Genomic DNA, 144179 nt, shown 5'->3' with positions numbered 1-144179 from the left:
TGTTTTGGGATGCTGTGAGCAGAGGCGATGTGGCATTTATGTTAATGGCCCCAGAAATGCACCGAGCAATAGTGCAGCAAATTAGCACTATCTTCCTGCTCGCCTGAATCCGTAGGAGGCAATTTGAACCACATTTGGTGTTTATAATTATTTTGTGATCCAATTTGTGGAATTGGAGCTGTTCTTGGATATGTAGACAACACATAAATCTTAATAGCGATTTGGATTTTTTAAAAGAAGCTCTACACACCCTCTCTCTCACTAAAGAGGAGGGAAGGAGGAGGGTCTCACTCTCTGATTTGATTCTTTTTGACTGTCAAGGGCAAGTGGCAGAGGAACCCATGAGAGTAAAAGTGAAAAGGAAACATCCAACCATTCATGGGGAGCTGCCTTCAGAGGTGAGGGAGCCCATTGGGGCCTCCCACGCTGAGAGGGACCCGTCAGGTGAAAGCACCGGTCCCTGGGGCGTCTCGCTGCGACAGGTGCCATGTAGAATTGCCTTGGGCTGCAGCTACCTTTGCACAAGCCCCAGATAAGTCTTTGTTTTGTTAAGCCTCTGAGATCCGTGGGGTTGTTTGTTATAGCAGCATGATTATACCAACCAGCTCGGCTGCATAGCGAAATAACAGACAGTGTGGCTTGAACAGCTGAGTTAGGTCCTCTCGCCCCTGCAGGTTGGGAAGCTTAAGATCAATCTGTTGGCTGGTTTGGTTGCTGGCAGGGGGTCACCTTCTCACCGTGTCTTCACCCAACAGACGAGAACTCTGGGCTCTCCTCTTACAATGGCACTGACCCATCCCACTCTCCCTGAACTCAACTGTTGGAACCCAGCCTCCTGCAGGGTGTATCCCTGAAACCATCCCTTTGAGAGGTTGGAGCTTCAACACGTAACTTAGGGGACATAATCCATCTTATAGCAATAACTGAGACTGTCACAATTTCAGTGATGATCTTGGGATTTCTTAGCATGTCCATACCCTTCTGTAGAGTGTAGGAAAATTTGATACCAGCTCTATGTCTGCAAATGTTCCCTGCCTTTGTTGCTGTGCTGGTCCACCTTGCATCGCTGTGAATGAAATACCTGACAAGAAAAACTCAGAGGGGGGAAACTGGGGGTGTCTGGTTTCAGAGGTTTAGTCTGTGGTTGGCCAACTTCATCGCTCTGCCCCAGGTGAGGTGGGACCTCATGGTAGAGGAGCATGGTGGCGGACAGCAGCTCAGCCCATGGCAGCCAGGAAGCAGGGGCAGGTATAGTCCCTGAGTGCACGCTCCAGGAACCCACTGCCTCCAGTCCTGCCCACCCGCCTACAGTTGCCACCAAGTACAGTAGTCCTTTTAATGGATCAATCCACCAAGTGGATTAATCCACTGATTAGGTCACAGCTCTCATGATCTAACCAGTTCACCTCCTGCATGAGCACAGGTGCTCTGGGGACACCTCACATCCAAGCTATGTGAGTGTCTTGGGAGGACTTCGGTGTCATGCCAGAGAAACGTGTAGGAAGCATCTCCCAAGGCTGCCCACGTCACCGCACATCTCCTCTGGGCTCTCCTCTGAGGGGAGGCAGGCTAGAGCGCACACGTCCAGCCTCGCAGCGTGTCTTCTCTCTACCAGCCACTGCACGCAGAGAGGGCTCCCCGTCTCTTCCCGACAGACGTCCCTGCTTACCCTCTTCTCCTTCTGAAGGACTCTCTTCCTCTGGCCATGAGGATGGGCACAGGGAGAGAGACCGGCTCACTGATTGTTGGAGTCTTTAGCCCCCTTGCTCTTCTTGACCAGCGACAAGGGAAGGGGACACTTCCTAACAAGGTCAGACCAGAAGGTAGGGCCGACCGACCACCCGCACCAGCCCTCCAGGCGGAGGACAATCAGACGTGTCAGGGAGACCAGTCACAGCAGGAACTCGTTTATTGAGGAAGTCACACAGCTTTTATGTAGGGTGGGGGCTAGGCAGGAACCAATCAGCTTAAAGGTCAGCAAGGCCCGGGGGTTCACGCAGGCGAGCGTCCCATAGGACTATATGGCAGCCGGAGCTGATCACTGTTGTTAACCAATCCCTGACGGTGGTCCGATTTATCGTCATTAACTTTTGAAACCGCCTTGGAGGCCTTGATCTTGCTCACCCGCCAGGGAGTAAGGAGTCAGCCTGAGTTAGTTAACATGTCATTAGTCCCAACAACTGATGGGGAGGGAATGTGTCTCACCTATTTCCGTCGTGTGTCCCCATGCATGTCCCAGGGAGGCAGGGCCATGGGGCCCGTTTCCCTGCTGGGAATCCAGAGCAGGTAGCACCCTCCACCTCACCCTGCACCTCCTCCAGGCAGCCTTCCAGCCTCGGTCCTCAAAGGGAGGAGCCTTCCCCTCCCGCCAGTTGGAACGGATCCAGGTACTGACGAGTGTGACTGTTGGGCATCTGCCTCACTGTCCCTTGACTGCTCCCCAGTGGCCACGAGGCGCCCCGTCCCTTCCCCTGGACCCCCTCCCACTGCTGGCCTCTGCAGCTCCTAGCTCACTCCCCCCAGGCGGTTTAGGGTGCGTGCTGCTGGATCTCTCTTACGGCTTCTTAAAAACAGACCCCGTAGAACTGCCTGTGTCCGTGGGGTTCCATCGTGTCCACTGACAGGCTCCTGGATCTGTTTGCTAACCTTTCTTGGGAGGACATCTGGCGTAGCTCTAGCTCAGGAAGTCCTCAGCAAATATTCTGTGTTGGCAAATGGATAATGAGGCCCCCCAGGGGACAAGGAACTTGCCTGGAGTCCCAGGTGGTGCCGGGAAGCTGAAGCCCCTGTGCGCGGCCAGCTCTCCATCCACAGAGCCGCTCCTCCTAGAGTTCTGCAGCCCGGCAAGCTTCTACTCAGCTCAGCGACACAGAGGACAAGGCCGAGAAAGAGGAGCTGGGAACTGGTTTTGCAGGAACGCTGGACCTGGCTCTGCTCATGGCTACCAGGGACCCCAGCGGAGGCCACCTACCTTGGCAACGCAGGACCAGGGGTTTGGCAAGAGAGAAACCCGCCGGGTGCATCCACCACGGACGCCAGGGCCACAGAAGCAGTCAGCGTCTTGATTCCCAGGAAGAGCCTCGGCTCGGGTTTCCTCCACTGCCACTGATCAACCTCAGCGTGGCTGAATCTCATATTCCTTCTCACGCTCGCGACTGAAATACGAAAGAGCCTCTCACTGGTTTCCATAAACATGGTTACTTCCCCCAGTCTCTCCTCCAGACTGAACTCATCTTGGACAACAAACAAGCAAGCGCAAGCCTTCCTGTGCCTGATGGTGAAGTCCTCTGCTAAGGAGAGGACAGGCAGGAAATGCCCAGGGACCACTGGCTCCTCCTCATGCCATGCAACCTGGTCCCCCTTCCCCCTGGGGGCCCTCCCATGAGGGATGCGCTCTCCTCCCGGAGGCAGCCCAGCTTTGACTGAAGCCCACCAGCGCTGTTTGTGGCAACACGCAAGCACAGTGCTTGGGACTGGAGGGTACCGTGAGCTGACTGGAATACCTCGTGGTCGGCTGTGGTTCCAGCTTTGAGGAATGTGGAGCTCCCACTCAGGGAGGGTGGAGGCTCACACTCCAGTGGGAAGCTGACCCCCCTACCTCGGGGGGGGACCTGTACTTCTCTCCCCTCTCTCCTGTCGCCTCCTTCCCCTCTGCACCCCACCCTGCTGCCTCCTTCAGGGCTGGGCAGTGGGCCTCACAGCTGCCTAAGGAGGCTCTCAGGCTCACTGCCCTCTGGGCTTAGACCTGACCAGATCGGACCACAGCATCATGGACAGGCTCTGCGGGCGGGGCAGGCAGGGTGTCCGCAGGCGCGGGGCTCTCAGTGGAGAGCAGTGGAGTTTAAATCAAATTGCCAACATGAACATGGCCTCAGACTCTGGATAGAAATGTCTTCCAGGTGGCTGGAAAGGTACTGCCTGTACACAGGGTCTCTGGCACAGTCGTTAAGAATGTCTGCCTGTGGGTGTTAGTGGACTCACACACTGTTACTGATGATGGAAGGCCTTCCTCCTGGCAGCCGAGGGCTAATGGGTGACTCGTTGTTCTTCTCACTTTATAGACGCTGGCACTTGTGTGGCGACCGCGGAGCTCCGTGGCTCTTCAGCCGGGAATGTCCAGTAGAAGATCCTAATGCTCAGGGCGCAGTGGACGCCCAAAGCCGTGTCTGAGGAGACGGAGGCCGGAGCTCAGCCACAGCACCGTGCGCCCTCGCGGCCCTGCGGCGCCCTGGTGGGCTGTGTCCTGCGGCGCAGGGTGCGTGGCTGCCAGTCGCCTCGTAGGCCTTAGTTTCCAGGCACTTCACCGCCCTGTGCAGGAGGAGCCGCTTGCTTTTGAGCCCAGAGAGTGGCAGCAGCGAGTGAGCTGGAACTGGGGCCGAAGGTCTCATTCCCGGGCGCGGATGCCGCGGCAGAGGGTGGGCGGGGGCCAGGGTCTGCTCTCTGACCCTGTTCTTGCCTTCTTAAGTACGTGACGCTGGCTGTCATTCCGAGAACTGTGGAAGGGTGACACAGGCACAGTAGCGCCGCCCCTCGGCCCGTTTCTCCTCCAAGTCTTCCTTTCTCTCTCCTCACTGCTCAGCACTTACCTCCAGGGACCGAGGAGTCGGACGCTTTCTTGGCTCTGGTTAAATTCTGCGCAGCAGCCGGGGCGGTGTTCCCATAGGGCTTGGGATCCGGGCGCAGGCTCGCCGTGCTGCCCCAGCGATACCTTGAGCTTAGTGCTTCCGCTTGTCACAGCAGATCCCATGACGTGCGGCAGTGTTGCTGTCACCTTTGCTTCACGGATGGGAAAGCCAAGGCCAGAGAAAGATCGGCGATCACGTGGTAAGTGGTAGAGCAGGTGGTGAACCCAGGTAGCCAAACAGAGCCTCACCTCTCACCTCCACGCTCTGCTGCCACCTGCAGAGAGGAGGGAGGGATCGTCACACTCACATTCACACCGACCCTGGAACCAGAGCCTTCAGCACGGTTTCTCATTTTCTCTGAGGTGGTCCTCAGCCTTCCCGTCTCAGTGGCAAGCTGCAACATGAGCTTGGCCATAACATGAAGGAAAGCATCCGGGTAGACCTGCTGTTGCTGTGGACCGCTCTCCCGGGCAGCTGCTCGGGCCGCCTGGCCACCGTCCTGGCTATACTCCAGCAGCAGCCACAGACAGAGGCACGAGACAGGTCTCGGTTCGCAGATGCTGCGCTTATTTTCTGGAGGGGAAGAGGAAGGGCCGGAGCTGCCAAGTGCTCTGTTTCCTTCCACTGCAGGCTTGCAGCCGGCTCCTTCTCTTCCCACCTGGCTCCCCCTTTGTTGCAAGCAGGTCCGTCTTTCCAGGTGAGAGGCAAGCATCCGCCCCTCCTGGCCAGGGTCACTCACACGTTTGGAAGGCTTCTCTGGCTGCATCAAGGGCACCAGACCCTCAATACATCCCTGCTCAGAGAAGCCTGCCCTCCAGGCTGCTCCAGCCTCTCCGTCCTAAGAGCTCAGGGTGTGCAGCCAAGCATGCTGGTGCAAAGGGTTCCACCCGTGGAAGGTGAAATGGCGGGTTGAAGAGATCCAAGGACTGCTGTGATTTTACCTCTCGCCAGCTTCCAGGGAACAGCAGGGACAGTCTCTCCCTGGCTGATGGCAGGGCCACCATCCAGGGATCCAGTAACACTGCACCATAGCCAAGCACAGACCTGGCTCCACAACAGCTCCCGACACTCCAATACAGGGCGAAAGAGGAACAGAAGGCCAGAACGCTGGGCTGGGGACATGGCTCAGCAGTAGGGCGCTTGCTCAGACGGAGCAAGGCCCCGGCTTCAGTTCCCCGCACCGCGAAAGAAAACAAAGCCAACAAAACCAAAAGAGAACTTTGCGCCCACGTGGGCACCAACTTGAATCTTAAAAGGCAGAGTGCCAGTAGCACATCACCTCCTTGTCACAGGATCTCTAGTTCCCTCTGTCCCCAACCCCCTTAATGCTCCAGTGAGGTGGTTTTGTTACCCGGGAACCACAGATGAGAAAAGCAGGACTATCACGCTCAAGTAGCGGTTCAGGGTCACGCTGTCCACTGATGACAGGAAAGAGGTACACCTGGGTCTCCTGCCTTCATCTGTGGTCTCCCGAAACTCTGGAGCAATTGTTTAAGCACCAAACTCATTGCTGTCCAATGAGATAACATTTAAAAAGATAATGACTTTCCATGACGGTTACATTAATCAAATGCAGTCACTGAATAATCTAGCTGATTAATCTCATCCTTAAGTTAGAGAAGCTTTTGTGGAGCTTCCCCGCCCAATCTACTGATTTCCGTGGTTGAGTGCAGTGCCTCTGAGTCTGTGTTCACTGGGTTTCTGATTCCAAGGAGCATCTGTCTTGCCCTTTTATAATCATGAAAGGATGTTGAATTTTATCAAATGCTTTTTCTACATCTATTGGAATAAACATGTACTTTATTCCTTTCTTCTTTTAATATGATGCATCATATTAATTGGTGTGGGTGTGTTTAACCTTCCTTGAATTCCAGGGGTAAATCCATTTATCCATGAAATATGGGCTTTTTAATGCCCATGTTGAACTCACATTGTTTTTATTTTGTTGAGAGCTTTGGCATCCATAGGAATCAGGGATTGTGATCTGCACTTTTCTTTTCTTATAGTGTTTTTGTCTGTTTTTTTACATCAGAGTAATTCTAACTCCATAAAAATGAGTTTGGGAGTATTCTCTGCTATTCAGTTTCTCAGAAGCGTTTAAGGAAGATTGGCATTAATTCTTCCTTAAGTGTTTAGTAGAATTTGCCAGTGAAACCCTCTGCTCTGGGCCTTTCTTTGTTGGGAGGTTTTGGACTAGTGATTCAATCTCCATGCTAGTTATACATCTATTCAGACTTCTATTTCTTCATGATTACGTCTTCGTAGATCTTATGTGTCTATGAATTTATTTGATTCTTCTAGGTTAGCCAGCTTATTGATATATAGTTGTGATGGTATTATCCTTTGTACATCTATGGAATTTCTCTAATTTCTGATTATATTTGAGTTTTTCTTCCTTCCTTCCCTCCTCTCCTCTCCTCTCATTTCCTTTCCTTTTCTGAATCTAGCTAAGGTTTTGTCAATTTGTTTACCTTTCAAAAATCCAACTCTAAGCTTTCGCTGATTTTTTTTTCTTTTTTTAATTTTGTTTAGTTCTACTCCAATCTTTGTTATTTCCTCCCATCTACTAACTTTGGGTTTAGTTTGGTCTTCCTTTTCTAATTTCTTGAAATGTAAAGTTAGTTTTTTTATTTGACATTTTCTTCAATGCAGGTTTTTATCACTATAAAATCATGGCACTGTGCAGGTAGAGGACCTCTTGTCTGAAATGTTTGGGATGAGAAGGGTTTTGCAATTTGAATCTTTTCAGATTTTGGAATATTTTCATACACGTAACGATGCGACCCACACCTACACATGGAGTTCCTCTATCTGCTGAAAGTGATGGTGCACAATATTCTCAGTGCCGTTCTGTTTCTTTTGTGCCTGTCACACAGGTCCGTGTGGAATTTCCACTGGTGGCTTCGTGTTGACATCAAAGAGTTCCAGACTTTCCAGAATTCCAGTTTGGGGATTTCGTATTCGGGAGGCCCAGCCTGAGCAGTGCTGCTGCATCCTGTCAGTTCTGGTGTGCTGTGCCTTCATTTTCTTTTGTCTCAAGATATTTTCTAATTTCTCCTTTGACCCATTGGTTATTCAAAAGGGTATTGTTTAAGGTCTACATGTTTATGATTTCCAGTCTTCATTTAATTCAAATTACTACTATAATTTCATTTCAGTTTCAAACTATGATTTCTAGCTTGGTTCTATTGTGGTCAGAAGATGCTTCCTAGGATTTTAGTCTCGCTAAACTTGTCCAGACTCGGTTTTGACCTTCCATGTCCTCTACCCTTGGGCTGTTTTTCGTGCACTGTAGGAGTCAGCATATTCTGCTGTCCTAGGCTGAGTGGTCTGGATGTGTCCTGTCGGTCGGGTCCCTGTGTCCACGGTGCTGCTCCTGTGTGTGTCGATTTGCTGTCTGTGGTTCTGTCCATTATTAGAAGGAGGGTGTTGAAGGCTCCGTGGTGAGACATTGCCCCGCCTGCTCTCAGTGCTGTAGATGTCCTCTTGACATGTCCAGGGGCTCTGTGTTGGCTCACGTGTTGGAGCTTGGCGTATCCGTCTGGCGGGTGGGCCCTCTGGCCATCACGCAGTGTGCCTGTGTCTCCCTGGCCTCTCTGGCAGAAGGCCATCTGCCTACATGAGCAGGTCCCCCCCTCCACTTCTGGTCATCGTGGGGCATCTTCTCTATCCTTTCATTTTCAGCCTTTGTCCTTAAATCTCACAGACAATCTATAATGTGTTGGTTTTGTTTGTTTGTTTACAAATCCATTCAGACAACCTGTCTTTTTGATTAGGAAATGTATCTGTTAAGGTGATCATTGTTAGGTCAGATTTGCTATCTCCATTTTCTTGTTTGCCTTGTAGTGCCTTGCTCCTTCTTTTCCTCTCTTGCTGTTTTCCTTCATGTTTTCCGTATTAATATGCTTTGATTCTTTTGTATTTTTTTCTATAAATTCTGTAGGTATTTTATTTGAGGTTACCATGGGGTTTATATAACATATAACAGTATTTTGAACTTATGACACTTAAACATCAATTTCATACAAACACTCTACTTTTATACTCCTCTCCTATAATGTTATTGATATGATAATTTACAGCCATTTCTGTCATATACATTGACATATTTTGTTCCAGTTGATTTTAATGCTTTTTCTCTTCCTTTGGTACTAGAATTCAAAGCGACTCAGCTGCTATCATTACTGTAATTGTAATGATGAATGTACATATTCACCTTTAAAGATGAGGAGAAGGTAAGCGTAGCATCTACCTTTAAATGCTAAAACGTAGCATGACATAGCAGGTGCTCTGCTCTACTGTTGCCATTAGTGTTCCGCCTTTCGAGTCTCGGGTCCCTGGAGCACTTACGAGGCAGGGTGGGTAGTCTCTCATCCTTTCCTGTCTGGAAAACCTTTATCTCGCCCGATTCTCTACGGATAGTCTCACTGCGATGGATCTCTTGGTTGGCGGGTTCTCTTCTTCCCTTCGGCACTTTCATTCCACAATCCTCCTTTCTGCTCTGCGCTTTCTGCTGAAAGATCTGCTTAGAGTCTTATGGGTGTTCCCGTGTACGTGAGAACTCTCTCTTCTCTTGCTATTTTCAAAATTCTCTTTTGTCTTTGGACAACTGAATTATAACTTATTTCAGAGTGGCTTTTTTTTTTAGAAAAATTTTATTTTTGCATAATATTTATACAGCAAAGTGAGCTTCTTTGTGGCGTGGTTGTGGATTCCTTCCTCCTTTCTGAGATGGGGACACAGTGGATGCCCAGGCGGCCCTGGACATGCAGGGATCACAGGCACATGGCACCGCACCAGCACTCAGGGTAGATTTCTCCTGTTCATCTTATTTGAGCTCCTTTGAGCTCCTGGATCAGGATGTTCATCTCCGTTCCCAGATTTGGGGAATTTTTAGCCATTATTTCTTTAAATAAACTCTGGCCCTTTCTCCTCCTAGGAGTCTCGTAGTGTGCGTTTGGTTTACTTGATGGCACACCAGGAGTCCCTTAAACAGTTGTCACTGGTTTTAACTATTATTATTCTTCTCCTCTAACTGGATAATTCAAAATAGGCTGCCTTCAGGTTCTGTGATTCTTTCTTTGCGTGCCTGGCAATTGTTTCCGGATTTACCACAAAGGAATTGACCCGTGTTCCTGCTGAGCTGGTGTCTGTGCAGGAAGGAGATCCAGGGTTCTCATTCCACCATCTTGCTGGCATCACTCCTCCTTTTTTATGAATGAAGAAAAGGAAACCAAGGAGGTTGTAGAAATCGTTTTCTACGTGCAGTCGATTGAGGGAAGCCCGGGGTTTGACCCCAGGCCTGTAAGACTCTAAAGGCGACACACCCGGTTACACTGCTCACTCTCCCAGTGACCTTGTAGGCAATAAGAGCTGGGAAGATGGAGAAATAAGGGAATAATATAGAGAAATGTGTTTTCCTTACTTTAAAAAGTCTTAATTGCCATAATAAAAAACTAACATTAGACTGTAAACTTGAGGGATGCAATTGTTTTAGTTTTGACTCTCCATTGCTTAACACAGTATGTGGTATATTGTGGTTACTTAATAAATGTTTGTTTGATAAATGAATATGATTATTTTAGAGTTGTTATAATATGGCTTCTTCTTATTAAGGTTCATAAAAATTCATTTATTCAACAGCTATTTATTTAGTATACAAGACAGGTCACATAATAGTTTGTCTTGTGGGGTTATAGCTTTCAGCAAAACACTAAGTTTCTAGTCTCATAGAACCTAGTTGCAAATGGATAAAAAAGTTTGTATGTGTGTTGAAGATAGGTAGGTAGACAGGTAAGTAGGTAGATAGCTAGACAGATGACAGACTGACCAGTAGGTAGGTAGAAAGATAGACACACAGACAGATAGATAGATACAGATAGGTAGGTAGAGAGAAAGAGAGAGGTAGATAAGCAAGTAGAAAGACTGATAGATGATAGATGATAGATAAACAAGTAGAAAATAGGTAGACAGGTAGATAGGTAGTAGACTGATACAGACAGGTGGGCGTATTGGTAGGTCAATAGATAGGTAGGTAGAGGCTGGTAGGTAGACAGACGTTTGAGTCGAAGGCTGAGTGAACGGCAGACGCGTACTTCGGATCCAGAAGGAGGGCCCGCGGCAAGGCGTAAGGCGTGCCTGAAGGGCAGCAGGAAGCGGGAGGCTTTGGAAGCCAGGACAGTGCAGGGCAGCGGGTGAGCGGCCAGAGGAGCAGCAGGCCAGACCCCGCAGACTGCATTCTGTGCCAGGGAGCAGGGTGGCTCCAGGAGGGAGCTTTTCAAAGGTGACCGTGTGCTACCCCCGGAGTGACGGAGGGACTGGCAGGAGTGGGACCTGTTTAAAGCCACGGCAGAAACAGAGGCAGACGACCACGGGACTGTGGCGAGGGCTGCGGTGGCAGGAGGGCCAGCAGTGGTCGGGCCAGCTGGTGGCGTGGCTGCCAAGGACCAAGTGGGGAGGGGCTCATGGGGGCTTCGGGCAAGAGCAAAGCACACGGGGACAGCAGAGGGGGCAGCCGGCAAGTGGGTGGGAAGTTGCCACTCGCTGGAGCAGGGACAGGGTGGTGGCCCCAGCCGCGTACCCGGGGGGTCGGGAGGCGGGCTGGCGCTGGTTCCTTGCCAGCCTTCCCGAGGCTTCGGGGGAGCCCGGGACGTGCCCAGGGGCGTTGGCTCAGAGGGGAGCTGGGTTTGGAGTTCAGAAAGTCAGACTTGAAATGTGGGGAGCCAGCCTGCCCTCTGGCTCGTCGCCGAACCCCTGGGTTTTAAAGGTGGATCTGCGGCCCCTGTGGATAGGACGGGGGTGCCTGGGAAGCAGGAACTCAGCTGCGAGGGCCAACAAACTGCTGAGCCATGGGTGGACTTCTGAGAACAGGACACAGAAGAGGCCTGCTGTCCGGGCACTGTGGCCGGGCAGGGCTTGCCTTGTTCCTGACAGGGTGAAGTGCTGCGGAGAGGAGGGAGGGCAACCCTGACAGGAGAGGCCAGCAGGGACAGGAGGACTGGAGGCAGGCACGGGACCTGGACCCTGCAGCAGGCGGAGGCTGTGGGAGAAGCGGCACTTCACTCCAGGCACTTGGTCGGGGGCCCAGTGGGGCAGCAGTCCTGGGACCCGGTGTGGAGACTGCACAAGCCTGACTCTGCCTTTGACTCTGGTGTGACCTTGGGGAACCTGCTGAGCCTGCTGAGCCCCAGTTTCCTTTCTGTACTATGCTGATCAGAGCCTCTGCCTCACAGGCTTCTCACTAGCTGTAAACCACTTAGTGGATTTGAAGTCCTGAATACAGTTCCTAGCTTCTAGAAAGTTCCAGAGTTCACATGTGATGACGGCAGAGGAGAAAGTCAGGACGTGAAAGAGGTCTTGGAGAGCCTCGAGTGCCATAGAAGACTGCTGACTCCATTCTGCAGGCCCACGGGGTCCACCAGATGACTGCTGACCAGGGCGAGACTTGAGCAGCCTTCCAGAGGTAGTTCTTCCTGCTTCACAGAAGGACAGGAAGCAGGTGACCACTTGGAAGCTTTTCAGATGTCCTCACTCAGATTTATGGAAAACTTCATGGGACCTTAAGAATGCGTGCGTTTGCCTTGTGTGTCCCTTCATGGGATTATAAATCAGAATGAATCAAAGACTGTTTCAGTGTGTCGCAAAGGGGCTCATGGTAGATGTGTTTATGGAGAGAAATATTTTACACTTTTCTTGAAATATTTCGATAGTGGAAATTCATCTCGTGTAGCAATGTCGCACTCACTAGGGGTTCACTGGACAAGACAGGTTCCTGTACGAGTATCGAAGTAGAGATAAGTGGGGGGCACTGTTTTTCAGAATGAAGACAGAGGGAATTCGTCGGGAACGGGTGGAAGACAACCTTTCCTTTCCTTTTCTTTCTCTTTTGTATAAGCAGATCCGCCCAGGAGTAACCCCACCCATGCAAACATTCTCCCAGGCTGCCAGCAGAGAAGACAGAAAGCAGGGAGAAGCCCTCAGCAAGCTTCCTCCGCGTTTCAGAGACGTGTCTTTAGCACAGCTCTTCTCTTAGCGTGTTATTTTTCTCTTTAACCTGAACTGGAAGTGACTAGCTCGTGATTGTTTTGTGAGCAACCTCAACGACTCTGAGGAAAATTGTTCTAGCAAAACCAGAGCAAACTGATTCAGGAAAAGAAGACGTGCTGTCTTACGAGACGTGACACTTGTCCCCCAGGGGTCCAGGTGATTGAAGGCTTGGTCCCCAGGGTCGTGATACTGGGAGGTGGCAGAAACTCCCAAGGAGGTGAGGCCTAGTGGAAGACTCTAGTCCCCAGGACAGGCCCTTGAAGCGGGTCGCCGGACCTGACACCTTCTTCCTCCTCTCTAGCTTCCTGGCCACGAGCAGTTTTGCCCGGCTGTGCTCTTCCTGCCGACGCTGCCCGACACCCTGCCACAGGCCTGACGGCACCGGACTGACCCTCCCACGTCAAGCCTCCAGAACTGTGGGCCCAAACGAGCCCTTCTCTCTACGCCGATCCTCTCAGGCGCTTGTGGAGACGGAAAGGTGAACACGGAGGTCCTCAGGTCGCTGTGGCTGTGACGTCGCGGTGGCAGGGGTGGCCTGTGTGACCGCTGGACGGCCCCTGCCTAACCTGGAGTCCTCGCAGAGACGGCTAGAAAGTGAGCGCGCCAGGCCCTGCCCACGCTCTCTCTCCGGCCCTTGTTTTGAGATGTGGCCACTTGCGCCTGCATGAGCTCAGGCCGTTGCTATCTGCCGTGAACTGGCCTGTGCCGGAGCTGGAGCCTGGAGCCTCCAGGGCTGAGAGCGAAGGCACCCGCTCCTCTTCCTGAGCGGCCGCTTCAGGCGTCCCCTACAGCACTGCAAAGCGGACTCGCCCTTGGTCCTGCGTCTTCTCAGGAAGTGACGACCCTGCTGTACCACCCAGTCCTGTGTCTCCAATCATGTAGAGGCTCATGGTTCAAGACCAGGCTTTTGATGCCTGTCGCCTGCCTCTCACCGAAGGTCTGCAGCGAGCGTATGAATGTGCAGCTGAGCCTGCCCTCTTTGGAGCTTGGTCTCCCCGGGAGCACCGAGGTTCTCTGTAGCAAGGTCCATGCACGTGGTTCTGTAAAGCCAGGTGGGAGCCACTGCTGCTCCCATGTTAGGGGATTTCCTGTGGGGGACGAGAGAGGTGGTCAGCTGCCTGGGGTGCCCTCCCTTGCGTCCCTCTGAGGCGCTGTCCTCACCCAAGCGGGTTCTTCCCAGGTCCACAGCACACCTGTGCCGTGCTGGTAAAGGACTGAAAGCAGGTCTGTCTGGGGCGGCAGGCTGTCGTATTGGCTGAGCTCCGAGGTGTCAGCACCCCCAGGAGGCCAGTCTCCAGCTGCCGGGTGACATGGCATCGTGGGCGGGAAGCCGCGTAGTCGCAGGTCATGGGTGGTTCCTCTGTTGGATTCAGGGCCTGGAGGTGGCCTCAGGAGTACAGATAGCAAAACAACAAGGATGGATTGGCTCAGCTTTATTATCCCTTCTTTTAATAAAATTAGTAGACCGTACGTTCATATTGTTTAAGGAGTTTCACAAGCATCTTAAAAATCCCTGACAAAGTAAAAATTGGGTCTGACCAGCTGACCCTGGAGGCTGGGCACACCCACATTTCTGATTGAAGTGACCTTTTCACATGCCACTAGCTGCTTCTGCAATGCCTTCACTCTCGGGGAGGAACCAAGAGGACGGGAAGCTGCTCCGTCTAACCAGAAGCACTCGGTCAAGCAGGGTCCCCGCGGCAGGCAAACCTGAGATCAGTCCAAGGCCCAGTGGCAGGCAGGAGGGCGACATGACCACTAGGTTGGCTCGGGCAGCCTGCAGGGTGCTTCACCCTTCGAGCTGTGGAGATCATACCCCAGAGCTTTGGCTGCGGTGCTGGGAAGAGCCGGCACGTGCCTTCTGTTGTGTGCTACTGATTTATCTGACTTCATTCGGGCAACAGGAGTAGAAAATCGGGCCTCGGACCAGCAATAAGAGCATCTCACATTGTTCCTGCCTTTCAATGGTGCTCTCAATGCATCTGCTGAGGCACAGCTGTCACCCGCATTCCCTCCTCATCACACATTTATTGGATCCCTGTGGCATGTAGGTGTTGTGTGAGGCACAGGACATTCAAAGCAAACTGGCCCTTCTGTCCTGAAGGCATAGAATCATGGAGAGACAAAATACACTTATAAATCACAATTTATAGACATGCATGTATAAATCACAATTAAACTTTCAAATTAATTATTTTAGCAGTGCTAGGGACAGAGCCCCAGTCCTCGCCCCTGCTAGGCAAGTCCCCAGTCCTCGCTCCTCTGCTGTTTGACCCCCACAGCCCCAGTCCAGCAATTTTGAAAGCCGAGGATGCACTCCACCTCCTCCTGCGGGGTGGTGTTCTCGCGTCCCTGTACGGCCCACAGTGGCTGCACTGGCCTCGCGAGCCCACAGGCCTCCATGCATTACCCCCTTTGACCTCTCAGCCCCCTGCTAACCCTGGAAGGGGTGGAGCACACCCTCCGTCAGTCAGCTGAGACTAGGGCTGACGTGAGCGCAGGGCATGACTGTTCAGGACAGCAGCCAGGGATTCTCTGGAGGGGAGTGGGCGGGGGGCAGTTTGAAACATGGCAGTCGGGTCCCAGGGAGTGCTGGGACATGCGCCCAGTCAGAAGTCAGATAGCCCACACATTGGCCTGACTGCGCTGTTTGCTGCTTGCAGAACTTGAACAAGTGGCTGCCCTTCGAGGAGCCATGATTTACCCCGCAGGGGTGGGGTTGCAGGACCACCTGCCCTCCATGTTTTGTCTGAGGATGACCCTGGAGCAGATTTATTAAAGTGTTAGGAAGTCAGCTAAGTACTGAACAAATACAAGATTGCTTTGGGAATTTACCGACGTGCATTTCAGAACTAGCAGGCAAATGCAGAGGCAAAGCACCGAGGCAGTGCCTTTGAAGAACTCGAGTTCAGATGAGGTAGATCAGCAGAGCAGGCCCGGGAGGCCACCAGGTGGGGGCAGGGAGAGTGTGGTGCTGTGGGGGCCCTCTGCCTCCTGCTGCACCAAGAGCTCTGTTCCTCCCTTTACTCTTTCCCTCCTTCGGGCCCAGAGACTTTCAGACACAAGAGCCACCAGAAATGGGCGCGTGTGCTGGCTCCTGCACTCTCGCGCCCTGTTCTTCCTGCAGCCAAGCGTAAGAGAGCCCACAACCTGCTTGAATAGCGGCAAAGGAGCGGAACTTACAAAATCCATCCCTAGACTGTTTCCAGGTACTGGGTTCCCCTCCTGGTCATTAATGCCTTAGGAACCATGAGATTCCATCCGAGAGAGGCTGGAGCAGTCAGGAACTGGCCAAAATTCTAGCACATTGGACAGTTTCTGAAAACACTATTAGAAATCTTTGCTAACACAGAGGCATTTTAATGAAATGGCCGTCATCCTCATTTGCCCGAATTTGCAGTGCTGATGAAGATCTCTGTTCCTCCAGATGTTGCAGAGGAATGTGGGCAGGAAGACAGCAGTAGGGCCAGAGCTGGGGTCCGTGGTGTGGGACAAGCACTCACTGCTGGGGAGAAGGGTGGAGGTGAGGACGGTGGAGGTCTCCAGAGATTCCAGCAAGAATTCGCGCTCTCGCGATGCAGCGCCCGTCCAGCCTGCAGTTGAACAAATGTCAGCGAGAACCTCCTATGAGCTAGCCACCGTGCTGCCCGTGGGGGGCGGGAAGGCAAGCAGAAGCACGCCCTCCACATTCGTGGTGAAGGAGGGAAGACTGGGTGCAGGCCAACCCAGCCAGGCAAGGGTGTTCAGAGCTGCAGGCGTGCTGGACGAGCACCTGGTCAGGGGCAGCCGGGGGCTGGAAGGGGGCCTGGGGACAGGAACCTGGAGCCCTCGGCTGGAACTGGCTTCAGACAAAGCTCTACATTTCTATGAGTTTTCTGATCTATAAAAGAAACCAGTGATCCATTCTTCATGGGCCACCTCTGTGAGAACCCTCCAGCCCAGTCGTTGGCTACTAAGATTCAGTAAACCTCTCCATTCTTCCTGAACAAGTTAGCAATGGGGTGGGGTATCCTGTTTGGGGGAGAACTTGGTGTCATTAATCCCCAGAAACGACAAGGTGCATTCCAAGTCATGTAAGCTCCCCCGAACAAGGAGCAAAGGAGGGCCGTGAGGTGGGTTCGAGAAGGCACTACCTGAGATACTGGTGGGTAGGTGGGGTTTGGGAACAAGTCCACCCAGAGCCCACAGGGTCCTCAGGCCTCCCGCAGGAAGCTGGGCCACCAGGGTGTCACAGGCCTGTGAGAGCAGAGGAGAAATCAGCAGTTCGGCAAACAGCTGGGGAAAGCGTGGTATTTTTACACACAATGGGGTTTTATTCATAAGGAAGTATAAATGACATCACTTGCAGGAAGATGGAACTCGAGAGCATTATGCTAAATGAAATTAACCAGACTCAGACAAACGCCATGTTTTCTCTCATACGTGGAAGCTAGAGAAAAAAAAGGTGGGGGGAAGGGATCTCATGAAAATAGAAGGGAGATCATGCGGGGAGGGGTAGGGACCCTGGGGAGGGGCCAGGGAGCAGGTTCTGGGGGCAAAATTGACTGAGTTATGTTATGTGCATGTTCAAATATGCACCATGAAGCGCTGCTCTGTATGATCACCACACACCAATGCGGAGAGCTTTGCCCAGGATGGGTGCCACTGACTTTCAGACCAGCCTGGATGTCATCACTGGGCACCAGGCTGCTGCCAGGCAGCCTCCTGCAGGCCCTAGATGGGAGGGTCGGGACTGTGCTGAACTAACCTCGGTCCCTAGCAGGGGAGCTGGTAACGTGCTATGGGGCCAAGAGGACTGTCTTTCATGGGTCCCTCTGCCTGCTGTGGCCTGGAGGATGCTGGATGTGGCGGGTCAGAGACCACATGCGGCAGGTGGTCCTCTTCCAGAATGATTCCATGGAGTCCTGTGGATGCTTCTGCCTGGCGGGCGTCAGAGAGGTCTAGCAGCAGAGTGGGCTTAACTGCCTCTTGAAGCACAAGGGTTCGCCACCGCAGTGTCATGAAGAGCACGTTGGAAATGCTTCTCTTCACTTTCTAAAGAGAAATCCAAAGGAAGGTGACCACCAGTGCTTTAGAAAATGGCCCACTTCTGTGATGACCTGAATGTTTTCCAATACTTGCACAATTCATAGACCCCAGGGCTTGAGGACATAGGCCAAGCACCTACACCTGCTTCCAGGTAACCAATGAGAATCTGATGGGGGAAGTTGCCTCCTTTCTCCAAAAATGGGACCATAAACACAATGTATTTCATACAATTTCCAGAATTAAATTCCCTTGTTTAGAAACATTAACCCTCTAATTCAAGGCAATATTGTGTGTTTTTAGAAGCTCATTGCCCATGAAATAGTCCTTTGAGAATAATCCTTATAGTAAGCATGTGTTTTTCTTTCTTGGCATTTCTTTTCACAAACTTAGTCTATTGTTCAAAAACCTTTTCAGAGGAGTCTCTCTGGGTTAAATGTATGTAGAGCACTTAGACTGCAGGCTTTGCTGAGGTAGGCTGTCAGTAACTTAGCCATCAACACATCACCATCATCATCACCATGACCACCACCACCATGACCAACACCGTCACCACTTGACCACCACCAAAATCGCCACCATCATCACCACCACCACCACACCACCGCCACCACCATCACCATCACCAGCAACAACACCACCATCACAACCACCATCATCACGACCACCACCATCACCACCACCACCACCACCGCCATCATCACCACCATCACTATTACCACCACCATCACCACCACCACTACCATCACTACCATCACCATCACCACCACCAACACCACCACCTTGTCACCACCATCATCTCTCCAGATTCATAGAAGCTTAAATCTGGAGAGGATGTGCAGCCTTATCTCTTGGGCAGTTCCACCAGCTGTTGGAAACCTGCTAAACACGTGCATAGTAACCTCCTTGTACACAGAAGGGTGTTAACACACAGAGGGAACGCCTCTAAAAATCAAGGCTCAGTTTTGTCAGTGTGCAAGCGCTCCCTCTTCTGGCCAGTGTGAGTAACCACAGCTATTTCATGCTCCTGCAGCCTTCTGATCCTGGGCTTGCTTCCTCCGCTTGGGGGTATTTATTAGCCCTTCACAACGTGTCCAAGGTGCGCTAAGGTATCGTCACACATGGCATCAGTGTACGTTGTATGATCCCTTTTTACCTTTTGCATGTTTAAAATATTTTCTCTTTAAAATATTAAATGTAAACAGCAAAAATGTTCAGAAAATTAAGATGACATAAAATTTTGTTATTTTGAAGAAATTCTAATAGTTCTTTGGACCAATTAAATGAGGTAAAGTCATGCAGTTGATAAAATATAATGGAACTTTAGAAATTGGGATAGCTGAAGATTATTTGGTTCAATCATTTTTATTTTAAAGCCAAGAAAACTTAAGTTTCACTACATTATTCAGTGTAGGTAGGGGAAAAAAATCAGAAATCAACCAACAGTAAAAGTGAGATCTTTTACCTAGTCAATTTGATATTCTTCAACCAAAGAATAAAAGAAACAAGCTTTGTGTTTTTTCAAATTAATTGATGATTACTGCCTTAATAAAGGAAATTATGGGATCAAATTTAAATTGTTCGTATTGATTGACTCACACAGTGACTCAATCATTGAAACCAAGAACTGGGCGAGGATACCATAGTGAACTGAGGAGCAAAACTCGAGAAGAGCTGATCCCAGCCGTGCAGACCCCGAGAGGAGCCCTGGCAGAGGACATGATGGTGCTGATCCAGGGCTGGCCGTCTAGAAGGTCAATGAAGTAAGGGCCACGCATGCCTTGCACTGCGGGGGAATTAGGTAGAGCACAGAATAATTGGTGATGAGAAGCCTGTGGATCAGCAGGAAAAACCCACAGTGACCTCCTGCAAGGACCGCCGGGGGCTGGTCTCCAGGTCGTTAGAGACGGCTGGGGCGTGGGGGAAGAACCACGGGCTTCCTCCCCAGGCCCGTGTCCTCAGCAGGGCTTCCACAGGCAAGTCCAGAGAGCCAGCTGCAGCAGGAGGGCGAGGACCTCAGGAGATGGGCTGCTGGCTCAGCCTCTGGCCTGCAGTCTGTGCCCTGTGAAGTGGTCGTGGCTTGTGTTAACGAGTCGGGTGGCCTCTCTGCTCCTTCTCACGCCCCGCAGCTGCCCCCACGGCCCGCTCTGAATGCTCTCACTCTGTCCCAATGCCTCTTGGCACCAGCCCCAGGGCCTGGGTGTTGCCTGGCCTGGCAGGGAGGCCGGCCGCTCGTTCTTTCCCCTTTAACATTGAGAGGATCGCCACAGCATCCGTGTGAACGGCCAGGCGGAGCACACAGCGAACTCAAGATTAGTCAAGCAAACGATGGTCCAGAGCCTTGGGAAAAGCGTTGGTGTCGCCATGAGGATGCTTGTTTTTCTCAGCTAATGTGAATGGAAGGACTGAACAAAAACAGGTTCCGTAGAACACTCGGGACCCAGTGCCTGGCTTCTGAGACGGACCGAGGACCACCACTCAGCTCATTGACCTTCACCCACAGGCTGGCTGGTTTGTCAGGCCAGACCCACAGGTGGGAAGGGAAGCCACGTGGCTGCGGTTTGTGATGGAGAGAAGGGCACCCAGTAAAGATTTCAGAATGAAGGAACTTGCAAGGAACCAGGTGGGACCAGCATCAGCCTGCACCGCCTTCTGACTCCGCTGACTCTGGACACTCGAGCCAGCACCAGTGACAGCTTCCCAGCCATGTCAGCCCTGGCAGAGGAATGGTCAGACCCCGTGGGATGCAGGAGTGGGACAGCGCACAGTGTCCCCTTCTCTAGGACTCGGTGGCTGGTGGGCAGGCCTCCCTGTGGATTGAGCCGTCACACCCCATCTGGAAAACCAGCTTTGGCTGACACTGGAGTGATCCTGTGGCAGGTGCTAATGCCAGCCACGGACCCCACGTTACCAGCTCACCCAGGGGTCAGGGAGGGAGCTGGGGTCTCTTTCTTGCTGCTGCTAGGGGACTCTTAAAATTGGGTCAGTTTAAATGAAAAGACAGGACAATTACAACCAAATCGCTCTTCATTAACTGTTTTAAAATGGTTCTGCTATCCACCCAGATCTTACTTAGCTTAAGGGCCCTAACGGGGCCAGACTTTTTTTTCTGGAGAACTTAGAAAAACTGGGAAAGAAAAGTGGGGAGACCCACTTGCAGCACTGGTACCAGCCTGAGAACGGACCGCGTGATCCAGGGCTCCAGCCCAGGAGCCGCCGGCCGCCCTGCAGGCCAGCTCGAGTCCACTTAGGGTTTCCTCACACTTCTTCCTGGGGTAGTCCTCCTCCTGTTTGTTTTTCTTTTTATCTGTTTTATGGAACCAATATGAACTGCAGAATCGGCGAGGGGAGATGCGTTTCCCTCCATCCCCACTGCTAACAGGGAAAGGGAAAACCACGCACCCTTTCCCCAGAGGTGTTCTGGGCCCCTCAGCTCCTGGCCAGCTGGGAGGACGGCTTCTGCTGCACAGGCAAACTTGCCTCTGGCGGAAATGGAACCGTTTGCCCAAGGAGATTTGGAGGCCGTCTTTGCTCTGTGTGCTGCCTACCAATGCTGCCTGCAGCTTCCAGAGATGTGGAAGGGGCCAAGCGGTGTCCTGATCCAGGCAGAATGGATTTTCACCCACATAGATCTGGGCGGTTCCACGAGGACATCCCCCAAGCTCACAAGCCAACCTGGTTGTCATAGGTGGGATCTGGAATGTCCCAAAGGCTCATGTGTTGAAAACTTGGCCCCCAGCTGGCGATGCTGCGAAGCTGATGGAAACATTAGGAGGTGCGGCCCAGCTGGAAGAGGTAAGTGGCTGGGGTGCACCAGGTCCCTGGGTCCTTTCTCTCCTTCTTTGCTGCTGGCTGCCGTGAGCTGAGGAGCTGAGCCCTACCACCTGCTTTTCACCAGGACGCTCTGTCTCACCACAGGCCTAATGCATGGAGCCAGCTAACTGTGGCTGAAACCATGAACTCAAACAAACCTTTCTTCCCTTAAGCGGGCTTCCTCAGGTATTTCATCACAGTCCCAGAAGGCTGACCTACACAGTGGTTCAGGCTTCTGTACACTGCACTGGCCATCTCAGTATTGGAGCTCACCTGCTATAAGGACCCTCCTGCTCTTCACATGACAATTGGGGCTGAGGCCCAGAGTCCCAGTTGCTCCACTCCCTGTGGCCATACCTGTTGCCTTGGGATGGCTTCCTTCCTATCACCTAGCCTGCTTCCAGAGAGGAGTTTTCTCCTCACACATCACCAAGAGAGGATGCCTGAGAGGCTGCTGCTGTCCTCCCTGTCTCTATTTATCAGTGCTCACTGTAACCTTGGCCCTGTATCAGCAACTCAGGCATCTGGCTCTGAACGAGCACCTACAGACCCCTGTTTGAATGGCATCTCCATTCAGTAAGAACGGGACCAGTCACTCTGCCAGCCTCTCTATCCTGCAGAAGTGGAACGCAGGCCACCTGCTCCCTTGGCATGTGGCTGGACCTTCCTCTAACTACAGAATATTGTAAATGCTGCCAGCGTGAAATGCGTTTTCTTTATTGTTGACTGCTTGCTGAAGCAAGCGCATTGTTACAATGTACATGGGCAAGAGATGTGGTTTTCTGACTCTGTTCATCAATATTTATAACAGAATGCCTTCTTGTAGTTCCTTTCTCCCATGTGATTTATAAATTGTGCATTGCAGTCATGTGAAGTCAGAAATGTTTTCCAACCAAACTGCATTTCCTAATGTGAAAGTGTTCATCATCTTAATCTGCTTTAAGTATTTGAATAAAAGAATCTATAAAGAATATTTTATGCAAAGCTTTTCTTTGAAAGACTAGCATTGTATTCATCATCAATGCCCAATTTCCAGTTCACAAATGGGATTTGAGGTCATGATGGTATAAAACATTTTAGCACTATAAAATATTAGAAAAGCTATCAATAATTTCACCAATCTCCTTGAGACTTTCAGCATTGTTCACCAAATATTTCTGGTTCTTCAGATCACATAGTAAGAGTCAGTTTCCCTGTGCTCTTTGAAGTTGCATGTTAATAAGACTTATACTGGTCAAACAAATACAAGTAGGGTGACATGTCACTATCACGTAGAATCTTCCAGATATAGCACCAAGCACATCTTTCCCCTGTCAAGGTTGAGGGGTGTGATGAAACATGAATATGGAGCTTCTTAAGCCTGGGTTTCTGAATGATTATGATAAGCAGAGCCTGGTTACATAGCATAAGCTTTTGCGTGACACTGATATACAGGGATTGTTTGTTACCACAGCAGAACCTAGCTTATGCTGACTGATCCACCAGTACAACAATGATTTTCATTCCATTCACACTTTATCCATGTAAGCATGGAGTGTTCACATGAGCATAATCATAGTACACATGCACTTCATTCTTAACTTCTCAAAACATAATTTTTTTCCCAGCTTTTTCATGGACAGCGTATTTATTGTTCTACTAGTTGTATAACAGCTTATCATGTCCACATGCAATTATTCGCTAACTATTATGTAAGTTGTTTTTGTTTTTTCCATTACAAATAATGTAGCTCTTAGTATTTTTACACACATGGCTTCATTCTCTTTGGAAATATTTTATTAGGATAAAGGAGAGAAATGTTTACCTTTCCATTTTATACTCAATTATTTTACAGTCAAACTTACAAACTTTTTCTTGAGATCAATACAAGAATTTTGTTATTAATGAAATAAAAATTTCCACATTTTGCCCTTTATTTCAACATCCTTTGAAATTATAATGCTAGTTTGTTTAAAAGATAATGTCCAGAATATTCTGGGGCCACGTCCAAAATTAGATATCCTTCTGAGATAAAATCAGGTCAAACTTTGAACCCGAAACTCTGATTAAAACTGCTTAATTATAGATTTTTTTCCTTACCATCAATAGCTTAAAGTCATATCAATCTGTGCCCTAAAGACAGATGAATGTGTTTCTGCTGAGATTAAGTTAGCAGAACTCCAACCTCTTGCTGGACAGAAGTGTGGTATTTCTGCAGCCTGGAGGTGGTCAGCAGGCTCACACTAGGTTCGTTCTTTGGAAAACAGACCAGTCACCCTGCCAGGAAGCAGTCTCCATTCTCTGCACTTCGCATGGGCCATTTGGATGAACAGAGTGACCCTAGTCCTCCTGGCACAGACTGTACGTCTGAGACTGATGTCCATTCTTATGCTCCCAGTGACTCCAAGTCCGTCTTAGAAGTCACCCGTGGAGGCTTTTGTACAACGATGACGTCAGCACTGCACGCAAATATCCAGACCTCTGTTTTTGGTACTGTTAGGGTTTCTTCTTCTTTCCTCCCCCGCACCACCTCGTGGTGTATTTTGAATCTTCCCTTAAATTTCACTGCCTAATGGACAAAATACCACCACCACCCTGGATGTAAAGACAAGGACCATACAGAGAGGTGGCCCTCCCCCTCCTCCTTCTCTTTTAAATCTATATTTTATTGTTTTGATTTATTTTTGTTTGTTCTAATTAGTTATCCATGACAGTAGAATGCATTTTGACACATCATACACATATGAAGTGTAGCTTCTCGTTCTTCGGGTTTTACATGATGTAGAGTTACACGGGTCTGTAATCATACGTGCACACAGGGTCATAACCTCTGATTCATTCTCTTGTCATTCCTACCCCCATGCCCCCTCCCCTCCCTTCGCTCCCCTCCGGTTAGCCCAAAATATCATTATTCTCCCTTCCCCCACAGTGAGTTGGCTTCCACATATCACAGAAAGAGACTTTGGTTCTTTGGAATTGGCTTATTTGCTTAGCATAATAGTCTTCAGTTCCATCCATTTACTGCCAAATGCCACAATTTCATTCTTATTTAAGGCTGAGTAACATTTCATTGTGTATATACACCACACTTTATTTATCCATTTATCTGTTGTGGCCCTTCTTCTAATGTACCTCCTCCTAACACACAGGGAGGTGACCCTCCTCCTAATGCACAGGGAGGTGGCCTTCCCCCTAATGCACAGGGAGGTGACCCTCCTCCTGATGCACACAGAGGTGGCCCTTCCTCAGCATGCTCATTGATTTGTGAGAAACAGGCATGGGCCCTGAGCGACTCTATCTGAGGACACTTGAGAATGGCTCCCTCTGGCCTCTCCGACCTTCAGGGAGGAAAGGGTCCAAGCAGTTCGGTGACACCTTGTTGATTGCACAACCTTCCCAATACCAGTCTCGCCTCCAAGGTGGAATTAGTCGCCCCTATTTTTTCCATCCTCAAGAAGTAGCTGGGACAGTCGTATGAATAGCACGTGTGGAAGGACTTCGAAGGTGTCTAGGTGTGTCCAGAGCCACGTCACCTAATGCAGCTTAGTCGATGGCGCTATGAAGCACTGCCGCTGCAAGGGAAGCTGAAAGAAGCTCAGGAAATGAAAACCTCTTCTCCAAATGAGGAACTGCATGTCTGACCTAAATGATGAGGATGTGGCAGAGAAATGGATCTTTTCGAGAAACAGAAGACATATTATGCCGAAAAGCATTTCTCTAAGTGAAAACTCTCCCGAGGCTCAGCTCCCCACCAGGGCTGGCCCTCCCGCCCGCTGCTCCCGTGGGCCTCAGGCATGCGGTTCTCCTGCCAGCAGACCTGAGTCCAAGCCTCGGGTTACTACTTTTGTGACTTGGAGATAAATTATCCATTCTTCAGAATCTGCTTCATAGATAAAATGAGAAGATCAATAACACACCTTCCTGAGGCTCAAACACAAGATTGCACACAGAAACCGTTTATAATGAAAAGCACCAGAGACTGAGAGAGGAAGGAGAAGGGAGTGGAAAGAGACTCAACCGACAGACGGCCGGTCGGTCTGGATTTCTATCTCACGGTAGGGCGATTACTGATGAAACAACCTAAAGTACCTCTCAGAATGACTAGAGAAGAAGGGCAAGGATTCCCAACACGCAGAGTGATGGTTTGAAGAGACGCAACCCATTTCACCCCGACCTGATTATTACACACTGTGTTCATGTTCCGAGTGGCTGTAGTGGACCCCACGAGGTGCACAAATATTACTCCCAATGATAAAACCAAGGCCTCAGCTCTCCCAGCGTCCATCTCCGTGAACTTCCAGCGTGGCTTCTGAAGGATGCCTTAGCTGATTCAGGTACCACTTCTTGGTCAAAAGGAATCCCATCATGGATAATGAGCAGCAAAAGGGAGGCCTGGGAGCCGTAGAGATGCAGGGACCAAGTCCCCTGGCTGGAGTTGAAGCGGAGACTCCCCAGCCCCCAGGTCCCAGCGTCCCTGCCCTCGCCCTTGCCGGCCACCCACATGGGCCCCCACCCTTGCCCACGAACTTGCTCCTCAGTCCCCTTGGCTCCCGACCTTGCGAAGCAGCTCCAACATCACCAGCGAGGCTCCTCTGGCCGTAGCCACGAGGTGCTTTGCACGCAGTCCCTCCTCTTCAGACTTTGGTGTCCTCAGAGTGGCCTTGTCCCCACCTTTCTTATCCTTCCGGCTTGCTTAGTTCTGTCTTTGTCCTTTGCTTACCACCAGAGGTTGGCGTTCACATCCATCTTCAGACTCCGGGCTCGTGCACCCAGCTGCTCCGAGACCTTTACAAACACGCACTCTGCCAAGCCACACGACAACCGCCGGCAGGCCCAACGCAGCCGGAGAGCGAGGCACAGGCAGGACCGGCCACAGGGTGCTGCCCACACCAGGCTGTGCTGACTCGGAGGCAGACAGCTCGGCCTGTGCCTGCTGGCTCCCAGCTTCACTGTTCCCGGGAGCTGCCACCTCGGCAGGCTCCACCTCCCCCTTGGTGGTCTGGACTTGGCCTGGCTCCTGGGCTCCCCATGCCCACGGCTGGCCCAATACCCACATCCAGACTCACCGCCAGCTCTGCTCAGACTGAGCTCTGCCGTCAGCACAGCAGATTTGCCACCACCCAGTCGGAGCCCCGGACGAGCTCTGGGTTTTGGCTTCCTCCCCTGCATAGCTCACGGGTGGCACTGACAGACCACCAGAGACACTTCTGCTTTAACGCTGGTGACCCTGCGACGCTCCTGTCCTCTGCACTGGCTCTGGGTTCCACTCTGTCCTTCCGAACTTTTCTCTAGCCCTTTGTCAATTTCAGAAGCTGAAGCTGAGCACCTTCCATAGGCCAAACTTGGCACAGGATGCTGGCTGGAAGAGATGGGGTCCCTGCCCTCGGAGCACGCACGGGGGAGGGGTGTGTTGGAAAAGGGGCAGCTTCTACCTTCCAAGGGGTGGACACTGCTGTCTCACGCATCCCAACAGAGGCAGGAGCCCGCTCCTGGCCAGCAGCCTCCTGAACCAGCCTCTCCTTTAGTCACTGAGTTCTGGGTCTGAGCCTCCTGCTCCTCATCTTGTCTGCACCCTCTGTCCACCCAGGTCCCTGCTTGGGGGCTCACCTCCCTGAGTGCTGGTCAGTTTCTCTGCCTGGAAGCTCTCCCCACTGCATGTGGAGTCGTCCTCCTGAAACTCCACTCTGGCCGGGCAGGGTCTCATGGGAAATCCTGGGGCGCCGCCTCCCGTCTGCAGGAAGCCTTGTGAGTGGCAGATGGCGCTTCTCCACCAGGCTGCGGGACCTGCGGTGGCCTCTCAGCACAGCCTCCAGGAGCACGCGGAGGACAGCACAGTGTGCTGCTGGCCCTTCTGCTGCTGCGTACCTGCCAATCACCAGGCAGGCCGCCTCCTATCCGCGATAAACTGCTGACTCTTAGACACCCTCTATTCCTTCTGAGAAAGCTTCTCTGCCCCTGCCTCCCTTAAAGTATGAGTTTCCTCTTCCTGTGACACTTCCGTCCCGTCACTGTGTCTGTCCCTGCCTGTGACGCTCTGCATTGCACGGACTGCTCACTGTTCCATCTCCCACCTAGAGCTTGCGGTTCACTGGGCGAAAGTGTTGCCAGGATGACCCTGTCGCACCCAGTGAGCAGCACACAGTAGGTCCACAAGAAAGGTCTGTCGAGTGAATGACTGAGAGACACCACTTGGAAAAGGCACGGAAGCCAGCCTGGAGCTGCCCAAACATCCCAAAGGGTCCCTAAGGTGGGCAAAACCAAGCATTTTGCCACACCACCGAAGAAGGCGAGGGCAGCAGCGACCAGGGTCTGAGCAGGAGGCCAGCCCGCCTCACTGACCTGAGCCCTCCCGATGCTGTCACTCAAGCCTGCCGGGGGACAAAGGTGTGCGTCACCCCAAGAGGTGCCTGGCCACACTGGACTCTGGGCACACATGGAGAACCTCCCCTGCCCGGTGCCCACTGTCTGCCGTTCAGGGACAGGGCTGGAAGGTGGAATTCTTCCACGGGGAGAGATGGGTCTGTGAAGGCTGAAGAGGGGCTCGTCGGGGCCTTGCTACACGCTTAGGGAAGCCGTCTGCCTGCAAGTCGAGGTGTCGCCAGGCTCTGCAGGTGTCAGAAGAGAAGCAAAGTCTTCATTCATCGCCTTTCAGTCCTCAGGTCCTTCCCCCGACAGCCCCAAAGGCGTGCCTGGGCTGCCCGAGCGGCAGGCAGCTAGGAGCCACCTGGGGGAACAGGAGGGTGAGCTCTCCCCAGAAACCTCTCCTGTTGTGCCCGGGAGGCACAAGCCAGAGGGCAGGAGCTGAGCCTCCAATGGAAGGTCGCTAGACTTCTCCGCACTGGCGCAGCAATAGAGGAGCCCCGCCACGCTCCCTGCAGCAGAGCTGAGGTTCAGAAACCCCTCAACTGCGCCGCCTGCTCCCAGCGCTGCTTCTCACAATTTTCTGTGCACCGTGCACTGGGTGCAGCCAGGGCGCTTCCCTACTGCCCGCCCTCACCGACACCCTCACACACTCACACGCACTCAAGTCAAGCACGCTGACACACTCACACAGCCACTCACGTGCACACTTGCACACATTCACTCACACTCATGCAACACTTACACACTCGCACATACAAATCACACAGAGTGACACTCATACACATCACATACTCTAATACACACCCTCCACACACACAATCACAAATACTGGACACATAGGACACACTCCCACAAATACTCTCACAGAATCACATGCTCACACACATGCACACTGTCAGTCACACACTCCAATCACCCCTACCCTCAATAGTCATGCATGCTCACATGCACTAACACACACAGGCTCACAATCACACTATCACACACACAACACACAGTCATGCACACTCACTCACATACCCACAACACACTCCCACACGTTCTCACACACAAACACATAACTTTTACACACTCTCATGTAATTACAAACTCACACACATGCACCCACTAAATTCACTCGCACACTAACATACCTACCCACAGGCTCACACTCACATAAAATCACACACACTGACACACACTAAAACACACTCATACACACACACTCACATGCAAACATACCATACACCAGGCACATATTTACACATATGCATACAGTCACAATCATGAACACACACTCACATGTACACTCACATTCACACCCTTGCTCCCTTACACACTCACACACACTCACCCCCATCCCCAGCACTGCTCCCTGTGGCAGGGGCAGAGCACCAAGAGACGCTCTGGTGGCAGAGCTCCCAGTCGTAGTGCAGTGTTCACGATGCCGAGCCAAGTAAACACGCTGTCTGAGAAAAACCCGACGTCACCAGGAACCACCGTTTGGACTGGTTGTCACTGGCTTCTAACCACCTATCAAAACAGTTATTTCCCAAGTTACTTGGATTACTCAGAAGGTAGGAAAAGTGGGAAGGTTCTTACATATTCTGAATACCAGGAAAGGCAACTTATGGAAAATAATAGATACAAATTTAACTTAAAGGAAAATAGGCACAAAAATCCTATGTAAAATCTCAGCAAGTGAAGCCCTCAGGGGGCTAAGAACAGAACACACCCTGCCGTGCAGCACAGCAGCCCAGGTGTCCAGGGCTCCTACCAACACGGTTTATGTCACCAACAGCCTGAAGAGAGAAAACACCTTTCCTCACAGTGGCTAAGGTGGCATTTGAAAGCATTCAGTAGATATTCATAATAAGAATTTTGAAAACATCATTTTGAGTGGGAATAAGCAGCAGACTTATAGGTAGGTTATTATCACTTAAGTAGGTTCGTATATGGAGGCTTCATACCCTAAAATAACAAAAACACACAGAAGGAAAGAGTATTTGCCAATTTCAGAGAAAAGCAGAAGTGACAAGCCCCAGTTCTTAATGCGAGTGGTGAGCAGAGCTGTCTGGACCAGGGGTGCTTGTGCCCGTCCCTGTGGCCTGCGTGACCCTGGGCAAGGTGTCGAACTCCTGCCTCCCACTCTGGTCCTGAGACGTGTGTGGGCCTGTGCCTCCCTCTGGTTTGTTGTGAAGTCAGACCAGATGAGATTCAAAACAGAGCTTGGAGCTGCGTCTGGTACTAAGGGAAGATCTAGTAAGTGGGGTTGGTCAGCAGACGCCCCTGCTCTCAATCTCTGTTATCATTACCATCATTATTGATTCATTCTTCCCTGGAAATTGCAAGTGAGGCCAGAAGCTGCAGTCCGATTGCAATCTACTGGAAGCCTCAGCAGTGAAGGCCCCATGACACAGGGTCTCGGGAGACAGCGGTTGCCTAGCAAACACCTTCGTTAGGCAATTAACGAAAGGCTAGTGGATATTTACATACAAGATGCCACTAAGTTAAACTAGATATATACTTGGTTTGTATCTTATTATGAAGATGAATTTGTAAGTCTGTTTGCTCAGAACAAAGACATTTCCTAGAATATTAAAGGTTTGTTTTAATACTTCCAAGGACTGTTGACTTAAAATCTGGGACTAAAAAATGCTTGTTACATAATGTTACATTTCAAAAGTATTTATAATAGAATACTGTGTGTTTATCCAGAAAACACAAAATCAAAAATAGCCCTACAGGTTGAGTTTGCCCAGCAACCTGCAATATTTAGCTCACCATGGTCTCGTGGATCTAGTTCTGCTTCACTAAGGCAGAATAGGATTGTGGAAATTCTCTTCAAACGAACACAGACAAAGCACTTTTACCTTACGAAAACACAAATGAATATCACCAAAACCTAGTGATTACGGTGTCTACCTGGAGGAGTGACACAGGTGCGCTCAAGAATCTGCACAGGGGAGATCGCAGCGACTCCGTTTCTGAAGACCAAAGGCAGAAGCAAGTGAGGCGTCCCCAGGAGGCCCAGGAGTAAGTATCTTGGCGCATCCAGTCGGCAGGATGTTATGGGGCTGAAAAAAATGAGCTACCCGCCACAGACGACCCAGAGGAGCCGTAGTGTGTGTTGCTAAGGGTGCATCTGGAAAGGCGACACTCGGGATCCCAACTGGGTGAACGGGAGGTGAACAGGCGAAGACAGCAAGACTGGAGTTGTCAGGGCTCAGGGTGGGGAGCAGTGGAGCCACTCCACGTGAGGCTACCAGGGTGTGCACGTGTGTCAGAATGCACCGGCCAAGAGCGAGCCTGACCGAAACCGTGGTTGCAGTGCCGGCGCCGGAGGTGGGTCCTTGGGACGTGTGCTGGGGTGTGCCAATACTTGGGGAGATGAGACCGTCTGGGGCGGAGGCACAGAACAGCTCTCTGATCCGCTCAGTGTTTCTGTGAAGCTGAAACTGTCCTACAAGTAACCTTGGAATTCAAGAGAGAACCTCGTGAGATCTGAAAAATGTACGTAACAAGCAAAGATAAGACTGAGGATAACTTCCAGACCAGCACAAAACGGGAGGCTTCTTGTGGGCAGCATCCTCGAGGCAGGCGAGGGACCTGCACAGGCCCTGGGGCTGGTTGCCGAGGCTGCTATCTTCCTGCACAGCTCCCTGCCTCCCTGGTCTTGTGCCTCCCTGCTCCCCACACGGCTCCTCTGTCCTGATCACCTGTCCACCCTCCCGTGCGCTGGCTGTTCTCACTGATATCTCAGGTACCAGCAGTGGCGTCCCTTTCTTCTTCACCAAGACATTTGAGAAGCCGGTGGGCTGGCAGCAGCTGGCAGTTCTTGCAACAGGCCCTTCTTGGTGTGGCGGGTGCTCATTTTCAGGCCTCTCCCAGTAGTGTGAGCTCCCTGGACACAGATGCGGTCAGCGCTTGTTACGCTCCTCCTACCAAGCACAGTGAGCCTGAGTACAAAGGATTCAGTGCTTACCTGCTGAAGGAAGAGAGAGAGGGAGGGAAAAGGAAGAAAGAAACCAAAGTTATCCAGCCCAAGAGACAGCTTGGTATTTCAGAAAAACCCAACATAACCATGTGTCAGTGGTCATGCAAATGGGGCCCTTCTGTGAGGGCAGCAGGCACCATTAGTAGAGACCCAGGGACAGCAGGCGGCCCCTCTGCCTCTGTACCTGCTCACCCACTGCCCACCTACCTGCTCATGCACCTGCACTGGCCTGGGCCCAGCTGGCGGTTTCTTGCTTGTTATTCTAAGGTTAGCTTTCATATCATTTCTTCATACATTCTCACCCCCAGCCTCCCCTAGGCAGAACCGACGGTTCCCTATACTACTGTATGCGTGTGGCTTTCCAGGAAGAAGTCTTCATATCTGACCTATCACATCCCTCCAGAGGGTTCTCCAAAGGATAAAAGTGGGGACCCACCTGCCTGGAACTTGCAAGGAGATATTTCACTTAAACTGTTGCAGTAGGGCTACTAGCAGGTATGCAGTTCTGGACAGGGGCCATTTACCCTCAGGGTGTATCTGGCAACCTTAGGTCTTCACAGGTGGCGATAAGAAGTGTCCTGGCCTCAAGTGGGCAGAGGCCAGGGATGCAGCTGGACATCCTGCCGACCTCAACTCATCCAGCCCCAAGTGTCAAGGCGTCCAGGTGGAGGAACCTGTGCCAGGCAAGACAGTAGGCACAGGTGTGGCTCCACCAGGGGAGAGAGGCTCACCTGCGCCTTCTGTGGCACTCCTCCTGCACAGGCCTGCGGTCCATCACCTGCCCAGAATGCAGCCCGTCAACTCGGAGGTCGTGTCCTTGATGTGACACAGCAGACTGAACTAGTTTTCACCATTCTTTTAAAAATTACATGCCATATAGGGGCAGAACCTGACGTCTCGATACCTGGATATACATGATTAGAGCGGCTGATCACATTGCATACCCATCCCGCTTAGCTACCATTCCTGTTCTTCTTTGTGGCAGCACCTGTTCTTGACCTGATTTGTCTGAATGGAATTTGTCAACTCCCTACTGGCCCCTCATTCAGGAGTGAGTCCAATCGCATGATGCTCTTGCTCCTTTCCCACAACAAGAGACAGCTGAAGAAAGGGCAGCGGGGTTTGTGGCTTCCATGTTGGATGTTAGAGGGGAACTTTCACAGCATGGGAGAGCTGGGGTTTGTGGGAATAGTGTTTCCCTGTTTCTCTTATTTTGCTGTGATATGTCCCCTGTGCCATCTGCTTGGACACCCTGCCATCTGTGCAGTGTAGAATGGCAGACGTGAAACTTTCGCAATGTGTCTGAGCATGCTCGGTGCTTCCCTGGCCTGCAATGCCGATGTTTCAGCCACCTCTGCACCTGCACTGTGATTTTCAGCCCATATGTAATAATTGTCTTCTCATGCATGTGCCTCCTCCACAGACCTGGTGCTTTGGGAACCTGGACCTTTGCCTCTCGTTCCCTAGGCTTGGCACAGCACCTCAAGTAGTAGCTATAGAATTCTACTCCTTGTGCTGAGTAGTTATGATAAGGTAATCTGGATCCAGGCCCATGTGGAGATACCATATTAAACTATAAAAGAATAAGGAAATAATGTCAATTTTCAAGCTGAAGTCATCTGGGATCCCTGGAAACATGTCAAGGGCATGACATGAAAGATCAGTTACTGTTCTACACCAAAGACCAGCCGCACTCACAGTCAGAGCTGGTAGCTACCAAGTAAGCTTTCTTACTCAGAGTCTAGCAGTGCTGAAAGTGGGGCCTTCATCAGAGAGGGGTTTATGGGTAGGACACAGGCCACACACAGCAGCACATTCTTCTTCATCCAGATGCAAAGGCTGAGTTGTGGTCTCAAACAGCAGGTTTCTCCAGAGTTTCTGGTACTTCTGGCCAGTAAGTCATCAACCACTGTCATAGACCTACTACGGCAGGTCCTGTATAAACAACTATGACCGAAAGAGGGGCCCTGTCTTCAATTCAAGTATTCCTTCACACATGTGTGCATGCACACACACAAACAGGACTCACACACCACATACCTAAGTGCCACTCTTGCTGGGAAGGTCTGGTCTAAGTGGGGACTGAGAAATGTGTGGTCTTCAGCTTTTTGCTCCTGACCTTGTCATTGACTTCACTTCCTAACTAGAAGGCAGAGCTGAAAGTAATACTTTGATTTTCAGATATATTTTCCCTTCCTTTTCCCCTGAGTTTCTTTTTATTAAGCACTATTATTAAATCTAATCCAACTTTTTTTGCTAATATAGAATTATTATTTGTGACATATAAAGAATATTTACTGGTTTTTTGTTCGATCTCTTTCATTTTGTTTCAATGCTTACTATAGGAAAAGTATATTTTAAGGTATTGTGCTCTCATGTAATGTCCAGTGTGCAAATGTAATCTAGTATCTTTTGTCTTTCTCCTGTCCTTTGTCCTGTTCTTTAAAAAAAAAAAAAATTTAGTGTTGATAGACCTTTATTTTATTCATTTACTTATATGTGGTGCTGAGAATTGAACCCAGTGCCTCACACATGCTAGGCAGTGCTCCACCACTGAGCCCCAGCCCCAGCCTCTCTATGCTGTCCTTGACATTTATTTCTCTTTCTCATACATTTTAACCCCTGTGATACATTGCTATTAATTTTCCCTTCAACCACCAATTATCATTTAGAGATATTTTTAGTTATAAAAATTTATGTCCAGATTTATCATTTCTGGTGTTCTTCATTCATTCAATTTTCCACTTGATAGAATTTTTCTTTCTTCCCCAATAACTTTAACATTTTACACAGTGAAAATCTACTGGTGATGACTTCCTTCGCTTATGTTTGTCTGATGGAGTCTATATTTAATTTACATGTAACCCTTATTTAACCTTCAGCTTTGAAAGTCATTTTCACTGGATATAAAATTCTAGGTTGATTTTTCTTTAAGTACTTGGTGACATGCTCCATTGTCCTCTGGCTTGCATACTTTCTGGCAAGTAGTCTGCTGTAAATATTATCTTTGTTCCTTGAATACAATGTGTCATTGTTCTCTGTTTTTAAGATTTTTAAAAAATCTGTTACTGGTCTTCAGCAATTTGATCATGATGCACCCATATATCATTTCCTTTTCTTGCAACTTATTGATCTACTTTGGTCTAAGGGCTTATAGTTTTCATCGACTTTGGAAATTAATTGGACTTTTCCTTTACACTGTTCTGCGTCCTCTCCTCTCCTCCTGGGGCTCCAGCCACATAGCTGTTAAATGTCTTCCTCAGTGTTTTCCTACGAGCCATTGATCCTCTTTTTTTCCCCATGTTTTTCTTTTTGCCTTATTTTGGATAGTGACTATTGCTGTATCTTCAAATTCACTGACTTTTTTTCTCCAGTTTCTGTTCCGCCATTTACTTCCAACATGTATCTTTTGATTTCAGTCATTGTATTTTTCACTCTAGAAATTACACTTGGGCCTTTTCTGGGCTTCTGTTTCCTTTCTCAGTTTTATGTTTGCCTCTACATTTTTCAAGTTATTTAGACTTTTTACAATAGCTGCTTTAAATTTTTGTCTTTATACAATTCTTGCCATTTTGGCAAAAAAATTTAAAAATTCTTCTCTTGAATATGGATTTTATTTTGAATCTCAGTTTTTCTGATAAAATTTTTTGGGGGCAGGATACTGAATTTTAATGATTTGTATACTGAATTTTAATGCATTTCTTTAGCTTATTAAAAAGTTTGTTCTGACACATGGCTGTTACTCTGAAACAATTTAATTCTTTTGAAAGTTGCTTTTAATTTTGTTTAACATTTATCTGGAGCAGACCTTAGCTTAGGGCTAATTTGTTCCCATGATTAAGACAATTGCACTTAAGGGATGCTCTCAAATATCTCATGTTGTAAGCTTCCTCCATTCCATCTGTTGGTACTGTGAAGTTTTTGGACTGTGAACCCTAGGAATTTTGGATATATTGCTTTTTAATTTGTTTTCCCCTAGCCTTATAGAGTTTTATCCCATGCATGTACAGATTAATATTCACATGAAGTTATGAGGAGACATTTTAAAAGATCTTTAGGATCCTCTCTCTGTTCAGTTCCCTCCTTTCTGCTTTTTTGCCCATAAGATCTAGTTCTCCCACTTATTACTTTCAACATCTAAAAGGTATTTACTGATAATTGCTAAAATTCTTTTACTCCAAGTTATGAATAGATAAGGCACTGCATTTCACTACACTTCTGCATTATGCATTAACCATAGCTCATTGGTTATAAGCTATTTTAGTGCCACAAAACGTGGAATAAATAGTTATCTTATGCATGCTGATTTATCTAAATATGCATGTCTAGATAATTCTTTTTAAAATTATTTTTCTTTCCCAATTTGCTTGATGTAGAGATTCTATGTTGTGTATTTTCCCTACATTGCAAACCACTATGTTACTTATTCATTCTGACTCTTAATTAGCTCAATGAAATAATTTATGTAGGCATTTTAATTAGTACGTACCACATTCCATTTCTCCATCTTGCAGTATCCACCTGCTGACTGCAGGAGACAGAGGGGAGGTGTCTCCTGTGATCATTATGTCATGGAGGCCTGCAAGGGGATGGAGGCAATGAGGTTTTTGTGGAGTAAGTGAACCTGAGCTGTATTCTGAAGGAACAGTAGAGCTTAGCTGGGGGTCACAGGAGCAAAAGAGAATTTAAAGTACAGGTGGTTCCCAACATCCGGTGGTTTAATTTACAACATCACAACTTTATAGTACTGCGGAAGTGATAAAAATTCAATAGGAACTGTACCTCAAATTTTGAACTTCGAGCTTTGCTGACGTGGCAATACGTGGTGTGCACGCTTCTGTGATGCCAGGCAACAATAGCCAGCTGCAGCTCTCACCAGACGCCAGCATGTGGGAAACAGCCATATCTGCCATGTGTGGGTGCTCAGCTAGGAATCTGGCAGGGTAGGTGTAGCGAGCGCATTTTCAACTTATGGTGTTTTCAGGATGCAACCCCATTATACAATTTGGGGCATCTCTAGAAACACTTATTTCCATGGGGGGAGTGGAGAAAGGTACATCTGGGCTCTTCATTGGTGGCCAATTGTTTCAATTGCTATTGCCATGTAACAAGAGGGCCACCTCAGAAGCTTCCAACAACATTTGTTTGTTTGTTTGTTTGTTTGTTTGTTTGTTTGTTTGTTTTGGCCCTGGGATTGAACACAGGAGCCATGTGACGAGGCAGAAGCTGCTCAGAGGGCTCTCCCCAGTGACCTGGGCCTTTTCAAGCATGGTGGCTTGTGGGTAGGCGGACCTCTCACACAGAAGACAAGGCCTCCAGATGGGTGATCAAGACAGAAGCTGCCTCTTAACAGAGGCTGAGAGATCATGATCCACTTCCTTTGTGCTCCGAGGGTTGCCAGGCAGTCACAAGGCTGCTCAGACTAAGAACAGGAGCACTGGTCCTATCACCAGCAGAAGGAATGCCAGAGAACCTGCAGCCACTCATGGGACACCACCACACTGATCACCAAGGTATGTGGCGAGGAGGAGTCCCGAGGTTGACCGGCAATGACCCCAGCTCCACCACTTCTTGGACCATCGGTCCCCTTGGAACCTGTTTCCTGTCTATGAAATGGAGATGATGCTCTCGTAATTAGGTCGTCATGAGGATTAAATGAGACGATGCTCACAATGGGATCGTTGCATTTGGCACACAGTTCAAGCCCAACAAACAATAACTCCTCTCTTCGCTGAATTAAGCCAAAGTACATCACCTTAGTGACCTACGTGTCAGAGAGAGCTCGCCGTGCCTGCACAAAGTACACGTAATTCCTCATGGCAATTTTTTTTTCAAGTTGCTTCCAGAAGTTTCTTTGAGTCAGACTTTGAGAAAAACTTTTGGAAAAAAATTGGGGAAAAAAAAAAAAAAAGCAAGAGTTGCTATGAGACAAAAAGGGTGCTTTATTAAAGACAGCAGAGAAGAAGACTTCGAAAGGGGTCAGACCACTTTCAAAGCAGGCTTTCCAGTCAGGGTTCTGGGCAAAGGACAGCAAGAGGAATGCCCGCCCCGTGCTCAGGGAGCACCCTCAGGGAGCGCAGCCGCACAGGGTCCCACCCACAGACACTCCCCGTGGAAAGTTGTCCTGCTGCAAAGGACAGGCCAGTGTCAGCCCACATGGGCTGAGCGTTCCAACTCGTGCAGAAGTGCTTTTCAAAACTATCAGAATATGTCCTGAATGGAAAATCTAGAGCAAAAAGGGTTAAAAGAGCGTGAACAAGCAATCTTAAGTCAGTTTAATATGAGGGAGAATGTGACCCCCACTCCCCCCTAAGGACGGTCACCCGTGAACAGGTAGCGGTGTGCTGCAAGGGAGGAAGACGTGCCCCCTCCCTTTGTCAGGCTGTTAAATTTTGGTCAACATTCAAAATTAATACTTGGGAGCGAAGTGCCCAGGGTGTCAGGACAGGAAAGCTCAGGCAGGTGTGGGGCACCTGGACACACGCAGGGAAGGACAGCTCTGTGCTCTCAGAAGAAAAAGAAAGGCCCCTGCCAGCAGGACGCAGGTGACCCCTGAGTGGCAGCCTGGGGTGGGCTGGCTCCGCAGATTCTGTTCCAGCAGCCCAGGGCAGAGGGAGCAGGGACAGCCCAGGGACCCCAGCCAAAGTGGCCGTCCAGCTGTGGCCTGTCTAGTCACTTCAGCGTGCTGCTAAGACTTCCGGTCCTCTCGTGCTGTCAACATCCAAAAGTGGAAAGCGCTGGCGAGGACCCTGCAGTCTGGTGGCCTTGGGTTTTCCTGAGCTTCCTGCCACTCACTGCTGTGTGACGTTGGGACTTGGGCACATATTCACGTTCTGCTTTTCTGTAAGACGCACAGGACTGTGGCTACTTCCAGAGCTTCAGCAAGGTCTAGACGAGACTCCAAGTGCAGAAAGGGAGCCAGCCAGTCATGGGTCTGGAGCAGGAAACATCCCATGGGCGCTGAACTGGGGATCAGAGCTGCAGCTCTCTGGTCCTAAATGCAACTCTGGATTTCTTCCTAGGGGACTCTGAGCACGGGGTGGAGCTCAGGGCGACACACGCTGATTCCAACTTCCCACATGATGCTACTGCTCAGCCAGGAGTGGAGACCACCAAGAGGCAGCTTTCTAGTTATAGAGCTGAATGTGTAGGTCATCTCTGAGTCTTTAAAATACCCTAAGTGGAGCTTTGCATTTAAATCGTATCATGACTTTATGAAGTTGGTGTTCACTTTCTTACTCTACAGGGTCATTGCTGCATTTCCCACAGGTGACAGCGACATGGGCCCGTCGTTCCTCTGACTGCTAGTCCAGGGCTGTGGTGCCCAGGATGCTGCCACCTGCTTCATTTGAATTATTACTAGTGGGGGCTGGGGTGGGGGCTCAGTGGTGGAGCACGTGCCTGGCATGTGCGAGACACTGGGTTTGATTCTCAGCACCACAGATAAGTAAATAAATAAAAGTCCATTGACAACTAAAAATATATACATATAAATGTTCCTAGATGGGTTTTGCAGTCTTTAAGGTAAGACACATAGTAAGACTATCAATAATTTACAAATGATATGTTTTATAGTAGAAAAGCGTATGTGTGTCTGTGTGTTACGTGTGTGTGTGTGTGTGTGTGTGAGTGTGTGTATGAGAACTGGGTACTTAGGATGTAATATAAATTAAGCTTCCGGTTTGTACCTTTCTGCATTCACTCTTGGAGGAACTGAAGGTGGGATTTTAGATGTCACTTTCTTCATATCCCACAAACCTCCATATCCCTAGTGACTTTTCACCTTGCCTTTTCTTAATTAATTATAACAACCACATCACCAGGGAGACCTTCTAGTTTTAATTAACTAAAGAGATATTGGCAACAGGTTTAATTAAAGTGCTCCTGAGATTTAAAGCAAAGTTAATTAAGATGTGATTATAATGTCAGTCAGCTCTCACGCAATCCAGTGTGTTAGGAAACAATCAGATAAGTCTTCAGCTTACTGCTATGGAGCAGACTTTAGCCAACACCTCCGAGAACACAGATATAGGGATTTGGGGCGGTTTCGGTTCCTAGAACTGCTCTCATAATCAGACCTGCCGCGAGGCTTTCCAGAAATCTGTGCTTCTGCCCAAGGAGCCAGCGGAGAGGAGCGGCTGGGAGCAGACAGGCTCCCCCTCGCTGGGGGGCATCTGCACTTGTCTTGCGCTCTGAGACTCTGGGTTCTAAGCCATACCGCTTCCCCGAGTCCCCCAGGTGGGCTTCTGCCCTGCCGTCTCCAGCACCTCATTGAATACTCACCCACTTCCTGTGCCCATGGTTGGCCTCCTCTGGCATCTGCTTCAAGCTTGTGGACACCTACTGCATTCCTGAGGCCTTCCTAGCTGTGCACTGGGGTGCACGAACCTCAAAATAAGCAAACGAGGTTTCTTATGTTTTGGGATCTTTCATTTTGGGGAATGGTCAGAGGGTAGCAACAGAAGCACAGTCACTGGGGTTTAAGAAAGCCCGCCCAGCTCCCCCAGTGGGGCCCCTGGCCCACAGCTCGAGTCCACCCATAGATCTAATGGGGAAGACCGCGTGGGCTCCTGATCCCCTGGAGAGAGGTGGGGCCATCCAGGTGCACTGCCTTACCTGAGGGCTCTGCATCTCCACTGATTGGGGTCATCCATCAGCTGTAAATACTCACGGAGCAGCGTGAAGAGGTCACGGTCCTCCCACGGCACCGCTGAGAGGGACACCTGTTCTTGATATTTTTCAGGTTCTTTTCTGATAATTTAATTTCACATCTTTTGGAGTTTCTAAGATTTTAGTTTCCTATAGAGATGGGCTTTTAAACATTTTTGTATCTCATATGCCTTAAGAAAAAAATGAGCACCGTGGATACTTGCCCCAGAAAAGCCACGTCACATGCACGTGGCCTCTTCACACAGCCTGAGGTTCACGGACCCCCAAAGCTCACGTGTGGCGCCTTACGGAGCATGGGTTTCAGTTTCAGGACCACTGACATCCCAGAGTCCTAGACCAAGGAATGGGACGCGGCAGGAAGGTGGAGTGCCTGAGACGAGGGCAGGGCCACGTTCGAGGCTCTGGTTCTGGAATTGTCCTGGCGCGTGACTAGGGCGCCATTAGAGCATGTGTCCGTCATTGCAGAAGTTCAGTTAGCAATGCTGCTCTAGAGAAGATGGGGTGGATGTGAACCCCAGGTGCTGATCACCGCCTGGCGTCAGTGTCAAGTCGTGTTCCTCAGAGATGGGAATGAGCAGGTGCGACAGGGGCAAGAGGACGCAGCTCGAGGCCAGCAAGTGCTAAAGCCAGCTGGGAAGGTGCTGGCCATAACAGCTGCACGTGGACGCTGGAGGCACATGTGGAATGATCGTGGCTTCTTCAGGGTCTCTCCATCACCATCAGAGCCCATGTTGAAGTAAGATTTACGCCAGGTGACGCTGCCGGGCTCCTGCTCTGCCATCATTGACTGGCTCCCAGAGTCTGGGCCTTCCACTCACTCGACCATCTCAGAGGTCAGTAAGTGCTCATCTGCTTTCATCCCCAGAAGTGGAACAGGTAAGCCAAGCCACCTGGCCCGAGGCTGCATGCTGAGTCACTGGGTGTGGGGATGGAAATCCTGGTGCTCTCCAAACTTACATCTTGTCCCAGAGACATGTGTGCCAGCCACAGGGCCTTTGAATGTCTGGAAAAACCCACTAACAGAAGCCAAGAAAATTAAGACTCAAAAATGAAGAATTAGTGGTATTGGACATGGGTTGTACTCTGAAACCAGGTAGACAAAGGGATGCTTACTAATTTTCTCAGCTCTGAGCACAGTTCTGAGCACTGAAATCAAGGGACAGAACAAGTTACACAGTGGTGATGGCTTTAGAGAATCATTACTGGGATAACCAACCAGGTCACATGGTGGATCCAGCCCTGTTTTCTGAGGTATCTCCATATTCCTGTCCAAAGAGGCTGCACCAATCTGCAGTCCCACCAGCAACAAAGGAATGAACCGTTTCCCCACATCCTCACCAACATTCATTATCACTTGATAAATGTATTCTTTTTTTTCTTTTAAATAATCCAATTATTTTATCTCTGAATATTCCTGGATTAACACCAGAACTTTTGGTGGACACCTCATATCCAGACCAGAGCTTTCTCTCCCTGGTCTCAAAAACTCATGTTCATCTCTCAATGTAAAATGCATTAGTTCATTTCCAAGAGTCCTCATACTCAGCAGGTCCAGCATTGCCCAGAAGTCCAAATTCAAAGTGTTCTGCGCCTCATGGGCCACTCTCGACTGTGAGCCCCTGTAATGATCAAAAGCAAGCTGCATATGCCCAATATCAAACGGTACCATTCCAAAGGAGAGAATAGGGGCATAAAAAGAAGGGATCAGACCAAAGCAAGACTGAAACCCAGCAGGGAAAACATTTCCTGTAGCTCCACAGTCAACAACTGGGGCAGATGTTGGAGAACTGTGTTCTCCAAAGGGCTTGGGCAGGCCACTACCTTTTCTCGTGCCAGATGTAGTGTTCATGTCCTCTCTCTTTTTGTTTAATTTATTTTTATTGTAAACAAATGGGATACATGTTGTTTCTGTTTGTACATGGAGTAACAGCATGCCATTTGCATAATCATACATTTACATAGAGTAATGATGTTTGACTCATTCTGTTATTTTTTCCACACCCCACCCCTCCCACCCCTCTTTGCCCTCTATACAGTCCCTCCTTCCACCATTCTTGTCCCCTCCCACCCCCCCATTATGTGTCATTTCTGCTTATCAGTGAGGTCATTCGTCTTTTGGATGTTTGAGATTGGCTTATCTCAAACATGATATTCTCCAATTTCATCCATTTGCCTACAAATGCCATAATTTTATTATTCTTTATAGCTGAGTAATATTCCATTGTGTGTGTATATATATATATGTATACCATAGTTTCTTTATCCATTCATCAATTGAACGACATCTAGTTTGGTTCCATAGTCTGGCTATTGTGAATTGAGCAGCTATGAACATTGATGTGGCTATATCTCTGTAGTATGCTGATTTTAAGTAGTTTGGGTATAGGCCGAGGAGTGGGATAGCTGGGTCAAATGGTAGGTCCATTCCAAATTTTCTAAGGAATCTCCACACTGCTTTCCAGAGTGGCTGCACTAATTTGCAACCCCACCAGCAATGTATGAGTGTACCTTTTTCCCCACATCCTCTCCAACACCTATTGTTGCTTGTATTCTTGATAATCGCCATTCTAATTGGGGTGAGATGGAATCTTAGGATAGTTTTGATTTGCATTTCTCTTATTACTAGAGATGTTGAACATTTTTTCATATATCTGTTGATTGCTTGTAGATCTTCTTCTGTGAAGTATCTGTTCATATCCTTAGCCCATCTGTTGATTGGGTTATCTGTATTCTTGGTGTAGAGTTTTTTGAGTTCTTTATATATTCTGGAAATTAGTGCTCTATCTGAAGTATGAGTGGCAAAGATATTCTCCCACTCTGTAGGCTCTCTCTTCGCATTGCTGATAGTGTCCTTTGCTGAGAGAAAGCTATTTAGTTTGAATCTATCCCAGTTATTGATTCTTGCTTTTATTTCTTGTGCTCTGGGACTCCTGTCAAGAAAGTCTGATCCTAAGCCAACAAGTTGAAGATTTGGACCTACTTTTTCTTCTATAAGATGCAGGGTCTCTGGTCTGATTTCAAGGACCCTGATGCATTGTGAGTTGATTTTTGTGCAGGGTGAGAGATAGGGATTTAGTTTCATTCTGTTGCATATGGATTTCCAGTTTTCCCAGCACCATTTGTTGAAGAGGCTATCTTTTCTCCATTGCATATTTTTGGCACCTTTGTCTAGTATTAGAAAATTGTATTTATTTGGGTTTGTGTCTGTGTCCCCTATTCTGTACCATTAATCTGCCTGTCTATTTTGGTGCCAAAACCATGCCGTTTTTGTTACTATTGCTTTGTGGTATAGTTGAAGTTCTGGTATTGCGATACCCCTTGTTTCATTCTTCCTGCTAAGGATTGCTTTCGCTATTCTGGGTTTCTTATTCTTCCAGATGAATTTCATGATTGCTTGCTCTATTTCTGTAAGGTAATGTCATTGGAATTTTAACTGGAATAGCATTGAATCTGTATAGCACTTTTGGTAGTATGGCCATTTTGACAATATTAATTTTGCCTATCCAAGAACATGGGAGATCTTTCCATCTTCTAAGGTCTTCCTCAATTTCTTTCTTCAATGTTTTCTAGTTTTCATTGTAGAGATCTTTTACCTCTTTGGTTAGATTGATTCCCAAGTATTTTATTTTTTTTCTTTTGAGGCTATTTCAAATGGAGTTGTTTTCCTCATTTCCCTTTCAGCTGTTTCGTTGCCTGCATATAAAAATGCTTTAGATTTATGCGTGTTGATTTTATAGGCTGCTATTTTGCTGAATTCATTGATGAGGTCTAGAAGTTTTCTGGAGGAGGTTTTTGGATCCTCTAAATATAGAATCATGTCATCCGCAAATAGTGACAGCTTAAGTTCCTCTTTTCCTATTCATATCCCTTTAATTTCTTTAGTCTGCCTAATTGCTCTGGCTAGGGTTTCGAGGACAATGTTGAATAGAACTGGTGAAAGAGGACATCCCTGTCTTGTTCCCGTTTTTAAAGGGAATGGTTTCAGTTTTTCTCCATTAAGAATGATGTTGGCCATGGGCTTAGCATAAATAGCCTTTACAATGTTCAGGTATGTTCCTACTATCCCTATTTTTACTAGTGTTTTGAGCATGAAGGGGTGTTGTATATTGTCAAATGCTTTTTCTGCATCAATTGAAATAACCATATGATTCTTATCCTTAAGTCTATTGACATGATGGATTACGTTGATTGATTTATGGATGTTAAACCATCCTTGCATTCCAGGGATGAACCCCACTTGATAGTGGTGCACGATTTTCTTAATATGTTTTTGTATATGATTTGCCAACATTTTGTTAAGGATCTTTGCATCTATATTCATCAAGGATATTAGTCTAAAATTTTCTTTCCTTGATGTGTCTTTGCCTGGTTTGGGTATGAGGGTGATGTTAGCTTCATAGAATGAGTTTGGTAGGGTACCCTCCTTTTTCCATTTCCTGGAATACTTTGACAAGTATGGGAATGAGTTCTTCTTTGAAGGTCTTGTAGAACTCGGCTGAGAATCCGTCTGGTCCTGGACTTTTCTTGGAAGGTAGATTTTTAATGGCTTCTTCTACTTCATTGCTTGACATTGATCTGTTTAAATTGTGCATGTCCTCCTGGTTCAGTTTGGGAGGGGCATGTGTCTCTAGAAATTTGTCAATGTCTTCGGTAGTTCCTATTTTGTTGGAATACAGATTTTCAACGTAGCTTCTCATTATGTTCTGTATCTCAATGGTATCTGTCGTGATATTTCCTTTTTCATCACGAATTTTAGTAATTTGAGTCTTCTCTCTCCTTCTCTTTGTTAGTGTGACTCAGGGTTTGTCTATTTTGTTTACTTTCTCAAAGAACAAACTTTTTGTTTTGTCAATTTTTTGAATTGTTTCTTTTGTTTCAATTTCATTGATTTCAGCTCTGATTTTAATTATTTCCTGTCTTCTACTACTTTTGATGTTATTCTGTTCTTCCTTTTCTAGCCTTTGAGCTGTAATGTTAGGTCATTTAGTTGTTGACTTTTCATTCTTTTCTGGAATGCGCTCCATGCAATGAATTTTCCTCTTAGTACCGCCTTCATAGTGTCCCAGAGATTTTGATATGTTGTATAGTCATTCTCATTGACCTCTAAGAATTTTTTTATCTCCTCCTTGATGTTTTCTGTTATCCATATTTCATTCAATAGCATGTTATTTAGTCTCCAGGTGTTGGAGTAATTTCTCTTTTTTATTTTGTCATTGATTTCTACTCTCAGTCCATTATGATCTGATAGAACACAAGGCAGTATCTCTATTTTTTTGCATTTCCCAAGGGCGGCTTTTTGGCATAACATATGGTCTATTTTCGAGAAGGTTCCATGTGCTGCTGAGAAGAAAGTAAATCCACTCATTGATGGATGGAATATTCTATATATGTCTATTAAGTCTATGTTATTGATTGTGTTATTGAGTTCTATGGTTTCTTTGGTTGGATTTTGTTTGGAAGATCTATCTAGTGGTGATAGGGGTGCATTAAAGTCACCCAGAATTATTGTGTTGTTGTCTATGTGATTCCTGAAATTGAGAAGGATTTGTTTGATGTACAGGGATGCACCATTTTGGGGGGCATAAATATTTACTATCATTATGTCTTCCTGATTTATGGTTCCCTTAAGCAGTATGAAATGTCCTTCTTTATCCCTTCTGACTAACTTTGGCTTGAAGTCCACTTTACCTGATATAAGGCTGGAAACCCCCGCTTTTTTACTGAGTCCATGTGCGTGGTAGGTTTTTTCCCATCCTTTCACCTTTAGTCTGTGGATGTCTTTTTCTATGAGATGAGTCTCTTACAGGCAGAATATTTTTGGGTCTTTCTTTTTAATCCATTCTGCCAGTCTATGTCTTTTGATTGATGAGTTTAGGCCATTAACATTCAGGGTTATTATTGAGATCTGATTTGTATTCCCAGTCATTTGGCTTATTTTGGTTTTTAAGTTGGCTTGGTTTCTCCTTTGAGTGGATTTTCTCCAAGGTAGTTCTTCCCTTTGCTGACCTACATTGTTGTTTTCCATTTCCTCCTCATGGAATATTTTGTTGAGAACATTCTGCAGTGCAGGCTTTCTATTCGTAAATTCTTTTAACTTTTGTTTATCATGGAAGGATTTTATCTCATCTTCAAATCTGAAGGTTAGTTTTGCTGGGTATAGGATTCTTGGTTGGCAACCATGTTCTTTCAGAGCTTGAAATACGTGGTTCCAGGCCCTTCTAGCTTTTAGAGTCTAGGTTGAGAAGTCAGCTGCTATCCGTATTGGTCTCCCCCTATATGTAATCTGATGCTTTTCTCTCGCGGCCTTCAAAATCCTATCTTTATTTTGAATGTTGGGCATTTTCATTATAATGTGCCTTGGTGTGGATCTGTTGTGATTCTGTGCATTTGGTGTTCTGTAAGCCTCTTGTATTTGATTTTCCATTTCATTCTCCAGGCTTGGGAAATTTTCTGATATTATTTCATTGAATAGGTTGTTCATTCCTTTGGTTTGTATCTCTGTGCCTTCCTCAATCCCAATAATTCTTAAATTTGGTCTTTTCATGATGTCCCATAGTTCTTGGAGATTCTGTTCATGATTTCTTACCATCTTCTCTGTTTGGGCAACTTTATTTTCAAGATTAAATATTTTGTCTTCCATGTGGTCTAGTCTTTTGTTGATGCTTTCCATTGAGGTTTTTTTTTTTTTTTTTTTTTTTTTTGGTTTATTGTTTCCTTCATTTCAAGGATTACCGTTTGGTTTTTTTTTGAGAATCTCTATCTCTTTGTTGAAATGATCTTTTGCTTCCTGCAGGTGCTCTTTCAGCTTATTGGTATTATCATTCATTGCCTGCATTTGCTCTCTTATTTCATCCTTTGCTTCACGAATCATCTTAATCATGTATAATCTGAAGTCCTTTTCTGACATTTCTTCTACCATACTGTCATTGGATTCTATTAATATAGAATCTAGATTTGTTTGGATCATTTTCTTCCCTTGTTTTTTCATGTTGTTCGTGTATCTTCCCCTCTAGCAGTGCAGACCTGGGGTATTGTAGATTTCCCCCTATAGGCTTATAGTGGCCCTATAGGTTTCCAAAACCCTTTCTTTAAGGGGAGATCAATATTAGCAGTGCCCAATTCAGACACTATGCAATCCTAGACCAAATAGCCCCTATGAGGACTATAACAAAATTGTCATAATAAAGAGAATGAGTTCAAATATTATCTTCAGTAAAACAAACAGATTTGCAATAAGGTCTGCAGTTTCAAATGGAGGACAAAGAGGATGCAGAGGGATGTAGAATGTGGCTGTTAATGGGATAAGAAAAGAATATACAGAAATTCTAGATAATAGAAAGCATGAGAATGTAATCAAAAGAAATTGAATGTTAGCATGCAAAAAAGGGAGAAAGAGACTCTGAGGGAACAGGTTAAAAAAGGAAAAGAGAGCAAGAAAAGTAAAGAAATAAAAACTTAAATGTTTTAAAAAGGAGAAAAAAGAAAATCTACAGTATAACAGTCATATAGTAATGAAACCTCCCAATGTTCAGTAGCCTGATTCATGAGAGGTACCTGACAATGAGCTTCAAGCCTCCAGCAGGTGTCTCAGGATGGGATTTGCCCCACCTAAAGATTGGAGCTATGGCTTCCAGGATTATCCAAGATGCTGCTCTGGCTTCTAAATGTGTTGGCAAACAGGGAGCTACAGCTCATGGTGTGGCCATGGTCTGCAGGAGGTCCTCTAGGCGGGATGCAGTTCGTCGGGCAGGGGTCCTGGAGGTCGGGTGTGTTTGGTTTGGTTGTGTGATCCTGGAGGCCGGGTGCAATCAGTTGGTCTGTGGTCCCAGTGATAGTGCGCAGTCAGTTGGTCTGGGGGTCCTGGTGGCAGGGAGCAGTCAGTCAATGTGAGGGCCCCAGAGGCAGGAAGTGTTCAGTTGGGCTGAGGGATCCTGGAGACAGGGCTCAGTCAGTCTGTCCAGGGATCCTATGGGTCCTGGCTGTTGTCTCATAATGGCGGCAGCCACATGTAATCAAACCTGCAGGCACTGTAGCAGTGAACTTCCAGGCAACAGCAGGCAGCTGGTGCTCCACTGGCCGTTGGCGATCAGTTTGCTGACTGTTGTCAGACAATCGGGAGGTGAACCTTGTGCGTTGTGTGATGGATAGGTATAAGGCAGGCGATTGACAGACGAGAGAGGCAGGCAAATGGCGGATGATAGGTGCCTGACAGTGAGCAATCTGCACTCAAAAAAGGCGTCGATATGCTGGCAGCCTGCAGGTGATCACAGCAGACAAATGCGGTAAATAGCAGGGGATAGATAAGCAGCAAATCTGCCTCACCAAGAAATAGATATCCTCTGCTTGAAACCGGAGTTATTGAGCAACATGGAACGCAGCCTCCCTCTAGTCCGCCATCTTGGATCCTTCTCTGTTACTTGTATTCTTGATAATAGTCATTCTGACTGTAGTGAGATGGAATCGCAGTGTAGTTTTAATTTGCATTTCTCTAATCTCTTGCTAGAGATTTTGAGCATTTTTTCATATATTTGTTGACCATTCATATTTCTTCTTCTGTAAAGTATCTGTTTGGTTCCTTTACCCATTTATATACATTTATTTATGTATTGAAGCATTTTTTTAAATTTTTTAAAAATTTTTTGTACATCCTGGAAATTATGTTTGTAGCAGCTCAATCAACAGTAGCTAAACTAAGGAACTAACCTAGGTTGCTTCAACAGATGAATGGATAAAGAAAATGCGGTATAGTCAAAAAGAAGGATGACTTTATGATATTTACCCGCAAATGGATAAATCTGGAGAATATCATACTAAGTGAAATCAGCCAATCCCCCAAAAAAACCAAAGGCCAAATGTTCTCTCTGATATGTGGACGCTAAACACACAAGAAGGGGCAGTAGGTAAGAAGTTTAGTGCAGTCGACACTGGGAACTGAAGAGGAGGGAGGGGGATCTGGAGGGAGGGCAGCGGGATGGATCTGACAGTTTTCCGTGTACACAAATGAACACGTCACAGTGACTCCCTCCATCACGTATCCTCAGGATGGCATCCTACTAGAGTAGGGTAAGTCCATGCTTGTAGAATCATATCAAAAGCAATTCTACCATCACGAATAACTAAGAATATACAATAAATAAAACAAAAATCATTATTGGAAACCAGAATCTCAACATTAAGATGACCTGAGACGGAGAGTGAAGAGGTTCAATTCGTGCTAGATTGCCGTCCTCCCAGGCCCCTTGAGGCTCACCGTGTCCTGGGTCTTCGCCAGCCTGCTCCCAGGCACCCTGGGAACTGCCATGTCTCCTATTTTCCCCGTGCCACCTTTCGAAAGCGTGAGGTTCTCTGTGTCCCACCTGGAAGGTCATGTTTTCAGTTGCTGCCTCTGGGCCATTTCTGGACTTCTTCCAAAGAGAGCTGTAGGAACCCTGCCCCTTAGTGACACAGCCGCTCCACCCGTCTGTGGCCAACACCGTGGAGGCCTGGCAATCCAATGGCCATTTCTGATTTCACACAATTCCGTCCACTGTAATCCATGCGACGGCTCCTCCGCCAGTGAAACTCAAGAGGTTGGGCTCTTCCTGGGCTCCAGGGCAGCACCAGCGGCCTGTCCCCCACCCTTCCCTGTGAGCTTCCTGTACCTGCCGTCTGCTCTCGTTCTCACACCTCTGCGTCACCACTGCTACACACCTCACACTCACACCCCACATGCATACAAACACACCACACACACACACACACATGCATATACACACCACACACGCACACCCACACCCCATGTGCACACACACACACACCACACACACACACCCTCACACACACACATGCATACACACCACACACACATTCACACACACATGCATACATATACCACACACACGCACACCCTCAACACACATGCATACATACACACACCACACATGCACACACAAACCACACACACACCCTCACACACACATGCATACACACCACATACACACCCACACACACATGTATACATACACACACCACACACACGCACACCCTCACGCACACTGGCACACCATCACACACACACACACACACACAGGTGCACACACCCTATTCCATTTCTCTCTTCTCTGACCTGTCCCTGCCTTCACTTCACTGCAGGGAATCTGTTGGAGAGCAATATCTTGTGACGTTTGGCTCAACACAAAGGACTTCTGGGTCAGTGCCACACCTGGACCTGGGCACCCAGAGTCAGTTCTCCCAGAGTCTCTAATACTGGGTGGGAAGACCATTCCCTGGGTCTGACCCTGATCCCAGGGCTGGATTTCAATCAGCCTGTGCCACTCAAAGCTCTTTCCAGTTCTGTTTTACTCACCTGACGAAGCAGCTGCTGCCTCTCCAACCCTGCAAGCCCAGACACTAGGGTCTCTTCTTTCCAGTTAGTTTTGCTTGCTAACTCGCCAACTCCCTGTCAGTGCTCTTTCTTTCTTGCAGTCCTGACCCACGTAGCAGCAACAAACACGCATTCCTAATGCTCACTGCTTTTCTCTAGAGTCCAGAGCAGGAGGCAGCAGACTTTCTATGTGAAGGTTGAGGTAGACAAGAGCTTCGTAGGCCGTGTAGCTCTGGGCCAATGCCCAGTTCCTCAGTACAGCACAAAGTCATGGATGGCATTTTTAAAACTTTATTTAAAAGCATTAAAATTTTATGTAATTTGTTTATGTCATGAAATAATGCTTAAACATTATGTCAACCTTTTTCAAAATACACGATTCTTGGCTTGTGAAACCAGGCTGTGGTTTGCTGAGCCTTGCTCTGGAGTTGCTCTATCATTTGCCTTCAAGTTAGCACAGGTGACTGTTTTACCAAAAGCCAGAGCTCTGCATAGCAAGTCATTAATGCTTTGCTAGATTTTGCTCCAAGAAGGTACTTCTAATGGTTACAAAAGTGCTTAAAACCTAAACAAAAACCCATGGCAACAAAAAGTCCATGGCAACACCCAGGGATGATTTAAGAAACTGCAAAGAGCCATTGACTGGTTACAGGTATGAAGTTCATGAACTTTTACACCAAGAATCCCATCAGACTACCCTGCAGTTTCTGCACCCCAGCCTCCCAGAGTGTGTCTTCTTTGGTGGCTTAAGTGGTCAGGCGACCTTGCCCGCAGACCCCTGGGTGACCATGTGAACAGGGTGCAGGAGGCTGGTGGCAGCAGAGCTTCAGCCGTGAGGACTCCCCTGAGCGACAGCAAAGGAGCAGCCTCCACTGCACAGTCACCCCTCCTTTCCCCTAAGGTTTTGAGACTTTTGTGCTTCGATTCTGTCAAAAATGTCAGCTGATGTGAACATCAGTCATGACCATTGCTTTTGTCCAAACAGGTTAGAGGTGTTCCCTGGGATTTCATGGCAGACATAACACTTGCTGTGTTTGTTTTGTGGGTGGATTCCAGGGCAATGTCAACACCAATCAAATCAAATATGTTTTTCATAAAATTTCCATTTAAAAAGAATTCTAAAGCTAAGTGGTGGGGAGGACGACTGGAGAAAGAAGAGGGAGCGGGGAAGCAGAGAAGCCGAGGAGGTGGGGTGTCACCAGCCATGCCTCCTGTGGAGTCCCAGAAGCACCTTATGGTTTTGAGGGCAGGCACACAGGACTGGCCTCGGTGCCCAGCAGTCTGTTTGGGTGTCAGCTGTCTTCTGTCCACTGGTGGTGATGGTTCCCTGTGAGCGCCACAGGTCTCTTCCCCAGACGCTGCCCATGTCCTTCGACTCCTCTCCGTGGTTTCTTCCACTGGGAGAATTACATGCAGAAGGGTCGTGGATCCCGGGCCATAACTTCTGGGCCTCTCAGCAGGGTATTCAAGTTGCTATCTGCTCATTCCAGGGCTGTGAAGGCCCCAGCATAGCTTTCCAGCCCCAAAGAAAACTTGGAGGACCCAGCAGAAGTGCTGGACATCTCGTGAGTGACCCTTGGCAGCAGCAGGTCAGGGTACAGTAGGACCCATCGTACCTACAAGCTGGGGGAATTCAGAGGACAGCCACCCCGCCCCCAGCAGGTGGCTTCCTTCAGATGTTATGAGTGACTTCCTTTACTTTATGACCAAGGTCACCCTGTTCAGGTTCTCTCCTAAAGACTGGAGATAAGGGAAATGGCCAGCCCCCTCCCCGTTTTGCGAGTTACCGCGTTCTTCTTGGGATCTTCTTGTCTCCCTGCACGCTTCCCCAGGCACTGATTAGTGTTCCCCAACACTGTGCGTAGCCTGCCTCTCTCCCACCAGTACGGAGCTACACTCTTCCCCTTCTTCCTCCTGCTGGGTAGAGCACCAAGGCAGCCTAAGACCCTGGGCCTTGACCTGGCCAGGGAACCAGCTCTCTGGTCAGGGCTCTTCCAGGAAGCCACACCTGGGAATGTAGCCTTCAGGCATCTTTGATTGGTTTGCTGATCTAGGGCCTGGGAGGGAACGTCTTCCAGGGAAGGAGTCACGGAAGTGTCCCAATTCTGATGTGAGTTTCGCCAGCATTACTTTGCTCTGCTTTCCATTTAAAGGCCTTTTCTCCAGAAAGTTGGAATTGGTGGCAGCAATCTCTGAGGATGGGGATGCTGCCTTTGGTTGGCTGTCTCCTGGCATCTGGCACTAGAAACCTCATCACCAAGCTGAGAGGTGCAGAACATCTGCACTCCGGAGCTATGAAGCCACAACAGAGACCAGAGGGCCCACAGGGCTGGGGTATTTACCTGGCTTTTCACAGAAATGTTTACTGATCCCTAGTAAGACAGATAGTAGAAACAAGACTAAATCAATGATTATGAAGTCATTAATAAAGTGGAATGAAATGTCAGCCTTTACTAAGTACAGAAATTTCCTGAGGGTTAAAATATAGGAATATGACCTCAGACTAGAGCTCAAAGTTTTCAATTTTAAGCTTCTACTATAAAGTCTTTGGGGCAGAGGCTTATTTAATTCCTCAAAGCATAATTGTTTCTTTATAATCAATAAAGGTTAAATACCACTCTTTCTTCCTGTCCACACCAATTCTTCAGCCTCTGATCTGCCTTTTGTCAGAGGCCGTTGTTGGAACCCAGCAACACGACTCAGGACAGACTGTTTGGTAATGCAGAGATACTTACACAGAGGAACAGTTTTAGGATGTGGATGTGACGTGACCCTCAACAGCTCCTGTCAGTGCAGGACCATTTAGATGTGAAGCAACTGGACTGTGGGTGTGACCTAATCGTCGGTCCTGGCTGGAATGGACTGACTGGGTGGGACTGTGGCAGGTGGGACGTGACTGAAGAGGCGGTCACTGGTGGCTGCCCTGGAAGGTACGTCTTCCCACGGTCTCCGCCCCGTCTCCCTCTCTCTAATTCTCTGCTTCCTGACCCCACCAGGAGCTGAGCAGGTGTGTCCCCCATGATGTTCTGCCTCACCTCGGGCTCAGAGCAATGGAGTCGGCCATCTACGGACTGAGCTCTCTGAAAATGTGAGCCCCACATGAACTTTCCCTGCTCCAAGTTGTTCTCTTTGGTTATTTTGCAAAAGCTGACTAAATCAGTATCTTTACTTTATTCTTATGTTGGATTACACTTTTTAAACTGTGATTTGAACATATCATGGCTCACCTATTGGCAATATGTGTTCTTGGCTTTGAGTGGCCTAGAAGGTTCTGCCCTGCTTTGAAGGGAGTTCTCCACTTGGGCTGAAGTGAGTCACCTACCAGGAGCCATGACACTCCTGTTCTAGAAGAAGCCCATGCCTTCAACACTTCAGCACAGAAAACTGGCCCAAGCAATTGTGGAGGCCATGCGTCTGAAACCCTTGGACGGGCCAGCAGGCTGGGGACATGGGGGAGGCTGCTGGCTGGAGTCTGGTGGCTGTCTGGAGGCAGGAGGCTTTCTTTCCAGGCTCCTCAGTCTTTTTCTTTTGAGGCCTTCCCCTGACTGAATGAGGATCACTGAATAAGGAAGTGCTACCTGCTTCATTTAAATTCTATTGATTTAAATGACTTCTTAAAGACACCTTCCCAGTAACATCTAAACTGTCATTTGACCATGGGCACTATAGTCCAGTCAAACTGACACATAAAATCACCCATCGCAACCGCAGTCCGTCCTACAATGAGGACCCAGGGTGAGCAAGGTGGCCAGACTCATCATCTTAAGCAATACACACAAGGCAAAGTCAGAGAGCAAAACTGAGCTCAGAATGTTCAGAGCAGAATGTTCATAAAAGACACAGGTGTGGACATTGAACACCCAGAGAGCACAGGACTGGGTGAGTGCCTGGCACGCCTGGCCTCAGGTGGCTGGTGGGGACTGGTGCAGGGACCCGAGGCTCCGCCACTGCATCTTCTCCAGGACCAACGTGGCTGTGCAGGGCAGGCTCCCTGAAGAGAGCACAAGCTGACCCACATGTGTGCTCAGCAGAGCAACTGCCGTGTCCTCGCTGCGTCCCCAGGTCCTCGCTGTTCTTCTACTTCCTTTTGCAGGACTCCCTGAGAAAAGAGAGGGCGATACACTCCCCGAGGTGTCGTCCAACTCAGCCACCAAGATTTGGCCACGGCTCCCCCAGGTAGGCCCGCAGACTCCAGTCCTTGCCTGCAGCGCTGGGGTCAGCTGAGAGACTCAGACCTCTGCCAGTCCCTTTGGCCAAGCACGTTCATCTGGTGAGCTTGACAGTGATCTTTCTTGAGACATAATCTCCTGAGCCCTTTCCAGATAGCTCAAAATGCATTCATGATCTCAAAGGAGATTAAAGTGCAAAGTTAACCACAGTTGAGCAACAATTAAGGAATTTCTCAAGAACCCCGGTGACTTGCTCCTGGGAGTTTTGAGAAACAAGGCTGAGGGAACCTCCCATCCTGCCAGACACTCCCGGTGACACCTGTCACCCCGACCCTGCCCTCTCAGGTGGCTTCCTGCCAGGGGTTTCCACTTTCCCCCAGTGTTCAGCTTCTGGGCTCCCAGCCTTATTTTGTGCTGGCTTCCTCTGCTGCCTCTCAGTTCCAGCCTGTGCCTTCCTAGGGATTCAAGGGCTTCCTGCGCTGCAGCTTTGTCCGCCTTCACCCAGGACTGCATCCGACTCACTCAAAGTCATTCCGCACTGAGCTCAAGCTCTGGCTCGTGTCAGATCTTTCCAAGACAAACCCTGATCCTGTACTTAAAAAGGAAGAAATAGGCACAAGTGAATTCGACTTCCTGTCAGATTTCCCTCTGGTTCTGTCCTATGCAATATGCTTATAATCACACTAGGCAACTCTGTTTAAGCATGAAACGGTTGTTCAAGTTTAATTCTGAAGCATTTTCATCCTTCATATCACCTTCATCTTAATGATATTTAAATTGGTAGGACAATTTGACACCTTTGCAAATTTGGGCACTGCACATTATTATTGAAATGATAAAACCAGGAGAAGAGTCAGCTCAGCCTCCACAGAGGCCCAGACTACCTAACAGTGGTATGTGGCTTACGACCAGCAACAATATTCATATACACAGAGGTTTTTAAAAGAATGAATCAAACTTTGTCATAAACTAAACCTAAAAAGCATGAAGGCACAGGTGGTTGCTCTGTCTGAGGACCATGCCAGTGCAAGATCTTACTAGTGGACAGTTCTACCCTGTTCTTTTTCTTGCCAAGATAAACAGCATGTGCTAATACTTTTAAATTAAGGGGATGGAAATCAAAAGAAAGACTGCTGCCTCCCAGCCTGGCCTTGGCCTTGGCTGCCTGGTGACGCCTGGGGTGGTATTGTCAGCCAGTTACCCTGCTTGCCAGAGGTCAGAATGGTTCCTGCAGAACGTTCTCAGGTGCACTACCCGTGGGATTAGAGGAGGAACCTGGTGTTGCCAGTTGACGGGGAGCTGATCTGTTCCATCAGCTATCATGACTGATGTGACAGCATAATTGGGTGTTGTAGAAACCTCTGCTAGCTTCTCTTTGATCTTATTGCAAAACTGCTGACCTGTGCCCACTGTCCATTCCAAAGACTTGCCCACAACACCTGCACAGGAGTGTCCTCAGGCGTCTTCACAGCTGAGCTTGTTTCTGCTGAGAAAATCTTATCTGCATCTTCTCTCTTTTCCCAGATAACCCAGAGGAACACCTGAGCTCCACAGACCATTGGTTTTTTTCTTCTTTCTATTGTATCTTTTTTCAGAAATACTGCCGAGGGTTGACAGGTCCTGCATTTACAACACAGGTGTGGAGAGGAAAACATGGTAACAAGTTACTGAGGTTAAGGAAACAAATTGACCTTCTGGCTGTGGTGCTCATTTCATTATGGATATGTATATTCATACAATGTGTAAGTCTTAACTATATTTCTAAAAGAGATAAGCTGAAGAATGAGGCACACACAACGCGCGCCCCGCAGATGTCTTTCTCCAGAGCACTTTCTGCCTGCCGGCGGGCTCCATGTCACAATTGCTGAGTGTCCCCTCCCAGCTTGCGAGCTCCACAAGGGCAGCACTTTCGCCTTGCAGACTACGAGTCCCAGGAGTCCTCACCAATGTTGCCAGGCACCCAGGTAACCAGTGTCACACCGTAATGAAAACAGAGGTCTTTCATGTTGACATTTTATTTTATATACTCTATGAGTTCTGCAGTCTGTCTTCGAAAGCCACAGGAAGTGTCTTCGAAAGACCAGGCAGTGACAGTCATAAGGTCTCTGCTGCAGACACTCAGCTCTGTGGCTGAAGTGCAGAAGCAGCTGTAGGTTCTAGGTAGGTACAAAGGCAACCTGGCTGTGTTCCAACACAACTTGATCAATATCTGTCACATGTAATTTTCAGGTGACACCAAATATTCTTTCTCCAGTTATTTAGAATATAAAAGCCACCCTTAGCTTCTGAGTTAGAATTGGCCCATGGGCTATGGTTTGACAATTTCCATTATAAACCACACTCTGGGGAGACAGTATAGAGTAGAGGAAAGGGACCAGGGAGGGAGGAGGAAAGGGAAAGAGAAGATACTAGGAGATACTGATCAAATTATATTGTGATATTGTGTGCATGTACAAATATATAACAACAAATCTCACCATTGGGTATAATAATAATGTACCAAAAAATGGAAAAAATAAACCATCCTTCACAATTTAAATCATATTGTGGAAGAAAAAGAAGTCACTGGTGGACTGTGTGAGGGTTTTGTCGAGGTAGGAGACCCAGTGCGTGGCTCCCCAGGGCACCTTGGTGATGATGGTGTAGGTGGACTTGAGGAAGCTGAGGACAGAACCATCACACTCTTCTGACCAGGGCAGAGGGAGAACATTCAACATCAGAGCTGCATCAGCCCAGACTTCTGGTCACTTGCCTGGAATTACCAACATCTCCCTCCATCAGGAGTTCTGATGGAAGCCACGTTGTGTGTGTGTGTGTGTGTGTGTGTGTGTGTGTGTGTGTGTGTGTGGTGTGATTTGTCTCCTGAGCCGGAATGATAATATCTGTAAATCCATGCAGTCCAGAAGCCCAGGCAGAGTGTCACAGGTCACAATATATGGGAAGAAAAAGGACCCAGTGAGGGTGCCCTCGCCAAGCCCTCCACATCCTTTGGGTCACCACAAATGGCCTGTGACTTGGACCTTCTGATACAAGACCTATGTCAACACCAACCCATAGTTCCCATATATCCCACCCATATACCCGACCATATATGTACAACTATAATGCACCAATGAAAAGAGGAAAGACCAAGAAAACAAGAGCAGAACCTGTCAGAACCACGGAGACGGCCCGAGGAGGCTGGCACAGAGGGTGTGCGTCTCCAATAGTGACCAGGTGCTAGCCAGTCCTGGTGGGTGGCACCTGAGTTGTTTCTTCACCCTGCTGTCCTGCAGTATGAGAAATAAGGAGAGAGAGAGACATTAAAGAAACATATTACAATGAAGATCCATAATACTAAGGACAAACAAAAAAAGCTTAAATACACAGGAAGAAAAAATACTATCATCAAAGTAATAATAATCATACTGATATATTTCTTAACAATAGAAAAAAGAAAAAGAGAAGAGAAAAAAATCTTTACTGAGGGAAAAGCAGCTCTGAAGTTAACTCTTGCTACCAGGTGAACAAAGTCATCAGGGGAAACAGCTTCTACTTTTGTTTCTTGCTTTTCTTTTCTTTTTTTTTTTTTTTTAACCAAGATTAACAATTTCCCATTCATAGATCCTTAGAAAGACTTTAGAAAGATGCCTAAAGCAAATCTTTGAAGTAAAGGAAATTTAACTCAGAAGAAAATCGTAAGATACAAGATACGGCCATGTTAACACGCTTATCAAGTCAGTTAACTTAACGAATAATTTACCACAAAATAACATAAATTATAATGTACTAGGAGTTTTAATAGGTGAAAACAAACTACTAGAAAACAAAGTTGGAATAAGTGAAAACTGGAACAGTGAACAATAACTGGAAATAACATTTCCTGAGGTTTTTCACATCATTCATTAGCTGCCTTGATTAACCAGGTATTCATATTAAAATTCAAGAGTGATAAGTGAAAAATAGAAATAGAATGTATACCTCCCAAATCAGCAGAAGAAAAGCATGTGTTGAATGAGAAATGCAGTAAAATTGAAGGGTAAATGGAGGAAAATAATAAAGAAAAGATGTTAAACACAAATTTATAAGGAACAATAATTCAGAATGTATCAGTAATTCTAAGAATGCAGGTAAATCAAACTTTAGTTATTAAAGTATGAGACCTGATTTAAAACCAAGCTTGCTGCGGCAGAGTGTGCGGGTAGGATGGGCGGGCATGGCACCTGCACACTGTGCACAGCCTCAGGCACAGGAAGCAGGCACACCAACCCCAGGAGGCAGTCCCTCTGGGGGGGGGGGGGGGGCACGAGGGGCACAGCCCCCTTCTTCAAGAGGTATTCCAAGGCAATCCCGGCTCCGCCTGGCTCGGAGCGTCCCAGCACTAGCACTTCAAGACACAGCACCAGCTGTGGGTACAAGTGTTTGCAGCACACGGAAGCAGCTCACCAGGCTGCTGGGAGCTCAGCGAGGCAGCCCAGGAGCCCCAGGGCCCTGCCACCAGCAGCACGCACAGCAAGGAATCAGAATGTCCCAGCACGCCCCGTGTCCCCTCACGCAGTTGAGAAGCTCTGTTTTATGTCATTTCCCATGCTTCTCTGTGTATCTCAGCTACCCGGACGCTGATCAGAAGGGAAGTGTAAATGGGACAGGTGGGCCAGACGTGGGATGCTGCAAGATCCTCCCAGGCGGGTGCAGTGGGCCACCCCGTGCTCTGGGGCCATGGCAGCAGAAGTGCTGGGCTCCAGCTGGACCGGGTGGGTGGTAACAGGTGACACAGAGGGCCACAGGGAGCACCAGAGGGGCCTGAGGTGTGTCCAGTGCAGGGACCACGCCCACAGGCCCAGGTCCTGGGTGCTAAGCCTGGGAGCCGGCTCTGCTGCTCCAATGCATCTTTACCTGGCTTCTCGAGCGGGGCCTACTTCCTTCCAGTGAGGCAACAGGAAGCTGCAGGTCATGCTGGATGCAGGGAAACTCAGGTGGGGAGTCACTTTTGGAGCGTTACTGCTGCCATACTTGTGCAGTGTCATTTTCTCCCTCAGTCCTTACATCACAGGCAAACCACATGGACTCTGTACCAACCGAAGGATCTAGTGGTCTAGGAGAAGAGATGGACGTGTAAGACACATACACAGGTGTAGACGCACAGAGATGGAGGTGTGCAGACACAGAGAAAGTATCACAAAGCACAGGGAAGCAGGTTCCACCCCGGGTAGGTGGACAGCCCAGAGTGCCCGGGAGGTGACCTCGGAGAAGATGTCCTGAGAGGCGGTGGCAGTGACCTGGAGCCAGAACAGCTCCAAGACAAATGCACTGCCATGCTGTTTCTCCCAGCTCTCCACCTGAGCTGGGACTCATGATTCCCGCGGTTCCCTTCGGTACCTCCCCTCGCTCATTCCTGCCCTGCCCAGCGCCCCACGATGCTGGGCTCAGGTGTACTGAGAGCGGCGGTTTCTACAGCAGCGTCAGACAGGAACGCCGAGCCCAAGAGCCAAGGAGGAAGTCGGCAAGCGAGGCTGAACCTCCCCGGGCAAGAGCACGGAAGCCAACTCGCCCATCATGCTGAAATTCGTCCTAGTTCGCTGCATTTTCTAGTTCAGAAACAAGGGTTTTGTAAATCTTCACTAAAATGTCTTCATCAGTTATAGCCACGTGTCCCCTGTCCCCACACCCAAGGAAGAGTGGCCGCGTGAGAGGTGAGGCGTGCCTGGTAGGGCAGGGCAGGGGCGCAGGCTGTGGCGCGGGAGTCTCGGTCTTCATGGTTCAGCTTGGGGATGCCCCTCAAAGAAGCAGAGTGACAGCTTGACCCCTGGGTGGTTTGGAAGTAGAACACCAAACTGAAAAATAAGGAAAAAAGCTGTTTCAGAACGAGAAGCCCTCCCTGGAAGGTTCCATGGCTCTAGTAGACTGCTGCCTACTCTGCCCCGGCAGCTGGCGACACGGGCAGGAAGACACCACAGGAACCCACCTAGAGGCCTGCAGCGTGGGAGGCTGCGCTGACCTGGCTGGGGACGTTAGCATGCAAGGGGTTAAAGGGATCCCATGCAGGCACCCCTTTCCGCTCTCTGCTCATTTCTGATTTGTCAGTTTATTCACGTTGAGATTATTCCCACTGCAAGGTTTTCATTGTGCTGTTGGATATCCCCAAAGCGCTGACTGACAGGAGGTCGTCCTGTCAGGACAAGATGTAAAATGCCTTTACAGGGTCACTGCAGATCACAGGACGAAGGGGAAGGAAATTGGGGTAGGAACTCTACTCTGACCCCAGAGACTGAGGCCTGTAGAAGCCTGTTCTGCAGAGTGGGCAGAGCCAGTGAACGTGGCGGGTCTCTCTTCCAAGTCCAGTTCAACAAACACTTACCTACAGCAAAAATAGGTATTGCAGTAAGTAGGTATCGTGTTAAGAACAGTTTTCTTTCTTTCTTTTTTTTTTGTAGTTGATTGATATATTTCTTTTTGTTATTTCAACCTGTTTGGACTTTTCTTAAGGATTGTATTTTCAGCATTAACTAAATATTATTTTCACTTTCTACAAAGTTTCCTAACATAAGACTATCTAAACTGATAAAAATGTTTGTACTTGAGACTAGTGATTTAATAGCATTGCTTATTTCCCAAAATGTTCCTTAGGCTTTCCCTAGCCAGTGGAAACAATTTCCTGTGGGATGGCCTTTGTACTGCATTAATTCGCATCAACATGTACTGAACACCAGTTTGAACCACTGAATTGCAAACTCCACCAATTAGACATGGTCCCTTACATAAAAGGCTTGCGGCAATTTTTAAACCCAAATTGGAAGAGTCATGGGAAGGGCTTATACATTAGCTAATTCAGTAAGCTATAAAAGTCTTCATGTTGCTGTGGAATAGCTTTATTTTCAAGATAAGAGGAGAAATATTATCTGCTTTGAGAAGCTGAACCTTAACTTGAATTTCCTTCTTTCCAAAGGTTGGTCTCTTATCTTTTCCTTATATACTGTTTTGTGTGGGGCAATTTTTGGATAGTCACTAATTTATGTTATGTGATTATAATCATATGGCATAATGCCCAAGTACAGTAGCAAGTTAAAAAATGAGAAGTTTAGATTCACTCACTTCAATCATAGCTATGCTCTAGATATTAAACCTTGCTAGGTGCTTATTACTCCATTGACATAAGACAAGATTATAAAAGCATGTGGTAAATGTAATAAATAGAGATCCAGGCAGTCACTGGTCCTGGTTGTCAAGAAGGATAGCCTAAGCTTGCCTGAGAAGTCCAGGGAAGGCTTCGGCATAGGAGGTAGGCAGTGGGAAAGGAGGACCTTTCCTCAGGGGAAGCAGCATTGTGACAATTGGCATCTGCATGCAGAAAGGGCCTGTCTCACAGTCACCATGAGTGCTCAGCAAGACTGACCGACAGCTTGCAAGTGCCCTGCCCTGGCATCTTCATCTCTCCCTGCAGGACTCCCCATTAGACTGATCTTTTGGGGCACAGGACACTGCTATTTCCTCCTGTGGGAAGCACAGTCCTTAGTTCATAGTTCAGAATCAATAAGTGTTTGTTAAACAAACAAACAAGGGGTAAATGAATGCAGCCTCAGACTCAGAGATGCTAAGTAGTGATGCTTCCTAATAATTCTGAAATAGTTTTTAAAGACTCTCCAATTAGCTTTTTTAATGCCATTAAAGAAGAATATCAGTGTGTGGAATTTGCTTTTATTGGCTTTCGTGGGCCGCAGTTAGCAGTTACTGTTTCTCTGTTTACTGGCTTTACTTCCTCCCAGACTTCTGCAGAATGTCTCTGTCCCACCACTGGAAGCCCTCTGTCAAAGGTCACGACTGACCACAGCCCTGCACACGAGGGGCCCTGCAGTCCTTGTCTTACTGAGGCTCCTCTGAGCCTCCACGCCCACTGTATTTCACCTTGCTGCCTCATTCATGGTGTCTCCTTTGAACACCCCAGACGTGCAGAGACTCCACCTTTCCTGGCTCACATCTGGCCATTCCTATCTAATTGCCTTCCGCTCAGGCCTACGTGGTGCCCTCCAGCAGGCCAGGTATTGCTTCCCAGTGCCGTCTGCCCATAGCCACTGGGCACCAGGGCATTACTGCATTTATCAAAGAGCCTGGATTATATGTCTGTGTTTCCCTGTCTGACTACAAAGAAAACTGGGGGTGGGGAACAGGATTTGTGCTCAGCTCGTGTCTCTTAATCTCTCATAGTCCCTGAGAGGTAATCAATACTCTGGTGTTCACCATGTTAATGAGAATAATAAAACAGGGCAGCAAACTATAGATCTCTCTGTGACAAGATGGTTTGTTTAGTCTCTCATTGGGCTGCGGGCATGTCCAGGAAGAGGATCGCTGTGATTGGAGCTGGGATCAGCGGACTGGCTGCCATCAAGTGCTGCCTGGATGAAGATCTGGAGCCCACCTGCTTTGAAAGAAATGATGACATTGGAGGCCTGTGGAAGTTTCAAGTAAGCCTGGCTTTTATTTGATTTTAAGCATGTACCATCCTAAGTGGAGCATATAGCACATTGCATTTTAAGAACTGTTTAATGGCCCAAATCTCCTTGTTTGCCTTACTGATTGAAGAAACGTGGATACATGCCAGTTTCGGATCAGGCATGAAACGTACAGGATTCCTCTGGAGGTAGCTGACATTCCACGTGAACCTCACACGTGTTAGAACGGATGGTGGCTGGGGACTACTCTGACTGCTCAGATGATTCTGTGTCCAAGGTCGGGCGTCCCACAGATCTGGTGTCAGGATGGGATGGCCATTGCTGGGCCTCTATGTGCAGCTCGAAGCTCTCTCGTGTGGGTGCTCCTGTAGGTTATCCTTGGGACCCACCACGGAGCTGTGACATTCTCTAGGCTTTGGTGCCAGAGCAGCCTGGCCTGGGGCATCCGAGCTGGCGCTGGTAGAGTGGAGCTGGTTCTTAGGTGGCCCGTGTTCTCGAGGTACTTCCTTCGCCATCACTTCAGGGCCTTGGGCTGAGCCCAGGGGATCCCAGGGAGCCCCCGCCCACGGTCGTGGCTGGCACCCTGGCTGTGCAGCGAGGAGCTAATTTCCTTGTTGTTCTTGGCCCTGGCCTCCACTTAGGCCATGTGCCAAGAGTTGGAACAGGAGGCCTCTTCATCCCTAGGCACTGGCCCTGCCGGCAGAGTGATGGACATCGTGTCCCACAGGTGCCTCCCCTTGGGGCCCTGGAGTGGACAGTGTCTAGGGAGCACTCCTAGTTGCCCCATAACCCCTCCAACACCGTGCGGCCTCACTGGAATCTCTCCCTCTGCCACCGGTGGGCTTTTCTATGGATGGCTTCCGAATATTCTACATCATCCATTTGTTCCCTCTTTGATTCAACAGTACACTTATTTACTTATGAAACAAATATTCTTGAGTGCTTATGTTCTGGGCACTTTTACAGGTTCCAGGGAATGTATTAATCAATATAGATACAAAAACCCTCGCACTGAGCAGAGAGTCACTAGAGGTGCCGAGAGACGTGCGGAAGACCTGAAGGAGGATAAGGACGCAGTGCGCACCCAGGGAATAAGAAGCAGAAGTCATTAGGAGAGTGAAGATATCTAGCAAAGAAATTTAAGAGGGAAAAATTTAGTTTAGTGATAAATTTTTAGTATGATTTTTTTGATGCCCATATAAAGTAAATTCTCTAAATAACCATATGGGCGTTTACGGGAAGAAAGTTCAGAATTTTCAGACTCTGGTTTGTCTTCAGAACCTTGCATAGGGCCCACAAGAGTCACTGCTGGCCAATACCTGAGTCGTAACAATTTATGTCTGGGGCAGGTGAGCCCGTGTTGCAGAATAAAGCCCTGCTTCCTGAAAAACAAAAGATCCTAGCCCTAGGGAGCATATATTCTAATGGGAAGGTAGATAAAATAGGTTAGTACAGTTGACAATGGTAATAAGCATAGGGAAGAAATAAGGCCAGGACCCAGGAGACTTTGGAGAATGTAACTTAATGTTTCCTTAATATGAAACATGAAACATTTCTTGTTTTTTTTTCGAACCCAGGGCCTTGTGCATGCAAAGCAAGCACTTTACCGACTGAGCTATCTCCCCAGCCCTATTTCTTGGTTCTTTTAGCATAAATTATATGGTGTTGGTATTACTATTACTAAACTAGCTAAATTTATGTTAGAACTCAATAAGCATACTTTCCCATCACTTGATTTTCCTTTTTTACTGTCATTTTCCTCAAAGTTTGTGTCCATAAAACTTGTTTATATTATTGTCTAATGTAAGAATTTCATTTTACTTAAAAATCATAGAGATGTATAATGTATACCTTAAAGTGCATAAAATATGCTAATCTTAAATGTGCAGCTTGGTAACTGTTATAGATTTCTAAATTTATGCAAGCTCAGCTCAGGAAGAAGGACTATGTCCACCTCCAATGGTACTGTGGGTACCCTCCCAGTCGGTAGGTACCCGGCCAGTCCCTGCTCTGTCAGTTACTCAGTGAGACAAGTAAAATTCTTCAGCTATGAATATGGGTTTGTTTATTTCCCTTTTTAATTCTGTTAATTTTTACTCTGTGTACCATGTTACCAGGTTCATTCCCGCTGTGATATCTTCATGTCTTTCTGTGGAATGACCCTTGATGTTGTTGTGTGCTCCTCCTCACTGCCTCTCATTTTGCCAGGATATCTCACTTGCTGGCTGGTGATGCAGCCACCGCAGCTCCTCAAACTGGTGCCATGGTGGACAGTGTCCTTCAGTCCAGCTAGCATGAGGGAGGTGTTTGCTTCTTGCTTGAGGCCCTTCCTCACAGGACTATCTGGAGGGCTACATGTCCTGTGATAGGAACATATCGAGGTTAAATTCACCGTCTTGCATCTTTGTTTCAGACCTTCATAATCCATATTCCTCCTTGGCTTTCTTCTGGTTTTACTTCGGTACAATTCATTTGGTGCTTTCTTCGTGCCCTGGTCATTCAGACGTCCATTCTCTCACTCTTGTTAATGGTCATCCTGGAAATCGTAAAAGCACCCTTGACATTGCTTCCTACTTTGCTGGTACTTTTGCCACTTTCTGAGGAAAGCAAGGATCTTACGCCAGTTTGCCTCCCTGTTCCCCTTCCCGCCCTTGGGTCATCGTGGGTTTGACTTCCTGAATCTGAGATGAATCCCACGAGATTTTATCAGAAATGCTCATTTCGTTGGCCAGCAGTTCCTATGGCACTGCCCTGAGGCTTCAGGCTTCCCGTCCCATTCAGCCCAGGAACTTCCTGCACATTGTCCGTGAGGCCAAATTGCTGGCCACAGATCCTCAGCTTTCCCTTATCTGGAGATGTGTATTCCACTTTCTTTTCTGAAGGATATTTTCGCTGGGCTTACACATGAAAGCGAGCCTCTCATTTTAGCATTTTAAAGACGCGGTTCTCCTGTTTCTGACTTCCATCATTCCTGCAGAGAGGCCGCGCTGAGTCTTATGTTGATTCAGTGTAACTTTCTGCTCCAGCAGGAAGAGAGTTGGAGAGAAAATACAGAGAAAAAAAAGGCAGTGTACCACTTATTATATATGAGACTACTTTTCTTCAAGATAGTTTATTTTGTCTTATAAATTTTATTATATCAAGAGAGATTTCTCCTGTAGAAAAACCCTTCAGAGAAAATGCCGAGTATCTACAAATCTGTGACCATCAACACTTCCAAGGAGATGATGTGCTTCAGTGACTTCCCCATACCGGACCACTTTCCCAACTACATGCACAACTCCAAACTCATGGAATACTTCAGGATGTATGCCAACCACTTTGGCCTCCTGAAATACATTCGCTTCAAAGTACGTACTTAATGCAGCGCTGCGTAGTGTGTGTGTGTGTGTGCGTGTGTGTGTGTGTGCCCACACTCACTCACACCTGCTGTGCAGCTAAACCTCACGTCTTTTGGTATGACCAGAGGACACTCTCCCCTGGACAGTCACGGCTCTTCATGAAACGGGTTTCAGCCTTTCACTTGGATGTGAGGTTGGACGTCTCTACCATCAGAGCCTGTTCTGGTGACTCTCCAGCATGGCATGGTCATGGTCCTCTCTTTTAGTCTGAAATTGAACGTGTGTAAGAATGTGAAGTGATCGCAGTAGTGACTGATAAGGCACATCCCTGTAGAGTGGGACTCAGGTTTTCAGTGTCACACAAGGAAGGTGTTCTTCAGGTCCAGTGAGTCTCCACCACCCAGGAGCAGACCCTGTGCTCCGGTGCAGCCTGGTTGCTGGTTCCTCTTTGAAACCCTGAGCCACAGCCTGGGGTGAGAGCAGACCTGTTGGAGCACAGGCCTGTGGAGGAGGCCAGGCCTGGAGGAGCACAAGCCTGTGGGGAACACAGGCCTAGAGGAGGCTAGGTCTGGGGGGAGCACAGACCTGGGACAAGAACAGACTTGCAGGGAGCACAGGTCTGGAAGCAGGAGAGGCCTGGGAGAACAGACCTGGGGGGGAGCACAGGCTTGGGAGGAGCACAGCCCTGGAGGAGCATAGGCCTAAGGGAGGACAGATTTGGAGGACAGGCCTGGAGGAGCACAGATCTGGGGCAAGAACAGACCTGGGGGAGCAAGGCCTGGAAGCAGGAGAGACCTGGGGGGAAGAACAGCCCTGGGAGGAGAACAGACTTGGGGAGGAGGCCAAGGCTGGAGGAGCACAGGCCTGGGAAGGACAGATCTGGAGGAAGCCAGGCCTGGAGGAGCACAAGCCTTGGGAGAGCACAGGCCTGGGGGAGGATAGGTCTGGGGGGAGCAAAGGTCTGGGGCAAGGACAGACCTGTGGGGAGCACAGGCCTGGAAGCAGGAGAGGCCTGGGAGGAGAACAGCCCTGGGGGGAGCACAGGCCTGGAGGAGCACAAGCCTGGGGGGAGCACAGGCCTGGGGAGGAGGACAGATCTGGAGGAGGACAGGTCTGGAGGAGCACAAGCTGGGTGAGCACAGACTTGGAGGGAGCATAGGCCTGGGGCAAGAACAGGCCAGGGGAGCACAGGCCTGCACTGAAGACGAACAGCTGGCCCCCTCCTGGAAGAGGAACCGCTGCGGCCCCATCACCCTGCCTCCATCCACAGAGCAGCCTCCACTGTTGGAAAACAGGGTTTTGAGGAATATGAATAATGTCTTGAAAATGTGCTGCAGAAACAAGAAGAGGGGCCGAGGGGGAGCGTTGGGGCAGGAGTGCGGCAGGTGCGCCTGCGCGGCAACTGTTCAGAGTTGGGGCTGGGGCGGGGCCTGAGTGACAGTCGCCCTGTACCTTGTTCTCAGACCAGAGTGCGCAGCGTGAGCAAGCGCCCCGACTTCCCGACCAGCGGACAGTGGGATGTGGTGGTGGAGGCCGAGGGCCAGCGGGAGTCGCTGCTCTTCCACGGGGTCCTGGTCTGCAGCGGGCACCACACGGACCCCCACCTGCCGCTGCAGTCCTTCCCAGGTGCGTGCCTGATCAACAAGGGAGCAGCACCATGGGGCCTGCGTTTGGTTAGGTTCCCGTGAGCTCCTGAGACAGGAAAGGGCAAGACAGCAACTCCTGCCTTTACCGACTATGGTTTCACACAGCTCCGGAGTTGAGCTGACAGAAGCACGCATTTAAGTGGTCTCAGTGTCGTGTATATTTATTTGATTTCACTCTAAGATAAAGCGAGATTGATTTTTTAAAAAGGGATAATTGGCAAGCAAAGCAAGCAAAGAGCTGTCCAATCCACAGACTTGGAAATCTCTGGGAATGGAGAAACCTTCACCAACATTCTCCTCATGGATTTTCATGGGGAGCAAAACCCAGTGAGCTTCTGCCTGATCCCTCCCCACCTGCATGAGCTGGTGTCTCCCCAGGACCCTCTCCCGCTCCCTGTAGCCTCCCTCACTCCTTCCTGCCCAGCGCCCTCCATTCCTACCCACTGGATCAGGACCCAACCAGGAAACATCTGCTACCTCAGTGCCTTTCCAAGTTTCTGGAGAAACTCTTTGAGAACTGAGGCAAAGTAAACAGAAGAGTCTTAGATGGCATTTGAGGACTTAAACTTGGATTTTGGTTGTTCAACTGATAAATACCAAACCCCATTGTGTCTCCACACAAACATTTGCAGAGTAAAAGTACTTGACTTTCTGAATGCTAAATGCAACCTGTTCTGGAAATCCTCCACAATCGTGGCATAATTGTGGGTTACCAGCCTCCTTTGTCTTGTTCCTGGCTGAGAAACACTCCCCGGAGACACACGGGGGACATGCGTGTTCAGAGAAGCTCAGGGGAGTGGCGCAATGTAAGCAGAGGGGACAGTGCCTGGGAATGCCGCAGGGAGTGGGGGCCGCCAGGAAACCCTCGGCACAGCTGGCGCCACGTGGGAGCATTAGGCACTTGGGACAGAGGAGACTCCAATGAAGAAAGGGCCTCTGCCCCCTGTGAGAGCGGACAATGAGGCCATGGCTTCGTCATCTGGCTTAAAGTAACAGTGGAAAAAAACCAGACCACAGTGCAATTGGAAACTTTCATTTGGGGTAGATTCAAGATAAATAGATTTGCTATTTAGTAAAGTCTGCATAATATTATTAGTTTAAATTTAGAACCCACAGGTTCTATGCCTAAGGTTACTCCTTTTTCCTGAGCAATGTGAAATTTTTTAAAAAACGCATTTTTAGGACAAAGGGTGGTACGCAATTGACTGACCCAGACTCCATCTGTCCGAATGATCTCCGATTGTTCATGACCAAAGTTCCTCTGTGTGCCAGGCAGTGTGTGGAATTCCTCCTCACCCTGACACATTCTCTCCTTCCACCACAGGCATCGAGAAGTTCACAGGCTGTTACTTCCATAGTCGGGAATATAAAAGTCCTGAGGACTTCTCAGGAAAGAGGATCATCGTGGTTGGCATCGGGAATTCTGGAGTGGACATCGCTGTGGAGCTCAGTCGGGTTGCAAAGCAGGTGTGTTTGCTTTCGACAGCTTTACTAATAGAAACCCGCTTGTTTTGGGGTGGCATCCAGGAGGCAGGCTGGTTTGTGAAGGGCCAACACAGACAGGGAATCCACGGCCCTGGCCTCAACACGTTCCAATTCATGCAGAGCGAGGGTGGGTGCAGAACGAACCCCCTCGTCCACAACGGGAAACATGCAGGCGAGCTACTGATGACCTGATGCAGCAAGAGGTGGGGCGACTCATCTGACGGAGGCTGGTCCTGCAACAGGTTTCAAACAGCAGTAGGGACTAGGACTGGGAAGTCTGTCCTGGGTCAGCAGGTTTGGGCGGTGGATTAACAGAGTAGAACTGGTGACAGTGGTAAATAAATGATTGCCCTCAACTAAGAGCATCAGTGGGGAAAGACAGAAGGAAACGGCAACTGCTGCGTGTTCCACTTGGTATAAAACAAGTTACCCAAGAGCTTCATTTATGTGTGATTATTCAGCATTCTTTTCTGTTGGACCACTGCACAGGGCTTCCCCTCCTCACCTCAGTCACCAAAGCTTGTAGAAGCGGGCGATGGGCAAGGCAGTACTAAAATCATGTCCTGCACGTGTCTGTCGCCCTCTGTGGCTCGCCCTCTGCCTCCCTCCTCAGGTATTCCTCAGCACTAGACGTGGGTCGTGGATTTTGCACCGCGTCTGGGATAACGGATACCCTATGGACAGCTCATTCTTCACTCGATTCAATAGTGTTCTCCAGAAGATATTAACTACAGCATCAATAAATAACTACCTGGAGAAGACACTGAACTCAAGATTCAACCATGCTCACTACGGCCTGCAGCCACAACACAGGTGACAACCCCAGGACTTAGGCACGGAAACACAAGTGGGTATGAAAGGAAAGTTGCTTCAGAGACAACTGCAGTTCTGGCCATTAACATGCACTTGGTCAATTAATCTTACTGTTCATTAATCTCACTTATAATGCAAATAGAGTACATAAACGTGAGTTAGCTTATTTTAAATTTTTTATTGGAGCATTACAATTATACACAGCAATGGGATTCACTGGTACATATTTGTACATGTGCACCATAGGACAGCAGAGTTTGGTTAATTCCATTTCCCAGGGCCTCCCCTGAGAGTTGTTTCTTGACAACACTTACACACTCTCATTCATTCAGCAGTGCTTAAAATTTGGTTGCTAAGTACCAAGCACACACACATGCCCTTCCTCTCTTTGGGTGAGTTTAGAGGAGGCAGAAAGACGTGACAGGAGCAGGTTAGAGCAAGACACCCCGAAGAGTGCTGTGATGGACACCAGGCAGGGTGCACTGAGGCCCAACAGGACATGGTCAGTGTGGCGGAGGTCAGGTGGAAAGGTCAGCAAAGTGCATGTGCAACTTCCACCTGGAGCAGGAGCTGTCTGAGGTCCCTCTGCAGTAAGCATACTCCTGTGACTGCACTCGATCTTCAGAAATCATGACTTCCAGTGAGAAGGAGAAAGAGAAGTGAGACCAATACTAGGCTGAGTTCAGAAAAAAAAAAGCAGAAAGAAAAAAATATTTTAAAGATGAAAGTTCCCCAGAATTCACGTACTGGAAATCCCCAGTGGCATGAAAGGGTGTTTGGAGGCGGGGCATGTGGGGGGTCATCAGGACCAGGTGACGTCATGAGGCTGAGGCCCCTGATGACTCCGTGGCTGTACAAGGGGAGGAACGGACACCTAGGTTAGCATGCGTGCTCTGTCTCGGCACGCTGCCCAGAGCCAGCGTGGCACTCTAGTGTCCCTCTCCACATGCAGTTCCTTGATGTTGAATCCAGAACCGTGAGCTGATAAATAAACCCTATTTCTTTATAAATTATTCAGTCTGATATTGTTATAACAATGGAAAAGAGACTAAGAAATATGTCATTTTCCTTATATGAGTAATGAACTGTCTCTAAAGGTAACTCTGAAACACAAAGTCCTCAAGCATTCAGCAAATGAGACAAAGGCATTTATTGCCTCATTCATTAAAAATACCTACGATATTCTACTATGCTGTGGCGCAGAACAGAATCGCAACAACAGATCTTTCCTGGAAAGTTCTTCAAGCCAAACGTGGCTCCACTCGTTCTCTTCGTCAGTCACGGGTGGCTTCATGACAGGAACGGGTTCTTGGAAACTCATCTTTAGGCGACTCTGCCCTTGTACACACATCATAAAGGGCATTACAGAACGCCAGATGGCGTCCATCAGCACAGTGGACAGACGAGCAAGCAGGTCGTGTGTCGTGACCGACGGTGCAGGAGGCAGGTGGACACCCGCACCCCCACACACCCACGGGGACGTGCTGCAGTATGATGGCCCGAGGTCGCCAGGGGCAGGGTTTTCCCCACCTTAATCTCGTAGGAGGACTGCGGGGAGCCTCCCCTGCTGACCAGACGGTTGGGTGTGCTGCACGACGGCCTTGGCCGTCCCACCTGATCTCTGCTCAGTTCATTCTCTGCCTCTTATTCTCAGCCCACACTCCACCGTCCGTCACAGACTGTCCTGGTGTTAACCACGTAGCCCTCTCTTCCCCAGCAGGAGGCTGCCTAGACAGGGTGCTGGGCACGGTGGTTCCCCTCCAAGACAGTAGATGGAGGTCTGTGGAATGGAGCTCCAGGAGGGCCACGGTTGCCCCAGGAGAACAGCCACACGCAGCAAACCCGCATCTCGGCCCTCCCGCTCTCTCTTCCTCTTGAAGCAGGGATCCTTGGGGTAGTTACTTAAACAGTTCAGCCATTAACCACGCACTGCGTCAGGTAGCATCACAGTCTGTTCTGTTCCAAATGTTCTCCACCTCTGACTTGGAGATCGACCCGCCTACAAATGATCATTTGGCGGAGATGGAGGTGAGGGAAGACTAATAACAGTCTAAGACTTGTGCTTCAGTGGGAGTCGCAGTCAAACATCATCTTCCTCAATCCCAAAACGTGTGAATAACTTAATACTAAAGCAAACACAAACACCTGGCACAGACTGCAAGATATAAATGTTTCCAAGGTGAAATGCATAAGGAAACTTAGAATGGACATGACCACACTTAGACACAAAACTCTCACCTCTGCTGTTGGGAGCAGGCAGTAGGACCAGCACAGGGTTGGGGGCTTCGGCCCCTTCCCAGACACATTCTCTCCTTCTGTTCATTTGCTCACTTGGGACTTCTGTTTCCGCGTGCAGACCTCTAAGCCAGCACCCGACCGTCAGCGATGACCTGCCAAACCACATCATTTCTGGCAGGGTGCAGGTGAAGCCCAACGTGCAGCAATTCACGGAAACAGATGCCATCTTTGAGGACGGCACCGTGGAGGCCAACATTGACGTTGTCGTCTTCGCTACAGGATACAGCTTTTCTTTCCCTTTCCTGGATGGTCTGATAGAAGTCGCTGATAATGAGGTGTCCCTATACAAGCTGATGTTCCCTCCCAACTTGGAGAAGCCCACGCTGGCCGTCATCGGCCTTGTCCAGCCCCTGGGCATCGTGTTGCCCATCGCAGAGCTGCAGTCTCGCTGGGCTGCCCGGGTGTTCAAAGGTGCGAGAGGAGAGGCCCATGGGGCCTGGCAGTTCACCCTGCAAGCCCTGGCTTCTCTTGGCACTGGCTCTCTTCCTAGAGATCCTGACAGATTCTGCATTTTGTCTTCTAGGGCTGAACAAATTACCCTCTGCAAAGAAGATGATGGCAGACATTGTCCAGAGGAAAAGGGCGATGGAGAGAAGGTACATACAGTGAAACCTGAGTTGGAGACAAAGCTCAACCCTCTACTTCCATTGGTGGTGGGGTCTGTACACTGCAGCCCTCCTCAGCCTGTCCCAGTGTTAGCAGCTAGCCACAGCAGGGACACCAAAGGTGTCAACTCCAAGGGTCACAGCTGGCAAAGCTGGATTCTTCGCCACTACTCTAGAGTGGCATGTGGCACTCAGTATGTCAGGGACACAACAGACTTCAGCAGTGCACCTCCAACTTCGTCCTGGGTTCTTGCCTCACAAGTCCAAAGTATGACATTCACAGGACAACAGAAGACAGGTGTGAAAGGAGTAGGGTTTATTCAAGTGTGAACAGAAACACAAACTTCTAACAGCAGGAAGACGCTCAAAGGGCTGCCAGTGGAGTGTGCTAGTCTAAGGCTTATACAGCATCTGGTCAAGGTTACTGGTCCAAATTCAGGCTACGCAGGGTTTGGAAAAGCACCATGCTATTGGTTAACACTTGAGTCTGACCTTGCATTCAAGTCTGTTTTTCCCACTGCTTGTGGGGAAGCAGGAGGTTGAGGCTGTTGGATTTTGGATGCTAGGGGGTTCCTGCTGTGCAGAGCAGATCTGCCCTGGGCCTGGGCTGGCTGCCTGAACGTGCAGGTCAGCAGGCCCTGGCTCATCTCAGCTCTAGCTTGGGTCACCTCCAGCCCTGCCCACCTCCAGCCCACCTCTGGTGGGTTCTGTGGGGCTGTGCCTGTGCGCACTGCTGTGCTCCAGCCTGCCTAGGCCCCTGCCGCACAGCTCTGGGACAAAGACTTAGCTTGGGAAGCATCAGGAACAGCTCGCTGGACCTCTGTGGGACGTACAGCTCCTCTCACTGGGACGCGTCCCTCCATTTCCTACAGTACATTGCCGCGCAGCATAAGAACATCCCACTCCATTCTGCAGTAAATGCCTTTATTTGTTCTCTTTACATCACAGTGAATTACAATTATCCCTCCCCCTCAGCCTCAGTGGGAACTGGTGTTTCTGGCAAAATCTCTCTGTAACCCAGGAGGCTCCTGTGACGGCGCGGGGGTCTGGGGTCTACCCCGCGTGGCTCTGCTTGCCGACATCTCACAGCCTGAGTCTGAACTACACTTAGAGACTGGAGGCTTCGGCTGCTCTATCTCCAGTAGGGTGCAGGAATCTTTGCTGAGGGTGGGTTCTGGTGGAGGGAGCTTGGGGTCCAGTTTCCCAGGACCCCCACGCAGCTTCCCTGTGAAGCCTCACTTTGGGTTCATGGACTTCCATCCTGGACTTCCACACATTGAAATCCCTCCTTCTCCTCCTTTGCTGCCTTCAAAGACTTGCATCTTATTCTCCTCCATGAGCCAAGATTTGAAGGAAATAAGCTGAAAGGGGACCCTTGCATATCAGGCCTTTCTTGGTCATGTGACAAAACTGTCTGCAATGAGGGAACAGAAGGCTTGTGTGCTTTCTCACATAGGGAAGGAAAGGAAGATGGAAAACACACAAATCAGGAACAACCAATTTCCTTGCTACATTTTTTTTTTCAGGATTCTAAAGACTGTGTGTGTGTGTGTGTGTGTGTGTGGTGTGTGTGTGTGGTGTCCCCATAAAAGAAATGGAATTTATTCAAAGTAACACACACAGAGAGACACATACAAATACACACGTACACTACAGTTTTACAAATTTTCCAACACAGATAAAACTGTTCATGAAACTGTTGACAAATTTGGGAGGAGTGAAAAGTGTCTAATTCACTCATTAAAACCCCATCCTGTACCTCCCATGGCAGGCCTGTTGCTAAGTTTTTCCAATTTGCTTATGCAAAGGGCAAAAGGAGACCATAGGAAATGGCGGCTCTGCTGTTTCTTCTGGGCACGTACCTGAGACAGCCTTCCGAATGCAGGAGACAGGGCTGCAAACTCCACGTGCGGGGAGGTCCCACCGCATGGGAAGTTCTCAGCTCAGACAGCAGAGGTGCTGGCTCCCACGTCTCTATGGTCACACCAGAAAAATATGCTGCCCTTGCCTCCGATGTACAGCCAGTGTGCACCGGGCTCCTGCTAGCCCATAAAACACGTTTTTGTGCAAAGGAGACAGTAGAACTCCATCCTCAAGACACATTATTTCCAAATGCTGGCAGTAAAACTGCCATAGTAGACATTAGATCCACAAGATCCACGCTATGAACAGGGCATCGGGGGCTGTGCAGCCCCTGTACAAGCATTGTGCTGAGCATGCTCAGAGCTGAAGCTCTGGGCAAGGGAGAGCTTCCCTAGTGCTGCCTCCCAGCAGTTCCACAGACACTTCCTGCAGAGGAGAGCGTGCACCTGCAGGGCAGGGATCACGGTGAGCCCAATCTGCAGTTCAGACAACCCGGTACAACCTCAAGTGAAGGGCGGGGAGCACAGACACATGGATTCTGTGTCTACACTGAGCAGTATAAGGTCTGCTGCCACAGCTTTCTAGCTCTGTTTCTGCATCTTAGAGTGCATAGAAGTACTTGAACTTCTTTGGCTCTGGGATGATGTGACTCTGTCCCCTGCCTGCTCCCTGAGGCTGCCAGTCCTCACCCTCTTCCCTTGTGTTTCAGGTATGTGAAGACAGTCCGCCACACAATCCAAGTGGACCACATAGAGTACATGGATGAGATCGCCTCTCTGGCCGGGGTGAAGCCCACCTGCTGCTCCTCTTTCTCTCGGACCCAAAGCTGGCCATGGAGGTTTTCTTTGGCCCCTGCACTCCATACCAGTTCCGCCTTCAGGGGCCAGGGAAATGGGACGGGGGCCCGGAGAGCCATTCTGACCCAGAGAGAGCGCATCCTCAAGCCCCTGAGGACTGGTGTCACCAGCAGGGACAGCCGCTCGTCCCCGGAGGGCTCTCCTGGATAAGGATGGCAGCGTTAGGCCTGGCACTTCTGGCTGCTGGCTTAACATACTTTAGACATATTAAGCACAGCAAACAAAAGAGCTAAATGAAACTTGAGCAGGGAAAAGTATGGTTTCTACTCATCCTGGACCTTTACAAAGTTCTTGTTACCAATAACATATGTTGAATTTATTTAGCACTACCATACTGCTATGGAAAATGTTCAGACGTACTTTACAAGTAGATAAATTCCTTTAGGTATACAACTTAAGTAGGGTATACACCTACTTCTATATGATATTATGAATGCGCAAGAAAATCTCACATTAAAAAGAAAACTGTTTAAACCTTAGGAATATTCTGCAACACAAAGTGTGCCCAATTGTTCTCACAACACTAGATCATCTTTATAGGAATCTATAAATAAATTTTGATTTCCACTGATTATATTGTCTACATTTTCCTTTCTTCTTTCCAAGTAAGTCTATGAAATTCTCTTTATGCATAAAAGCTTCAGTTTACAGTATAGAATTTAAAAGACCAATTAAAATATTTTATGTCTCACACAAATGACTAATGGAATACTTGAAGAAAAAATGTTCAACAGCCCTAGCAATCAGGGCAATGCAAATCAAAACTGCGCTGAGATCTCCTCTCACTCCAGTCAGAACGGCAGTCGCCAAGAATACAAATAATAATAAATGCTGGCCAGGACGCGGGGAAAGAGGTGGACTCATACATCGTTAGTGGGAAAGGAAAATCAGAACAACCACTTTGGAAAGCAGTGTGGAGATTCCTCAAAAAACATGGAATGGAGCTGCCATAGACGACCCAGCTATCCCACTCCTTTGTACTTATACAGAGGACTAAATCATCATACTATAGCAATACGCCCACTCAACATTTATAGCAGCACAAATCACCATAGCCAAGATGATGCACCAGCCCAGATGCCCATCAACAGATGAATAAAAATATTGTATATATACACAATGGAGTTTTACTCAGCCAGAAAGAAGAATGAAATGATGACATTTGCCAGCAAATGGATGGAAATGGAGAACATCATGCTGAGTGAAATAAGCCAGACTCAAAGTCGGGAGTCAAATGTTCTCTCTCCTATGTGAGAACTTGAGCAAAGCAAGGGGAACAAGGGACACCGGCGATGTCATATGAATGCAGGGGAGATCAACAGGGAAGAAGGGGGAAGTGGAGGGGAAGGAAGAGGCACGGGAAAAGGGAGCGAATAGAGAATGAATTTGACAAATCACACGAGGTGCACATACAAACTACCACAGTGGATTCCACCTCTATGTATATGGGTAAAACACCAATTAAAATAACAAATGGTGCAAGGGAGACCAGTAGAGTAGAAGAGGAGGAAGAGGGGGAGCGAGAGGGGACAGAAAAGGAGATCAAATTCCACGCAGGTGTGATTGTTTCAGAATGAACACAACTAGTATGTACAACCACAATGCACGGATAAAAGAAAAATTAAAAATATTTTGTTTCAGTTTATTAGAAACAGAAGAAAATGCGTTTCTTTTAAATTGTTTGCAAACAGTTGTTTTGAAAGAAACAAAGAAGTGCCCAGGTTTCAGAGCTGTGAGCCGTCTGCTCTACGCCTTGCGCGTTCAGAAACGCGGGTGCCCCGTGCCTAAGGAAGGAGGGCGGCTTGCGCGCGGTAGGCTCTTCCTATGGCACGGTAGCTGCCGCCCTGGTGGCATGTGGGGCAGCCATAGGGTCTCTGCCCCAAGTGCCTTCTCCCTCCACTGACTCGGTGGGACCCGGCTCTGCTGTTGTTGCTGCGTGTTCTCCTGGCCACCCGGTCAGAGCCCAGCCACCGTGGAGTGAGAGTGTGAAGACCAAGGCCAAGGGACGTGCGCTGGTAAGAACCTCGAGGAATGCCCCTAAAACACCATGAAGCCATCAAACACAGTAAAGCCTCTTAAAGGTTAAGCTGAAGAGCACTGCGCTCAGAGAATGAATCGCCACACCTCCTTCCCCATGACTCCGTGGCATGCAGACATCTCTAACCACATGACAATGACCACCCTGGGGGCACCATCACCGGCACCTGACAGAGATCATGGACAGCTGGCCACAAGGACGGCTCTGAGAGCCTGGGGCATATGGCCTCCTAGGGAAAGAGGGGACCTCGGGGAGGGTGAGGTTTGCCTGGGTTTTCCGGGGGGGTCAGTGTAGACATAAGTTCTCATAAGGCAGAAGGGCGCAGGAGAGTCAGAGATGTGACTGAGGAATCAGAGGGCAAGAGGCCATTGTGACCTCCCCAGGAAGTGTGGCCTGGTGGGACCAAGAAATGCAAGCTGCCTGTTGGTGCTGGGAAAGCGAGGGACAAAACCCATTCCCCGCCCCCCCGCACTGGAAACTCCAGAAGATCCGGCACCCCCAGGCCCTCCCAAAGGACCCGCTTGCCACCTGGACCCTCCAGAAGAATCAAGTTTCCAGAAGGATTGAGCTCCCTACTGAATAAGGAAAACAAAGGGCTCTTTAGTATAACTGGGGGGTGTGTGTTCACATCAGTTCTCTCAAAAGTAAGACAGGGAGTGTCCTTATACAGGAGTGCCTGATGACCATCACCCAGGTTCTGCCAGAGCCACAAGTCGTGTTCTACGTCAGCTCAAACCCTGCTCCTCTTCCTAGTCTCCTAGAGGCGAGCTCAATGTGTTTTTCACTGGTATCATTTAAGCACCACTATTTATCCCTCTGAAAGATGTAATGGGACACATGGAAGCTCTACCAGCCTTTCCAAGAGAGCCCTTGCCGGGAGCCTGCTGTGTCATTAACACGACGAAAATACATTTGTGTTCTTTCCTCAATGTCAGAATTTACTGAATAACAAATTCACAGGCTACACCACTTTCATTGGTGAAATAATAATATTATTATTAATATAATATTATATTAATAATATATAATAATAATATTTCTAATATCTGTAACATTCAAGTCACAGATACTTTACACTATGATTTATAAGTAGGTCACAGAAAGACTAAGAAAGGGTTAAAGTGGCCACAGGGTTACAGGATGCTGAGCCGGGAGTACAGGCAGAGATATGAAAGCAAAGAGTCAGAGTCACCGCAGGTGGTCAGGTAAGGACTTTAACCAGACAGTTCCACAAGCTGGATGGATGGACAGCAGTTTCAGTTTAGGTGTTTGCTGCAGGCATCAGCTCGGAAGTGGCCTTGTGTGGTTATCACAGGCAGGGGAAACCATGCTTTGCTGACTCTCAGTGAGGGCAGGTGATTGGAGGTTTGTCTTGGATTTTCCTGGATGAGGCTCATGATGTGTGACCAGGCGATGGGGTCAAGGGACCACCACATCCAGTCTTGGCTCACTCCCCTTTTAAGGGGTCTTGAGTGAAGGATTCTCATCTGGTGGGCTTGCCAATTTCCCATGTCTGGTATTTTCAATGATTTGGTGTGTCCATATGTCCAGGTACACCTTGATTCTGTCTGGTAAGTTGGCACATGTAAGTCATTCATCATTCTGTGCCTTATGGTTGTGATGGTCGGATGATGGTTGTCTACCTTTACAAATGAGGTGTGGAGCCAGCCCACCTTGGAGCTCATGCTGACAATGCAGGAGCTCATGGCAAACCGCTGCTTTACCCTGGAGAGACTCAGGTGCAGGCACAGCCCGCTCTCCACAGCTCCCCATGGCACATCGAAGGGGTCCCTCTACCAAACAGGCAACACTAGTGAAAAGACTCTTCTACAAAAATCAGACCGTGTTAGGTACCTAGCTACAGCACACGAGGACGCTTGAGACAATGTGAACTAGAGCATGTGTGTCTTCCTGACACTCTGCTAATGTGTCCTGAGTCTTAAGTGGCCTCCACTCCCAAGTCAGTGGCATGCAGTCCCCACCTTAAGCCTGAGTAAGCCGCCCGTCTTTAATTCACCCGTCTTCACGGTTCCCAGGGGCTGGCTAATGATACTGGGCGCTCTTGTGCTACCTGCCCGTAGAAAGCATAGCCTCGCTGTCTGGTCCGCTGTTGTCTTAGCACGGTCCCTGCCCTACGCGTGCCTCATCCCACTCCACGGGCCTCGACTACCCTCACACGTGAGACGCCCAAACCACTAGAGGCCACACAGACAGACTTGAAAACCAGAACTTCTCTTCTCCTGGGGCCCTTCGACAGCCCCCGTAGAGGGACCCGACTGTGCGCCACTGCAGCGCCCCTCGCCAGCCTCCGTGGCTGCAGCGGCCACGGCCCCTTTCCCCTAACTGCAGTGAGGCACCTCTTCAAGCAGGAAATGAAGTCAAGCCCTCGTCCCAGAGCTGTGGATCAGTGGCCCAGGCAGGCTGAAGCGTGGGTGGCAAGCATGGGCCTCAGCGGTGCAAAGCCAGTCTGACCAGAGTGGGCTGAGGCTGGCGAGAGTGGGCAGTTCCCCGCTACTGTGTCTCCTCCAGCCCCAGCCCCCCAACTCCTTCCATCGTCATGAGTCACGAACTGGAAAGAAACTGGAGGTGAGCCGCTGGTCTATCGCAACACGGGAGGGCCTCACACCAAGGGTGGAGAACACCTGGACTTTGCCAGCTGTTACTCGAACCTCTGAGCTGACGGGCTTTGCCTGCTGGGATCAGCTAGCCTACTAGGGGTGGGGGTGTAGGGCTAGCCGTTTGCACAGGCTTCACTTTTTTCATCTCAAATTCTGGTTTCATGAGCAAGTGGTAGTTTTGTGAAAGATTAATCTCCTGTTTTAAAAAAAAAAAAAAAAAACTGTGATCCAGTGGCTGTAATTAGAAGAAAAGTGTAGGTTAGTTTATAAAAATCAAGCTTTAATGCCAAAATCTAATTAACTCTTTAAAGCAACAAGTGTTTCTTTAAATATTAATCTGCTTTTTTAAATTTTTATTTATTTTTTCTAATTAGTTGCACATGACAGTAGAAGGCATTTATACATCTTGATACGATACATAAATGGAGGGTAGTCTCATTTTTCTGATGTTCATGTTGCAGGATCACATGGGTCATGCAGTCACACATGCACACGAGGTAATGATATCTGTTTCACTCCACTATCATTCCTTCCCCACGCCCCTTCCTCCCTTCCTCTCCTCCACCTAATATAAACTAACCCTATTCCTAGCCCCTGCTAAGGAAGAATAATTGTGAATTAGTTTCCACATTAATCTGCTCTTAATAAATACTGGCAAGAGGTTCTGATTTTTTTTCATTTTGGTGCTGGAGGTTGAACTCAGGGGTTCTGCCGCTGAGCTGTGTCCCCAGCCCTTTTGCTTCTTTTTGTAGAGATAGGATCTCACGACGTTGCTTAGGGTCAAGTTGCTGGCTGGCTTTGAGCTTGTGATCCTTGCCTCACCCTCCGAGCCACTGGGATTACAGATGAGTGTCCCTATGCCCAGCCAAGAGCTTTTGATTTTAAATCCAAGAATTATTTCTAATTTTTCCACCATCTTCTGAGCCACAGCCCTTTTCTGCCTCAGCTGCCACTTCTCTCTCTTGGTGACGCTCCCTGGGTTCTATCAGCTCCTCTGAGTGTCCCCACCTGGGTCCTTGGAGTCTGGCAGTGTTGCTATCTGTTTAAAGCCTGGATGTCTTGATTCTGTGCTCCTGACTTCTGGTGTATTTATGTGGTTCTGTCCAGACAGTTTCACATGCTTTACTATTTCCCAGAGTCGTTCACCCTTTTAAAAACATAGACAACAGTTTTAAAAAAAATTGAACAAAAATGTAGAGGCAGTTGGTGAAAAAATAATTTATAATTCTACATCTGTAAGTAAAGAAGTGAGTTGAGTTTAAAAATAAAAATGCTAAGATTCATTGTTTTATATGAATTCATAGCAAGGTTCTTTTTCTTTTCCAGCCAGATTTTCTAACCATCACCCCATGCTGAAGAAAGCTCACAGTGATACGTGTAATACATTTTTCTCTGGAATTAACAGTGGGACCTAAATTTAGCACAGCAATTATGAAGCTTTTTAACATCTGGCATAGCCATACTGTAGGGCGATAAAGAGTGGTGGTTCTAGAATCAACGTGCTTTGAAGAAAGAAAGAACAACCACTTTGTGAGAAAAAGCCCAGACTTGGAGATGGGCAGGAAACAGGTCTGAGTCCTGGCTGGGCCCGTGCGTGGGTCTCTGCAGGCAGCTCTGGGCCGTCTCCTGCCCTGGGCTTGGAATGGGGATCTGCGAACTCCCCAGCATGTCATTTCTGGGCTCTCATAATCCCAACAGTTCTGTAACTTTCACTGAGTACCTTTATGTCTTGAAATGTTTTCATAGCAGCTTGCTTACCTTTTAATCACTGTTTCAGTTATGGTACAAACCAGTAGGTTTACGCAATCCCGGGGAAAGCATTTGAAGATGCGGATCAGAACCACTTATGAACATGAACTACTCTGACTAGAAAGTAGCACACACCTGATGAGCAAGGCGTTTTCAGGTGCATCCCGGGTCACGACTGATCCTTGTGTATACGTGAAGAGCCCCTTGAACAGCTGTGTGGATGCGTCTGCTGTGTGGGTCTCGGTCTCTGCAGCCGCTTCGTCCTCCCCAGGCACCATGGGAGTTCTGATCGAGCTCCTCTTCACTGCTCAGTTCCTCTTCCCGGATCCCCTCGCTCATGCCCCTGCCCCCATCTGGTTTCACCTGAGCGATTCTGCACCCCCACACCGTGGTTAGCTCTGAAAGAAAATCCAATCCAGCTGAAGGCCACCGAGCCACGAGGGCAGGGCACCCCCGGAGGTGCCCTTCACCTCCTGCCGCTGGCCCCAGACACTCCCTAGTGGGGAAGGCCTACACTCCAGGCATCCAGCGGCCTGCGAGTCCTGAGGTCTGTCACGTTGACACCACCCCACGTCATGGTACAGACGGTTCTCTTTAGAAGAATCCTTTCTCTTTTCTTTCTGGTAAATTGTGGTTTGTCCCTCAAATCTTGGCTATCAGCCCACCTCTTTTAAGAACTACTTCCTGACCCTTACTCCCCCACACCAAGCAGAATTAGAGAGGTAGTAGGAATTAAGAAAAAGCAGAACAAGAGTAATTAAAGGAAGAACTCTGGGCACTGCTGTGCTCCGCGCACCATGAGGATAGGCTGAGCCCTCCAGGAGCAGACGGACCCTGCGCCCACAGGTCCCCGTGGGGCCCGCAGCCCCATGGCTGTTAATCGGTCTCTATAAGGTTGCTGTCCCTGTCGGAATAAAGCAACACAAATCCATGACCTCACACTTCTGGAGGCCAGAAGTCTGAAATCATCTTCACGGGGACAAAATCGAGATGCCATCGAGGATGTGCTCCGGCTCTTCCGGTGCGTAGACACTGCTTCCTCCACCTGCAGTGTGGAAGCGTCCTCTTTCCTTTCCAGCCTCTGCCTCCATCTCATGATGTGTGTCTCCGGTTTAATCCTTTGGCTTTCTTTTTATAAGGACTCGTACTATTAGATTGGACCCACCTAGATCATCCAGGGTCATCTCCCATCTCAAGATCTGCAACCTAATCTCACCCTTAAAGTCCCTTTCGAGTCTGAGGATAGTCACGGACATCTCTGGAAGGTCGCTATTCTAAGATATCAATATGCATGATGCTTTTATTTTAATAATTCACAATTTAAAAGTGAGAGAGTGGCAATGGAGAGAAAGCTATGCCAAGAACCTTCATAAAGCACAGTCCAAGTCCAGGGAGGAAGGTGTGCATGGCTTCTGACAGGTAGGCGAGCAGAGGACTGGGTGGATGTCCCTGTGAGCTGTGTTCACACCGTTCCCTGGGAGGGACAGACCTCAGCACAAGGATCGAGGGGGCCTCTGGCTGCCAGCTACAGCTCCTACCTGAGTAGAAGACCGTAGTCTGGGTGATGGAGAACTGGAAACGCCAAAGGGGCTTCCTTAATGCTCTGACAAGAAACCGCAGATGGGAAGAACAACAGCATTTCAGGTGGTAAGGAAGAAGATGGTCAGTCACCAACACCAAGACAGAATAGGGCCAGGACAGCCTGAGTGAGCCAGGATGCTGACCTCTTACTCCCTTCTGAATTCCGGAGCCTGGTTCTCAACCCTGCCTGCAGGCTTAGATCAGAGAGATTACTTACCTAAAAACATAAATCCCTGGTTGCCACTCAGAAAAACTGAGTCATCTTTCTGGGTGTGAAGCACAGTGTTCTTTCTCCAGGTTACTTTTATGTGCAAGCAGGGAAGCCCAAAGCTCTAGGGGAGCCAAGAGAGCAGACACCAAGCAACAGGCAGCAGCGGACAAGCTTGTGGCATCCTGTGGCTACACAGGATCGAGATGGGGTATACTCTGCTTCAGAACAAAGATATCCCCAAATCTCAGGTCTGGCACTAAAGGCTTCCCTTTCTCACAGCCCAGCCCAATGTGATTCAAGATGCTCTTCCTTCTGGCCTGGTTGGCGATGACTCCTCTCTGTGATCGTCCCTGTGGTGACCCTTTTGTCTTAAGCACATGTCTTCTGTGGCTGGTGGGAAGGGGAAGAGAGCCAGGCCTTGAGTGCTTGGGTCATTTCTGCACAAATCCAATTGTACAGATCTAGTCATGCGGCCCCTGTTCAAGTGCGAAAGGAGACTGGGGAAATACAGGAAATACAGTCTTCCTCTGTGCAGGAAGAGGAAAAGGAAGCAGAGTGCAGTCAACGCACTGCATTGACTGACACCAGTGCGGGGAATCTTCAGAACCCTGCACCCTTCCCTCTTCCTCTGCTCTCCCCACCTGTTCCTCAAGTGCGAGCAAGTCCCGGGGATCCCTCTCCTCCCTTCTCACTCGGTGAGCTGTCCCTGGGAGAACACCACATCCACTTCCAACTGGCACGTCCTACTCAGGTTTCTCAGAACTGAGGATCTGCCCTGACCCTCTGTGGGAGGGCGGACTCCTTCTCCTCCCTTCCTGTGGAGCAGAGGCCCACAGCCTCTGCCTCACAGAGTGGCAACCTCGCTCAAACCCTGTCCACTCTCCTAGAACCCTGAAAGCTGTGCCTTCTGTCTCCCTCTCCCGGCTTCTCAGACGCATTTCATGGCTGGTTCTTGCTCCAGCTACCTCAGCAGCTCTTCTGTGATCGGAGCACCAGGCCTTGCCTCCTGCCCTGTGACGTCAGCTTCTCTCACGCCATCGACTGTCTCATAGTGGGACCTTTCTGTCACGGATCACATACACTTTGTTACCAACTTTCCACCATGGATTCTATCCTCACCCATGATTCCTTCACCTGTCAGATCTTAAATATCAGGATTCTTTATGAACGTGGCTGCCTACCCCTCGACACCTTTCCACGACCCCTCATCTACTCTCTCGTCAAGACCTGCACTTGTAGTTACTGCCCATAAGTCACGTCTGCTCTGTCTCCACCCCCGTGATGGACCCCTTGATATGTCACGTGGTACATCACTTCACTTCCCTACTCCAATGTGCCCAGCATTCTCCAACTTGGATCAATGTATTTGAATATCAATTCCATCAGGGCAGAGTGCTTATCTGTTTTGGTAACAGCCTTACCTCAGCATTTGGACACGCCTGACATATAATGGCACATGACAAATGTTTGATGCATGGCTGAATTAATTCTGAAACTTGTGTCCTCCATTCTGGCCCTAACGTGCTAAGACGCCCTTTCAGAATCAGTACCATTATGTTTTTATGGTCTCCAATTCAGAGCACAGCCTATTGCTTTTATGTACTGGTCTGGGTCCCATATTGTTGAATAAGCACCCAAGTCTTTAGTAATCTTGATTCTCCCTACTGGACCTTCAGATCTCTATCCTGTCCCTACCCATTTGCCTAAGCACTATTTCTGAAGTAACCTGGAGGATGGTTTGTGTTTGTTTTTTTCAGGCAGGTAACTAGATCTTATTTCTGTTTTCTGATGAATAAGGAAATATTAATAGGAAAGTTGTTCGCTGCATTTTCTAGTTCAGAAACAAGGGTTTTGTAAATCTTCACTAAAATGTCTTCATCAGTTATAGCCACGTGTCCCCTGTCCCCACACCCAAGGAAGAGTGGCCGCGTGAGAGGTGAGGCGTGCCTGGTAGGGCAGGGCAGGGGCGCAGGCTGTGGCGCGGGAGTCTCGGTCTTCATGGTTCAGCTTGGGGATGCCCCTCAAAGAAGCAGAGTGACAGCTTGACCCCTGGGTGGTTTGGAAGTAGAACACCAAACTGAAAAATAAGGAAAAAGCTGTTTCAGAACGAGAAGCCCTCCCTGGAAGGTTCCATGGCTCTAGTAGACTGCTGCCTACTCTGCCCCGGCAGCTGGCGACACGGGCAGGAAGACACCACAGGAACCCACCTAGAGGCCTGCAGCGTGGGAGGCTGCGCTGACCTGGCTGGGGACGTTAGCATGCAAGGGGTTAAAGGGATCCCATGCAGCACCCCTTTCCGCTCTCTGCTCATTTCTGATTTGTCAGTTTATTCACGTTGAGATTATTCCCACTGCAAGGTTTTCATTGTGCTGTTGGATATCCCCAAAGCGCTGACTGACAGGAGGTCGTCCTGTCAGGACAAGATGTAAAATGCCTTTACAGGGTCACTGCAGATCACAGGACGAAGGGGAAGGAAATTGGGGTAGGAACTCTACTCTGACCCCAGAGACTGAGGCCTGTAGAAGCCTGTTCTGCAGAGTGGGCAGAGCCAGTGAACGTGGCGGGTCTCTCTTCCAAGTCCAGTTCAACAAACACTTACCTACAGCAAAAATAGGTATTGCAGTAAGTAGGTATCGTGTTAAGAACAGTTTTCTTTCTTTCTTTTTTTTTGTAGTTGATTGATATATTTCTTTTTGTTATTTCAACCTGTTTGGACTTTTCTTAAGGATTGTATTTCAGCATTAACTAAATATTATTTTCACTTTCTACAAAGTTTCCTAACATAAGACTATCTAAACTGATAAAAATGTTTGTACTTGAGACTAGTGATTTAATAGCATTGCTTATTTCCCAAAATGTTCCTTAGGCTTTCCCTAGCCAGTGGAAACAATTTCCTGTGGGATGGCCTTTGTACTGCATTAATTCGCATCAACATGTACTGAACACCAGTTTGAACCACTGAATTGCAAACTCCACCAATTAGACATGGTCCCTTACATAAAAGGCTTGCGGCAATTTTTAAACCCAAATTGGAAGAGTCATGGGAAGGGCTTATACATTAGCTAATTCAGTAAGCTATAAAAGTCTTCATGTTGCTGTGGAATAGCTTTATTTTCAAGATAAGAGGAGAAATATTATCTGCTTTGAGAAGCTGAACCTTAACTTGAATTTCCTTCTTTCCAAAGGTTGGTCTCTTATCTTTTCCTTATATACTGTTTTGTGTGGGGCAATTTTTGGATAGTCACTAATTTATGTTATGTGATTATAATCATATGGCATAATGCCCAAGTACAGTAGCAAGTTAAAAAATGAGAAGTTTAGATTCACTCACTTCAATCATAGCTATGCTCTAGATATTAAACCTTGCTAGGTGCTTATTACTCCATTGACATAAGACAAGATTATAAAAGCATGTGGTAAATGTAATAAATAGAGATCCAGGCAGTCACTGGTCCTGGTTGTCAAGAAGGATAGCCTAAGCTTGCCTGAGAAGTCCAGGGAAGGCTTCGGCATAGGAGGTAGGCAGTGGGAAAGGAGGACCTTTCCTCAGGGGAAGCAGCATTTGTGACAATTGGCATCTGCATGCAGAAAGGGCCTGTCTCACAGTCACCATGAGTGCTCAGCAAGACTGACCGACAGCTTGCAAGTGCCCTGCCCTGGCATCTTCATCTCTCCCTGCAGGACTCCCCATTAGACTGATCTTTTGGGGCACAGGACACTGCTATTTCCTCCTGTGGGAAGCACAGTCCTTAGTTCATAGTTCAGAATCAATAAGTGTTTGTTAAACAAACAAACAAGGGGTAAATGAATGCAGCCTCAGACTCAGAGATGCTAAGTAGTGATGCTTCCTAATAATTCTGAAATAGTTTTTAAAGACTCTCCAATTAGCTTTTTTAATGCCATTAAAGAAGAATATCAGTGTGTGGAATTTGCTTTTATTGGCTTTCGTGGGCCGCAGTTAGCAGTTACTGTTTCTCTGTTTACTGGCTTTACTTCCTCCCAGACTTCTGCAGAATGTCTCTGTCCCACCACTGGAAGCCCTCTGTCAAAGGTCACGACTGACCACAGCCCTGCACACGAGGGGCCCTGCAGTCCTTGTCTTACTGAGGCTCCTCTGAGCCTCCACGCCCACTGTATTTCACCTTGCTGCCTCATTCATGGTGTCTCCTTTGAACACCCCAGACGTGCAGAGACTCCACCTTTCCTGGCTCACATCTGGCCATTCCTATCTAATTGCCTTCCGCTCAGGCCTACGTGGTGCCCTCCAGCAGGCCAGGTATTGCTTCCCAGTGCCGTCTGCCCATAGCCACTGGGCACCAGGGCATTACTGCATTTATCAAAGAGCCTGGATTATATGTCTGTGTTTCCCTGTCTGACTACAAAGAAAACTGGGGGTGGGGAACAGGATTTGTGCTCAGCTCGTGTCTCTTAATCTCTCATAGTCCCTGAGAGGTAATCAATACTCTGGTGTTCACCATGTTAATGAGAATAATAAAACAGGGCAGCAAACTATAGATCTCTCTGTGACAAGATGGTTTGTTTAGTCTCTCATTGGGCTGCGGGCATGTCCAGGAAGAGGATCGCTGTGATTGGAGCTGGGATCAGCGGACTGGCTGCCATCAAGTGCTGCCTGGATGAAGATCTGGAGCCCACCTGCTTTGAAAGAATGATGACATTGGAGGCCTGTGGAAGTTTCAAGTAAGCCTGGCTTTTATTTGATTTTAAGCATGTACCATCCTAAGTGGAGCATATAGCACATTGCATTTTAAGAACTGTTTAATGGCCCAAATCTCCTTGTTTGCCTTACTGATTGAAGAAACGTGGATACATGCCAGTTTCGGATCAGGCATGAAACGTACAGGATTCCTCTGGAGGTAGCTGACATTCCACGTGAACCTCACACGTGTTAGAACGGATGGTGGCTGGGGACTACTCTGACTGCTCAGATGATTCTGTGTCCAAGGTCGGGCGTCCCACAGATCTGGTGTCAGGATGGGATGGCCATTGCTGGGCCTCTATGTGCAGCTCGAAGCTCTCTCGTGTGGGTGCTCCTGTAGGTTATCCTTGGGACCCACCACGGAGCTGTGACATTCTCTAGGCTTTGGTGCCAGAGCAGCCTGGCCTGGGGCATCCGAGCTGGCGCTGGTAGAGTGGAGCTGGTTCTTAGTGGCCCGTGTTCTCGAGGTACTTCCTTCCCATCACTTCAGGGCCTTGGGCTGAGCCCAGGGGATCCCAGGGAGCCCCCGCCCACGGTCGTGGCTGGCACCCTGGCTGTGCAGCGAGGAGCTAATTTCCTTGTTGTTCTTGGCCCTGGCCTCCACTTAGGCCATGTGCCAAGAGTTGGAACAGGAGGCCTCTTCATCCCTAGGCACTGGCCCTGCCGGCAGAGTGATGGACATCGTGTCCCACAGGTGCCTCCCCTTGGGGCCCTGGAGTGGACAGTGTCTAGGGAGCACTCCTAGTTGCCCCATAACCCCTCCAACACCGTGCGGCCTCACTGGAATCTCTCCCTCTGCCACCGGTGGGCTTTTCTATGGATGGCTTCCGAATATTCTACATCATCCATTTGTTCCCTCTTTGATTCAACAGTACACTTATTTACTTATGAAACAAATATTCTTGAGTGCTTATGTTCTGGGCACTTTTACAGGTTCCAGGGAATGTATTAATCAATATAGATACAAAAACCCTCGCACTGAGCAGAGAGTCACTAGAGGTGCCGAGAGACGTGCGGAAGACCTGAAGGAGGATAAGGACGCAGTGCGCACCCAGGGAATAGAAGCAGAAGTCATTAGGAGAGTGAAGATATCTAGCAAAGAAATTTAAGAGGGAAAAATTTAGTTTAGTGATAAATTTTTAGTATGATTTTTTTGATGCCCATATAAAGTAAATTCTCTAAATAACCATATGGGCGTTTACGGGAAGAAAGTTCAGAATTTTCAGACTCTGGTTTGTCTTCAGAACCTTGCATAGGGCCCACAAGAGTCACTGCTGGCCAATACCTGAGTCGTAACAATTTATGTCTGGGGCAGGTGAGCCCGTGTTGCAGAATAAAGCCCTGCTTCCTGAAAAACAAAAGATCCTAGCCCTAGGGAGCATATATTCTAATGGGAAGGTAGATAAAATAGGTTAGTACAGTTGACAATGGTAATAAGCATAGGGAAGAAATAAGGCCAGGACCCAGGAGACTTTGGAGAATGTAACTTAATGTTTCCTTAATATGAAACATGAAACATTTCTTGTTTTTTTTTCGAACCCAGGGCCTTGTGCATGCAAAGCAAGCACTTTACCGACTGAGCTATCTCCCCCCCTTTCTTGGTTCTTTTAGCATAAATTATATGGTGTTGGTATTACTATTACTAAACTAGCTAAATTTATGTTAGAACTCAATAAGCATACTTTCCCATCACTTGATTTTCCTTTTTACTGTCATTTTCCTCACAAGTTTGTGTCCATAAAACTGTTTATATTATTGTCTAATGTAAGAATTTCATTTACTTAAAAATCATAGAGATGTATAATGTATACCTTAAAGTGCATAAAATATGCTAATCTTAAATGTGCAGCTTGGTAACTGTTATAGATTTCTAAATTTATGCAAGCTCAGCTCAGGAAGAAGGACTAATGTCCACCTCCAATGGTACTGTGGGTACCCTCCCAGTCGGTAGGTACCCGGCCAGTCCCTGCTCTGTCAGTTACTCAGTGAGACAAGTAAAATTCTTCAGCTATGAATATGGGTTTGTTTATTTCCCTTTTAATTCTGTAATTTTTACTCTGTGTACCATGTTACCAGGTTCATTCCCGCTGTGATATCTTCATGTCTTTCTGTGGAATGACCCTTGATGTTGTTGTGTGCTCCTCCTCTACTGCCTCTCATTTTGCCAGGATATCTCACTTGCTGGCTGGTGATGCAGCCACCGCAGCTCCTCAAACTGGTGCCATGGTGGACAGTGTCCTTCAGTCCAGCTAGCATGAGGGAGGTGTTTGCTTCTTGCTTGAGGCCCTTCCTCACAGGACTATCTGGAGGGCTACATGTCCTGTGATAGGAACAATATCGAGGTTAATTCACCGTCTTGCATCTTTGTTTCAGACCTTCATAATCCATATTCCTCCTTGGCTTTCTTCTGGTTTTACTTCGGTACAATTCATTTGGTGCTTTCTTCGTGCCCTGGTCATTCAGACGTCCATTCTCTCACTCTTGTTAATGGTCATCCTGGAAATCGTAAAAGCACCCTTGACATTGCTTCCTACTTTGCTGGTACTTTTGCCACTTTCTGAGGAAAGCAAGGATCTTACGCCAGTTTGCCTCCCTGTTCCCCTTCCCGCCCTTGGGTCATCGGGGTTTGACTTCCTGAATCTGAGATGAATCCCACGAGATTTTATCAGAATGCTCATTTCGTTGGCCAGCAGTTCCTATGGCACTGCCCTGAGGCTTCAGGCTTCCCGTCCATTCAGCCCAGGAACTTCCTGCACATTGTCCGTGAGGCCAAATTGCTGGCCACAGATCCTCAGCTTTCCCTTATCTTGGAGATGTGTATTCCACTTTCTTTTCTGAAGGATATTTTCGCTGGGCTTACACATGAAAGCGAAGCCTCTCATTTTAGCATTTTAAAGACGCGGTTCCTCCTGTTTCTGACTTCCATCATTCCTGCAGAGAGGCGCGCTGAGTCTTATGTTGATTCAGTGTAACTTTCTGCTCCAGCAGGAAGAGAGTTGGAGAGAAAATACAGAGAAAAAAAAGGCAGTGTACCACTTATTATATATGAGACTACTTTTCTTCAAGATAGGTTTATTTTGTCTTATAAATTTTATTATATCAAGAGAGATTTCTCCTGTAGAAAAACCCTTCAGAGAAAATGCCGAGTATCTACAAATCTGTGACCATCAACACTCCAAGGAGATGATGTGCTTCAGTGACTTCCCCATACCGGACCACTTTCCCCAACTACATGCACAACTCCAAACTCATGGAATACTTCAGGATGTATGCCAACCACTTTGGCCTCCTGAAATACATTCGCTTCAAAGTACGTACTTAATGCAGCGCTGCGTAGTGTGTGTGTGTGTGTGCGTGTGTGTGTGTGTGCCCACACTCACTCACACCTGCTGTGCAGCTAAACCTCACGTCTTTTGGTATGACCAGAGGACACTCTCCCCTGGACAGTCACGGCTCTTCATGAACGGGTTTCAGCCTTTCACTTGGAATGTGAGGTTGGACGTCTCTACCATCAGAGCCTGTTCTGGTGACTCTCCAGCATGGCATGGTCATGGTCCTCTCTTTTAGTCTGAAATTGAACGTGTGTAAGAATGTGAAGTGATCGCAGTAGTGACTGATAAGGCACATCCCTGTAGAGTGGGCCTCAGGTTTTCAGTGTCACACAAGGAAGGTGTTCTTCAGGTCCAGTGAGTCTCCAACCACCCAGGAGCAGACCCTGTGCTCCGGTGCAGCCTGGTTGCTGGTTCCTCTTTGAAACCCTGAGCCACAGCCTGGGGTGAGAGCAGACCCTGTTGGTAGCACAGGCCTGTGGAGGAGGCCAGGCCTGGAGGAGCACAAGCCTGTGGGGAACACAGGCCTAGAGGAGGCTAGGTCTGGGGGGAGCACAGACCTGGACAAGAACAGACTTGCAGGGAGCACAGGTCTGGAAGCAGGAGAGGCCTGGGAGAACAGACCTGGGGGGGAGCACAGGCTTGGGAGGAGCACAGCCCTGGAGGAGCATAGGCCTAAGGGAGGACAGATTTGGAGGACAGGCCTGGAGGAGCACAGATCTGGGGCAAGAACAGACCTGGGGGGGCAAGGCCTGGAAGCAGGAGAGACCTGGGGGGAAGAACAGCCCTGGGAGGAGAACAGACTTGGGGAGGAGGCCAAGGCTGGAGGAGCACAGGCCTGGGAAGGACAGATCTGGAGGAAGCCAGGCCTGGAGGAGCACAAGCCTTGGGAGAGCACAGGCCTGGGGGAGGATAGGTCTGGGGGGAGCAAAGGTCTGGGGCAAGGACAGACCTGTGGGGAGCACAGGCCTGGAAGCAGGAGAGGCCTGGGAGGAGAACAGCCCTGGGGGGAGCACAGGCCTGGAGGAGCACAAGCCTGGGGGGGAGCACAGGCCTGGGGAGGAGGACAGATCTGGAGGAGGACAGGTCTGGAGGAGCACAAGCTGGGTGAGCACAGACTTGGAGGGAGCATAGGCCTGGGGCAAGAACAGGCCAGGGGAGCACAGGCCTGCACTGAAGACGAACAGCTGGCCCCCTCCTGGAAGAGGAACCGCTGCGGCCCCATCACCCTGCCTCCATCCACAGAGCAGCCTCCACTGTTGGAAAACAGGGTTTTGAGGAATATGAATAATGTCTTGAAAATGTGCTGCAGAAACAAGAAGAGGGGGCCGAGGGGGAGCGTTGGGGCAGGAGTGCGGCAGGTGCGCCTGCGCGGCAACTGTTCAGAGTTGGGGCTGGGGCGGGGCCTGAGTGACAGTCGCCCTGTACCTTGTTCTCAGACCAGAGTGCGCAGCGTGAGCAAGCGCCCCGACTTCCCGACCAGCGGACAGTGGGATGTGGTGGTGGAGGCCGAGGGCCAGCGGGAGTCGCTGCTCTTCCACGGGGTCCTGGTCTGCAGCGGGCACCACACGGACCCCCACCTGCCGCTGCAGTCCTTCCCAGGTGCGTGCCTGATCAACAAGGGAGCAGCACCATGGGGCCTGCGTTTGGTTAGGTTCCCGTGAGCTCCTGAGACAGGAAAGGGCAAGACAGCAACTCCTGCCTTTACCGACTATGGTTTCACACAGCTCCGAGTTGAGCTGACAGAAGCACGCATTTAAGTGGTCTCAGTGTCGTGTATATTTATTTGATTTCACTCTAAGATAAAGCGAGATTGATTTTTTAAAAAGGGATAATTGGCAAGCAAAGCAAGCAAAGAGCTGTCCAATCACAGACTTGGAAATCTCTGGGATGGAGAAACCTTCACCAACATTCTCCTCATGGATTTTCATGGGGAGCAAAACCCAGTGAGCTTCTGCCTGATCCCTCCCCACCTGCATGAGCTGGTGTCTCCCCAGGACCCTCTCCCGCTCCCTGTAGCCTCCCTCACTCCTTCCTGCCCAGCGCCCTCCATTCCTACCCACTGGATCAGGACCCAACCAGGAAACATCTGCTACCTCAGTGCCTTTCCAAGTTTCTGGAGAAACTCTTTGAGAACTGAGGCAAAGTAAACAGAAGAGTCTTAGATGGCATTTGAGGACTTAAACTTGGATTTTGGTTGTTCAACTGATAAATACCAAACCCCATTGTGTCTCCACACAAACATTTGCAGAGTAAAAGTACTTGACTTTCTGAATGCTAAAATGCAACCTGTTCTGGAAATCCTCCACAATCGTGGCATAATTGTGGGTTACCAGCCTCCTTTGTCTTGTTCCTGGCTGAGAAACACTCCCCGGAGACACACGGGGGACATGCGTGTTCAGAGAAGCTCAGGGGAGTGGCGCAATGTAAGCAGAGGGGACAGTGCCTGGGAATGCCGCAGGGAGTGGGGGCCGCCAGGAAACCCTCGGCACAGCTGGCGCCACGTGGGAGCATTAGGCACTTGGGACAGAGGAGACTCCAATGAAGAAAGGGCCTCTGCCCCCTGTGAGAGCGGACAATGAGGCCATGGCTTCGTCATCTGGCTTAAAGTAACAGTGGAAAAAAAACCAGACCACAGTGCAATTGGAAACTTTCATTTGGGGTAGATTCAAGATAAATAGATTTGCTATTTAGTAAAGTCTGCATAATATTATTAGTTTAAATTTAGAACCCACAGGTTCTATGCCTAAGGTTACTCCTTTTTCCTGAGCAATGTGAAATTTTTTAAAAAACGCATTTTTAGGACAAAGGGTGGTACGCAATTGACTGACCCAGACTCCATCTGTCCGAATGATCTCCGATTGTTCATGACCAAAGTTCCTCTGTGTGCCAGGCAGTGTGTGGAATTCCTCCTCACCCTGACACATTCTCTCCTTCCACCACAGGCATCGAGAAGTTCACAGGCTGTTACTTCCATAGTCGGGAATATAAAAGTCCTGAGGACTTCTCAGGAAAGAGGATCATCGTGGTTGGCATCGGGAATTCTGGAGTGGACATCGCTGTGGAGCTCAGTCGGGTTGCAAAGCAGGTGTGTTTGCTTTCGACAGCTTTACTAATAGAAACCCGCTTGTTTTGGGGTGGCATCCAGGAGGCAGGCTGGTTTGTGAAGGGCCAACACAGACAGGGAATCCACGGCCCTGGCCTCAACACGTTCCAATTCATGCAGAGCGAGGGTGGGTGCAGAACGAACCCCCTCGTCCACAACGGGAAACATGCAGGCGAGCTACTGATGACCTGATGCAGCAAGAGGTGGGGCGACTCATCTGACGGAGGCTGGTCCTGCAACAGGTTTCAAACAGCAGTAGGGACTAGGACTGGGAAGTCTGTCCTGGGTCAGCAGGTTTGGGCGGTGGATTAACAGAGTAGAACTGGTGACAGTGGTAAATAAATGATTGCCCTCAACTAAGAGCATCAGTGGGGAAAGACAGAAGGAAACGGCAACCTGCTGCGTGTTCCACTTGGTATAAAACAAGTTACCCAAGAGCTTCATTTATGTGTGATTATTCAGCATTCTTTTCTGTTGGACCACTGCACAGGGCTTCCCCTCCTCACCTCAGTCACCAAAGCTTGTAGAAGCGGGCGATGGGCAAGGCAGTACTAAAATCATGTCCTGCACGTGTCTGTCGCCCTCTGTGGCTCGCCCTCTGCCTCCCCTCCTCAGGTATTCCTCAGCACTAGACGTGGGTCGTGGATTTTGCACCGCGTCTGGGATAACGGATACCCTATGGACAGCTCATTCTTCACTCGATTCAATAGTGTTCTCCAGAAGATATTAACTACAGCATCAATAAATAACTACCTGGAGAAGACACTGAACTCAAGATTCAACCATGCTCACTACGGCCTGCAGCCACAACACAGGTGACAACCCCAGGACTTAGGCACGGAAACACAAGTGGGTATGAAAGGAAAGTTGCTTCAGAGACAACTGCAGTTCTGGCCATTAACATGCACTTGGTCAATTAATCTTACTGTTCATTAATCTCACTTATAATGCAAATAGAGTACATAAACGTGAGTTAGCTTATTTTAAATTTTTTATTGGAGCATTACAATTATACACAGCAATGGGATTCACTGGTACATATTTGTACATGTGCACCATAGGACAGCAGAGTTTGGTTAATTCCATTTCCCAGGGCCTCCCCTGAGAGTTTGTTTCTTGACAACACTTACACACTCTCATTCATTCAGCAGTGCTTAAAATTTGGTTGCTAAGTACCAAGCACACACACATGCCCTTCCTCTCTTTGGGTGAGTTTAGAGGAGGCAGAAAGACGTGACAGGAGCAGGTTAGAGCAAGACACCCCGAAGAGTGCTGTGATGGACACCAGGCAGGGTGCACTGAGGCCCAACAGGACATGGTCAGTGTGGCGGAGGTCAGGTGGAAAGGTCAGCAAAGTGCATGTGCAACTTCCACCTGGAGCAGGAGCTGTCTGAGGTCCCTCTGCAGTAAGCATACTCCTGTGACTGCACTCGATCTTCAGAAATCATGACTTCCAGTGAGAAGGAGAAAGAGAAGTGAGACCAATACTAGGCTGAGTTCAGAAAAAAAAAGCAGAAAGAAAAAAATATTTTAAAGATGAAAGTTCCCCAGAATTCACGTACTGGAAATCCCCAGTGGCATGAAAGGGTGTTTGGAGGCGGGGCATGTGGGGGGGTCATCAGGACCAGGTGACGTCATGAGGCTGAGGCCCCTGATGACTCCGTGGCTGTACAAGGGGAGGAACGGACACCTAGGTTAGCATGCGTGCTCTGTCTCGGCACGCTGCCCAGAGCCAGCGTGGCACTCTAGTGTCCCTCTCCACATGCAGTTCCTTGATGTTGAATCCAGAACCGTGAGCTGATAAATAAACCCTATTTCTTTATAAATTATTCAGTCTGATATTGTTATAACAATGGAAAAGAGACTAAGAAATATGTCATTTTCCTTATATGAGTAATGAACTGTCTCTAAAGGTAACTCTGAAACACAAAGTCCTCAAGCATTCAGCAAATGAGACAAAGGCATTTATTGCCTCATTCATTAAAAATACCTACGATATTCTACTATGCTGTGGCGCAGAACAGAATCGCAACAACAGATCTTTCCTGGAAAGTTCTTCAAGCCAAACGTGGCTCCACTCGTTCTCTTCGTCAGTCACGGGTGGCTTCATGACAGGAACGGGTTCTTGGAAACTCATCTTTAGGCGACTCTGCCCTTGTACACACATCATAAAGGGCATTACAGAACGCCAGATGGCGTCCATCAGCACAGTGGACAGACGAGCAAGCAGGTCGTGTGTCGTGACCGACGGTGCAGGAGGCAGGTGGACACCCGCACCCCCACACACCCACGGGGACGTGCTGCAGTATGATGGCCCGAGGTCGCCAGGGGCAGGGTTTTCCCACCTTAATCTCGTAGGAGGACTGCGGGGAGCCTCCCCTGCTGACCAGACGGTTGGGTGTGCTGCACGACGGCCTTGGCCGTCCCCACCTGATCTCTGCTCAGTTCATTCTCTGCCTCTTATTCTCAGCCCACACTCCACCGTCCCGTCACAGACTGTCCTGGTGTTAACCACGTAGCCCTCTCTTCCCCAGCAGGAGGCTGCCTAGACAGGGTGCTGGGCACGGTGGTTCCCCTCCAAGACAGTAGATGGAGGTCTGTGGAATGGAGCTCCAGGAGGGCCACGGTTGCCCCAGGAGAACAGCCACACGCAGCAAACCCGCATCTCGGCCCTCCCGCTCTCTCTTCCTCTTGAAGCAGGGATCCTTTGGGGTAGTTACTTAAACAGTTCAGCCATTAACCACGCACTGCGTCAGGTAGCATCACAGTCTGTTCTGTTCCAAATGTTCTCCACCTCTGACTTGGAGATCGACCCGCCTACAAATGATCATTTGGCGGAGATGGAGGTGAGGGAAGACTAATAACAGTCTAAGACTTGTGCTTCAGTGGGAGTCGCAGTCAAACATCATCTTTCCTCAATCCCAAAACGTGTGAATAACTTAATACTAAAGCAAACACAAACACCTGGCACAGACTGCAAGATATAAATGTTTCCAAGGTGAAATGCATAAGGAAACTTAGAATTGACATGACCACACTTAGACACAAAACTCTCACCTCTGCTGTTGGGAGCAGGCAGTAGGACCAGCACAGGGTTGGGGGCTTCGGCCCCTTCCCAGACACATTCTCTCCTTCTGTTCATTTGCTCACTTGGGACTTCTGTTTCCGCGTGCAGACCTCTAAGCCAGCACCCGACCGTCAGCGATGACCTGCCAAACCACATCATTTCTGGCAGGGTGCAGGTGAAGCCCAACGTGCAGCAATTCACGGAAACAGATGCCATCTTTGAGGACGGCACCGTGGAGGCCAACATTGACGTTGTCGTCTTCGCTACAGGATACAGCTTTTCTTTCCCTTTCCTGGATGGTCTGATAGAAGTCGCTGATAATGAGGTGTCCCTATACAAGCTGATGTTCCCTCCCAACTTGGAGAAGCCCACGCTGGCCGTCATCGGCCTTGTCCAGCCCCTGGGCATCGTGTTGCCCATCGCAGAGCTGCAGTCTCGCTGGGCTGCCCGGGTGTTCAAAGGTGCGAGAGGAGAGGCCCATGGGGCCTGGCAGTTCACCCTGCAAGCCCTGGCTTCTCTTGGCACCGGCTCTCTTCCTAGAGATCCTGACAGATTCTGCATTTTGTCTTCTAGGGCTGAACAAATTACCCTCTGCAAAGAAGATGATGGCAGACATTGTCCAGAGGAAAAGGGCGATGGAGAGAAGGTACATACAGTGAAACCTGAGTTGGAGACAAAGCTCAACCCTCTACTTCCATTGGTGGTGGGGTCTGTACACTGCAGCCCTCCTCAGCCTGTCCCAGTGTTAGCAGCTAGCCACAGCAGGGACACCAAAGGTGTCAACTCCAAGGGTCACAGCTGGCAAAGCTGGATTCTTCGCCACTACTCTAGAGTGGCATGTGGCACTCAGTATGTCAGGGACACAACAGACTTCAGCAGTGCACCTCCAACTTCGTCCTGGGTTCTTGCCTCACAAGTCCAAAGTATGACATTCACAGGACAACAGAAGACAGGTGTGAAAGGAGTAGGGTTTATTCAAGTGTGAACAGAAACACAAACTTCTAACAGCAGGAAGACGCTCAAAGGGCTGCCAGTGGAGTGTGCTAGTCTAAGGCTTATACAGCATCTGGTCAAGGTTACTGGTCCAAATTCAGGCTACGCAGGGTTTGGAAAAGCACCATGCTATTGGTTAACACTTGAGTCTGACCTTGCATTCAAGTCTGTTTTCCCACTGCTTGTGGGGAAGCAGGAGGTTGAGGCTGTTGGATTTTGGATGCTAGGGGGTTCCTGCTGTGCAGAGCAGGATCTGCCCTGGGCCTGGGCTGGCTGCCTGAACGTGCAGGTCAGCAGGCCCTGGCTCATCTCAGCTCTAGCTTGGGTCACCTCCAGCCCTGCCCACCTCCAGCCCACCTCTGGTGGGTTCTGTGGGGCTGTGCCTGTGCGCACTGCTGTGCTCCAGCCTGCCTAGGCCCCTGCCGCACAGCTCTGGGACAAAGACTTAGCTTGGGAAGCATCAGGAACAGCTCGCTGGGACCTCTGTGGGACGTACAGCTCCTCTCACTGGGACGCGTCCCTCCATTTCCTACAGTACATTGCCGCGCAGCATAAGAACATCCCACTCCATTCTGCAGTAAATGCCTTTATTTGTTCTCTTTACATCACAGTGAATTTACAATTATCCCTCCCCCTCAGCCTCAGTGGGAACTGGTGTTTCTGGCAAAATCTCTCTGTAACCCAGGAGGCTCCTGTGACGGCGCGGGGGTCTGGGGTCTACCCCGCGTGGCTCTGCTTGCCGACATCTCACAGCCTGAGTCTGAACTACACTTAGAGACTGGAGGCTTCGGCTGCTCTATCTCCAGTAGGGTGCAGGAATCTTTGCTGAGGGTGGGTTCTGGTGGAGGGAGCTTGGGGTCCAGTTTCCCAGGACCCCCACGCAGCTTCCCTGTGAAGCCTCACTTTGGGTTCATGGACTTCCATCCTGGACTTCCACACATTGAAATCCCTCCTTCTCCTCCTTTGCTGCCTTCAAAGACTTGCATCTTATTCTCCTCCATGAGCCAAGATTTGAAGGAAATAAGCTGAAAGGGGACCCTTGCATATCAGGCCTTTCTTGGTCATGTGACAAAAACTGTCTGCAATGAGGGAACAGAAGGCTTGTGTGCTTTCTCACATAGGGAAGGAAAGGAAGATGGAAAACACACAAATCAGTAACAACCAATTTCCTTGCTACATTTTTTTTTTCAGGATTCTAAAGACTGTGTGTGTGTGTGTGTGTGTGTGTGTGTGTGTGTGTGTGTGTCCCCATAAAAAGAAATGGAATTTATTCAAAGTAACACACACAGAGAGACACATACAAATACACACGTACACTACAGTTTTACAAATTTTCCAACACAGATAAAACTGTTCATGAAACTGTTGACAAATTTGGGAGGAGTGAAAAGTGTCTAATTCACTCATTAAAACCCCATCCTGTACCTCCCATGGCAGGCCTGTTGCTAAGTTTTTCCAATTTGCTTATGCAAAGGGCAAAAGGAGACCATAGGAAATGGCGGCTCTGCTGTTTCTTCTGGGCACGTACCTGAGACAGCCTTCCGAATGCAGGAGACAGGGCTGCAAACTCCACGTGCGGGGAGGTCCCACCGCATGGGAAGTTCTCAGCTCAGACAGCAGAGGTGCTGGCTCCCACGTCTCTATGGTCACACCAGAAAAATATGCTGCCCTTGCCTCCGATGTACAGCCAGTGTGCACCGGGCTCCTGCTAGCCCATAAAACACGTTTTTGTGCAAAGGAGACAGTAGAACTCCATCCTCAAGACACATTATTTCCAAATGCTGGCAGTAAAACTGCCATAGTAGACATTAGATCCACAAGATCCACGCTATGAACAGGGCATCGGGGGCTGTGCAGCCCCTGTACAAGCATTGTGCTGAGCATGCTCAGAGCTGAAGCTCTGGGCAAGGGAGAGCTTCCCTAGTGCTGCCTCCCAGCAGTTCCACAGACACTTCCTGCAGAGGAGAGCGTGCACCTGCAGGGCAGGGATCACGGTGAGCCCAATCTGCAGTTCAGACAACCCGGTACAACCTCAAGTGAAGGGCGGGGAGCACAGACACATGGATTCTGTGTCTACACTGAGCAGTATAAGGTCTGCTGCCACAGCTTTCTAGCTCTGTTTCTGCATCTTAGAGTGCATAGAAGTACTTGAACTTCTTTTGGCTCTGGGATGATGTGACTCTGTCCCCTGCCTGCTCCCTGAGGCTGCCAGTCCTCACCCTCTTCCCTTGTGTTTCAGGTATGTGAAGACAGTCCGCCACACAATCCAAGTGGACCACATAGAGTACATGGATGAGATCGCCTCTCTGGCCGGGGTGAAGCCCAACCTGCTGCTCCTCTTTCTCTCGGACCCAAAGCTGGCCATGGAGGTTTTCTTTGGCCCCTGCACTCCATACCAGTTCCGCCTTCAGGGGCCAGGGAAATGGGACGGGGCCCGGAGAGCCATTCTGACCCAGAGAGAGCGCATCCTCAAGCCCCTGAGGACTGGTGTCACCAGCAGGGACAGCCGCTCGTCCCCTGGAGGGCTCTCCTGGATAAGGATGGCAGCGTTAGGCCTGGCACTTCTGGCTGCTGGCTTAACATACTTTAGACATATTAAGCACAGCAAACAAAAGAGCTAAATGAAACTTGAGCAGGGAAAAGTATGTGTTTCTACTCATCCTGGACCTTTACAAAGTTCTTGTTACCAATAACATATGTGAATTTATTTAGCACTACCATACTGCTATGGAAAATGTTCAGACGTACTTTACAAGTAGATAAATTCCTTTAGGTATACAACTTAAGTAGGGTATACAACTACTTCTATATGATATTATGAATGCGCAAGAAAATCTCACATTAAAAAGAAAACTGTTTAAACCTTAGGAATATTCTGCAACACAAAGTGTGCCCAAATTGTTCTCACAACACTAGATCATCTTTATAGGAATCTATAAATAAAATTTTGATTTCCACTGATTATATTGTCTACATTTTCCTTTCTTCTTTCCAAGTAATTCTATGAAATTCTCTTTATGCATAAAAGCTTCAGTTTACAGTATAGAATTTAAAAGACCAATTAAAATATTTTATGTCTCACACAAATGACTAATGAATACTTGAAGAAAAAATGTTCAACAGCCCTAGCAATCAGGGCAATGCAAATCAAAACTGCGCTGAGATCTCCTCTCACTCCAGTCAGAACGGCAGTCGCCAAGAATACAAATAATAATAAATGCTGGCCAGGACGCGGGGAAAGAGGTGGACTCATACATCGTTAGTGGGAAAGAAAATCAGAACAACCACTTTGGAAAGCAGTGTGGAGATTCCTCAAAAAACATGGAATGGAGCTGCCATACGACCCAGCTATCCCACTCCTTTGTACTTATACAAGAGGACTAAAATCATCATACTATAGCAATACGCCCACTCAACATTTATAGCAGCACAAATCACCATAGCCAAGATGATGCACCAGCCCAGATGCCCATCAACAGATGAATAAAAATATTGTATATATACACAATGGAGTTTTACTCAGCCATAAAGAAGAATGAAATGATGACATTTGCCAGCAAATGGATGGAAATGGAGAACATCATGCTGAGTGAAATAAGCCAGACTCAAAGTCGGGAGTCAAATGTTCTCTCTCCTATGTGAGAACTTGAGCAAAGCAAGGGGAACAAGGGACAACCGGCGATGTCATATAGATGCAGGGGAGATCAACAGGGAAGAAGGGGGAAGTGGAGGGGGAAGGAAGAGGCACGGGAAAAGGGAGCGAATAGAGAATGAATTTGACAAAATCACACGAGGTGCACATACAAACATACCACAGTGGATTCCACCTCTATGTATATGGGTAAAACACCAATTAAAATAACAAATGAGTGCAAGGGAGACCAGTAGAGTAGAAGAGGAGGAAGAGGGGGAGCGAGAGGGGACAGAAAAGGAGATCAAATTCCACGCAGGTGTGATTGTTTCAGAATGAACACAACTAGTATGTACAACCACAATGCACGGATAAAAGAAAAAATTAAAAATATTTTGTTTCAGTTTATTAGAAACAGAAGAAATGCGTTTCTTTTAAATTGTTTGCAAACAGTTGTTTTGAAGAAACAAAGAAGTGCCCAGGTTTCAGAGCTGTGAGCCGTCTGCTCTACGCCTTGCGCGTTCAGAAACGCGGGTGCCCCGTGCCTAAGGAAGGAGGGCGGCTGCGCGCGGTAGGCTCTTCCTATGGCACGGTAGCTGCCGCCCTGGTGGCATGTGGGGCAGCCATAGGGTCTCTGCCCCAAGTGCCTTCTCCCTCCACTGACTCGGTGGGACCCGGCTCTGCTGTTGTGCTGCGTGTTCTCCTGCCACCCGGTCAGAGCCCAGCCACCGTGGAGTGAGAGTGTGAAGACCAAGGCCAAGGGACGTGCGCTGGGAAGAACCTCGAGGAATGCCCCTAAAACACCATGAAGCCATCAAACACAGTAAAGCCTCTTAAAGGTAAGCTGAAGAGCACTGCGCTCAGAGAATGAAATCGCCCACACCTCCTTCCCCATGACTCCGTGGCATGCAGACATCTCTAACCACATGACCAATGACCACCCTGGGGGCACCATCACCGCACCTGACAGAGATCATGGACAGCTGGCCACAAGGACGGCTCTGAGAGCCTGGGGCATATGGCCTCCTAGGGAAAGAGGGGACCTCGGGAGGGGGAGGTTGCCTGGGTTTTCCGGGGGTCAGTGTAGACATAAAGTTCTCATAAGGCAGAAGGGCGCAGGAGAGTCAGAGATGTGACTGAGGAATCAGAGGGCAGAGGCCATTGTGACCTCCAAGAAGTGTGGCCTGGTGGACCAAGAAATGCAAGCTGCCTGTGGGTGCTGGGAAAGCGAGGGACAAACCCATTCCCCGCCCCCCGCACTGGAAACTCCAGAAGATCCGGCACCCCCCAGGCCCTCCCAAAGGACCCGCTTGCCACCTGGACCCTCCAGAAGAATCAAGTTTCCAGAAGGATTGAGCTCCCTACTGAATAAGGAAAACAAAGGGCTCTTTAGTATAACTGGGGGTGTGTGTTCACATCAGTTCTCTCAAAAGTAAGACAGGGAGTGTCCTTATACAGGAGTGCCTGATGACCATCACCCAGGTTCTGCCAGAGCCACAAGTCTGTTCTACGTCAGCTCAAGACCTGCTCATCTTCTAGTCTCCTAGAGGCGAGCTCAATGTGTTTTTCACTGGTATCATTTAGCACCAATATTTATCCCTCTGAAAGATGTAATGTGACACATGGAAGCTCTAACCAGCCTTTCCAAGAGAGCCCTTGCCGGGAGCCTGCTGTGTCATTAACACAGACGAAATACATTTGTGTTCTTTCCTCAATGTCAGAATTTACTGAATAACAAATTCACAGGCTACACCACTTTCATTGGTGAAATAATAATATATTATTATTAATATAATATTATATTAATATAATATATAATAATAATATTTCTAATATCTGTAACATTCAAGTCACAGATACTTTACACTATGATTTATAAGTAGGTCACAGAAAGACTAAGAAAGGGTTAAAGTGGCCACAGGGTTACAGGATGCTGAGCCGGGAGTACAGGCAGAGATATGAAAGCAAAGAGTCAGAGTCACCGCAGGTGGTCAGGTAAGGACTTTAACCAGACAGTTCCACAAGCTGGATGGATGGACAGCAGTTTCAGTTTAGGTGTTTGCTGCAGGCATCAGCTCGGAAGTGGCCTTGTGTGGTTATCACAGGCAGGGGAAACCATGCTTTGCTGACTCTCAGTGAGGGCAGGTGATTGGAGGTTTGTCTTGGATTTTCCTGGATGAGGCTCATGATGTGTGACCAGGCGATGGGGTCAAGGGACCACCACATCCAGTCTTGGCTCACTCCCCTTTTAAGGGGTCTTGAGTGAAGGATTCTCATCTGGTGGGCTTGCCAATTTCCCATGTCTGGTATTTTCAATGATTTGGTGTGTCCATATGTCCAGGTACACCTTGATTCTGTCTGGTAAGTTGGCACATGTAAGTCATTCATCATTCTGTGCCTTATGGTTGTGATGGTCGGATGATGGTTGTCTACCTTTACAAATGAGGTGTGGAGCCAGCCCACCTTGGAGCTCATGCTGACAATGCAGGAGCTCATGGCAAACCGCTGCTTTACCCTGGAGAGACTCAGGTGCAGGCACAGCCCGCTCTCCACAGCTCCCCATGGCACATCGAAGGGGTCCCTCTACCAAACAGGCAACACTAGTGAAAAGACTCTTCTACAAAAATCAGACCGTGTTAGGTACCTAGCTACAGCACACGAGGACGCTTGAGACAATGTGAACTAGAGCATGTGTGTCTTCCTGACACTCTGCTAATGTGTCCTGAGTCTTAAGTGGCCTCCACTCCCAAGTCAGTGGCATGCAGTCCCCACCTTAAGCCTGAGTAAGCCGCCCGTCTTTAATTCACCCGTCTTCACGGTTCCCAGGGGCTGGCTAATGATACTGGGCGCTCTTGTGCTACCTGCCCGTAGAAAGCATAGCCTCGCTGTCTGGTCCGCTGTTGTCTTAGCACGGTCCCTGCCCTACGCGTGCCTCATCCCACCCTCCACGGGCCTCGACTACCCTCACACGTGAGACGCCCAAACCACTAGAGGCCACACAGACAGACTTGAAAACCAGAACTTCTCTTCTCCTGGGGCCCTTCGACAGCCCCCGTAGAGGGACCCGACTGTGCGCCACTGCAGCGCCCCTCGCCAGCCTCCGTGGCTGCAGCGGCCACGGCCCCTTTCCCCTAACTGCAGTGAGGCACCTCTTCAAGCAGGAAATGAAGTCAAGCCCTCGTCCCAGAGCTGTGGATCAGTGGCCCAGGCAGGCTGAAGCGTGGGTGGCAAGCATGGGCCTCAGCGGTGCAAAGCCAGTCTGACCAGAGTGGGCTGAGGCTGGCGAGAGTGGGCAGTTCCCCGCTACTGTGTCTCCTCCAGCCCCAGCCCCCCAACTCCTTCCATCGTCATGAGTCACGAACTGGAAAGAAACTGGAGGTGAGCCGCTGGTCTATCGCAACACGGGAGGGCCTCACACCAAGGGTGGAGAACACCTGGACTTTGCCAGCTGTTACTCGAACCTCTGAGCTGACGGGCTTTGCCTGCTGGGATCAGCTAGCCTACTAGGGGTGGGGGTGTAGGGCTAGCCGTTTGCACAGGCTTCACTTTTTTCATCTCAAATTCTGGTTTCATGAGCAAGTGGTAGTTTTGTGAAAGATTAATCTCCTGTTTTAAAAAAAAAAAAAAAAAACTGTGTGATCCAGTTGGCTGTAATTAGAAGAAAAGTGTAGGTTAGTTTATAAAAATCAAGCTTTAATGCCAAAATCTAATTAACTCTTTAAAGCAACAAGTGTTTCTTTAAATATTAATCTGCTTTTTTAAATTTTTATTTTATTTTTTCTAATTAGTTGCACATGACAGTAGAAGGCATTTATACATCTTGATACGTCATACATAAATGGAGGGTAGTCTCATTTTTCTGATGTTCATGTTGCAGGATCACATGGGTCATGCAGTCACACATGCACACGAGGTAATGATATCTGTTTCACTCCACTATCATTCCTTCCCCACGCCCCTTCCTCCCTTCTCTCTCCTCCACCTAATATAAACTAACCCTATTCTTCCCTAGCCCCTGCTAAGGAAGAATAATTGTGAATTAGTTTCCACATTAATCTGCTCTTAATAAATACTGGCAAGAGGTTCTGATCTTTTTTTCATTTTGGTGCTGGAGGTTGAACTCAGGGGTTCTGCCGCTGAGCTGTGTCCCCAGCCCTTTTGCTTCTTTTTGTAGAGATAGGATCTCACGACGTTGCTTAGGGTCAAGTTGCTGAGGCTGGCTTTGAGCTTGTGATCCTCCTGCCTCACCCTCCGAGCCACTGGGATTACAGATGAGTGTCCCTATGCCCAGCCAAGAGCTTTTGATTTTAAATCCAAGAATTATTTCTAATTTTTCCACCATCTTCTGAGCCACAGCCCTTTTCTGCCTCAGCTGCCACTTCTCTCTCTTGGTGACGCTCCCTGGGTTCTATCAGCTCCTCTGAGTGTCCCCACCTGGCTGTCCTTGGAGTCTGGCAGTGTTGCTATCTGTTTAAAGCCTGGATGTCTTGATTCTGTGCTCCTGACTCTTCCTGGTGTATTTATGTGGTTCTGTCACCAGACAGTTTCACATGCTTTACTATTTCCCAGAGTCGTTCACTCCTTTTAAAAACATAGACAACAGTTTTAAAAAAAAATTGAACAAAAATGTAGAGGCAGTTGGTGAAAAAATAATTTATAATTCTACATCTGTAAGTAAAGAAGTGAGTTGAGTTTAAAAATAAAAAATGCTAAGATTCATTTGTTTTATATGAATTCATTAGCAAGGTTCTTTTTCTTTTCCAGCCAGATTTTCTAACCATCACCCCACTGCTGAAGAAAGCTCACAGTGATACGTGTAATACATTTTTCTCTGGAATTAACAGTGGGACCTAAATTTAGCACAGCAAATTATGAAGCATTTTTAACATCTGGCATAGCCATACTGTAGGGCGATAAAGAGTGTGGTTTCTAGATAATCAACGTGCTTTTGAATAAAGGAAAGAACAACCACTTTGTGAGAAAAAGCCCAGACTTGGAGATGGGCAGGAAACAGGTCTGAGTCCTGGCTGGGCCCGTGCGTGGGTCTCTGCAGGCAGCTCTGGGCCGTCTCCTGCCCTGGGCTTGGAATGGGGATCTGCGAACTCCCCAGCATGTCATTTCTGGGCTCTCATAATCCCAACAGTTCTGTAACTTTCACTGAGTACCTTTATGTCTTGAAATGTTTTCATAGCAGCTTGCTTACCTTTTAATCACTGTTTCAGTTATGGTACAAACCAGTAGGTTTACGCAATCCCGGGGAAAGCATTTGAAGATGCGGATCAGAACCACTTATGAACATGAACTACTCTGACTAGAAAGTAGCACACACCTGATGAGCAAGGCGTTTTCAGGTGCATCCCGGGTCACGACTGATCCTTGTGTATACGTGAAGAGCCCCTTGAACAGCTGTGTGGATGCGTCTGCTGTGTGGGTCTCGGTCTCTGCAGCCGCTTCGTCCTCCCCAGGCACCATGGGAGTTCTGATCGAGCTCCTCTTCACTGCTCAGTTCCTCTTCCCGGATCCCCTCGCTCATGCCCCTGCCCCCATCTGGTTTCACCTGAGCGATTCTGCACCCCCACACCGTGGTTAGCTCTGAAAGAAAATCCAATCCAGCCTGAAGGCCACCGAGCCACGAGGGCAGGGCACCCCCGGAGGTGCCCTTCACCTCCTGCCGCTGGCCCCAGACACTCCCTAGTGGGGAAGGCCTACACTCCAGGCATCCAGCGGCCTGCGAGTCCTGAGGTCTGTCACGTTGACACCACCCCACGTCATGGTACAGACGGTTCTCTTTAGAAGAATCCTTTCTCTTTTCTTTCTGGTAAATTGTGGTTTGTCCCTCAAATCTTGGCTATCAGCCCACCTCTTTTAAGAACTACTTCCTGACCCTTACTCCCCCACACCAAGCAGAATTAGAGAGGTAGTAGGAATTAAGAAAAAGCAGAACAAGAGTAATATTAAAGGAAGAACTCTGGGCACTGCTGTGCTCCGCGCACCATGAGGATAGGCTGAGCCCTCCAGGAGCAGACGGACCCTGCGCCCACAGGTCCCCGTGGGGCCCGCAGCCCCATGGCTGTTAATCGGTCTCTATAAGGTTGCTGTCCCTGTCGGAATAAAGCAACACAAATCCATGACCTCACACTTCTGGAGGCCAGAAGTCTGAAATCATCTTCACGGGGACAAAATCGAGATGCCATCGAGGATGTGCTCCGGCTCTTCCGGTGCGTAGACACTGCTTCCTCCACCTGCAGTGTGGAAGCGTCCTCTTTCCTTTCCAGCCTCTGCCTCCATCCTCATGATGTGTGTCTCCGGTTTAATCCTTTGGCTTTCTTTTTATAAGGACTCGTACTATTAGATTGGACCCACCTAGATCATCCAGGGTCATCTCCCATCTCAAGATCTGCAACCTAATCTCACCCTTAAAGTCCCTTTCGAGTCTGAGGATAGTCACGGACATCTCTGGAAGGTCGCTATTCTAAGATATCAATATGCATGATGCTTTTATTTTAATAATTCACAATTTAAAAGTGAGAGAGTGGCAATGGAGAGAAAGCTATGCCAAGAACCTTCATAAAGCACAGTCCAAGTCCAGGGAGGAAGGTGTGCATGGCTTCTGACAGGTAGGCGAGCAGAGGACTGGGTGGATGTCCCTGTGAGCTGTGTTCACACCGTTCCCTGGGAGGGACAGACCTCAGCACAAGGATCGAGGGGGCCTCTGGCTGCCAGCTACAGCTCCTACCTGAGTAGAAGACCGTAGTCTGGGTGATGGAGAACTGGAAACGCCAAAGGGGCTTCCTTAATGCTCTGACAAGAAACCGCAGATGGGAAGAACAACAGCATTTCAGGTGGTAAGGAAGAAGATGGTCAGTCACCAACACCAAGACAGAATAGGGCCAGGACAGCCTGAGTGAGCCAGGATGCTGACCTCTTACTCCCTTCTGAATTCCGGAGCCATGGTTCTCAACCCTGCCTGCAGGCTTAGATCAGAGAGATTACTTACCTAAAAACATAAATCCCTGGTTGCCACTCAGAAAAACTGAGTCATCTTTCTGGGTGTGAAGCACAGTGTTCTTTCTCCAGGTTACTTTTATGTGCAAGCAGGGAAGCCCAAAGCTCTAGGGGAGCCAAGAGAGCAGACACCAAGCAACAGGCAGCAGCGGACAAGCTTGTGGCATCCTGTGGCTACACAGGATCGAGATGGGGTATACTCTGCTTCAGAACAAAGATATCCCCAAATCTCAGGTCTGGCACTAAAGGCTTCCCTTTCTCACAGCCCAGCCCAATGTGATTCAAGATGCTCTTCCTTCTGGCCTGGTTGGCGATGACTCCTCTCTGTGATCGTCCCTGTGGTGACCCTTTTGTCTTAAGCACATGTCTTCTGTGGCTGGTGGGAAGGGGAAGAGAGCCAGGCCTTGAGTGCTTGGGTCATTTCTGCACAAATCCAATTGTACAGATCTAGTCATGCGGCCCCTGTTCAAGTGCGAAAGGAGACTGGGGAAATACAGGAAATACAGTCTTCCTCTGTGCAGGAAGAGGAAAAGGAAGCAGAGTGCAGTCAACGCACTGCATTGACTGACACCAGTGCGGGGAATCTTCAGAACCCTGCACCCTTCCCTCTTCCTCTGCTCTCCCCACCTGTTCCTCAAGTGCGAGCAAGTCCCGGGGATCCCTCTCCTCCCTTCTCACTCGGTGAGCTGTCCCTGGGAGAACACCACATCCACTTCCAACTGGCACGTCCTACTCAGGTTTCTCAGAACTGAGGATCTGCCCTGACCCTCTGTGGGAGGGCGGACTCCTTCTCCTCCCTTCCTGTGGAGCAGAGGCCCACAGCCTCTGCCTCACAGAGTGGCAACCTCGCTCAAACCCTGTCCACTCTCCTAGAACCCTGAAAGCTGTGCCTTCTGTCTCCCTCTCCCGGCTTCTCAGACGCATTTCATGGCTGGTTCTTGCTCCAGCTACCTCAGCAGCTCTTCTGTGATCGGAGCACCAGGCCTTGCCTCCTGCCCTGTGACGTCAGCTTCTCTCACGCCATCGACTGTCTCATAGTGGGACCTTTCTGTCACGGATCACATACACTTTGTTACCAACTTTCCACCATGGATTCTATCCTCACCCATGATTCCTTCACCTGTCAGATCTTAAATATCAGGATTCTTTATGAACGTGGCTGCCTACCCCTCGACACCTTTCCACGACCCCTCATCTACTCTCTCGTCAAGACCTGCACTTGTAGTTACTGCCCATAAGTCACGTCTGCTCTGTCTCCACCCCCGTGATGGACCCCTTGATATGTCACGTGGTACATCACTTCACTTCCCTACTCCAATGTGCCCAGCATTCTCCAACTTGGATCAATGTATTTGAATATCAATTCCATCAGGGCAGAGTGCTTATCTGTTTTGGTAACAGCCTTACCTCAGCATTTGGACACACGCCTGACATATAATGGCACATGACAAATGTTTGATGCATGGCTGAATTAATTCTGAAACTTGTGTCCTCCATTCTGGCCCTAACGTGCTAAGACGCCCTTTCAGAATCAGTACCATTATGTTTTTATGGTCTCCAATTCAGAGCACAGCCTATTGCTTTTATGTACTGGTCTGGGTCCCATATTGTTGAATAAGCACCCAAGTCTTTAGTAATCTTGATTCTCCCTACTGGACCTTCAGATCTCTATCCTGTCCCTACCCATTTGCCTAAGCACTATTTCTGAAGTAACCTGGAGGATTGGTTTGTGTTTGTTTTTTCAGGCAGGTAACTAGATCTTATTTCTGTTTTCTGATGAATAAGGAAATATTAATAGGAAAGTTGCTGGCTAGCTCACAGGCTGGAACAGTGTGTGGGGGACCCTGGCTAAGGGAAACACAGTGACCAGAGTAACACCAAGGATCCAAACGCCTAAGAGTCAACTCACTTTTTTTTTTTTTTTTAAGTTCTTAGTTATAGACAGACACCATGCCTTTACTTACTTATTTTAATGTGGTGCTGAGGACCGAACCCAGTGCCTCCTAGGTGCTTGGCAAGCACTCTACCACTAAGCCACAGCTCAGCCCTGCGTGGCCTTTTCTGAGACTCTCCTCCTGCTCTCCATTCCAGTACCTTTGGCCTAAGCCTTCCTGCAAGACTGACACCCACTTGCCCTTCGTTACTGAATGCTTGTCTTGGTTTTGTTTTTTCAATTAGAAGTGAAAGGAATTTCCTTTTCCAGTATTTCAATTTGGAGCCAGTCGTTTTCCCTTTCAGTATTGTTTACAAGACGACTCTTTCTAAGCTGGTCTCTCTTTCCATTTCTTGCCAGTTGTAGCCATCAGTACCCAACACATTATGTGAACATCTTATTCTTCCTCCAGAGTCATGAGGCCACTAATCGTAATGTTTACTTTCATCTTACCACAGGCAAAGGTGTGATCCTCGTTTTTTTTTTTTTTTTTTTCAGTACATAACACAATGGACACTCTCCCTACCAGCTCTCGCACCCATGCCTTACCATCTATGAGGTGAATATTATGCCAACACCACATATTTTAGGGTTTGGACACAGCAGTACCCAGCTTCCAGGTACTGCCTCCTCGCCTGCACCTGGCACACACCCCGAGCACTACATGCTGAGGGGCCCTCCTGAGATGTGGCTTCTTCCTGTCCTCCTGGAAACCCCTGGTGGCCTTCTGAAAGACAACCGAGCCCCTCCGGCTCAGTCCCACTCAGTGGAGTTCCTCACTCCCTCTTGGGCCACTTCTGAACCTGGCACGGCTCTCCAGCAGGGTTATAAAAGCTGCTGGCAGCCACGTGTTTGTGTGCCTTAGCCTCTCCTGGCCTTCAGTTCCTGAGGGATGGAAGATGTTTTAATTCCTCGCCATCCACACTTGGCAGCACAATGCCTGGCAAAGAAGAGCGCTTGTTAAACAGAAGAAACGAATCTACTCGTTAATTTCACCAATTCAAGTGAGGCAGAAAGCAAATACGTGGTTCTCTTGACAGCCTGAGAATCCGGAGAATTTGCAGGTAGAGAAGTGAGCAGGGCGGGCCGGGAGCCCCTGATGGCGCAGGTGGCCGCAGGATGAAGCTGGTGCCGAGGACCTTTCTGCCCTTCGTGAGCGGCCCTCATTCCCGGGTCCGAGCTCAGGTTCCCGCGGTTGCTCCCAGCCTGGGGGTTTGGTGGTGCTCCATGCTTTCTCTGCCCGAGCAGCAGGGAAGGAGCCCCTGGAAACAGCACGGCTCACGAGCCCAGGCGGCTGGCCCAGGACTTGTGCTCCTTCCCCTCGAGGGCTTAGCCCACACTGGGCCACGGGGATGCAGATCTGAAAGGATCCAGATGGCCCCGTAGGGAACCTTCAAGCGAAAGACTGGCATGGTGAATGGAGACTTCCAAGGCACGGGGAGGGAGCCCCCGTGCAGGGCCCGGAGCCCACCGCCTGGGGATGGTCGCCGCTCGCTTCTCGGTCTGAATGGCTGGATGAGCTCCTCCAGTCCCACTCCCTGGAGACATAGGATAAGGTCCTGGAGTTGCGTAAACACGCACGGTGTTGATGCCACACTAAAGGGTTCTCAACAGCTGCCTAACTTGTAAGACGTTGTCATGCAGTCTCTCATTCGTTAACCTGTCTCTTGTCATCAGGCAGATGCTCCCGTTTGTGATTTTGGTTCACTGAATAAGGACCCCTGAAAGAATTCCACACGGAGACACGGGGCAAAGCTAAGCGCCGGAGCAGTTGTGCTTCACTCAGAGAGGAGTGACTGGTTGGGGCGTGAAACAGGGCGAGAGTTGATAGGACGAGTCCGTTGCCCGGCTTCAGGTGGAGGTGCTGAGTGCCGACTGGGTGTGGCGTGGCGCCCGCGGGCGGCAGGTGGCAACGGGAGGTAGAGTCTGGAAGAGAAGGCTGACCAGTGCCATGCTGGGAAAAGTAAGAGCGGGGGCCTTATAACCCCCAAGACGACCAGGTCGTAATCCCTGAAATTGGTGAACATGAGTCACAGAGCGAAATGATTCCAAGCTGTGACTAAAGCGGGCTTTGTGGGGTGGGGACCTTCAAGTTGAATGCAAGGTAATAACTGGGTCTTTAAAGCAGGAAGTCAAAGTGAGGAGGGGGGGATGTGAGAGCAGAGGCAGGGGTGGGGTGCCGCAGGGCCACAGCTGAGCACCTGGGGAGTCTGTGTTAGTTTGCTTTCTTCAGTGCAGGAGGTGGAAGCCAGGGCCTCCCACAGGCTAGGCAAGTGCTCTGCCACAGAGCTGCACCCCCGGCAGCCTTTCGAAGCTGAAAAGGGGGGAAATGGCTCTGTTCCTGGAGTCCCCACAGGGAACCAGGCTCCCTGGCCCCTTTAGACTTCTCACCTCCTCAACTGTGAACCATTAGGAGGTGCAGGCTCTTAGATGCTCTAAGTGGGTTTTTCAATCTAGACATTTTGGTAATTTGTTGGCAGCAGTAGTAAAAGTACATCAACTTAAATCCTGCTAGCATTTTATGCTTGTACACAGCTTTTCCCAAAATGTGTTCTGGAGCTCCTAAGACTGGGCCGTGGGACTGTTAGTGGTCCCCAGTAAGCTGCAACAGGCTCCAGTCTGAGCCTAAGTCACATTGGCTCTCTGCACAGTCTGTAAGGATGATAGCCACAAAACACCAGGTGACTGTGTCCAGTAGCCCCACCTCTGAGACCCCTGCCTCCAGGATCACAGTGAGGCTGCGGGGGTCTTGGGTCAACTGGCTTCACTTCACCTCACCTTTCAAAGCAGCTTGTTGGCTCAGAAGCAGATTTGCTTCCCATCCAGCTGTTAAAAGTCTCCTGCAGAGACTTCCCCCAGCACAAGTTATGAAACTTCAGGTGCAGTGTGATTTAACTGGCTGACACTTCTAGAGAAAGTCTCCTTAGGGTTGGAGTCAAAGGGAGTCCAGGCCCCCACACGATGGGGAGGGCCAGGACTGAGAAGAAGCGGGCAGATAGCCCAAGCCACAGACGCTGAGGACACACGTCCTGCAGGAAGCTGCCCATCACGCTGGCTCTGGCCAGGGCTGTTCACTCACCACAGACTGGGCAGGACTAAGGAAGGGCTTTGCTGACCTGCCAGCTGCAAGTGGGCACGGTGGGCCTCAGGTCTCGGTGCTCACACACTGCGGTATCTTAGACCCCCAGGAGACACGTGTGTCCAGGAGCCTGGCCCGAGAAAACACACCAGCTCCCCAAAGGCAAAAGCCAGCAACAGGATGGAAGGAGAAGAGCACCCAGGCGCTATGCAGGCGCGCACTGAAACAGCAGCCCCTTCACTCCTTCAACACCCAGGTTGGTACCTGCTCTGCCACGCACTGCACCAGGCTACGGAAACACAGCTGCTTCAAAACAGACGAGCAGATCAGACATTCATTGTAAGGGTGTGAGGATCAGGAGGAGAGAGGGGAATGAACGCCCTGGGGGTAATTTTTCAAGAACTCAGGGAAATGTCTGGGTGAATGGTACAGTTCAGGTGATGCAGATGAGCTCCAAAGCCAAAAAAGACCCTCGCCCACCAAAAGATGTAGGTGGTGAATTCCAAGAATAATGAAGAAGATTACTCACCCAAACACTGCATCTTTTGACTGCTGACTTCATATGTCTCTGCAGATAAAAACAAAGTATTTTCAATATTTCCGAAGAGATGTACAAATGACCAATAAATATATGAAAATGCTCTTATCACTAATTATCAGTGAGACACAAATCAAAACCACAATAAGATATAATTTTAAATGACCATAATCAAAAAGTAATAAATAAATGTCGGTGCAGAATAAGAGGAACTCCAATACACCACTGGTGTTCAGAACAGCCACTGTGGAGAACAGCATGAACGTTCCTGGGAAAACTGAGAATAGAGCTACCAAATGACGCAGACCTCCCACTACCAGGCATGCATCCAGAGGGAATGAGATAACGGAGCAGAGATGCCCAGCTCTCGTGTAGCAGTATTTACAAGAGCAAGCGAATCACTTGAGGTGCCGTCAGTGGAAGAATGGATAAAGAAAGTGGCATATTCAAACTGCAGAGTATTATTCAACCATGGAATGAATATAGTCCGTCATCTGTGACCACATGGGCAGAACTGGAGGATGTGATGTTGCATAAACTAACCCAGGCACAGAACGACAAGTGCCACCCGTTCTCACTTGTAGGTGGAAGTTTACAAAGTTGATGCCATAGAACTAGACAGGAGATTAGTGGTGACCAGAGGCTAGGAATGATCAGGGGACAGAAAGCTGCTGGGTGTGGGACACAAAAATACAGTCCCTCACCTAGAGGAACAAGTTCCAGTTCTCCAAAGAACAGTAAGGTAATTATGGTTAATAGTAACTCTGTACGTTTCAAAATAGCTAGAATAAACAACTTTGCAAATTCCCAAGACAAAGAAATGATAAATTTTTGAAATGATGGCTGTAATTTCCCTGATTTGACCATTACCTGCATACACTTATCAAAATGTCACATTCTCTCTCACACGTGTGCAATTCTGTGTCAATTAAAATAATAATAAATTTTTCAAAGAAAAGAAAAAGGGAAGAAATAAGTTATATGTAGTGTGGACCAAAAACATGAAAACTCAGCCTGTGGAGAATATATTGTTTCCTCATGTTTCCAATGTGCCATTAGCGGAAGGTGGAAAGAGTGACTTCTCCTTATTTCCCATGAGAGCATATTTCTGTGCCATGAACCAATAAGGTATTTTTGTAGTCTATGTTGGTTATGGGAATCCTTAATTATAGAATTCTCCTTCTGAGGTGTGATAATTAAATTTAGGTGTCACTTTGTCTGCATTAAGGAATACTCAGAAAACTGGTAAAGCAATATTTTTATGCGTGTTCATAAGGGTGCTTGTTTCTAGAGGAGACTGTTCTGAGAACCAGCGGGCTGAGTGGGGAGGGTCCGCCCTCCCGTGGCAGCACTACCCATCCGTTTGGCTCAGGGTCAGAGAGAACAAAAGTGCAGAGTAAAAGTGAGTTTCCTCTGTTTCTCTCCCAGATCTGGGACCTTCTTGCCCTGTGGACATCAGACACAGGTGCTTCAGCTTGGACACCAGGACATAAGTGGTGTCCAGTGCTCTGGCCTGCGGAACCACGCTGAGTTGCCACCTTAGTGAAATCAGGGCCTGCATGAGTCTCAAGAGGCCCAAGGGCTGCTTTCCAGACGACGGTAGCCCTAGGCCTAGGGGCTAAGAGCACCTTGGGCATCTGGCCCAAAGGAAGCAGGTCATGAAAGCCCATGGTGCAGATGATGACTGGACCCAGACAAGGACTGATGTCCTTACCAGCAAGTGTCAGAAGCCCTGGTCCAGCCAGCTGCTGACTGGGCCCAGGGCAAGCCCAGATGTGCCACCACAGGGACTACCAGGGAAGCACCCTGGTTCCAGGTGGAGCCTCTTGCCTTCAGCATCAGCAGGTGTGGACAGCACTCGACGGGTAGCAAACAGGGAAAGAAAAGGCAAGAGACAGTGTGGGGCCAAGAGGGCAAATCAGCTGGACCCCAGGGCTCCAGGGCACCTGGCCAGCAGTAGACCAAAGCAGGCCTCGGGCCAGCAACCACCAGGCCTTGAGGTGGCTCAGCAGTGGCCCTCTGGCCTCAGCCCTCACCCTTGCTCTCCGGACACCCCATGACTGCCCCTCCAGTCACCTCCCAGAGTCAGCTCCTTTGGTGTGACCTGGAGCAGGGGGCCTGGGGATCACGAGACCTTCAGGCGAAGGCTGGCAATGGTAAGCTAAGCTCACTTTCAACAGGTTTCTCCAGGCAAAGGAAGCCAGGAGCTGACTCACTGCCCAGAAAGGCCAGGTGCTGACCCATGGGAGAAGGAAAGCTTTTTGCTATGCAGTGGGTAACTGTTCCCCAAGGTCCATGGGCTCAAGCTTGGTCCCAGAGCAGAGCACCTGAAAGGGGGAAGAACGTTAGGAGATGGAGTATGGTAGAAGGTCCTCAGGTCACAGGGGCAGGTCCCAGAGGCAAGGGGGGACCACAGGCTCTTCCTTTCCCCTTTGCTTCCCGGCTCATTAGGTGAGTGACTTGTCCACCAGGATGTGCCACCCTCATCAGAAGCCCAAGCCTTGTCAGATCTGAAATGGTTAATTTTAGGTGTCAACTGAAAGGATTAATAGACAGTTAGGTAGCTGGAGAAGAATTAATCACCCTCAATGTATAGTACACCCTGTACCCACTTCCTCTTTTCCTGAAAGGGAAACAGACGGTTTGCCATTTGATGAGAAAGATAGGGTTGTGTGGGTGTGTGATATGTGTCTGTGAGGGTGTTTCCAGAGGACACTGGCCTGAGACTCAGGTGACAGGGTAAGGAGGACTCACCTCCATATGGGCAGGATGTTCCAATGGGCTAGAGGTACAAATAGAACAAAAGGCAGAGAAAGGCACATTCTGTCCCTCTCCCAGAGCTGGGCAGCCCTTCAGTCCTTGTACATCAGAACACCAGACTGCCAAGCCCAAGGACTCCAGGACTTGCCCCAGCTCTTCCCTGTAGCCTCAAGAGAGGTGCATCATCACCTGGGTCTGGAGCCTCCATTCCTGGACGGAGCCACACGACCAGCCTCACAGGGTCTCAGCCCTGAAGACGGCCTGCCTGGCACTCCTGGCCTCCATCAGCACGTGAGCCACATTCCCTGCACTGCCCTCCATGTGTCTGCATCTCTGTCTGTGCACTTACCCATGGGCTGCGGTTCTGTCCCTCTGCAGAAACCTACATAAGGCGTGGGGTGAGCAACGCGTCACTTGGGGAGGAGCCATGCTTGGTCTTTCTAAGTATCTTCTGACAAGGCTGCTGAAGGGGCTTCGCCTGTGCTGGACAGCCCAAGGGGGAAACTGGAGGCAGATCTCCTGGAGGAGAGACTGCAGCATCATGTGGAAACAGGCTGCCTACTTCTGCAGCGATCCCACTAGAGCAGCAGGTGGGGCCCCCAGAGCAGGACTCAAGGGCCTACCTCCTGGAATGAAGGGACTGGGTAGGACTAAAACAGGGCTAGGAGGGAAGGACACCCCAGGCCAGCCTCCTCTGGAGGTTGGGAGGACACCTGGGGAGTCCAGGAACAGCTGGCCAGCAAGGAGGGTGGACTGTCTCCTGTAGCACAGGCGCTTGGCCCCCAAGCACCACAAGCCGAGGGGCAGGACAGAAGCGCACACGGTGCAATCCAAGAGAGGACCAGCCCCTCCTGGACAGCCTTTCCCCTGGGACAACACAAGGCTGTGGGTAGCAAGTTGGGTCTCTGTCACTTCTGCCAGCTTCCATCTCCTTCCTAACGTCCTACTGCATTGCTTCCAAACACTCTTCCAACAGCAACAATGTACTGGAGGATGGCAGGCATTCCCTGATTTTAAATAGTGTGTCCCAGGTTGAGACAGGAAGCAAATAAACCATATTCCGCATCAGGAAAACTAGCAATTATGTGTCAGACTTGCCTTTTGGCAGGTGACACACCTATCTCTGCCCAAGCTTAGCTTCCCCAATGCACCCTATGCTCCTCAGTGATTCGATCTTACTCTTCTGGACACACTCACTTCATGTCCCACAGCTACTTTACCTTGCTACTGTTATTTAATATTCATCTCTTGAATCAAAAGTGCATATAAATATGAAAGTAAAGATGGAGAGGAGTCAGGAAGCAGGGACACTGAAATGGAAAGACCAGAAAATCAGGTAGGAAGCCCACTGAAACCAGGCAGGGCTTGGGGGACACTGCACCGCCACCAGCTGACCAGGACCACTGGCTCCTGGTGCCCGCTGGAATCTCATCTACACCCAGCAGAGAGGCTGCCACCTACTAAGTGGGCACAGGGACTCAGGTGTCCCAGCAGCACCCAAGGAGGATGGCTGCCTCACCATGACTCGAGATTACCTGGGGGGGCGTCAGCCCCAGGAAGGGGTGAAGAGCACAACCTGCACTCAGAAAGGGTGCTAAGGAAGGACACTTTGAATCTGCGTAAGAGAGCCACCAAGGAAAGCATGCGCGTTGCAGCAGGAGATGACAGGATGGGAGAGTCTGCAGCCTCTGAGGCTCGGTGCTTCACTCCCCAACTACTGACTGAGAGCCCCAAGTATCCGGAAATATGTTGCACGCAACGTGGAACAGGAGCCCCTCCCCACACACTGGGTCATCTCCGCCTATGCAAAATGCACTTCTTACCTTTTACTGCAGTTGGTGTTTATGAATCTTGAAAAAATAGCAAGCACGCACCAACTGTGGGACAGAAGTGAAAGAACAAGCAACACTTCTGGGCTCAAGGCGGCCGTTCATGGCCATAATAGAGGCATGTGAATAGGAGATATTCGAGACGTGAAGGGATGTGAAACAAGACGGCATGAGTCTTGGTTTTTCCCACATTAAGTGAACTGTGAGGCCACTGGGAAAAAAACAGACTATACATGAAAGAAAAGAAGGCCACACGTGACTCTCATGGACACGCCGGTCTCAGCAACGGCCTCTCTCATCTGGACATTGAAGGAAATGGGCATTAACACCCAGCACTGGCTTCACGCCCCGAGCACAGGCCTCCCGCTCAGCAGGGCTGGAGAATGGGGTCTTCTCCGAGTCTAGGGTTTGGAAGCAGCCTGCAATGACGTCCTCAGAGGGGCCATCGCCTCAGAAGCACGGATGTCCACAGTGCCCATCAGGACCCAGCAGAGACAGAGAGGACCCTGAGAGGGAGGGAGCAGGGGTCCAGGATGGCTGAAGCCCATCCAGCCATCAGCCCCGTCGGCCATCTGTCCCTCGCAGGAGCGGGGCTCTCCACTGTGAGACGTGAATGAGGCCAGTCAGGGAACGTTAGAAGTCATACTGCAAAAGTTCCCCGAGTGGGAGTGAGCAGCAATCCCCACCCAGCGAGCTGGAGGTGAGAGGGGCCTGGCCCAGGAGCCCCGAGCCCCTTCCGACTCCCCTGCTGTCCTATGGCCCTGTGGTGAGGACTCAGACGCGGTGCGTCCTATCCTCCCAGCTTCACCAGCCAGCTGACAAAGGGTGCGGGGGGTGCAGAGCCCTGGGCACCATCGAGTGGACACCGAGTGACACGTGAGATGGGACATTGCCCACTCTCGCCGTGCAGGAGGATGAGATGACCACCACGGCCAGGAGGCTCCAGGGGGACCGAGTCTGAGTACCGATGCTCCCCCATAACAGAGCCGAGCCTCGAGGAACAGAGGGGACTGGGTACACATGGCAGGAGAAGACCTTGTGGGCCAGAGCAGCAGTGAGCAGGAGACAGGGAGAGGGAGGAGTGCAGAGCGCCTGCGTGTCATGGTGGCCTGCCGATGGAGGGGTGTCCAGGAGAGGGGAAGCTCCAGGAGTGGGCGAGCCTGGCCCACAGGAGCCCTGAAGCCTGGTGGCAGCAGAGCTGCCGGCAGTAGGAACGAGAGCTCTCTCTGTACCTCCCCCCACCTCCCTCTCTCTGATAACGGCACCCCCCAAACCAGCACTCCAAGGTACATCTCAGTTGACCCAGTGGGGGACAGGGAGGTGACGACTCGATGTTTCCCTCCTCTTTTCCTTTCTGGACTTGCTCATCTGAGTTGGAGGCTAGAAATGCAGCACTGCCGCGTACAGACCCCTCCTGTCTTGACGAGAGACCCAGCTCTGCCTCCAGACGCACATTTCCGCAGCCTCCAGCACTTCCCAGGCTGCCCTGAACGAGCAAGCCACGTACAGCCACTTTGTCTTATGAATAACAAGCCGATCCTTAAGAGAGGATGAGGATCTCTGATGTTTCCATTACAAAGGGTTCTGAATCAGTGGGGAACTTGTTTTGATTCGATCGTCTAATAATATGATCTTTCATGATCTAACAATATGACCAAAGTCTGGTCAGTACATAGTCACCCCTTGGAACTGTGGGGCCTGGCTCCAGGATCCCCACAGACACCCGAGTCTCAGGAGGTTCTATGTCCTTCTCTGGAATGGGGCAATGTTGTCACATAAGCTACAGGACTCCCCACGCACTGTAAATCACCTCTGGTTACCTGTTGTCCCTGAGGCACGCCAAGCACCTATGTCAGTAGTTTTACCCTATTGCTTAAGGAAAAACGAACAGGAGAGAAGCCCTTTTCTCTATCATCCGCAGACACGCAATTTACAAAGATGCTTTCACCCTGCACTTGCCAAAGGTCACACACACCTTCTGACATAGAGGGCTGGGGCATGGGATGTGTGTGTGCTTTCCAAACACACCAGAGGCAAGCAAACTCTCACCATCAATGATGAGTCCTAAAATGTAGGGGCCTCTGATGTGACTAGAGAACTTGACTTTATCACATGAAAACTTAAAGAATTCTCCTTTATTTAAGGGACCATGAAAGTAAAAAAAATCGCAGTGATTGGCGCGGGGGTCTGCGGATTAGGTGCCATTAAGAGCTGCCTGGAGGAGGGACTGGAGCCCACGTGTTTTGAAAAGGGCAGTGACATTGGAGGACTGTGGAGATATGAGGTAACCCTGCACACTTGCTTGTGGAGTGAGTTGTCTCTGTGAAGAGAGATGCTCCAACTCCTACTCTGCTCACTCTGACCACGCCTTTGCTCATTCCTTGCTGTTCTTTCTAAGTAGGAATATCTACTCTGAGATGAAGTGACGACTTCTCCAGTACTTGCAAGACCCATTTCCTTCATGTCCCTAACAGCTCCACGGAGCCCCTGGGCTGTCTGCACATAAAACTGACATGTTCTGCTCTGGCAGACTTGGTGACAGGCCAGGAGGTCACCTGCATGCTGACCGTGGCCTTTGCCTCCAGACCATGGGTCACCTCCAAGCTGCTCTGTGGACTGCCTTGTTGAAGTTTAAAGCAGTGCATTCACTCATGGACCCTGTCCTGATGGACAGGCAGTGAGTGTTTCTAAACAATAGGGAGACTTTCACCCTTGTTGCAGGTAGACTTACACCATTCACACATGGACCCTGTCCTGATGGACAGGCAGTGAGTGCTTCTGAACAACAGGGAGACTTCACCCTTGTTGCAGGTAGACTTACACCATTCACACATGGACCCATCCCTGATGGACAGGCAGTGAGTCCTTCTGAACAACAGGGAGACTTCACCCTTGTTGCAGGTAGACTTACACCATTCACACATGGACCCGTCCCTGATGGACAGGCAGTGAGTCCTTCTGAACAACAGGGAGACTTCACCCTTGTTGCAGGTAGACTTACACCATTCACACATGGACCCGTCCCTGATGGACAGGCAGTGAGTCCTTCTGAACAACAGGGAGACTTCACCCTTCTTGCAGGTAGACTGACACCATTCACTCATGAACCCTGTCCCTCACGGACAGGCAGTGAGTGCTGCTGAACAGGTAGTCTTACACCATTCACACATGGACCCGTCCCTGATGGACAGGCAGTGAGTGCTTCTGAACAACAGGGAGACTTCACCCTTGTTACAGGTAGACTGACACCATTCACTCATGGACCCTGTCCCTCATGGACAGGCAGTGAGTGCTGCTGAACAGCAGGGAGACTTCACCCTTGTTGCAGGTAGACTGACACCATTCACTCATGGACCCTGTCCCTCATGGACAGGCAGTGAGTGCTGCTGAACAGCAGGGAGACTTCACCCTTGTTACAGGTAGACTGACACCATTCACTCATGGACCCATCCCTGATGGACAGGCAGTGAGTGCTGCTGAACAACAGGGAGACTTCACCCTTGTTACAGGTAGACTGACACCATTCACTCATGGACCCTGTCCCTCACGGACAGGCAGTGAGTGCTGCTGAACAGGTGGTCTTACACCATTCACACATGGACCTGTCCCTGATGGACAGGCAGTGAGTGCTGCTGAACAGCAGGGAGACTTCACCCTTGTTACAGGAGGCTTCCAAGGCATCCACCATCATCTGCAGCGATCGTGGCGCTGGCCTGACTTCACCTGCTCAGTCAGCTCATGAGTTAGGACACAGCACATGTTCACGAAGGTTTGCTCCCATGTCGTGTGAGGCTTATTTCCAGGGCCTCCTCCTGATCCATGTTCCTCTAGCTGTGAGGCTGAATTTCTCTTTGGAAACTCCCTTTGCCGCTCCTTTCCACATTCTTTTTGTTTGTTTGGGATTTGTTTATTGTGTTGTGTCTTATTACTGTCAATGTTCTTGTTAGTGCACTATGTTATAAATAATAATGGGCCTCTCAGTGACATAGTCATACTTGCAAAATACATGATTTGCTTCTCTTCATTCTTGGCACGTGCCTTTCCCACTTCTCCTCCTTCCCCTGCCCTTTGGGGTCTTCTGTCTGCCCGGACAGTGTCCTGTTGGGATGTGATCAGGGAACCACCTAGGGTCCATCCCCATGAACAGGATTCTACACATCTCCCTTCATGAGCTGACTCCAGCCCCTCCATCCTGTTCAGCTGCACTGTACAAACCCAATAGCCCAAGGGCAGTCCCAACCCCACAGGCTGATGGCCCCACACATTCCCTGCTGTGTGCCTGAACCCTGGAGGCCATGGCTGGTTTGCTTCCTGCAGGAGACACCTGACTCTGGACGAGCTGGCATATACAAATCCCTTACCTGCAACACCTCCAAGGAGATGACCTCCTTCAGCGACTACCCCGTTCCCGACCATTTTCCCAACTACATGCACAATTCCAAGATGATGGAGTATCTCAGGATGTACGCCAGGCACTTTGGTCTCATGCAACACATCGAGTTCCTGGTAAGGGATGAGAGCCCTGCTCGGCACCTGCACGAGGGTCCAGGCAGTCTTCACAGGCAGAGACACCCATCTGGTCTGCAGGTTCCCCACAGTCCTCCAAGAGATGTCCTGCCTCTCCTCATTCTCAACATCAGCCAAGATTCCTTTCTATCCGACAGCCCCACCGAGGGCCACTGTCTCAGGAATTGTCCCCAAAGACTACCTTTCACTTCATTATATGAGATGTAGAATAGGGGTTCCAGGGGCCACCAACAGAGAAGTTACCTCCCACTTTATTTGTCAAAACACAGAGTTCTCTGGGGAAATGGACCTGGGAGCAGTGCTCTAGAACTAAGGCTGTCTGTCCCTTGCTTCCCAGGCAAAGGTGTGCAGCGTGAGAAGGTGCCCTGACTTTTCATCCTCTGGCCAGTGGCAAGTTGTGGTCGAAGCTGACGGGAAGCAGAAATCCTACATCTTCGATGGGGTCATGATCTGCAGTGGCCATTACACTGAAAAGCATTTGCCCTTACAGGAGTTTGCAGGTATTTAACTGAAGAGTGTGAGAGAAAGATCTTTGGATTCCAAGAACCTCAGAGCTCACGCTATCACGGGCACAGGACAGAAGTGTCTGCGTGGCAGAGTGGGATGCAGAGAGGAACATTCAGGAAAGATCTGGTAATAGAAGTAGCCTTGGAACTGGAAGCCCAGAGTTCTCCAGGCAATCAAGGCAGGGGACTGGCCTTCCAGACAGTAGTAGTAAGTGAGCCGTGGAGTGTGGCCTGGCCAGGATCTCAGGGAGGTCACACAATTGCTGTGGGAGAAGCAGGTGTGTGGGCAGGAGAGGTAGGTGAGAGTCAGTGAGCAACCACTGCAATGTGTGTGTGTGTTTGCGGGCGCGCGCATGCGTGCGTGGGCGCATGTGTGTTTGGGCATGGGGGAGCCGCTACTTTTCACATATGCATCTAATAACATTCTGTCCTACGGTGGTGGGAAGACTGATTGACAGGGAGGAAGCCCAAAGCAGAGACATCAATAAGGAGAACTTCTTGTAGTCCACAAAAGCAAAATGAGGGAGGTCCTGAGTGCACCCATGGTAGCAGGTCTCACAAAGAGAAGGGTAAAACATATGCCTGTAGCAACATATGTAATATTTCTGGAATATAATCATATTTGTATCCAGAATCTTTGAAACTAATCATTGACACTTGCACTAATGAGCAGGGTAGCTGATAAACACGTCTCTACAGAGCTACTGAAATGTAGCTAACGTACACTGACACAGATTTGTTTGAGATACACGACTGATTGTAAAGATACGGCAAAGCATAAAATACCTCATGAGTACCTTTGCATACTGTTCATACATTAACCTTTTTGATTATGCTCTATCAAATAAAATACATCATTGAAATTTCTACCCAACATTTGGTGACCACTCTGATTTTGGAAGTTGCCCTCGGCCTCTCTGACCAGCACCACTGCTCTGCTGCCCTGGCTAAGGTCCTTTGTGTGTTTCTGAGTTCCTTCCCAATGTTACAGGAAGTGAAGAGCAGTTCCTCTTGTGTCAGTAGAGAATCAGAAAAGGATAATAACATCCTAAGGTGACGCCAGTCATCACAGTGAAAAAATTTAAAGTTGGTTTTTAAGGAGAAACTTTAGTCTGCTTGATTTTGGTCTCAGTCAGATGGACACTGCATTTGGATATTTTGTTCCTTCCTTAATCTCATTCTACCATTTTCCAGTGACTGACCAACAGCACAGAAGGGGTTTAAGTGACCCTCACTTCCGTTTAGAAACAGTTTAGAAACCAATAGCTTTTCCGTCTCTGCTGGTGACCAGACACTGGGCTGTCCTCACAGGCATCCAGGAGTTCCGAGGCAGATACCTGCACAGCTGGGAGTACAAGCATCCAGACGCGTTTGCGGGGAAGAGAGTGGTTGTGATTGGCATCGGGAACTCTGGAGCAGATGTGGCTGGCGAGATCAGTCGCGTTGCTGAACAGGTTTGGCATTTCACACTCATGCTGAGATCAGGGTGATAAGCCAAAAACTGGTTACTGGGCGGCCTTTCTTCTCTCGCAGGTTTTCCTCAGCACAAGACGAGGCGCGTGGATTTGGAACCGGGTGTGGGATGATGGCAACCCCATGGACACCGTGCTCTTCACCCGGTACAACAGGGCAGTCCAGAAACTGCTGCCCTCGTTCCTGATCAACAGGTGGGCAGAGAATAAGCTGAACATGCGGTTCAACCACGCCAACTACGGGCTGCAGGCTGCCCACAGGTACGTGCGGGTGGAGGAGAGCCACCAGGCTGGACGCTGGAGCTGGTGCACATTCTATAAGTTATTTGCAAAGAACCAGGATTAAAGGGTACTGTTCTACCTGTGGATAGGACGAATTTTGGTTGATAATATCCAAGTTATTTCCTTCATACTGGAAGTCTTGGACATTCCATAAAGGTGTAATGACCTGCATGGTGTGAGGAGTGGGGAAGAGACTCCAGCACCTGCTTTACTGGGATTCCAGACCTTGTCATTCTGACCTGTCCTCTTCCCTGTCTGTCATCACCTGTCTACTCTGTTCACTCTTGAATTCGATTCCTTTAACCCACTGGGCTTGGTGGCCCATGCCTGTAATCCCAATGGGTCAGGGGATAAAACAAGAGGCTACCTGGGCACTTAGGAAGACCATTTCTCAAGATGAAGCACAAAAGGCCTGGGCTAGCTCAGTGGCACAGTGCTTGCTTAGCATGTACGAGGCCCTGAGGTCCATGCTGTTCAACCCTGGGGCTGCAAATGCCCCTAGCATGCCATTTATGGAGCCCAGGCAGAGGACTTGGAATACTCAGTGGAGAAGGCTTGGACGTTTGCTCACTTACTGCTCAGCAGGCAGTGGCAGTGGTCGGGGACACATGAAGTGCCTTCACTTACAAGCAAGGGGCAATCATGGGACTTGTCACACGCCCATCAGGCAGGTGGCTTCCTTCGAAAGTTTATGGGTTTATGGGTGTACACCTTTACCTTACGACCATGGTCACCCTGTTCAGACCCTCTCAAAGATTAAAGATCAGAGAGGTGTCCACTCCCCTCTCCATTTCCCACGTTACCATGTTTGTTACAGATCTTCTCTCACTGCAAGCTTTCTAGGGACTGAATAGTATTTAATCCAACAGATCCCCAGTACTACCAAAAAAAAAGATTCCATTTCACCTTGTAGGTCTGTGAAAAGTATAAATGACCCACTAATATAAATATTCATATATAATTAAGATGAAATAAATGTTAAAAATAAAAAGACCTATTCTTTTTAAAAAAGTATCTAATAATGTTTACTGTGTATTATCACCTGATTGGCCCAATCTGATTTCACTGTCACATCATTATGGTTTCACAAATTTAGAAAGTGAGGCTGAAGTGTTTGGGGATTTGTCCAAGGTCTCACAGTGGCTACAGTAGAACCAGCACAGAGGCTGACGTCAGACTATGAACATCAAGTTCTTAAACAATAAACTATACCACCTTTCTAAGGATGACAGTGAAATAATTAACATTATTGAAATGCTGTGGTGGCTTTCTGAGTATTTATCTACACGGTTTCTTTCTGAAGGAACTTTATTTCACTTCCTTACATTACCCCCTTTATCACGCAGAGTGTTTTCATATCAAACAGTTTTCAATGATGACCTGCCAAATTGCATAATCACAGGAAGAGTGCTGATGAAACCAAATGTGAAGGAGTTCACCAAGACATCCGCCATCTTTGAGGATGGCACTGAAGAGAACGTGGACGTCGTCCTCTTTGCCACAGGATACACCTTCTCCTTCCCTTTCTTGGAGGATGACTTGGCAATCCTGGACAGCCAGCACTCCATGTATAAGTTCGTCTTCCCTCCTCAGCTGGAGAAGCCAACGCTGGCTTTCATTGGCATCCTCCAGCCAGTGGGAGCCCTCATTCCCACGTCTGAACTCCAGAGCCGATGGGCTGTACGTGTGTTCCAAGGTATGCACTGCTCCTCCACACGAGCAGGCTGGGTTCCTGATCAGGCACCCAGAGTGCTTCTGTTCAGTGTGTCTTTTATCAAAGCACCTGAAATTTTGCCACAAGAAATTATTTTGTATTCTCTAGAAAGCTGACTTTTCATTTCTGAAAGAATACTGTTAAAAATGAAAGCATCCAGGAAGGAACAGGAGGAACAGCTTGGAGTGCCTGTGCCTCCTTCTCTTCGTTCTGCCCCTGGTCTCTGTATTTCTTCCTACTTAGACCTTCATTCTGCCGTGTCCTTTCTGCCCCCAACACTCACATTCACACACAGGCCACTAGTACATTTACATCTTACCAAAAGCATCACTGCAGTTTGGAACGTTGTCCCTCACTGCACCGTTTATGCGGATACAGTATGACTTTCCACCTGCTCTGAAGCTTGAGGGACTGTATCTGAGATGTGAGCTGCAGACCAGAGAATGTTTAAATGACAGAGGATTGGAGTCAGGTCAGTGGAGTTTGAGTGTCACTGGAAGGTTAAAAACATTGTATGGGCATTCTTGGTATTCACAAATTTTCTTGTGGATTTAAAGTGAGGAACAGCTCAAAGTTTACTCTCTTACGGGAAGTTGACTCCCCTCCTGATTCCTGAGACTGATAGGAAATTCTCTTCCTTGGGATTTTGTACAAAGTGCTTTAATCATGAGTTCCACAAAATGCTGACCCTTCCCTTTCAAAACTTTTCTTTTTGTTTACCTGTCTCCCAGCCCTCCTTAAATTTCTCTCTTGCTTTTTCTTAGGACTGAAAAAATTACCCTCAGAGACAGACATGATGGCTGAGATCAACAGAAGGAAAATGGCAAGAGAGTAAGAAACCTGATTGCTGGCTAAGAACAGGAAACAGGGTTAGAAGGTCCTATTCGCCCTTCCTCTTTGAACAACTGGCTCTTAGCAAGACCCCCTAAGATAATTCTAGCTCTGGGACATCATGCATGGGTACAGGTGTAGAAAGTGCCCAGCCTGGTACATCAGTCTCACAGAATGTCCAGTCCCTGTGATGAGCGACCTCCAAAGTGAGGACCACCAGAACAGCAGAAGTGTGCCTACACTCCCTGCCAGAACCAAAGCCAGAAAAACAGGAGAAATCAGCTCAGCTCAGAATGTAGAAACACACTGCACAAATACAATCAAGAGGAGCCTAGGAAGATGTGTGCTCACTTCACCTTGGTAAACACCTACTCTGTGCACTGCAACAAACCTATACTCAAGAGCACACTCAGGAGAACTTTGGAGGATATGAGCTTTAGAGGATGTATCCTTTTGCAATTTCCTAACTGGATCCACAGTATAGGCTCCAAAATTAAACAGTATACTTAAATGCCATTAAGTCTATTCTTGGTAGTTTATAGCTTTGTTGCTAAGGGAAATGGATTTCACCTGTGCTTTCTAACTAATTATTTCTAGACTTCATGAAAGTTTTTGCTTTAAGTACCCTTATGTTGTAATCAGAACATTTTACTCCTTTGTTAGTTATAATGATTCTTTACTTGGCTATCCTAGGTGAGTAAGTGACCATGAAGTTGGCTCTAATTTTCACTCTTCCTTTCCTATATTTGAATCTTCTTTCTGGTACCTCTTCCTTGGTTCTGTGTTATGAGATGATCTCTGCTTATAAAGGAGGCTTTAGATGTTCTTGTTTTATTTATGGATTTTTTTTAACTACTATTAGTGTTTTACTGTTGAAAATGATATTGACCACTGTAGTTGAGAACGTGTCCTTGGATTCCCAACTTGTGCAAAGAAAAGCATGTTGGATTTTACCAAAAGCCATTTGGACATATTCTAAAATGCCAGGGATTTCCACCATTGATATGTTGACGGCATGGATTATAGGAGTACGTTTCCTAGTACTAAACACGTGTTAAATTCTAGGAACAAAGATTAATCGGTCACTGTGTGATTATTTTACAATTTGTTTACTGTTTGATGGAAGTTCATTTGTAATTTCTGAACTTTCATGGATGGGAAGGGTCTGTGATTTTCTGTTCCTCACTCCCCCTTTTTCTATTCTTGTCATGTTGTTTAGAAGTGGATAATCTTACAAAATCAATGAGCAGTGAGTGCTTTTGTATGCTAGACAATATCTTAATTAGACTATAAAAGGATGAGGACTTCATGCTATTTGAAAATATCATGTATGATGTACACTTATCATTCCATAATACATATATCATTAATGTAAATATTACAGTTTAGCACTTATTTAAGAAAGAAATTTTAGGTCACATTTTTCCATTGTTTCCAGCATTATTGGTCTAGGTTTATTCCTCTATTTTCATGTCAAATGTAAACATGGAAACTATCATTATCTTTTAATTTTGCAAATCTTAAGATCTTCTAACATCTCTTCCCAGCATTTTGAAAAGTTCGGATATTTTTTAGATAGTCAGAAATTCCAGTCTTGTTTCTCTTTGACCCAAGAATGATCTACTGGAGTGTTTTTTGTTTTGTTTTGTTTTGTTAGTTGTAGAGAGACACAATACTTTTATTTTATTTTTAATTTTATGTGGTGCTGAGGATCGAACCCAGTGCCTCACACGTGCTAGGCAAGCGCTCTGCCCCTGAGCCACAGACCCAGTTCTGGAGTGATTTTTAATTTCTAAGTAGGTGGAAGGAGCCCATGTAGGAAGCAAGAATGCATTCATGATTGTCTGAGTGTCCCAGGAACTGCTGTCCAGAATCAGCACATGAAAAGGCAGGTCGTGGCCTGGAAGCATGAAGCAAGCAGGGCAAGGCGGCGCTCTTCACCCCGTTGGCCCCTTGCTGGCCTGCGCTGTGCACCGATGGGGCTGGAGGGCTGTGTGGTGGAGCCGCGTCTGCCAGGGGAACGGGGTCTCAGCTTCACCTGCCCTTCCACTGGGCAGTCCACAGACACGCCCCTGTGCTGGGCACTCTGGGAGGTCTACAGACCTCAGGCATTCACATTTTGTGCTGAGACCATAGTATTCTAGGGAAGCCAAGGCATGTGAAGGACATCAAGATGGTTTGATAAGCAGAAGACAACAAAGTCACGAAACAAGCAGAAATAAGTCCCTTGGAAACTCAGGACTATATCAATGGAAATGTGACCTAGGCTTCCAACACTGTCCTTCCTATTCCAGGTTCATGGAGAGCCCGAGAGACGCATATCGAGTGCAGTACATCGACTACATGGACGAAATTGCTTCTGAGCTCGGAGTCAAGCCCAGCCTGTTCTCCCTCCTCCTCTGTGATGCCAAACTGGCCAAGGAGGTTTTCTATGGGCCCTGCACCCCGTACCAGTACCGCCTGCAGGGGCCCGGCAAGTGGACAGGGGCCCGGGCAGCCATCCTCACCCAGAGAGACCGGATCCTCAAGCCCCTGAGGACACGTGTGCTGCAACCCTCTGGCTCCTCTTCCTCTAGGTGGCTGTGGGTGGCAAGGGTCTGCGCTGTCCTTTTTCTCTCTGCTTCTGTGGTCATCATCACGCAGATGATCTATCATTAGGCTCATGTGGACACAGATGGACCTGGAACCAGAGAAGAACCAGGCACTTAGATTTGAATTCTGTCAAAAGGAAACAGTTAATGAGTTAATGTGAGAAAGGACCAGCTCACATACAGATATTTCAAAGAAACAATCACTCCAGTAATGATTTTTCCACATGCTCTATATGAGGGAGGTGTGAAATGCATAGCTTGTGGCCCCTTTATTTCCGAAGGAATTTGAAGCATCAAGTTTACCAACAAAGGATGGTGAAACAAAAAGTGGGGCTCATGTGAAAACCAAGGGCAGCGACAAAACAAAGCCAGCAACAGACCTCAAGTGTGCACTCTGGGGCCTCAAGCACCCCCCACAAGTACCATTTCTACTGCACATGAAGACCCGTCTTTCCAACAGAAAAATCAGTCACCACCTTCAGCCAACTGACCAAACAGCACCAGTAAGGACGAGTCAACACGTCCACGTGAATCTCTGCAGTTCCTACCCCGATGCCATGAGAAGTCCAACATCACCCTCTGGTACAGAAGCCAACACTGTTTGACTGAAATGTATTTGAGGAACCAGAAAATGAAGAAAGAAAATGTTCTCAAGATATTTTCCTTGCAATCTCAAAACTGCAACATTACATCAACCTACACCTTAAAGAGACAGGAAGCGTTGTCTGTATTAATGGAGACTAGTACAGTGGCAGAGTGACAAAACACACTGTGCACTAACTGCTAGTTTTAGCACAGAGGGAGGTTTGACCTGCAATGCACAGAGGTGGTCCTCCTGAATTCATGGCGATGCTGGCTGGGGTCTTACTGGTGTTGTGGTCATGTACTAAGACATGCTTACTTTTAGAAGATGCATACAGAAGCACAATAAAGTATCATGATAGCCACAATTTACCTGAAAAAGACACAAGAATAACTGGATGTGCCTGTGAGTGTGGCAGAGAGTGGTAACATGAAAGGGACCAAATGTCAACATCTGGGGATTCTAGGAAAATGGGATTCAGGTGCTCACTGTACTCCTTCTTCAAATCTTTTTTGTTTGTTTTGTTTCACATTTGGGAACTTAAAAATAACAAATTTAGGGAAAAACTTATTTTCTATAATGACTTATGTATGAGCCATCAATAGGCCACAAATTTGAGTTTAACTTTTTATTTACCAACCAAAAAATGAAAATGTGGATAAGCAAATAATGAGCCAATTAGATAAAATCAGACCCATAACACTGTCAGGAATTTAAGTGGAAGAGGGATTTCAACATCAACTTCTTATAAGCCATGACTTTGCACAGTAATAAAATATCCTCTGTGACATCTACACTTTATATGCAACAGACTCTAAATTGTTCAGGAGCCCATTATTTCTGATTGGGTCCTCATCATGAACTAACAAGCATTTTTGCTAAGATATGTTTTAGAACAGTTGACCTACTATCTCTTGGAAAGTCTCTGCTAAATATTATTTCCATCAACAGAAATCATGATAAATAGCGAGACTTTACTATGAGAAAGTGTCTGAAGAACAGCGACTTTTAGTAGCCAATCTGATTGCAGGTTCTTACACCTTAGCTGCATAGGTCTGTGCCCTTTTGGGGTCCCCCAGAGGCTGGATGGAGTAGTTGCCTCTAAGGAAGGTCATGGTGCCTGGCTGATATCCCTGCCCAAGGGGAGCCACTCTGGGGGCCATGGGTTTTTGGAACATGATTTTGAATCAGTTCCACACTGGTGAATGGCTGATCAAAACCCCAAAACTCTTCTCCATTTAGTGTGTCCAAAAGAGTTTTTATTTGGAAAAAAATGATTTTATCGAAGTTTCTAAAGAGCATTCCTCCCAACTTCCTGTTTAACCCTCAAAAGCAAACTGTGAAATATACCCCAAGGTAAATCAGCTACCTAGGGTGGATCATTAAATTCATAAGACAGTCAAAAGCTGGTTGAGGCAGCCCTTTCCTGGTACTTCCAAGCCTGTGCCTTCCTCTTCCTGTCCCTTCCCTGCCCTGACTCCTACCCTTCCTACAGACGCTGCATCCCTCCCTCTCAGAGCTTTCTCACCCTCTCCCAAGACCCCCACTGGGGCTACCATCTCTCCACCCCCCACTCCACCACCAAAACCACCCCAACAGCCTAATCCACCCAGTATCATTGCAGAGACAACCTGGAGACTCCTGGACCCCTGTCCCATCCTGGCTGGACCTTTCAAAGCCAGGCAGCCAACAGCACAGGAGGACCTCCCACTGTGCACACTTCTTGGACCAAGGCTGAGCTCAGGGCCATCCCTGAAGAATTCCTGATGTGGTCACAGACCCCGCAGGCCATGCTAAAGGGTGTCCCGTGGTAACACAGACCGATGAACCAAGTGTTTCCCACCTTCCTCGACTTTTCCACATGCCGTGACTGAAGGCAAAGCGAATGGTCTTCTGAAGTTAGATGAAGGGATTCTGTGGGACATTCTCATAAACATACACTTGGAGATCAAAACCAGGCCCAGCAACTAGCCCAGACCCCTTTCCAGGAAATTCCTCAATTTTTTCCTAAGGTAGTTGACTGCAGTAAAATCCAATGGCACTCAAAAGCCTGATGTCTCCATTCTTGACCATTCAAGAAGTTCAAAAAATGCCTTCAGGTAATATTCAGGCATGGAAATTCACTTCCAAGACACCTACAACATCTTTCTCTTTAATGTCACCTTGAACGGGTTAGGTGAACTAGCTACATTGGAAAAGAAGTTGGGTTAAATTGAGCCACTATATAATCCCCCAACCTTTCTAATCTGGCACACCAACTCTCTAAAACCCTTCAGAAAATAGCAAAGAAGAAACACCACTCAGATTTTGAACTTACCTCTCCAGCAAATTATTCATTAGGTGAAAACTGCCGTCCTCTCCAAGGAACATGCAACAACCTCACGAAGTCAAAGGGATGCTTCTGAGCCATGTCAGGAAGAGCTGCTGCGAGCTCACACTGCAGCTAGAGCAGACACAGGAGCCCCTCCTCAACCCCCAGGGGCCGCTCATCACCCCTGGTGGCTCTGAAAGTCAAAGGGTCAGTCAGAGCATCTGCAGATGGAGCAGTAATCCAGGCTCCAGGAGCCCCTGGGTCACTCTTCCTGTTCTCGGGCCCACCGTCTGGAAGTTCCCTTCCTCAGAGCATCAGAGCTGTAGACGGTGGGGGCCTCTCCTTGCCTGGACGGTTCATAAGTCTCCACCTGCAACACACAGGCAGGGCCCCTTCCTGGCTCTCGCCCCTTTCTGCTTGTCCCCTACGCTGACTTGCATCCTTGGAAGAGATGCTTCAGAACCTCAGACCACAGGCAATTCCCATTAGAAGGAGCAAATGTTTTCACCCCCTGACCCACCAGGATGGCAAAGAGAACAAAAGCCGAGCAATTAGAACAAGGAGAGCCCAGGAAAGCCTCTGTGTGCCTGGACAGATCCGCTCCTCAACGACTCTATCGTTGCAATATTCAACATCAAAGTCATTGGAAGATGGCCTTTCATAGGCCTACCAAGGTCATTTTTGTTTCTGGGAAACTGGGAGAATTCACTCAATCACCCAGATTAGGGCAGAAGGAAATCCAGTTCAACCCCTCCCTGACATCAGACAGTACTCCTGTAAGCAGGGGTATTTCTGGAATAAAACCCACCATAAAGCCCAGTGTCAAGGCTGTTCACACATCCTCACCTTTTGGCAAGGAACGTCTCCCAGATTTGGCTTTTGCTGACATGGCGGGATCAGCCGATGACCTGGGCTCATTTGCTCTCCACACTTCATACCTATTTTGATGTCAGTGTTGTTACTATAGAGCTGCAGCAGCATCAGTATAATTTGAGATCTGATATTGTGATGCCTTCACATTCTTCTTGCTCAGGATTGCTTTAGCTATTCTGGCTATATTCTTTCAAATCAATTTAATTACTATTTTTTCTATTTCTGTGAAGAATATCAGGGATATTTTGATGGGGATTTCACTGGATCTGTATGATGCTTTGGTGGTACGGCCATTTTGATGATTTGATTCTGCCTTTCCAAGAACATGGTCTTTTCACCTTCTGAGGCTGTCTTTGATTTATTTCTTCAGTGTTCTATGATTTTCAATGTAGAGATTTTTCAGTCCTTCATTAGGTCAATCCTCCCCCCCCCCTTTTTTTTTTTTTTTTTTGGTTATTGGGAAGGGGAGATGCTTTTTCCTGATTTCTTTCTCAGCAGAATCACTGTTGTAGTATAGGAAATCTATTGATTAATGAATGTCGATCATGTATCCTGCTACTTCGCAGAATTTATCAGCTCTAGAAGTCTTGTAGAGTTTTTGTTTTGGTTTTGGTGGGGGTGGGTCTTTTAGATATAGGATCATGTCATGAACAAACAGATAATTTGACTTCTTCTTTTCCTATTTGTCTACCTTTAATGTACATTCTCTCATGTGCCTTTAATTTTCTTCTGGTTGCTCTGACTAGGGTTTCAAAGACTATATTGAAGAGGAGTAGTGAGAATGGACAGCCTTATCTTGTTCCTGATTTTATAGGAAATGCTTTCAGTTTTTCTCTGTTCAGTATGATGCTGGGTTTGTCAGGTGTAGTCTTTATAATGTTGAGGTAAGTTCCTTCTATCCCTAGTTTCTCCAGGTTTTCAATATAAATGGGTGTAGGATTTCATCAAAGACCTTTTCTGCATCAATTGAGATGATCATGTGATTCTTGTCCTTAATGCTATTTATGTGTGAATTACATTTATTGATTTGCATATGTTGAACCGAGCTTGCATCCCTGGGATAAAACCCACTTGATCATAGTGTATTATCTTCTTGAGGTGTTTTGGAATGCATTTTGCTAATATTTTATTAAGGATTTTGCTTCTATGTTCATCAGAGATATTGGTCTGTAGTCTTATTTCCTTGATGTGTCCTTTTCTAGTTTTGCTATTAGGGTTATACTGGCTTCATATAATGCATTTCAATTTCATAGAATAATTTCAGAAAGACAGTTTTAGTTCTTCTTTAAAGGCCTGGTAGAGCTCAGCTGAGAATCTATCTGTTCCTGAACTTTTCTTTGTTTGAAGGCTTTTAATTAGTGTTTCAATTTTATTACTTGATATTGGCCTATTTAGGTTTTCTATATATTCCTGGTTCAATCTGGACATGTCAAATGTTTCTAAAATTTGTCAATGTCTTCTAGATTTTCCAGTTTATTGTAGTATAAATTTTCAAAATAGTTTCTAATGATCCTCTGGATTTCAGAAGTGACTGTGATGATATCTTCTTTAATTTTGTTTATTTGGATCCTCTCTTTTTTTTTTTTTTTTTGGTTACTTTGGCCAAGGGTTTATCAATCTTATTTATCATTTTGAAGAAGCAACTCTTTTTGCCTTGATCCTGTGTACTTTTTTTTTACCCTCAATGTCATTAATTTTAGCTTTGGTCTTATTTCCTGTCTTCTGCTGATTGTGGGATTAGTTTGTTTTCCCTTTTCTAAGGCCTTGAGGTGGAGCATTAGCTTATTTATTTGGGACCTGTTGTTTTAACGTAGGTACTCAATGCTATAAATTTTCATCACATAACTGTTTTCATACAGACTCACGGATTTTGACAAGTTGTATCTCTGTAATCATTTGTTTCTAAGAATTTCTTGCCTTTTTCTCTCATTTCTTCTATAATTATTCTACATTTAAAAGAGTATTTTCAATCTGCATGTACACATGTGACTTCTATTACTTTTCTTGCTGTTGATTCTATTTTCATTCCATTGTGATCTGATAGGATGCATGGCATTATATAAATTATTTTTTATCTACTAAAACTTACATTGTGACCTAGAATATGGTCAATTTTGGAAAAGGGTTCCATGAGCTACTGAGAAGAAAGTAAATTCAGCTGTTTTAGGGTGAAATATTCTGTAGATGTCTATTAGATCAGAAATAATCTTTACTGATTTTATGCTTGCACAACCTGCCTATTGATGCTAGGGGTATGTTGAAATCACCCAAAATTATTGTATTGGGGTATATTGGGAATTTAATGTCAAGGAGTATCCTTTTTAATGTAATTAGGTAAACTGATATTTGAGGCATATATATTTACTATCATTTTTATCTTCTCATTGGATTGTTCCTTTTGCCAGGATGTAGGGGCCTTCCTTGTCTCTTCTGATTAACTTTTGCTTGAAAATGTCCTCATCAGATATGAAAATAGCTACTCCTGCTTGTTTTGGACTCCGTTTGCATGGAATATTTTTTCCATCCTTTCATTTTCAGCCTATGGGTGTCTGCCTATGAGATGAGTCTCTTACAAACAGCATATAGTTGGATCTTGTCTGATGGTTCATTCTGCTAATCTAGGTCTATTAACTGGAAACTTGAAACCATTTACATTCAATGTTATTAATGACACATGTTTGTAATTTCTTACCATTTTGGGTAGTTTGCTGATTTTAACTTTTTTCCCTTTTCATTAGTTCTTTTTAGTTATACATGACATTAGGATTTGACATAATTATAAAAGTATGGAATACAATTTGCTCTAATTCAGTCCCCAATACTTCTCCTTTCCCTCCCCTATACTCTAATGATCTTTCTGCCACTTACTTTCAGTTTTCATTTTTAAGTTAGTGTCTTGTGGATATACATGAGGGTGAGATTCATTATTGTATATTCAGGTATGCACATAGGAAATTTAGATCAGATTTATTCTACTGTTCTTCCCTTATTCTGTCCCTTCTTTCTCCACTTCAATCCCCTTCATCAACTTTTCTTTCTTCTATTTTGATATAATTTCCCTTTTCACTCACTCACCTTATTTTGAGCTAGCTTCTCCATATCAGAGAAAACATTCAAACTTTGACATTCTGGGCAAAAGAATTAAGCAGATACTTCTCAAAAGAAGAAACAAAAATGACCAACAAATACATGAAAAAATGTTTAACATAACTAGCAATTAGGAAAATGCAAATCAAAACTATATTTAGATTTTATCTCACTCTAGTCTGAATGGCAATTTCAAAAATACAAATAATAATAAGTGTTGGTAAGGATGTAGGGGAAAAATGTACATTCATACATTATTGGTGGGATGGCTAATTAGTGCAACCACTCTGGAAAGCAGTATGGGTGTTCCTCAAAAAACAAGGAATGGAACCACTATATGACCCAACTATCCTTGGTATACATCCAAAAAATCTAAAATCAGCACACTATAGGGATGTGGCCACATCAATGTTTACAGCAGCACAATTCACAATAGCCAAGCTATGGATCCAACCTAGGTGCCCTTCAACAGATGAATTAACAAAGAAAAAAATACATATAAATGCACAGTGGAGTATTACTCAGCCTTAAAGAATAATAAAATGGTTTTGTTAGAGTATTATAAAATTATTATGTTGAAATTTTTAAATTTTATCTTGATTTTCATTTAGATGGTTGCTTTTCTATTGATTTTAATCTATTTGGGGGCTTTGGCATTTGTTTGGGGGTTCCTCTGTGTGCAGTATATCTTTGAGCTTTCTTTGGAGTGCTGATTTAGTAGCCATGAGTTCTTTTTGTTTATCCTTGTCATGGAAAATTTTTATTTCTTAATTAATTTTGAAAGATAGCTTTGCTGAATATAGCAATATTGGCTGGCAACTTTTTTTTTTTTTTTTAATCTTGGAATATCTCATTCCAGGTCCTCCTTGATTTTAGGGTCTGGGTTAAGAAGTCAGAAGTGAGCCTTATTGGTTTGCCTCTAAATGTGACCTAATATTTTTCTCTTGCAGCTTCTAATATTCTTTTCTTAATTTCTGTTAGGCATTTTGATTATGATATGTCTTGGAGAGATTCTGTTCTGATCTTGGGCATTTGGGGTCCTATATGCATCTCGTAAATGGACATCTATCTTATTTCTTGTATGAGGAAATTTTTCTGTTATATCTTACTATCTCACTGAAGATGTTTTTAATTTCTTAATCCTGTATCTCCATGTTTTCTTCTAGTCCAGAGACTCTCAGGTTTGTTCTCTTGATGTTTTCCCAGAGTTCTCATTAATTCTGACCATGGTCTCTCTTTTTTTTTTTTTTTTTTTTTTTTTTTTTTTTTTGCTTTTATTTTATGCTGAGTACTCAAGTTTATGCACTCTGTCTTTAAGGCCTAACATTCTGTTTTCAAGGTCTGAAGTTCTACTTTCTACACCATCTAATCTATTGGTGATGCTTTCAAGTGAATTCTTAATTTGATTCATTGTGTCTCTCATTTCCAGTAGTTCTTATTGATTTATTGTCATTCTCTCTCTTTATTGAAATGATCTTCCATCTCCTATGTTTGCTCTTTTAATTCATTCCTTTGGTCTTATTTTAGTTCATTCAAATTTTTAATTATCAGCTTTTTATAGTCTTTCTCTGGAATTTTATCCAATTCCATATCTGTGAGATCCTTTGTGGAGGGATTATGAATTTGGGGAAAATATTTGTTTGCCTATTTTCTTGAGTTTTCTGAGGTCTTTAATTCGTGCATCAGTTGAGGTAGATTTCCCTTTCCTTTTATGTGTGTGTCCTTTTTGTGTAGTTATATTGCATTTGTTTTGGAACCTCTCTGTTTTGATATATGAATAGATGTCCATAAGTGTGAACTGAGGACCCCTTCTGGTTGTTTCTCCTTGGGGTCTGGTTTTTGAGGGTTTTGTCTTCCAATTCTATGTTTTGAAGTACTTTTGAGGTTCAGGTGGGGCTACATCATGTGTGATGGGTGATTTAATCTTACTTGGCTGAATTGTGAGCATTTCTCAGCAGCACGATCTCTATTCTGTAAACTTGAAGTGTCCTAAACACTTTCCAGCCCGCTTAGAGAAATGAGTAGCTGGAAGCACTAAGGTCAGCAACGGGTGTACAGTCACATGATCAATGCCTGGTGTCTACTTTGAAATCCACAACTCCAACTGCAACCGATGCAGGATGGCTGGGGTCATCCGTCTACCCTGGCACCTACTGTATTGATGATCACAACAATGTGAATGACGTAGGAATCACAGAACCTTTGAAATCCACAACTCCAACTGCAACCGATGCAGGATGGCTGGGGTCATCCGTCTACCCTGGCACCTGCTGTATTGATGACCACAACAATGTGAATGACGTAGGAATCACAGAACCTTTGAAATCCACAACTCCAACTGCAACCGATGCAGGATGGCTGGGGTCATCCGTCTACCCTGGCACCTACTGTATTGATGACCACAACAATGTGAATGACGTAGGAATCACAGAACTGCATGACTCCACCAGATAGTGGGATCACGATCCTGAAGTGAAGAGAAAATAGGGCAGGGATGCAAGAGAAAGTCTGAAATGTTTAAAGTGGACAGTGGTGAGGCAGGAGATAAGTAGCAGATGAAGTCTATAAAGCAAAAGGAGCGAAAAATAAATAAATGAAGATGATTTAAAAATAAAGGAGAATAAGAGGGAAAAGGAAAATTTGGCTAAAAGTGGGGGAAGAGAGTGAAGAAGAGGCAACAAGAGGAACAAAAACCAAGGTCAGAACAAACAAATAAAAGATCAAATCAGCTCAAATGTATGTGTACTCATCCCCACCTAAGTCAGCCAAGCTAAGGAAATGAACAGTGAAGAAGAAACTAAAATGAAAGTTTTATATATATATATATATATATTTTTTTTTTCTTTTTTTTTTTTTTTTTTTTCCGAACCTCACCACACTGTAAGAACATACACACACACAATCCTGCAGGGTGGAAAAAAAGTTAAAAATAATGAACTATAATGAAATAAAATCTGAAAAATTTTTAGATTAAATTTAAAAATGAGTAAAAAAAATTGGGGGAGAGAATACAGGGGAAATATGGTAAAAATCCTAATGAGAGGGGGGTTTTCAAGGTGGCAGAATAGAGTTGGCTGCTCCATGGCACGAAACCAAGAAAGCAGACAGGCAGCTTCTCAGCAACGTGGGTGAACAAAAAAAGGTGGGGGAGACTTTACTGGAATTTAATACTGGACACTCAAAGTAGATCAGAACTCAGGAGTTTCGATATAATAAAATAAGGAAGAAATCCCCAGTGCCACAGTTGCTGCCATGGCCAGAGGCACCAGCCAAAGCAGTCCCTATTGAGCAAAGAGGAGGGATAAGGAAATTAAAAGTACCCACATTTTTAGGAGTCCTGAGGTGTGGGTATGGACAGTTTAGAGAGCAAAGACACTGCCCAAATAAACTAAAAACGTCCTGCACATATCCGTGTGCAGGAAGAAGCCACATCTCTCCCAGCTGTGAGGGCAGGACACAGGAAGGAGCCATTTTGCAGCTGCAGCATGGGGGTCACTAGCTGAGGGAGTCAATTCCGGGCAAACTGGAGATTGACCTGAAATACAGGCCTGCCAAATCCCACATACACAACACAGAGTGCACCTAAGTGGCCAGGAGAAAAATCAAATGTGGAGAGAGGTTTACACAGGGGACTGCTGGTCATGGAAACCCACCAGCTCTCCCCGCCCCCTCCAATCCATCTGCTTGCAGGACTGGCTGGGGGAGTTGTGCCCCTCTCCCCTGAAAGGGAGGGGACAGGAGAGATTGGGCTGGAAGACTAAACCCAAGACCAGGAAACGTGGGGTCCACAGGCGATGCAGTGGACTGAGAATCGGCACCTCCACACGAGTGGAACTGAGGAGACGTCCCTGGCATGCAGTGTTCTAATGTGGACCAGCAACTGCTGGGCCCTGGAAGTGGGCTGATCCAAATTCTCCAGACCAACTGGCATTCAGTGAAGAGCCTCCATCCTACCTAGGCTTAACCTCGCCTCCAGGAGTTCTTCCTCCAGGATTATCTCTCTCACTCCAGCAACCCACCCTGAGGGTGGAGCCAGCATCACACCCAGATGACCCCCTAACACTGCTGGGAGGGGAAGCCGAGAATCTTCTGAACTCCAACAGAAACAGTTCTTTAACTTCTCTTCAAGTCCTTTTTTTCTCTCTCTCTTTTCTTTTCTCTGTTTAATTGTGACCTTAATGGTTTATGGACATTTATACATATTCATATTTGTTTTTTCTCATTTCTAGCAGTTCTGAAGTCAACTATTTTTCATGGATCAGTATTTTAAGGACTAAGATGTTGCTGAGTATATTTCAGTTGTGTTTTGTACTCTTTCATTTTTATTTTTAATTTTTAAAATTTTTACTTTACATATTATTTTCTCTCACTTATCTGTTTCCCTTGATTCTCTTTCTTTTCTTTTTTCTGCTAGCAGCTAATCTCTATTGTTCTTTTATTCACTCTGCCTTTATTTTTTAACTTCTATCTTCTCTCCTCCCTCATAATTGTCACATCCTATATGACTTTTCTTCTGTCCTGGTCCACCATTGAAATTGTAAATGCTTTTGAAAAATTACATTTTCTATTTCAGGCAATAATTGATGATATTATTTCTGTTTATTGTGACAATTAACATTATAGACACCATAGCAGAAACTATTTGGTTTAATGCTGTACATTGTTTGCATTGGTTATTATTTTTATTTATCTCCCCCTAAATGCTAAGGTACTGGAAAGCTTCAGGGACACTATAATCTAGAGGGTAGAAATTCTACTGCCTCAGACCCATACTGTTAAATGGGTAGACACACAAACAACATGGAAAAGCAAAGGATCAAAATGTCCCAAACAAACCAAGATACTTCAATAACAG

The 144179-nt window shown here is 48.1% G+C and overlaps 3 protein-coding genes across 3 annotated transcripts; all 3 read left to right on the top strand.

Annotated features, from left to right (window-relative positions):
- Positions 1 to 61898: 61898 nt before the first annotated feature.
- Positions 61899 to 76596, top strand: LOC306641991 (flavin-containing monooxygenase 5-like; the record flags this gene model as incomplete). Its single annotated transcript, XM_079107311.1, is given in 12 exon segments — positions 61899 to 61954; positions 63313 to 63467; positions 66617 to 66805; positions 68260 to 68422; positions 69767 to 69909; positions 70541 to 70740; positions 73097 to 73449; positions 73562 to 73634; positions 76216 to 76298; positions 76301 to 76404; positions 76406 to 76495; positions 76498 to 76596. Coding segments are annotated over 11 exon segments (1632 nt in total). The 5' UTR covers positions 61899 to 61954; positions 63313 to 63332.
- An 11098-nt stretch (positions 76597 to 87694) lies between these two features.
- On the top strand, positions 87695 to 102724 carry LOC306641640 (flavin-containing monooxygenase 5-like). Its single transcript, XM_079106833.1, is given in 12 exon segments — positions 87695 to 87745; positions 89105 to 89224; positions 89227 to 89258; positions 92399 to 92450; positions 92453 to 92496; positions 92498 to 92587; positions 94046 to 94208; positions 95552 to 95694; positions 96328 to 96527; positions 98888 to 99240; positions 99353 to 99425; positions 102012 to 102724. Coding segments are annotated over 11 exon segments (1632 nt in total). The 5' UTR covers positions 87695 to 87745; positions 89105 to 89124; the 3' UTR covers positions 102394 to 102724.
- A 16226-nt stretch (positions 102725 to 118950) lies between these two features.
- LOC306641990 (flavin-containing monooxygenase 5-like) lies at positions 118951 to 133541 on the top strand. Its single transcript, XM_079107310.1, has 9 exons — positions 118951 to 119009; positions 122692 to 122831; positions 124865 to 125053; positions 125412 to 125574; positions 126892 to 127034; positions 127114 to 127313; positions 128681 to 129030; positions 129813 to 129879; positions 132174 to 133541. Exons 2-9 carry the CDS (start codon positions 122697 to 122699, stop codon positions 132535 to 132537), a joined length of 1611 nt encoding a protein of 536 aa, XP_078963436.1. The 5' UTR covers positions 118951 to 119009; positions 122692 to 122696; the 3' UTR covers positions 132538 to 133541.
- The last annotated feature ends 10638 nt before the right edge of the window (positions 133542 to 144179 follow it).

This window comes from Sciurus vulgaris (genome assembly GCF_902686455.1).
Source record: "Sciurus vulgaris genome assembly, chromosome: 12".
NCBI lineage: Eukaryota > Metazoa > Chordata > Mammalia > Rodentia > Sciuridae > Sciurus > Sciurus vulgaris.
This window is presented reverse-complemented; position numbering and strand designations above follow the sequence as displayed.

Bases quoted from the DNA above. Each gene is read 5' to 3' on its own strand.
- LOC306641990 (XM_079107310.1), top strand. From the start codon at position 122,697: ATGAAAGTAAAAAAAATCGCAGTGATTGGCGCGGGGGTCTGCGGATTA. The intron at 125,054-125,411 runs GTAAGGGATGAG...CTTGCTTCCCAG, and splicing joins TGCAACACATCGAGTTCCTG to GCAAAGGTGTGCAGCGTGAG. The intron at 129,880-132,173 runs GTAAGAAACCTG...TTCCTATTCCAG, and splicing joins AGAAGGAAAATGGCAAGAGA to GTTCATGGAGAGCCCGAGAG.